This window comes from Triturus cristatus, chromosome 9, assembly GCF_964204655.1.
Source record: "Triturus cristatus chromosome 9, aTriCri1.1, whole genome shotgun sequence".
Classification (NCBI taxonomy): Eukaryota; Metazoa; Chordata; class Amphibia; order Caudata; family Salamandridae; genus Triturus; species Triturus cristatus.
The window spans coordinates 310,366,136-310,510,314 of record NC_140592.1 but is presented as its reverse complement, the minus strand read 5'-3'; the positions used below and the strand labels follow the sequence as shown (position 1 = coordinate 310,510,314).

General features: G+C 46.4%; 1 protein-coding gene across 2 annotated transcripts; it reads right to left on the bottom strand.

The window, feature by feature from the left end:
* Positions 1 to 28,571: 28,571 nt before the first annotated feature.
* Positions 28,572 to 139,766, bottom strand: LOC146797809 (F-box only protein 2-like). 2 transcript variants are annotated; one of them, XM_085624993.1, is made up of 6 exons: positions 139,646 to 139,766; positions 139,377 to 139,519; positions 122,935 to 123,043; positions 79,037 to 79,132; positions 33,577 to 33,715; positions 28,572 to 29,078 (listed from the first exon to the last, which is right to left on the bottom strand). In XM_085624993.1, exons 2-6 carry the CDS (start codon positions 139,414 to 139,416, stop codon positions 28,941 to 28,943), a joined length of 522 nt encoding a protein of 173 aa, XP_085481119.1. In that variant the 5' UTR covers positions 139,417 to 139,519; positions 139,646 to 139,766; the 3' UTR covers positions 28,572 to 28,940. The 2 variants fall into 2 exon arrangements, with proteins under 2 accessions (XP_085481119.1, XP_085481118.1); XM_085624992.1 differs by lacking the exons at positions 122,935 to 123,043; positions 139,377 to 139,519; positions 139,646 to 139,766 and adding an exon at positions 94,287 to 94,549.
* Positions 139,767 to 144,179: the final 4,413 nt, after the last annotated feature.

Below are 144,179 nucleotides of genomic sequence, written 5' to 3'. Positions count from 1 at the left end.
TATTGATGTTCAGAGCTTTGATAAAATCATTGGCATCATCAATACTACCCTCCCAGACCACAAACAAGTCGTCAATAAAACGTAACCATATTTTTATGTTCTTATTCCTCACATGTTGGTATTGGGTTTTCAGTTCCAGCTCCTCCCACCAGCCCATATGCAAACACGCATAGCTGGGGGAGAAGCTGGCACCCATAGCTACTCCTCTGACTTGTCTATACAATAAATTGTTGAACATAAAAAGGTTGTTCATTAAACAGAATTCTACCATTGCAATGAGCATTTCTTTTTGGTCCACTGTCATTTCTGTTAGTTTGTCCAAGTAAATCTCAATGCTCTCAATCCATCATGGTGTTGAATACTAGTATACAATGAGCTCACATCTAAAGCTATGAACAAGTATCCAGGTTTCCATTTGAAATCTTTGAGTTTTCTAAGGAAATTCCCAGTGTCACATACATAAGATGGTAGAGCTTTCACTAGGTCTTGGAGAAAAAAGTCAACATGTCATTTGCGATGTCATCAGTGATATCATCAGTGATGTCACTGACCATGTCATGAATGATGTAATATGTGACGTCATAAGCAGTGCATTGCGGGGGCGCTAGTTATAGTTAGGTGAACTAACTATAACGGCGGAATTTCTATGGTTTTGTATGAGTGAAATGTCCAACTAACTATAACGTCCCTGAAACCTATGTTTTTTTCTGTGAATTTCTAAGGTTTTTTAAATGGTAATTTCTAACTATAACGTGCCTGAAACCTATGGGTTTTTTTTGTGAATTTCAATGTTTTTTTAAATGGTAATTTTTAACTATAACGTCCCTAAAACCTATGGGTTTTTTCAGTGAATAGATATATATATATAGATATATTTCATAGGGGGGGCATTTTTGGCCCCGGGGGCCCAATCCCTCAGGGCCTGCCCTTTTAAAAAAATGTGTTTAATTGGCTCTAAATGACCCTTAAGAGCCAAGGGGATTTTATCTACCGACTAGTTGTGTGCCAGGAGGTGCGTTTCCAGAGTGGTGGAGAAAGGGCGGGGGGCCACCAAAAACCTCTCAGCAAACCCACTGTGTGAGACTTGCTGGAGGTAACAGAAGGGGAAGTTGGGCCCCAAAGATGCTCAATAGCCATGGTGACTTCATCCCCCAACTAGTAGTGCACCAGGAGTCGCATTTGCAGAGTGGTGGAGAAAGGAGGCATGGCCTCCAAAGACCTCTTAGCGATCTTGCTGTATGGGACTTACTGGAGGTATATATAAGTCCCGCACAGTGGGATTGCTAAGAGGTCTCTGGAGGCCATGCCCCCTTGTTCCACCACTCTGCAAACGTGCCTCATGGTGCACTACTGGTTGGGGGATGAAGTCCTCTTTACTCCTGAGGGACCTTGGGGGCCAAGAAGCCATCCTGGCACCTCCTGTAAGTCCTACACAGCGGGATTCCTGAGAACTGGGCGGAGGCCCAGCCCCCTTTCTGCATCACTCTCCAAACGCGACTACTAGTTAAACAAGCATTAGAAATGCAATAGGTCTCGCATTTGTGAGATTTAGAGCTATTGATGCTGTAAATTACAATGTCTTTTACCTATGCCGGGTCTGGTGGCTCAGTGGACGAATGCATCGATTGCAGGGGCCTGTGTTCGACCTCATGGTCACAGGTTCAAATCCCGACAGGTCCACTCAACCTTTCATCCATCTGAGGTCGATAAAATTAGTACCGTTGGGTAACAATAAACATCTGCTATTCAGTGCCAAGATACCTCCGGGTGAAGGGGCGCTTTACAAATACACATGTTATGGTATGTTTTGCATTTTTTGTTTGGAGTGAGTGGATGTAAGTGGTGTGGAGTGGAATTATGTGAGTTGGATTGGAATTGTAAGTTGTGTAATTATGTGGTGTGGAGTGGATTTGTGGAGTGGAATAATGTGACAGGGCGTGCAGTTGAATTGTGAGGATAGTAATTATGTGGTATTGAGTGTAGTGAGTTATGTGGAGTGGGATTGTGTGTCATGGAGTGGAATTATGTGGAATGGTATTTTGTGTTATGGATTGGTATTCAGTAGAGTTTACTTATTTGATGTGCGGTTGAATTTTGTTCCATGATGTGGAATTTTGTGGTGGGGATTGGATGTATTTGGTGGGTTGTGTAATTGTGTTGAATTATGTGGTGTGGAATGGGAATGTCTAGAGTTGAATTGTGTGCCATGAAACTGTGTGGCGTAAGTGAAAATTATGTTGAGTAGTATTATGTGTCATGGTATGGAGTGCATTTCTGTGGAGTGTTGCTATCTGGCATAGATTGGATTTATGTTGTGTGTATTTATGTGCTAGGAAGTTGAGTGTAATTATGTGGAGTTGAATTATGTGGTGCTGAGTGGGAGTATGTGCAGTGTAATTATGTTGTGTGGTGAATTGTGTAAGGCTGAATTGTGTGGCGTTGTGCGGAATTATGTGGTGTGGTGTATAATTGGGTGGAGTGGAATTATGTGGCATGTTGTGGAGTTGTATTTTGTAGAATGTAATTATTTATTATGGGGTTGAGGGTAAATATGTGGCGTGAAGTGCGATTATGTAGGTTGAAGTGTAATTATGTGTAGCTGAATTGCTTGGAGTTGAATTGTGTTGCCTGCAGTGTAATTATTTGATTTGGAGTAGTATTAAGTTGTGTGGAGTGCTATTATGTGATGTGGAATTATGTGGTATGTAGTGAAGTGGAATTATGTGGTTAAAACATTTTAAGACACTAATTATGCGGCATGGAATGTTGTGGAGTGGAATTATGTGTAGGTGAATTGTGTGGCATGGAATAATGAGATGTTCGACACACTGTTACAGCTATGTCTTTTATGTCATGGGGTATAAAGTTGACGATTGGCTATATATCTTTGTAAAATTAATCTGTGCTGTTTCTTTAGCTTCTGGTACATTACTTCTGAACAATCTGTAAAGCTGTATTTTAATATTACAATGTGTGACCTTGTGCATGCACAGAAAACAAGTGTCTGGCAGATACGCGAAAAATCATCCTATTTCTCAGTAATAACTTCCGCTCCTCTAGGCAGAAATTCCAGTCCTAGTATGAGTTACCCATTTTCTTTTCAAAGACAATTAGAACAAAAAAAATTATTCTCCAAAGAGGCTCAGCAAGCAACAAAAAAAACATCTTCTCATAAGGAGCGAGTGAGGTCTCTGCTGAAGTTTGTTGACAAATGACAACACTTGCAGGTAATTCCTCATTTGCATGGGAAACGCATGAATTTATAGCAAGCAGGCAAGTGATGAGCTGAGACGGCAGCGGCAGCGGGCAGGCCTGTCCCCAGTGCCCCATTCACTGCCAGGTCTACAACCTAATACGAGTGCAGAGGGCGAGGCAGGCTCCCCTCGATCCATTAAGTGGGTTATAATTGTGGCTGCCCGGTCTGTTAGCAGATGGGTTTTCCATATAACAGCCCAGAGACAGAGCTGCTTGGTTAATGCCTCCAGCTGTGACATGCCCCATTATCTGGGCTTTTGCGTAAGTTAATGGTTTAGGACAGGGGAGAGCGGGTGCTTAGCTTAATTTAATGCTTAGCAGGTCCTTATAGCTGAATAATTTAGAAACGTTTGGGGGGTCAGTCCTACAATGGTTCTGCCAGAAAGCTATGATGCCTGCATATTGGTAAAACTCTTACTTGGGGCAGTAATAAAAAGAGAGGAATAGCCATGTCTGAGAGAAAAGGCTGCACTGTACTTCTGTAAACTGTTTCCTCCCTTAGAATTGAGAGTGCCACATTATAACAGTATCGCACCACAACTAAAAAAGTTTATAATCCATATCACAGTACAAATAGGTGAGGTGATACATTTAAATCCCATTCTAACAGCCCTAGAACAGAAAGACCTCCCCGGTTCATGACACAATAATGAACATTATTTGACTAACCTGCTGCCATTTGTTTCGTTGCGATGTCTCACGAAGCACTGGAGGAAGCAAAGTTAACTTAAAAGGCACCGGATGCAAAAAAATAGAAATCCCACAAGAAAACGCTGGCCTTAATGTACTAAAATTCTTCAAGCACTACATGAAAAATCAACAGTGCTGCATTGCTCTAAGGGTAACAACCATTGGCATAGCCAATAGGTCTCGCCTTTGGGACCTTATAAGTGTTTAGCCATGCAACAGTTGCATAACTAAATACTTATAAGGTCCCCAAAGCAAGACCCATTGGCTATGCCAAGCGGCCGTGCGGCCGCGAAAGTGAAAGTAATCGCGGAAAAGCGAGGCGCGTGCGCCCGCGCACAAGCACTGTAGCTCTAGGCTGGCCTGGTAGCACTTTTTGGAGCCCTCTCAAAAAGTCTCACCAGACCAGCGCATGCGCTGGATCAGGCGAGACCTAAAAAAAAGTGGAGTGCTGTATTTACAGACAGTTGCATGCTGGTAATGTAATTATTGGCGCTTACACTCACTGAGCTGTGTTACTGCCTTATATTGAGGTAGACTGGGGACTTTGGGGCACACAAATTCAAGCTGTAAATAATAACAAGCAGCTCCTCTGTAGAGCACCCAGCCACACACCAGCTTCACCTATGACACCTAGAGTGCAGATTGAATAACCTAAGATTTGTTTAATCCAACATAGCTGTACAACCTGTTTCCCCTTGACCAGGAACCCGTTCAACCAGTCTGTATCAAAGGCCAGCTCGGGATGCTGCAGCTCAGGAGAGTGATTTACGCCTCTGTCACCTCCTAGCAAACAACCCAGAAAAAATGTAGTCTCCAGCAATCTAGTCAACTGCGTGAGGAGAGGCAATACATTTAACACCAAAGCAAGACAACTCATTGCTCAAGCAGCTGTGTTATGAACATCTACAGGGCTGCAACAGAAGTCGAGGGAGCTGAGGAGAGAAATACTTACGCAGCACAATTCCGCCCTCAATAACACTTTCATTTTGACAAAGAAACAGCAATGGTGCCTCTCCACGTGCCGGCGGCTAGCCAACTGTCTTTAATTGCGACATCACCTGAACATCAAACAGGCTATGCCCAAAACATTAAAGCGATCGCCAATAGACTGAATTTATAAATCACAAGGAATAAAGTTCATAAAAAAAATATATATAGCATAAACAATACAATACGACGACAGTAACTACACACCTAGAGTGAAAGGAGCAAAAGGGGGAAGCAAAAGGGGGAGGGAAAAAAAAAAAGGAGTAAAAGGAATAAAAGGAGCTGAATGTATGGGCTCTCTATTGATTGGCCTAAACTCTCAGCTGGTCTATTTTGATCTACAGCTGGGGGAAAACACAGGACTTGCTGTTAAATTTCTTTGGGCGAAAAGGGTGTATGCTGGACTCCCAAGGCTACTTAAAACAGCATCAAGATTTAAAGGTGGAGGTCTTGGGGCCAGAGGGGCCAGAGGCAACGTCGTGCTGCTTGAAAATATAACGGAAATCGTCATACAAATTTTGAACACAAATATGGAGAAAGGTGTGGAAAAAGATAAAGAGAAAAACAATGATATAACTAGCGACTCTGTTCCGCAGGATGAAACACAAACACAAACTCAAACTCAAATTCAAACTCAAAATCAGCCTGGGATAAAGAACGACACAACCAATGCAACAACCAATGCAACTAATACAACCGATACAACCGATACAATCGATCCAATCGATACAACCGTTAAAGTTAAAGTAAAGGCTCAGACCCAGATAAAAGGTGAGGCCAATCAAGAGAAACTGGAAATACAAGGAAATTATGAAAGAGAAGAGAATAAAGAGGATTCAGAGGACCAGGACAGAGGGAATACTAAAGAGGTCCCTAATTCACAAGGATCTCAGAAGATAAAAGGAACACAAAGACGACCCGAAACTAGGGGTTACAAAGCAATGGAAAAAAACGACGAAAACAACGACGACGGCAAAATAAAGGATACCAAGTCTGATGGAAAAGAGAGAAACACCGAGACTGGTCCGACTGAACAGAAACGGTATAAGGAAGCTGAGAAACTAAAAAAGAAAGCTAAGGAAAATCCGAGAACAAAAGAGATCGAAAAGGAAAAGGAAAAGGAAAAAGAATCGACAAGTAGGGAGAATCTTGATCTATTGGAGAAAAAGGCTAAAAGACTACAGACGATTAAAAAATTAAAAGCTGTGGCTAATATAACTGGGCATTCAACAGGTTCCCAACCCAGAATTTCAAATATATTTAGCCCCGCAATCAAAGAAAGACAGCAGACTGGCCCCTATAATGGCCCCTATAATGGCCCCTATAATGAAACTGTGTCAATCACAATGGATCAACAAGGATTACAAAGTAGGACCATGACTGCTGTAGAAGAGGTTTTAGTTCCGGCAGAACATCTAGAACAGCGAAATATGCGGAAAATGAAAGTGGATGGCAGCACCACAGCAGAACTGGTGAATATAAACCAACCTACAAAGGAATATGCCTCGGCAGCAGCTTCCGATGGTTCTGAATCGGAGATTTATGAGACAGGAATTTCAATTTCCAGTGAATACAGTGAATCCAGCAAATCCAGCGAAGAGTCGGATCATGGCAAGAATCCTAGACAGGAGGAACTGGATAAAAAAGCGCTTTTACCAACAGAAATTGGATTTAAAAATACTCTACTCTGCGATTATATATTAACAAAGAAATCCGGGAGAAAAAGAAGCAAACTCAAAAGGCATCAAAATATAGCTCAGGATGAAACAACAGACCCTGGGAGTAATCCAGAACAAAAAACAGCGAGAACCAAAATGTCACGCAAAAGTCCACATTGCAAAACAAATGTAGAATCTGAAAGAAATAAGAATATCTCTTTTGACAATCCGGATGAAGATGAGCAGCTGAAGCACAGAGAACCTACACTGAGTGAAGTTTTTGAATCAATTAAAAATTTTCATCAGGATGTAAAGAAAGATAGTCAAAGAAACCATGTCGCTATTCAAAAACTGGAAGGCGCTATCAATAAAGTTGGCAATACATGTCAGGAAATCTCCAATAGAATGTGTTCGGTAGAAGATCGAGCAGAAAACTTGGAATCAGACGTCGGCAGACTACAACTGCAAGCCAAAGAGCACGAGGGTATAATTAAAGACCTAATGATAAAGCTTGAAGATCAAGAAAATAGAACAAGAAGGAACAATCTTCGATTTCTTGGGATTCCCGAGGGCTCGGAAGGTAGTGATCCAAGAAACTTCATGATTAATTTACTGAAATCCTCTTTCCCGGAACTTAACTCCTGGGAAATGGATAAAGAAGTATGCCGAGCACATCGCTTTCCACTGACAACACCAAAACGGTCAGAGAAATCACTTAAATACCCGAGAGCTTTCCTGGTAAACTTTGGAATCTTTGTGGTACGTGACACTATATATGATCTGGCTAGGCCAACTGCTCAAAGAGAATATAGGGGCTTTAAGTTTTTTGCAAGACCAGATTTTGCACATGCAACAGTTGAAAGACGATGGCGAATGAGACAGCTGTTTGCCCCCTTTGAAAAACTTGGAGCAACAGTCTACCTGCAAAATCCGGCACGATTAAAAATAACATATAAAGGCACAACAAGGAGTTTCACAAGTGAGATACAGGCGGAGGTCTATCTCAAGGAGGTTGAAGAAAGTATGAAGCAAAAAAATGGCAACTGAACAGAAGAAGACTTTTAGTGCTGACAAACTATCAACTACTATTATTTGATGTAAGGCTGACAATAAGCATGACTACATAGTAGCAGGCCAGGTAGTAGGCTCAGGCGTGTGGATCACACGGCCATCAACAGCTGGGTGAGTCTAAACCCAGGATGCCTCGAAGGGTGGCAGGAGGGGGGGTGGTAAGAGGGGGGGGAAGGGAGGGGGGGAAAGGGGGTTGGATGGTGGATTTGGGGGGAGAAAATAATAAATCGAAGAGAGCTCGTACCGTTAAAGGGATTTCGCATGAAGGAGGAAATTTGAAACAAATGTTGGGTTTTTATTATGAATTCAGGTATCCGGACAGGCTGTTGTTATGGAAGTATTTAAAAATTGACAGTGTCTAAACTTAGTATTGGATCTCTTAACATAGGAGGATTAAATAATTGGAAAAAGAGGGGGAAGCTTGAGCAGTATCTAAATATGATAAACTTAGATTTAATATGTCTACAAGAGACCCACCTACCGTGGAGCAACAAACACTGGCTGAATTTTAAAGGCTATGAATTGTTGTCATGTACATCCCAGACTTCTATGATAAGAGGCGTGGCCATAATTGGCAAAGTGGGGTTGGGAGGGGTCAAAAGGTGTAAGGCGGATTCATTAGGAAGATGGGCAATATGCGAAATGAACTTAGGCTTCACTATTTGCACAGTATATGGATCTAACACAGATGAGCCACAAGTTTTTAGCCACATTGAAAATGAATTAATCGATTGGCATACCAATATAGTACTATGTGGAGATTTCAACATTTCTGCGAATTTCATGGATGGTAGTGCATACATTGGCAGGAAGCCAAGGGTGTTTAGAGCAATTATGTCAATGATGCAGTCACATGGCTTATATGATGTGTGGGGAAACTTATCGACCGGAGATCCAGGGTACACGTATTACTCACATCCTTATAATAAATACTCGAAATTAGATTACTTTATGATATCGAATACCTTACTTAAGAGTGTTCAAATAAATAAGCTTCCCAAAATCATGTCAGATCATAACCCCCTAGTTCTAAATATGATTATTAACAGATCAGTCAAGGTCCCCAGACCCTGGACATTCGATAAAAAACTGTTAACGGATGTCGACTACATTACTCGTTTGAAAAAATGGACTCATTCCTTTTTCGACGCTAATAGGTATAGCGCCTCACGGGGAGTGGTGTGGGATAGCTTTAAGGCAGGAATAAGAGGAGAGACCATAAGTTATACCACCAACGTATGGAAAAAGGCTAAAAGTGAAAGGGAAGCATGGATGGGAAAATTGAGCGAGGCAGAGACACAACATAGACAAGATATAAGTACAGGTGATCAATCTGCTGAGAGCCTACATAAAGTAAATTCCATAAAAGCTGAGATCCAGAAACAATTAGCAAGAAAGGCGGCAGCATACTATCAGGCACAGAGATCACGTCTTTATGAAACCGGTGAGCAAGCAGGTAGAGCTCTTGCTCTGCGAATCAGGCAGGTTGCAAGTAAAAACACCGTGTCACAAATTGAATATCAGGGCCAAACATACAACAAACCTGGTGAAATTTTGGAGTGGTTTAGGAAATTCTATCAAGAACTATATCAGGAGGAAGCGGTAGGAGGGCACACGAATATAAGCTGGTTAGACATGGGCAGTAAGCTAAATTTAGGCCAGATCACTTCATTGGAACAAGATATTACATTGACGGAAATATCGGAAGCTCTGCAAGATCTCGCAAGTGGAAAAGCGGCGGGCCCGGACGCCATACCGCTGGAGGTATATAAAAGTTTAAGGGAGGAAATAACACCACTGCTCTTAGATCTATTCAATGGTGTTATGAATACCGGAATAATACCAGAGTCTTGGCAAGAAACCAATATAGCTATCTTTCACAAAAAAGGGAAATCAAAGACCAACCCGGGCTCTTATAGGCCAATATCACTGATTAACACCGATAACAAGCTATATGCCAAAATTATGGCCGCTCGTATCGGGAGGGTTATTGCGTCCCTGGTCTCCCCCTGGCAGCATGGATTCATTCCAGGAAGAGGAACTACAAACCATATTAGGAGAGCTATTACATTGTTCGATATTGGTGCTGCTAGGGGGGAGAGGGTCGCAATGATCCTCCTCGATGCAGAGAAGGCATTTGATCGCGTTAGATGGAGTTTTCTATGGAAGGTTATGGAAGCAAGGGGATTTGGCCCTAGAATTTGTCAAGCTATTCGTGCTATGTATTCATCACCCACGGCTAGAATTCAATCAATGGGGGAAAGATCAGATAGGATCAATATAACAAGGGGTACTAGACAGGGCTGCCCATGTTCTCCAATTTTGTTCGCGCTTTACATAGATCCCTTAATAACCCAATTAATGAACAGCGCGATTATCAAACCAGTAACATCAAATGGGTTTCAAACTAAAATTCTCGCTTATGCGGATGATTTAGCAGTCATCACAAAAGATCCAGAGCTAGCTATGAGGGAGGTAGTTAACATCACCGCTCAGTTTGGGGATGTGTCTGGCTATCGACTAAATGTTGACAAAACTCAGGTATTATGTTAAAAAAAAATAGCCAAGGTGGATGGAAGATATGTAGGATCAGTAGTTTACCTGGGTATAACAATAAATGCAGAACCAGGTAAAATAATCAACGACAATTACACCCCTCTTTTGAAATCTATGGAAACAGACTTAAAACGAATGGACTCATTACAGCTGTCACTGATAGGGAGGGCTAACGTTATAAAAATGACAATGTTTCCTAAGGTGCTCTACAAATTAAGATCAATCCCATTTAAAATTGATGATAAAATTATTAGGAGGATTGAGGCCATTTTTTTGAAATTTTTATGGCAATATGGTAAAATAAGGCGGTCAAATAGATATATGTCATTACCACAAGACAGAGGTGGTTTGGGTCTGCCAGATATTAAGAGCTACCATCTTGCATGTCTCCTTACAGACATGGCTATTCTACTCCATCCGGGTGGCCCAACCCTTAGACAGTCGGCAATACCATCAATTTTTCAGCTATTGGTAGGCGGTGAAGCCGTAGGGCTTTTATTAAGGCAAACTCAGAGGAGTTATTTCAAGGAAACTGGATATAAGACGTTAGAGGATGTATGGTATATTTGGAAAACTGTTAAAAAAGCTCTAGATATACCTACCCTCCATTATCGCACACCACTTTGGAACTCAACACTTTTTCCAAATTTTAGTAGGGATGGAACGTGGCGTCAATGGGAGAGTCATGGTATAGTGGAGCTGGGGCAAATAATGATTGGCGATAAGTGTAGAACACTTGAAGAACTTATACAGCATTATTCACTACGAGGCTTTCAAGAGTTTAAATACATGCAGATTGTAAATAAAATTAAATCAATTAGGCCATGTATCACTTTGCTAGGGAAATTTGAATTAATTGAGTATTTGAAATCAGGGGGTCATAGAATTAGAGATATATATAAAATATTTAATGATGCAATAACAGATGATATCGACAAAATCGAAGCTGCATGGGCTAAAAAATTAGGAGATCCAGAAATAGATATTGATAAGGCGCTAGCTATGGACAAGAGATTCTTACGCTCCACGAATCTCAGAGCCCAACATTACAAAACCCTATTTAATTTATATTATACGCCCGAAAAACTATTTTCGTGGGGGAAAGCGATAGACAGTAACTGCCCCAGATGTGGAAAAGGTACGGCAGATCTTATACACATGTTCTATGGCTGTGAAAAATTGAAATTAATTAAAATTGAAATAACACGGTTTTTAGAGGGGCTACTTGATGTTAAAATTAATCTATCCCCGACCCTGATAATAATCGGCTGTGACGCGAAACTAAACATAAGTATCGAGGCTGAAGCTTTAGCCTTTATCTCTGCAGCAGTTCTTAGGATTCTAATTAGCGCAGCCTGGAAGGATACAGAAGCCCCAACTTTTCAAATGTGGTTGTGTAGAATGTTGGGTATACACAATATTGAGGAGGCACTATATGACTTAAAGGGAGCAAAGTTAAGGGATTTGGGCAAGCGACTTTGGGCCCCAGTGGCTACATGGAGGGCAGCAAAATTGACCACAAACGAATGATATATTGGCTGTATCAATATTTAATATGCCAATCTAATTTGTATTGTATGTCACTGTTTATCACTCTGTCTGTTTTTGTATTGTATGAGGGTATAATCTTATGGTTTATTCTATGTATTTATGTACCCATTTAGTAATATGTATTTGACGGTACGCACTCTCAAATAAAATTTAATAATTAAAAAAGGAATAAAGTTCATAGATTTTGATTACATTTTTAACAACGCTGGTAAGAATGTCATCAAAATCCATGAATTTAAATCCTTGTGATTTATCTACTTTGTATATGTTTGTCTAACAAGGAAGAGGTTTGGTCGTTTTTAAAATACAGTTTCTACATATGGAAAGCGTGGCGAACGGAAAGCGTGTGTGGTGCTAAGACAGGGAAACACAAGAAGAAGAAAACTAGTCCCCAAATGAAGACATAAACAACTAAAGCGTAAAGATATAGTCAGTGCTGCATCTGAGAAAACCGAAAACGAAAAGGAGGCCCATTGGCAAGCAAGTATTTGTAAAGGACACTAGCAGCGACAAATAAATAGCAATCGGTAAGCAATCGGCGGAATTCAATGACTAAAACCGACAGAACAGGTTGCTAAGCGACAACGCAAGCCCTGTCTACGCTCAACCTAAAAACCATAGAAATTCACTGGAAAAAACAAAGGTTACAGGGACATTATAATTAGGAATTCGCATTTTAAAAAACCTTAGAAATTCACTGAAAAACCAAAGGTTATAGAGACGTTATAGTTAGCTAAGCTAACTATGACTCATTCCCCCACAATGCACCGCTTATGACCTAAAATATTAGATCACTCATGACATGGTCAGTGACATCATTCATGACATCACTAATGGCATCATCCACAGAATCTCTGACGCTTTTCACAACTCGATATTACCTTTCATACAACCACTCCAACTTCCACTCTACCATTCTCAAAACCTTTGACACACCGATACCTGTACTTGTACACCCACTCACTGATTTATAGGACTACTACACACACATCCACTCAGTCACCCATACAGCCACACATACACCAACTCAATCACTAATACAGCCATTGATATATCCACTCATACACCCATAGAGCCACTCACACACTTTCACCCATAGAGGTACTCACACACCTGCTCATTCATCCATAGAGTCAATCACACAGCCACTTACTCACCTATATAAGTATACACACACACACACACACACACACACACACTCATCTATTCATAATGATACTAACACAAACTCACCTATACAGTTACTGACACAAGCAAACATTCACCTATACAGCCATTCATAAGCAACTAACTGAAAAATACAGCCACTGATATATCCACTCATACACCCATACAGCCACTCACACACTGTCAGTCCCCCATAGAGATACTCACACACCTAGTCACTCACCCATAGAGTCAATTACACAGCCACTTACTCACCTATACATTTATACACACACCCACTCACTTATTCATACAGATATACATACTCACTCACCTATACAGTCACTGACACAAGCACACACTCATGCATATGGCCACTCTCACAATCACTCCGTCACACATATACTCCAACATTCACCTATACTGCCTTTCACACATCCATACACACACTCAGTCCCCCATAGAGCCACTGACTCACCCACTCACTTGTCCATGCAGGCAGTCAGACACCCCTTAACCCCCCACCCCGACACTCATACAGGTACTCAGACAACCAATCAATCACCCATACAGCCACTCATGTGCCCACTCACCAACCCATACAGCCACTTAGACACCATCTAACAGTCTGGTACAGACATTCAGACAATCTAGTCAGTGACCCATACATTCACCGAGACACCTAATCACTCACTTATACAGTCAGCCATGGACATACTGAATCATTGATACAGGCACTCATACACCCATTGATTCATCAATACACGCGCCTTTTTGCCAGCAGCAAAGCCACTGCCAAGAATTTCCTGCGCCTAGCGTGCTTAAGCTTCTTGACACCCAGAATACACACCAACGGCGTATTGGGAATCCATTCTGACAGCATTGCGGACAGCGTGGAGGTGACCTCAACCCAGTATGCCTGTAGCTGTGGGCATGACCATGAAGTATGTAAGAAGTCAGCACCCGGTGCATTGCATCTCTGGCAATTATCTGTCTCTCTTAGGCCTAGCCTGTGTAGCTTAGCTGGCGTGTAGTATATTTGGTGTAAGAATCTGAAATGGATGATGCGCAGGTTGCAGTTCGATGTATGGAGTGCAAGTTGTGTGCAGCTGTAATGGCAATCTTTTTCGTCTATCTGCTCGCCCAGCACGGTCTCCCACCTGCCCAATGCTGCAGTAGGTCTCACGGCCTGTTCCTCTTGGGCTGCATTGTATAATCGTGTTACCAGATTTTTCCGGTTGGGGGCCGTTAACAATATTTGTAGGGTGTTCAGCTGTGGGGCTTCGTCTGGGAATGTGGTATATAAGGAACGAACAGCCGCCCATAGTCGTAAATATGCAAATTGCTTCAGGGGAAGTTGGTGAGAACAAAGGGAGGGGTCTGTCCACTGAATGAAGGAGCCATGGGGGTATAATTGCTCCATAGTAGTCAGTCTCATCTCCATCAGGAGTGTGTGCATATTCTTTTCTTGTGTTACGGTAAATTTAGGGTGTCTCGCCGTAGGTAGCGCTCAAGCATATACCGGTAGTCTACGTGCCCTGTGTGCCAATGCATACCACGCCCTTGAGGTGCACTGGGCAGTGTGGATTCTAGCCCTCGGCGTGTAACTTAACGGGTCGGCTATAAGCGCAGTCAATGGTAGGGGAGCGACACTGTCCTCCTCCACCGATTTGTGGTATGAATGCATGTGGTTTTGTCCAATAGTGGGCAGGCTGTGCTTGTGCGCAGAGGTAATATAAATGGAAATCCGGTGCCCCAAAGCCTCCCAGGTGATATGGTTGAGTTAAGACCTTCCAGCTCGTTCTGGCCTGCTTACCCGCCCATGTGAGTTTCTGTAGAATTGAGCGCAGTCTGGCAAAGAAGGCTGCATTTAACCAAACTGGTATATTCCACAATAAATATAAAACCTGGGTAATAAATCATTTTCTGTAAGGCTATCCTGTCCGCCATTGGGAGAGACATTTTTATCCATTTGTCTACTTGCATCTTTAATCGCACCAGCGCCGTTCGGTAGTTCTCCCTAGTGACCAACTCTGGGTCACGATGGATCCAAACCCCTAAGTATTTGATAGGGTCCGTCTGACACTTTAAAGGGAAATCTAGCTGGGGTGTCACAGTTGCCGCGGTCAATGGTATCACTACTGATTTATCCCAGTTTATTCGGAGTCCGGCATATTTCTCATATCTAATATATTCCTTAATAAGTGGGTTTAAGTTCCTGTCTGGGTGCCGAGGCCGAGTGCTTCTGCTGAATCCTACAGGCCAGTGGCTCCAGGATTAATGAGAAGAGCATTGGTGACAGCGGGCAGCCCTGCCTGGTACCACGTGTTACCTCTATTGGGTTTGACGTGTAGCCGTTTATTCTGACCCGAGCCTTAGGCGACACATACAGTAATGATATCCATTTCAGGAATGGTTCTGGGAACCCCATTTTCCGAAGTGTAGTGAACATGAAGTTCCACTCCACTGAGACGAATGCTTTAGCAGCGTCTAACAATGCCGCAGCCGCCGGTATATCCGGGTCTAGTTGGTGGTATAGCGCAAATATGGTGTGGAGATTGTGAGTGGTGGAACGTGTCGGCATGAAGCCTGCCTGGTCTGGTAGCACTAGGTTGCATATAAGCGGTTGTATTCTGTTCGCTATTACTTTGGCTATTATCTTAGCGTCTATATTTATCAGGGATGGAGACCTGTATGATTCGCACTCGGTGGGATCCTTTCCAGGTTTAAGGAGTGCTATGAGGGGTGCCTCACTTAGTGAGGTTGGGAGTGCGCCCTCATCATAAGCCTCTTCTAGCATTTCCGCAAAGTGTGGAATCAGCAGATCGCGGTATTCTTTATAAAATTCACCCGGGAGTCCGTCCAACCCCGGTGCTTTATTATTGGGAAGAGAGCCAATGGATTCAACGATTTCCTCACGGGTGATATGGTGACATAAGTATTCACAATGAGTGTCCGATAACCATGCCAGTGCCACTTCATTTAGATAATCATATATTTCTGTTGTGGAGGACTCAGCTTGGGCAGTGTATAGTTTAGAGTAGTATTTGGTGAAGCATTCTAGCATGGCTGGTGTATCATAGACTGTTTTACGCTGCTCGTCTTGGAGCTGTGTAATGTACGTTGAAGTGTGAGTGGGCCTAATTTTGTATGATAGCGCTTTACCCGGTCTACCTCCCTCTCCATAGTTCCTGGCAGTGAATTTGTGCGAGATATACTTTATCTCGTCATCTGCATATTCATTTTATTTATCGATCTGTGTTCTAATGTTGGCCTATAGCGTTCTGTCGCCAGTATCTTCGAATACACGTTCCAGTCTAGTAATTTCTGCCTCTGTTCTTACTAATTGTCCCTGTATATCTTTTAGTTTACCAGCATGCTTGCTAATACAATGGCCCCTTATAGTGACCCTGAAAGCCTCCCATAGTGTTCTGGTGCTCTGCACTGATCCTGAGTTGAGAGTGAAGTAATCTACAATGGCTTGGCGTAGTTCTTCCCTAAAAAACCTGGTCCTGTAGTGCCGTTGGTCTCAGTCTCCATGTGAATTGCCTTGGGGTGTGTGTCGGTATTTGTAGTGTGATACGAACCGGTGCATGGTCCGAGAGTGTTTTAGGTAAGTATACGATGTCAGTGGTCCACGTGCTTACATCCTAGATATCAGCCAGTAATCGAGTCTGGACCACGTCAGGTGGGTCGAGGAGAAGCACGTGCCCTCTCTACGGTCCAGGTGTCTGTGTCGCTATATGTCTAGTATGTCCCAGTCCACCATCCCACCTCGCAATATTTTGGCCGACTGTTTACCATATCTGTCAGTTCCAGTTGACCTATCTAGTGTGAAATCTAGGCAGGTGTTAAAGTCTCCCCCCATAGGATAGCGCTAGGTTGGAATTCCCACAGTCTCGTCCAGATTTGTGTATAAAAGGATGGATCATCAGTATTCGGTCCATAAACGTTTACAATAGTTAACACTGGGCCCCCGAAGCACCCCTGCACCATGGCATAACACCCTTGGTCATCCGTCACAGATTTGATGAGCGTGAAAGGTGTAGTGCGTTTAACCCAGATCAGAACACCCCTCGCATAGGAGGAATAGGACGATGACAATCTGTATATCGCCCACTTAGCCCCTATTTGCAAATCCCTTACTTCCGTTAAATGAGTCTCCTGTAAGCAGGCTACATCTACTTTGTGTCTGTCCAAATATGCCAGTACCTTGCGAATTTTCCGTGGGTTGTGCAGCCCCCTAACATTCCACGTTAGGAGTGTCAGAGATCTGTGCTGCTGTAAGGTATTAGCCATCCGCCGACTCTCCTCCTTCTAACTGATGCAAGTGTCTGTGATGGATTACAGTGTCTCTCATATGCCTGTCCTGCTCAACGCCGCTGGTCAGAGTTTTCTGTGTAACCCCCTTCCTCCCCCCCGCCCCCACCCACTCCACCTTCCCGTGACTAGTGGAGACACCCCCAACAAGACTTGACTCATTTTAAATAAACAGCCAAAGAAAGTTATTTGGACCTCAGAGTGTCAGAAGGATTTTTACACCTGGAACGAAGCTATGTGCTCAGCACCTGACCTGAAAGCATCTGACTATAGCAGAGTTCATGGTCCAGATAGATGCTTCTGAACATGGGATTGAGGTAGTGTTGGCACAGTTAAATGATGAGGGCCAGGAAAAACCAGTAGCTTTTGTTAGTTGGCAGCTCCTCCCCAGAGAGCAGCGTTGAAGTGCCATTGAAAGGGAAGCTTTTGCTGTGGTTTGGTCCCAAAAGAAGCTTAGACCCTTTACGTGTTTTTCTACTTAGATAAAGAGAACTACCAGAGTGTAAGGCATTGCTTATCGCCTTTCATCTGAAGAGGTGCTATGTAATGAAAGGGGATCTTTTTGCATGATCACCCCTTCCATATTTTTGGACTAATGCACTGATACTACTGGTTTTCCGACTCTGAAGTGTACTGAAACCTACTGACCAGGCATCAGTTCATGTGCTCTGACACTCAAAGTGTATGTGTAATTGGCTAATATCTGATTGGCATATGTAACTGACTTATAAGTTCCTAGTAGATGGTACACTGGGCACCTAGGGCTAGTAAGTTAAATGTCACTAGTGGAGTGCAGCACTGATTGTGCCACCACTGCTGTGACAAATTGCAACATGGCTCCAAGCCTGTTATTGCAGCCTATAGGCAGCTTTTAAACTGCCAACTCAACATGGCAAAATAATCCTCTTGACAATTCCATACCTTCTTTTTTAAATATTTATAAGTCACCCCTACGAAAGGCCTTATAAGCGTTAAGCTTCAGGGACACAAAGGCTAACGAAGCCTGCACAGTGCCCAGCTGACTGGTTCGTACTGGACTTGTCTTGGATTTCCCTGGTGTAGCCCAAGAGATCCAGTCCCAGCCTCCAAGAGGTGCCTCTAAGGTCCTGGACCCTTGACGAGTGCTAGAGTGTACTTTTTATCCCCAGAACTGCGACTTGCCAATTTAAAGCTGTTTTTGGATCCCATGGTCCGAGGCTCATAGACTACCACTACTTATCGGTTTGCGGGTAGCCTTGAATGCCCGGCAAATCCCAAGGCTTTCACTGGACCCAGGGATCTCTCTGATCCATTGACACTGAACCCAGAACTGATTTCAGGCTGCAGAGGACACCACCAACCTCACCGTCAAGTTAGTTGCAGGATAAAGAAAGGTTATAAATGGTTCTTACATGGTGAATAATCGGCACTCACAATGACCTATAGGTATCTAGGAGTACTTATAGAGGCTCCTTTAAACAACACAGAAAAGAGAAAAACCGTCAATGAGAAAAAGAACCAGAAAAGATTTTAAGTGCAAAGGTCAAATTGACCAGGACCGACGCGGCACTCTCATCAGACCCTGACTTCCATTGCATTCCATCGCTAAGAGTAAAAAAGTAGTGATTTACAAAGTTTTTCTACAAACTGTTCGCGTAAAAAACACTGCTTTACCAAAATCTTGAAAAAATCATAACTCTTCTCCCCACCATCAGATTATTGGTGTTTTGGTGTCTATTTAAAGATAAAAATAAATATTTCTATAAATTGGTTTTGGATTTCTATTGTTTTGTGTTTCTTACTTATTGACTCTGGTACTGAAAAAATATTTACACTTGTTTTTCTTACAGTTAAGCCTCACTGGTGTGTGCCACAGTTACCCAGGACTGAAGGAAGGTTTGATTTTAAGAAACCTAACTAGACCTGATACAGAATAGTGACATTGTTACTTGATGAAGCCTCTTGACCACCCCAACTAATAGTTCACTTTCTCACACCACTGAAAATATGTCTGAATTCTTAAAGGGGCATTTATAATGCCATTAGACTGGTGTGGATCTGGTCTATGCACAAGATGAGGCGTGTAACATACTTCTGTGTTGCATGCTACATAAGACTGCACTTAGTTTATGTGTGCTTCTGCAAGTGAAAGGTGGTGAGGCCTACGAGGCCTCATTCATTATGAGGAAGAGGCACATCTGGTACAGGCTATATAGGTTTTGGGTGGCATTGCATCTGGCATCAGGGCTGGCCACATTCACAAGTAGTTTTCAATTCACAACAATCGCTCTAATACACTTGTACAATAAATTGCTCTTCAAACCAACAATCAGTTGTAATATATTTATTTGAAGGACCCCTTCTCTAGCTGCCCTATCCTACCCTCAGTTGTAACCTCCAACTATCTGTGTTCCCTGGCAGTACTATCCTTCACCCACACTATTCTGACTTAACCTATCAATAACACACAAAAACTACACACTCACCCTATCTGCCATAAAAGTGCACTTCACATCATAGAAGCTATTCCTCTCCAAGCACATTACTGTGCTATCCTCATCTCCAACTAACCGATCAATTACATCTACTATTAATACTAAACTACACCCTAACACCGTCCACTGACACTACACTATACCACTAAGCACAGAGCCATATGTACAATGTGAGCCTAGGGTGCCTTCCTTGTAGATCTGTGCAGCAATGGCATACCTGCCAGGCCTGAGATGGGGCGCCTGCTGGTCAGGGTGGCAGACAGAGTAGGTGGAAAAGATAAAAGAATTGCTGATGCTGTTAAACCTGGGCTGGCCACGTAATTGTCTGGCAGGGATTCTTTGCCAATCCATGTGCTGGTGATCCTGTTCTATCATGGATCAGGGCCAATTGTCCCTGCAATGGTTGAGAGGCCAAGTTATTGATGGTGGTGGTCATGTTCTGCATCACCCAGTGAATAGCTAGCTCACCCTCTAGCCTTATCATGCAACGTTGTTGAACTGCCCTGCAGTCACAACGCTGCTGTATCCTATGATACATTCTAAATCCTGCCTCCTGCCTTTGGACTGCACTCATTTCCCTCAGGGAGTTCCTCATTCCTGTCCGCACGGTAATGTTCTCACTGGACTGGTGCCGAACAGTGACGTATGCAGCCTCCATGGAATTCAGCCTTTGCCTTGTGTCTTCCAAAATGTGGGTCATGTCCCTTGCTTGTGTGTCAGATGCAGGTTGTTGCCCTACTTTGGCAGTTGCAAGAGTAAGACCTAGATGTACATCTGCCTCCGCCTCGGTGTCGGAGTCCCATGACATGCTCAGCATCGGTTTCCAGCTGCAGATAATCAGCCATTCCCCAGAATCCGGGCTGATGTCCATGGGATCTGGTTAAGCTTCCTTTGACGAGCCTCCTGTGGACACAAATGTTGCAGCGGTGGCATAGCAGAAGAAGTGCAAATGGAGTCCATGACAACTGGTGTGGGAGTGGTGGAGGTGGCTGTAGCAGCTATAACAGTGCAGGAGTAATCGTGGTGTCTAGAGCAACTGCAGGAGTGATGTTGTTGGTTACAGGAACTGAAGGAGTGATAGTGATGATAGCTTGAGCAACTGGAGGAGTGGAGGCTGTAATGATAGGTTAAACCGGGCTACATGTGAGGCTGGTGGAGCAAGGTTCATGGATGACTGTCCTTTCTCTTACACCAGCTCTGCTGCCATCTCACCTGAAAGATGCATTTGAACTGTCAATTGCTGAGGTGCAAACATTGGCTAAAATAGATAATTCATTCCGTCCATATGTGATTATATCATTTGTCCTGCTGGGTCACCTGGTATTTCTGAACCATCTAGGGTATAAAGCTTGAATGCACCTCATGTGACCAAAATGTTATATCCCATCCCATTTGATCCAACTTTACTGTCACGGGCGTAATGCATACTGTGTACATTAGACACAAACTGACAATGTCCCAGCATGATGGTGAGTCCTGGATGTGCAGGGCGTTACATGCAACTCATGTTTTGCTACCATGGAACTATCTCATCCTGGACATGTAGCATTTTGCATCAGGGATCTCAGAGTGCGTGGGGTGCCCTTATGGTTCATGGTTAGGAGAGCAGCTATAAACAAATAATTTGGATGTGACGGACTCTGCCGTGTTAAGCTGAGTCCATAGCAGTTCTTTGTAAAAACCACGAAATTGCAGCTACATGCAATAGTAGTGCTACTTGTCCGTTGCAATATGCGACATAGCATTGCCACCATTGAGACTGTTTCTACAAGACTGGTCAAAATTTGCATGGTGCATATAATATCCTGACTTTGCTTTTCTGCCTTTGATCCTGGTCAGGCTTCTGATAGACCACACCATCTCATTCCAGCTCTAATGAGAGTTCTGTTGCAGGTCCATATCCGGTTGTCAGACTACTGTGGAAATGTGTGCATTTTGTGACCTAAAAATATTTTTATTTTTAGCATTTTGTTTGTGGTTTTTTACATTGGCGAGGGTCCATCAGCTCCCTAACAATTCAGTTTAACAGAACCAATGTAATGTAAAGGGGATTTCTATAGCACAACTGTTACTCTGAAGAGTGTCCTGGTGCTCTGCACAGACCGTGGAAAACCGATGGGAGCAAAGTAGTATCAGTTATTCGAAAAGAGGCAAGCTTTTAACTTCTTTCGGGACAGAGGGGTGGCTGTGATGTATCTTAATTCCAAGGGGAGTTTATTCCATAAAGACAGTCCCAAGAAGGAAAGAGATCTGTCCCCTCTCTTGGATTTGCAGATTCGAGGGATTTTGGCCAGACAGGGATTAACTGAGCATAGACGTCTGAGAGGAGTATAGAAACCAATTCTCACTTTAAAGTACCCTATGCCTGTCCCATGCAGTGCTCTATGGATTAGCAATAGGATCTTAAAGGTAATCCTCTTCCTAACGGGAAGCCAGTGCAGGTCTCTGAGAAATGAAGATACATGAGTTCTCAGAGGTAGGCTGTGTATCAAATAAGTGGCTGCGTTCTGAACAACTGTAGTCTATTAAACAATTAATCCAGCGGGCCCAGATATAATGCATTGCCATAGTCCAGTCTTGATGTAATCAGGGCCCGTATCGCCAGTTTTCTAGACGCCAAAGACAGAAAGTGCAGAAACTTCCTCAGCATACGTAATATGCCAAATCAAGTCCCCACTATTGATTTGACTTGTGAGAGAAAAGAAAGAACCCCATTGAACTTGATGCCTAGATTTTTGACCGAATTAGTGTAGGTGGAGTAAGCGGAGGGGGAGCATCCTTGGGCCAAATGGTCTGCCAAGGTTCTTCCGATCTCAAACCGAAAAACAGGAGCGCAGTTTTCCCTGAATAACATTTCAATTGATGGAAGGAAAGCCATTCGAAAACATTAGTCAAACAATTTCTGATCTTTTCATCCAAAAATGTTTCATTTTCCCCCAATGAAAATAACAACTGGATGTCATCTGCATTAGAAACTACTTTAGCACCCGAGGCCTCAGCTAAGCATGCCAGGGTGGCCAGATATAGGTTAAATAATGTAGGGCTCAGCGCTGAGCCCTGCGGCACTCCTACCTTAAGTATCCGTGATCCTGCAGAGAAAGGCGGACACTTGACCTCTCTCTTCAAGGAAAGAGGCAATCCATTTCCATGCCTATCCTCCAATCCTGACAGACTGGAGGCGACCCAGAAGAGTGTGGTGGGGGATCATATCAAATGCTGCTGACAAGTCCAGCCTAATTAGCACAGCTTTGCCATCAGCATCAAGGATACGCTTGATGAAATCAACCACCTCCACCTGCGCTGTTTCAGTACTACAACTAAGCGAAGCCCAGATTGGCTTGGGTGCAGCAGATCCCTGCTTTTCAAGTATTGAGATAACTGCATATTAACATGTTTTTCAAGAACTTTTGAAAGGGCGGGAAGGACAGAAAAAGGCCTATAGTTAGCCGGATCTGTAACATCCACCGGGTGTTTTTTAGCAGTGGCACAATGTTAGCCTGTGTCCGTGCTTTAGGAACAGTAGCCATAGAGAGTGAAGTATTAAGAAGATGGTTGGCGAGAGGATTGATGGCCTCTGCCCCCAGGGCAAAAAGATTTTTCGGGCAAGGATCAGATGGAGAGCCTGATTTAAGACTCCCAGTAGCAAAAAGTGAATCTTCAAGGGAGATAGGTTCAAGTTTCTCCAAAGAAGTAGGTTTGGGAGTGTGATTGTCTTGCTGACTAACGTTCACTCTCTCTTCTCTCCGTCCTGGTGGGCGAGACTGGCTTGGATATTTGAGATCTTATCCTGAAAGTAGTGAGCCAATTGTTCACATTATTCTGTGGAAGGCATCTGCTGACCTGTACAAGCTACTGGGGAGGTAACCAACTTCACTATTTTAAATACTTCTCTTGATTTATTACCAGTCTTTAGGATTCTGGTCTGAAAGTGAAGTATTGTTGCTATTTTAATTTCTTTTTGATACTTTTTTAAGGATACGCTGCTGTTGGTTTTGGCAGTAGGATAGTATGACCTCCTCCACTGTCTTTCTTAGTGGTTACACTCTAATTTAGTCTCTTTAAGAGAGTTAGTATACCATAGGTTGGAAGACTTAGTACAACGTGGTTGTTGTATCTGCTCAGGGGCTAAGGCGCGAGTAGTGGTTCCAATCAAGTTATCTATAAGGTCAACATCCTGGTCCACGTCGCTTAAAGAGAGGGCTTTTCCTCTTCCAAGGCCCTGCAGAAAGGATCAGATTGGACTTTATGAAAGGCTCTAACCACTCTAGCTATAAAGCCTATTTGGGATACAGATCTCCCCACCCTAGCCCACCTGGACCTAATCATATAATGGTCTGACCAGACTAGAGGGCTAGGAGTAACCACTTCTAAGTGTAGGTTAGAAAAGTTCTGATTGAGGGTATGTCCAGCTTGATGTGTGGGCATAAATACTGTCTGGATCATAGACATAGTGAGATACTCTCCTGCAATGTTAATATTTCCCTTTCTTCACCCAATTCCATGTGAAGGTTAAAGTCACCAAGAAGGATGAAATGGGACCATTTAAGGGCTAAGGGTGCAAAAGCATTATACAGAGAAATAGGGATGGATCCAGCAGGACCTGGCGGTCAATAGATTGAGGTTCCCGCTACAGATTGAATTGGGGAAATCAAAACAAAACAAACACTGGCAAAGCGAAAAGGATGGTAGTCAGTGTGAGACCTATAGGCAAGGACACTGAAATTTGCGATTTTGCGGCTGTTGTTTTTTCTGCGTAATTAAGGATTTGCCACATATTCCATCATCTAGTTCCTAATCAGCATATTCAAAAACAAATGTTTCTAGCTCCAATGGATTAAGAGTTTTTATTTTTTTATTTCTTTATTTGCGGTTTTGCAGGTCACGACACACATTAAAACAGTTCCAATTTACAAGCAATTCTGCATAAGAATCCCCCCAGTCTCTGTCCAACAACTGGTAGTCCCTCAATGGAGATCTTCGAAGTGTGTACCAAACCGGCAATATGCTTGAACAGTAGCAATAACCAACATTCGAACCTTCAACGAAACATTCCCCCCCGCCCCCCACCCCCGCCGGGCCCACCCACCTAGAGGTCTATCTTCCAACATCTCAACCAGAGGTATCTTCCCGTCTCTCCCCCTGCCTGGGGGATATAGTCCCCACCGGACTAATATCAGACACCACTATCTGTGTCGAAGTCGGGGAGCTCCTCCCTAACTCCTGGATCATCAGCCCCCATGCCTGCAATACTTCTGGGAGTTTGGCATCCTGCCTAGTACTACGCATATGCCCCTCCTCCACTAATGCCCATTCCTGCAGGTCCGTCTTCCACTTCCCAACCAGCGGCCCACTCTGTTGCAGCCAGTGGATTGCTATTCGCCGCCTAGCAATCACAAGTCCCAACACCAAGAACTTCCTGCTGGTTTTACGTCGAGGGTTCCGGGGAATTAGTCCAAGGATACAAGTACGCAGCTCCAGGGCCACCCTCCACCCTGTTATTCTACACAGGTCTTCCAGGACGGCTGTCCAGTATATCTGAATCATCGGACACGACCAAACCATATGTGGGAAATCTGCCTGCGCATAATGGCACCTGGGGCACCGTGGATCTCTCAAGCTATCAATAGCGTGTAAGCGCTTGGGTGAGAGGTATGTCATGTGGACCATATTGTATTGTATCAGTTTAAATCTATTGGACACCGCTACCTTTCGTACAGCCTCATGTATTTTCCCCCACTCCCGCGGTGTGATATCCTGCGGGCTCACTCCCTGCCATCTATCTTCTATTTTGAGAGGAGCATATTTTTTGTCTTCCCGCAACGGCCTATACAGGTGAGTAACCAGTTTCCGCCCTCCCGCCATAGCTATCATTTCAACCAGGGTGTTCGTGTGCTCCGGGGCAATGGATCAAGAGTTGCTAAAATTATATGGCACATGTTGCCTTGGAGTGGAAGGCCCTTTGATTGTTTTCCTTTCTGTTGCTCAAACTAAATTTTGGTGTAAAACTGGTATTAATGGGATAAAACATTTGCCCAGACAGTATTAAACTGTAAAAATGACAAAATAAAGTAATACTATCACAAAACGTTCCATATTCCACCACATAATTTGTATTTTCGTGATACGAAATTTAGTAAACCCAGCCATACTCCTCCTTTGCTGCATAACTCCAGTGGAACTGCTTATAGGCTTTGCTAATGCTTGTTTTCTTTCTATTGCTCATGGGCTTCTTATTTTCCTCTTCCTGATGCATGGGACAACTATTTGCAAAACCCAAATGGGTTGACAGACATTAGGCGGCAGATTTACAAGCCCTCTGCGCCACCAGTACGTCACTTCTCCATATTTACAAGGAGAGGAAAAGCCACCCTGCCTGACTTTTCCTCTCCTTGTAAACACTTTGCATGGAAGGGGCGTTCCATGGGTGTTGGTGTTCCCATGCAATACCCATGAAACGAGACATATTTCCAGATTTATGAGGAATCTGGAAATGCGTGTCAATGCTATGCCTCCCAGGGAAGGCGTAGCAAGGCGCAACGAGGAGAAATGTTTTAATTTCTCCTTGTGTTTTTTCCGCTTTCAAAGCGTGCTGTATTCTACAGCATGCATTGAAAGAGGAAAATGCCTGTAGTGATTGTTTTGGTGCAGGAAGGTGCCCCTTCCTGCACAAAAACAATCTCCCCATGATGCAGTCATCCTTGCACCATGGTGCAAGGGTGCCTGTGCATGGCTGCAGTTTGTGCACCAGTGCAGGGGAGAGCACAGGAATGCGACATATTATTGTAAATATGTCGCATTCCTGTGCTTTGTAAGTGCCGCAGCGTCACTCAGCCAAAGGGCTTGCGTTGCCGCGCTGCGGCACTTCCTTGTAGATCTGCCCCTATGTCCTTATTGTAAAATACCCAACATTTTCTTTTGTATTTTAAAGTTTACAGATATAGACTCAATAGTGGAAAAATCTAATCTAAAGTGGTCTGTGACCCTTTACACTCTGGGCTTCGCTGGAATCTAGGGATGACCTACAACTTAAAGGGGAGGTGAAGAATTGGAAGGCTGTTGCATATAAAACCTGACGTAACTTGAACATTCAAAAAGTATGACATGATTGTGTCTACCTTAAGTGTATTCGCCGTTGTCAAACCCTCACCTACTTAGTGTGGCATTCTTCATCCCTCGGGTCCTGTGTGTGTGTGTGTGGGTGCTCACCTGTAGTCATCCTTCATGATCGGAGTCACCTACCTAACTTGAGGTTGTGATCTGTTTCTGAAATAATGAAATGCATTGGCCGGGCTACATTTTATTTATACTTGCAAAGTTTTGCATTACACAATTTTATGTCATTTGTTTTCTTATGAGAAACTGTTTTTTAGCAGAAAAAGTCTTAAGGGGAGAGATTTTCTACTTGAACCGGTCTCCTGTCTATATCTCAGATTACTTTTGTAAGCAAGGTATTGGAGTGAAAATTTCATGCAAATTCTCCAAAAATAATGGCATTTCTCTTGCCTATTTACTTCCCTTTGTATTCTTGATACACCTGTAATTAAAATTGTGTGGGTGAGATAATAGGAATTTGACCAGTGTCCCCTACCAAAAGACTAAAAGTAAGAGAATCTAACGACAAACCCTTCACATCCATATGTCAACATGTTTCAGCACTCATGAAATGCCTACAGAGCATCTCACAACTTCCTCAGGATAGGAGGTCCGAGTTTTTCCAATAAAAAATTGTGGGTTAGACCCTTCATATGTGAACGCTGTTAACGAAAAAAATATAGCAAACTCTTAACATCTGTGTATTTGTTTATGCCGCTAAAGCCATTGTCATCAGTAGTTATGCCGCTCTGGGTGCCAGTTGCAACTAGCAGGTGAGTATGCGTAGTAGTACATAGTAAAACAGGTTAACGATGTGCACATCTTTCAAACTCGTGAAGTCCAAGTGCATGACTTATTAAAACATCCCATTTCACCTCTTCAGCTAGCAACTGGCAAACAACAACACCCAGCACCCCCACCTTAAGTCACCCCTTACCAAGCTAACATAACAAGAATTCCATAATTCCTGCCAAGTTGAGCTCCCCATTGTAGTTCCAAACCCCACCCAAAGCGTCCCCATTAAAAATAAATGAATTCCACCTTCTGAATCCTCCAGCATATGCTGGGAGCTGTCAGATGTATCCGAGCCAAAGTCCGGAACCCGTAGGTTATCAACAAAATGTTCCCTTGCTCTAGCCCTATCAATTGTTTCCCGCCCTCTCTTCAATTACCTGCTATGTCATGTTATGCAGATTTGTAGAGTGCACTATCACCCTGGAGAGTATCGTGGTGCTGAGCAGGTGTGAGTATAGCCAAACCTCGGCCATAGTAGGACTAATCAAAAAGCCAAGCCTTAAGCTGATAGATGATTTGTTGTTTGTTTCTCAGGTTTATCTTGATTTCAAATGGCTGGGTGGAGAAACACAAAGGCACAGTTATCTGTAGGTGACAGTGGCTTAACAACAGCCCCGCAGCCCCCGTGGTGCGGGGGAGGGCCCAGAGCTCTAGGGGGCTCCCTCCAGCACTGTGCATGGGTGGCACGTTATTGGCCTGAGAGCCCCTCACTAGGTCCGGAGCCTAGGGGCACCCTCCATGTACTTTTAAGGAGGGCCCCTTTCAAGTTTTGTTACGCCACTGCTAGGTGAATTACTACAGGATTATGGTCAATGCGATAAAGCTGGAATCTGGAGATGACAGTAGAGCAGGTTTGTGCGTTCCGGCTACCACAATAGAAAGCAATCAAAGAAGATCCTGAAATCTACTACACAAAGGGCAATTGCCACAAAGTATTGGTGTACTGGTGTATATGGATATCAGCACAACCACACAGTCTTTGCAATATCTTTATTTATAGTATGATACAGTGGGAGCATTGAAACAGAAATGTTTTATATTTCAACCAGACATTCATATGTATCATATGTTCAAGACTGACGGATTCATGAGAAACAGTAACAGCACAAAATATGTAGGAAACACTTGCAACTGTGTTTCTGAGGGGTTGTTTTGCATGCAAGACGTAGGCAATAGTAAATTGTGCATAACGCTGGCAGATGCACAGGAGTGTTAGGAGCAGGTAGTTTTTTGGAGCATTGCTTAGGGATTGTTAGTTGAGAAGATCCGAATTGAGGGCAGTGTCGAATAATGAAAAGCAGAGGCAGCTCTGAGCTGAAATGGTTGTACCTATTTTGCATGTTTGTTACGGATTCTGCACAGTGACGGAGGAGTTGGTGACGCGAGCCCCATACTGTCCGGCCCAAATTTGGGTGTCCTTCCCTTTGTGAAAAAACTTCACGTAGCGTACATTGGGACCATAGTTACAGAACACATGCGAGACCTGCAGAGGACAAAGTAAAATTAGACATGCCACTTAGTGGATGCAAGAAATGCCATTTTTGCAACTTTAAAATATTTTTGCACAGTCTTTTGCTTTGTTTTTAGACAATGTTATTCTTTAATGGCCCTTCTGATGAAGTAGCCAAATAAAACAAACGTAAACAGTTGCTCTTCCTTTTACAGTAAATAAATACATAAAATAAAAAGTTACTTACCATGCAGTAGCCATCATCATTCCTCTTCCTCTCTGTGACGTCATGGCCCCAGCCAACTCCCTTAACCAATTCTGGTGCTCCTCTCATGCTGTTAACCAGCATGAAAGAAGTGCCTGGATTGGAGGGCTAGGTCTCTGTTGGCGCTCCAGAGGGCACTGGAGGCCTGCACTTGCTCTCAATCCAGCTGCCTTAAGACAGCTCAGTTGAGAGGTTTAAAGTACGCATGTCTAGCTGGCCGTCGCAAGACGGCTGCCCAAAGGGACTTTAAACAGTGCAAAGGCAGCCCTCTGCCTACCACTCCTCCATGCTGCCACTCAGCAGGCCCCACCCCGTTCTGACACTCAGTTCGGGACGGGGTGACAGAAACTTGAATGGTAATGAATTAACTTCATTACCATTTAATTTTTTGTCTCTGGAGGCATTTCATTGGGGTGACGCTCCTCTGCTATAATGGAGGAGCGGCCCCTGATTTGACCAAAGAGATTTGAAGCTTTCAAGGTCGACAAATTGAAATTCAAGCAATCATATGACTTTTCACAAGCCTGCTCCTAAATACACAAAATGCAGATTCACTGAGAGCTCTGCATTAGGTAATAACCAGACGCATTGAGAGCTGGGAGTGGGGTGCTGCTCAGACTTACTCAGGGCTCTGACGTTGTTTATACCCAAATCTTTGCTCATGATAACACTAGACTGATGCAGAGCTCTTCTGCTAATGTGATCCAGGCTCTCTCGAGCTCAAGATCGGTTAAAGGCCAGACGTCAAGCTCAGATAATCAGAGCTTTGCATCTTAGAACACCTAGCCTCACCCATATTTGCCCTGCCAATAAAACCATCTTCATTTCTCTCTCTCTCTCACTTTATATAAAGCAGGCTTTCTCTCCTGTCACTTTACATTTCCAAACCTCTTCCCTTCTGTTTCTCTCTTTCCTCAGTTCCTTTGCCCCCTTATGTGCACTTCACCTAGCCTCACCACTGTTTGCCACCATTTTGTCATATTATTTTAAAATTATTATTTACCATTTTTGTAATGAACAAATAAGACAATACCTACATAACAAACAAGCACAATCAACTCATCTTGTATATTATAGCTTGGGTGCAGTAAGAAGGTGGAAAACACAATCAGGATGCACACATTTCCCCCCAGGCCCCTAGCACTTGACAGTTAATTTCTTCCTTCCCTTTTTACTCCAGCACAACTCTTTCACATACTTGTCTCCACACAGTGACGCACTTCTCAGGTAGACCCTTCACTCTCTAGTGAACCATTTTCACTCTGTCATATTTCAATCCTATTCTGTCTTGTTGTCCTCCTTCTGCTCCCTTGGGTACTCTCCTCCAAGACTGACTAATCAAAAGCAGCAACCTCCATCAGCATCCATAGCTAAATGCCTGTCCACTCCAGCTTGGCATGGACTTTGAGATAAAAGGTTATCTAGTTACATAACAGAACCAAAGCTCTTTATGGGGGCTAATGGCAAACTTCAACTTTATTTAGACAACTAAGTCGGGTCAATGAAGGCAGCAGATGTGCATTCTCTAGATGTAAACGGAAGCCATGGCCAATACACTCCATGCTGTATTAAAGAGGCCTGTGTTACGGATCAAAATGGGTACTCATAAGGAAAGTGAGGACCACTGTGTGCTTAGAAAAGTTTTAGACCAAACATGTGGTCCAAACCTTTGTTAAAATGCATACAGCAGGTGATTTGAACATGCATGATTGGTTCGGTAAACGCAAAAAAAAGCCAAATGGGTTGAAAGAGAATCTTTAACAGTGCCCACTGCAAGACCTTGCTGGGCCAAAGACAAAACAAACAGTAACACATACGACAGTTTAGTCTGGAACAAGTCTTCACCATGGGTGTCAAACAAAGCCACAACCTCGTCCCAGCATCCTGCATAAACAGATTTTGTAGAATGCCTCACAGCCAACATGATATCTATTGCTTTGGGAGGGATAGTGAACACAGTCAGCTGCTGCCACTCAATCGTTGAGCATGGAGGTGTAAATTGTGCATGCCGGGAAGCAGGACCGTGCCCTGCTGCTGCAATATATCTTCCTAAGGCAACAGCCTGATAGATGCTCATACCCAGAGGTTCCGGGTACCATACTCTCCTGACCCAATTTGGAGCCACTAACATAACTTGGGCCTGGTCACTCCTGATCTTGTTCAGAACCCGTGGCAGGAGAGCGAGCTGTGGGAAGTCATACAGGAGTCCCTGGCTCCACTCTAGGTGGAATATGCCTCAGAAATAGAGCTTTCTTTGCAACTCCAACAAGCAAAAGTATTGACACTGCACACTTTTGGGGGTGGCAAAGAAGTCCAGCCAGAGTTCTCCTCACTGCTGGAGGACACCCTGCTGCACCTGAGAATAGGTGCCAGTTGTGGTCCACCAGACATTCGCTGAGTTCGTCCAACCTGACATTTAAAGATCCCACCTGGTGGTGTACCATCAGGGAGAGGCTCTTACAATTCAACTATGTCCAGAGGTGCAGGGGCACTTGGCACAGAACCCAGGACTCCACAGCACCCTTCTTGTTGTTATACAACATGGTGGTGGTCTTGTCCATTAGGAACTGAACCTGCCTCCGCTTGATGGATGGTAGGTAGTCTTTCAACGTCAATCAAATATTCTGTTATATCCTAGCAAGTAGATGCGGATCTTCACCTCTGCCAGATGAACTCCCCAGCCCAGTAGTGATATTTCTGTCACCACCGTTTGCTATGGGTGGGGAAGGGACAAGATTCTGCAGTTCGTCCACTTGCAGTCGAGCAGTCGCCACTGCGGACAGTTTGGAGCCTCCTCAGAAACGTGGATGGAATCTGACAAATTTCTCAAGTGCTGGGTCCTTGGAGACTTCAGATCCCACTGCAGAGACCGCATGTGCCATCTAGCTTAGTCGGTAAGCAGGATGCAAGAGGTCAGTACAACAGGAATCCCCACCTGCCTCCCCAGGCAAATGAGACTGTTTTTTACTGTTAAGCTATACCTTTGTGCCCTGACCTTTGGGTCTCCGCTAAGAACAACTGACCTAACTGTCACCCCTGAGGCATGATGGGAAGCTAGGGGTCATTGCTGCCTTAAAGGCACGGTGCCAGTTTTTGTGTTGCAATTGCTTTCATTTTCTATGTAGTTGGTTTCCAATGCAGCCTGTAGGCTAACAATGTTTACTCTTTTGCAGTTTTTAATGAGTCTGCTCATTAAAAAGAGTTCAAGTGATACTTGACTTAATGTGGTCTATGTATATAAGTGATATATGATTGCAAAGGATTTATTTATTTGTTATTTAATTGCTGAGCCTCCTATATGGGGGCTGCATTGGAATGAGAAAAAATGATATATGTATATATATATATATAGAGCTGTATATATATATATGTTTTCATATATATTTTTATTATTTCTGGGGTCACCGCACGTGAGCGGGAATATTCAGTGCTTATGACTATTGATGAGGGTCCACTGGAAGAGAACCTGGCATGTATTTACCACGCATGCCTTCACAACGCAGTCTCTACTCTGACTGCGACGTTACAACGACTTTCCTTAGGGTGCGCTGGACTTTGGAATAGTATATTTCACTATTCCACCTCGTAGTCTATGCAACAGTCGGGAAGGTGTTGGACTTAAAATCCAACACCAGTCCAACAATGTGCCCCCTAAAGCAAATCGTTGTAACGACTGGCGTGGTAAAGAAATGCGTGGTAATATCGTAGTTGGGGTAGTGAATGCATTGTGAAGGCAGATCGTGGTAGTAACTGCGTGGTAACATTAGTTTCCCCTCTAAACATCAACTTAGCTGGTGATATTGAGAGTCTTGGTGATGCCACATGAAATTATCAGTCATTCTCACTCCCTCTTCCCCCACTGCAACTAACCTCTGAAATAGCAATTATCCCCACCCATCTCCAGAAATCACTCTAGTTGTGACTCAGGTCCACCCATAAATAAAATATTCAAGTAATACGGACAGCCTTTGTAATCCCAACCCTAAATCTGAACGGCTTAGTTGACAAAACTAAGAATAACTATTGTAACTTCCATACAAATATCAGCCAACCAGAAGAAATTGAGTCATAATCATCGCAAACACTGCCCTACTGACAGCTGTTATTGGATTCGCCTCCCAACAGTGACTCCTCCCCAATTAGCCATGACTGGAAATGGGACATGTAAGAGAATCAGGTCACAGGTGATACAACTACTTTATACTGATGGTAATTAGTAAGCCCCACGACCAAGCGTCCCCCTCATGACCCCCTGGTCATCTGTACCTGGTGATAGCTCTCATCATTCCATTGTGGAATGCTGTCGGGTGCTTCTTTATATTCCGCTATTATCTCTTTTCCATCGGAGGCTAGCAGCGTTACACAAATTTCATACACGCATCCACAATCGGAGCGTCCACCGTACCTTAAGAGACAAAAACAAATACGGTTTGTGACAAACAATTTGTGAGAGGTTTGCTAAAAGAATATCACTGGTCTGAAAAAGTAGCATGTAGCAAAGCCAAGATGAGAAGCAAATTGAAAGGCAGCAAGTCTGTGGATGGTTGAGACAGCAGGTCTGTGGGTAGTAGGATTTGGGGGAGCAACCTGACTTGGAGAAATCATCAAATATATTCTGGGCAGGGCAAGACAGATTTGTGCATGCAAAGAGGAACAATAATGTGATCAAGATGCTTGGCCTTCCTCCCTACCAGTAGGCATTTAGGTATGTTTGAAGAGCAGGTCTGCATACAGTGGGGATGCAGTGGTCAGTCATGTAGCCCCAAAGATGTTCCCTCCTTTTCAAACTCTGATTGGGAGGGGGCTCAGAACAGACAGAAAGCACCCAGGGCCTAACCGTGGTGGTTGAGGTAATTTGCCACTGGTGACCTGAGATCAGTACCATGATGGCTATGTATACTCAGTCAAGTACTTGCAAACTCAGCCAGGTACAAACCTTTCCACACTTGACTCTCGAGGTAGGAAGGCCAGCAATCACAGGCTTCTCAGGGAAGTAGTGTGGAGCATAAGGGTTCAGAATTCAACAGTCAACCAACAGACACGTTAACTTATTGTCTAGCACTTCTATTTATGTAAAAGAAACTATTTTAAGATCACAGCAAAATTAAATACTGCACAGTTCAATAGAAGTGTAATACAGGGTTGTAACCTATATCATTGAGTTGCCACAACTCCTTTCTGGTCCGTCAGCCCTGCTATGATTTGGATCCCATGACTACAGTCCTCAAAGCACTAACTGGCACATGCATCAACAAAGACTTTTGCGATTCCTTAATTGCGATTTTTAAGGAATCGCAATTAAGGAATTGCAAAAGCCTATGCATGTAGGAATCGCTATAAAAATAGCGATTCCTACAAATTCCTTAATTGCGACTTGCAAATTGCGAGTCGCAATTAAGGAATGCCATCCCAATCATTCCTATGGGCCTCCAGGCCCATAGGAATGATTTGGAGATTGCATGAGCAAATTGCGAGTACCAGTAGGTACTCGCAAATTGCTCATGCAATTTCAAGGGTGCAAGGGTGTCAAAATGACACCCTATTGCACCCCTGAAATTGATCTGTGCACATATGTTGCACACACACATGCTCTAAGGGCATGTGTGTGCGCAACATGAAATTTTGAAAAATGCACAAAAGTGCATTTTTCAAAGTTTTTGCAAATTACCATGAAGTTCAACTTCATGGTAATTTGCTCCCCCTATTAGCGAAATCGCGAATATTTTAACTTTAATGCATTGCATTTAAGGAATCTCAATTTGGGATTCCTTAAATGCAATCGCAATTTAAGGAATCGCTATTTAGAGATTCCTTAAATTGCGATTTTTGCATTTGGGATGATGCATCCCAAATGCAAAAATACCGGTCGCAAAGGGGCAGATTCTACTAATCTGCCCGTTTGCGACCAGTTTTCTCGTTGATGCAAAAGGCCCTAAGAGCAGAGGCACTGATTAGGCACAGATGCAGATAGTATTAAATACTCTCATTGGTTAACTTCGTAACTCAGTTAGAATCTTTCACCCCTTGGTTTTACTCGGTAAAAGAATGTCCTTCACATGCTAGTATCTTGTCCTAGATGTAGGATAAACCCTGCATTTACCTGCTGGCAGGCCAAGTAGTGTGGTGGAAAGAATGCATTCCCTCTTTGCATTGCAACAGTCTTGTACTGAAATACAGATCAAGGGATGCAATAGGTGTATCAGGCCTACTTGGAAGCACTCATCTTCGGAAATGGTGCCCTTAGGAGCTGGTCAAAGACAGGTACTCATACTCAGCAGTTGCAGCCTCGGACCTGAATCACCCATAGTGTGCCTTTCTCATTTCTGCTTCGATGGCAACACATCTTTGTTTCCTGTTATCACTAGTGGCAGCACCTGTCTTTAGAGCCCAGGGCAGACTACCAGGCTACCCAGTTGTACTTGTTCTTACAAAATCTTAGTGCAGCTGACACAGGTAAACAGAGAGCACAGGCCCCTCTTGGCTTTGTTTTTAGTGCCAGTTAGATTTTTCTAGGTGCTCTTTAAGTCGGGAACATGCTGGACTTGTATTTGTTCTAATGTAGCTTATTAACAGTGGGCTGTAAGTGGAGTTATGTTAAGACGCTACACGCGGTGATCTTCAAATGGTCTTTATTGAGATCTTGTACACACACCACTAACATCAGCAGCCTGCCAGTGTGCTCCCAGTCTCCAACTGATTTTCCCTAAAACATCACACAATAGAAACCGTGAACATTCATGGCTTGAGCTGCTAAGCATACTTAAAGAAACAAACACCTACGTCTGACTACAACACATCCGGCTTACCCAACAATGCAAGGAAGAAACGAGGTTAAAACAAGATAAAAATATTCAATGAGAAAATTGCTACACACACAAAATAAGGCAACACTAAATAATCATTTAGTGGTAAAAGAAGAATGGAAACACAACACAAGAACAATTGATTCCGCACAGTGACTACGAAATACCTGAAAACAGCACTAGTTCATGACTTAATCCTTGAAGCGTTCAGGAGTACTCCTGGGTCTCATAGAAGTATTCCTCCTGAGAAAATAATTAGTCAAACTCGTTCTATACGCATGCAACCTCGATCCTGATGGAACTGTATCCTCCATTTCATTAGGCACTCTGTTGCCACTGTACTTCTCTAACTGGGATATGCTCCACTTGTTCCCAGTGTGAACTGTCACCACATTCCTTGTAATGGCAGTTATGACAAAAGGATCCATAAATTCAGTCACTCCTTTCCTCTCCCACCGTGGCTTCTTCACTAAAACCAACTCTCCTTCACACTTCTGTTTATGCTTCACAGATTTCTACATATCATATCTGTGATTATACTTCTGCTGATGCGACTGGATTCTAGCATCCACCTCCTCTTTGTCCAAATTGAGAGTCCTTTTCAGTGGCAACCATTCAGGATTCAATTTGACCAAGTCTACTCTACCCCTCAACAGCTCAAACGGGGCTCTTTGTGTTGCACAATTGAGGGTAGAGTGATGCGCCCACCACATGTCTCTGAGGATTTCTTTAAGGGGAGGTCTTGTTTCTATGGCTCTCTGCACACAAGCTTTTACCACTCTATTCATGTGTCCTGCAAGATCATTGGCCTGCAGCGCATATAGAGCAGCCCTCTGATGGGTGACCCCAAATTCTCTTTAAAAACTGCGGATTTTCTCGTGAGGTGAACTGCACCCCATTATCAGTGACTAAAAACTTGGATACCCCTTCACTTTCAAATTAATCTCTGGGAAATTTTAAACCATCTTAGTGTTAACTTTGCTTACGCACCTTGTGGATACCCATTTTGAAGTGTAGTCTACTCGTAACACAAATCTCCTAGTTGCTGCAATAACTTGAATGGGCCCATTATATCCAGACCTAACTTGGTCCACGGCTCAACTGGGACAACCGCAGGTGAAAGGGGGAAGAATCAGAGACTCGAGATTTATCATTGGAGGCACACTGATAACAATCTTTAACCAACTCCTCCACTTGTCGATCCATGCCTGGCCACCAATATCTCTCACGAACAAGATCTTTGGTCAGACTCCTGCCAAGATGTCCCTCATGACCTAGATTCATTATCTTAGACCTCATACTTCTAGGAGGAACAACTCTCTCACCTCTCGTGAGATCTCCTTGATACAATGTAAGTTCATTTATTATTCACCAAAATGGCTTCAAATCGGAATCCAGACCTTTGCAATCAGGCCAGCCCTTAATAACAAAATTCACGACCACAGGAAACAATGTGTCTTCCTCTTTTCTCCCACTCCTCTTTTGTAATGGTAGGCTCCTTGACCCAACTAGTACCAGCTAACTTAACAGTAGCAACATCACATTTGCCTTCCACTGGTAACCGTCAGCTGCTTTATTTTCTACACCAGAAAGATTCTGCACCTGAAAATTCAATTCTTCCAAACCTTCACTCCAACGCTTGAGTCTTGGTGTCAACCTCTAACTCTGGCTGCATGAAAATATTTGTACTAAGGGACGATGATCTGTCCTTACTAAAAAGGGAATGCTCCACAAATAAAACTTGAAATGTCTCACTGCCCAGGCTATAGCTAAGGCCTCCCTCACAATACATAAATACTGTGGAGACAAACGCAACTACCTTCTCTTCACCCCTATCCAAATGTGTAAGAACTGCTCCCAACACTTTAAGGCTGGCATAAGTGGTAAGGATAGTTCTTCTCTTGGTGTCAAAGTGACCAGGAGTAGGCATTCTACTTCTCATGTTTCACTGCATTGAAAGCTGCATCACTATCTCCGGACCAGACAAGCGGAGTTCCCTTTTTCAATACCATCCTGATGGGTTCTACTATACTAGCAAATACATTTTGAATAGGACTCAGCAAGTCCAAAAAAGGACCTCACTTGTTCATTGTCACAAGGAGTTGGGGCATTCACAATGCTCTCTGCGAACTCTAATTTAGGTTGAATACCCTCCCCCGTTATAACATGGCCCAAGTATGTAACCGATATCACTCCAATTTAGCATTTTTGTTTCTTTACTGCAGAACCTTTATCCAACAGTCTACCAAACACTCTTCTCAACATCTCATCATGCTCAAGTACATCTTTACCACACACTAGGATAACATCCTGAAAAAATAATAGGTTAAGTATATTACCAAAGACCATCTTCATAATTCGCTGAAAGCAGGCTGCAGACGAGGCTAGCCCGAATGGCATCCTCACAAATCAATACGCACCTAACCATGTCACAAAGGATGTCAAGTGCCTCAAATCTTGGTGCAATTGCAGTTCATAGTATGCCAAAGAGAGGTCTAATATGCTAACATTTTTCGCTCCCTCCAGCATGGTGATAGATTCTGCTATGTTTGGGAGAGGTTGGCCATCTACCCAGATCCATTTATTTAGACTTATCAAGTCCACACACATCCTGTTGGATTTTCCACCATCCTTAGGTGCCAACACCACTGTTACATGGCCATTAGGGTCATTGTCGACATTGCTAAGTTAGCATGAGCTTTGCTGCCATGATGCTGCTTTTGCGCACGTTACTACATAACTTTATTTTTGCAAGATTCTGTTTATGCCTTTCACATGAAAACCGTCTGATTTTCACGTTCTCTGCTGCGTCCTTGGAGTTTAGTCTGAACACGTTGTACAAGATCGATAAACAATGCCCCTTATTATTCTGTTCTGGTCAGTCCCTAGCACCTAGACATAACATGCTGAACACTACTGCAATGCTGGAGACTCGTGCTTTGAAACTACAGGTATGCATGTTGTTTTAACTCACACTTGAAGAGAGCCTTTTTAATGGAGAAGAGCTATGCTGTTACTTTGATGTAAACCTTACATCTAGGCTCTAAGGTATGGGGTCTAGTGTCAAAGCCCATATATCTTCCTTTATATAATAAACTTCTTCAAGTCAAGAGGAGGGTGGCTAGGCCTTATAGCCCTTTTTCCACTGTCTTTATATAATGACTTTCCCCTTCATACTCTATGATATTGTAACAATGCTAATTGTGCTGAGTTTATGCATTTTGCTGCTGGTAGTGGCTCCTATACTGTATTGTAGAGCATGATAGTTAAAATAAACATTTTGAACTTTACAGTGTTTAATTCTTATTGTGGACAAGTACGAGTGAGCGAGCGAAAGGGTATATCTTGCTACCGCGATTCCTGAGAGAGTCGGGAGTGCTGTGTTCTGGGTTGTCTAATCATTTGTAGCTTCATGATTTTTGGAGGAGAACTAATGAGACACTATAGCTAGTCGGTTTTGGGATTTGCGTACTAGGGTGATAGGTTGGTACACCCTACACACGAGGTCCTGTTGTCTTGTGCATAGTTCTGTGTAGGTGCAGAATCCCCTCAACACCACAGGCGCCACCCACTCTGAGGATTCAATTTTCTCTATAACCTTCAGAGCCAATAGTCTATCCAGTTCCTCTTTCAAGGATTCCAGCATCCTATCAAGAACTCTTCTCACTTTGTGCACACAAGGTTTAGCATCCTTCTTTAGCACTATCCGATGCTCATCCTTAAATACCAGCTCATCCTTAAATACCTGCAGAAATTGTTTGATGAAATGTTCTCCACTCCCACAATCATACACTAACATGACTTGATCACGTTCATTGTGTGCATTGGGGTTTAATATAATCCCTAAATCCTTTTGATGTCTCCAACCTAGAAGGTTGCCCCCCCCAGACCACATACCTTTCCAATGGTCTCTCTGCCTTTGAATTTTATCCTCATTATCACATAACCCAAGACGCCTATATGTGCACCACCATAACTAACCAGGTTAATTTTCGGAGACCAGAGCTGCACATTAGGAAATGTTGCATCCCACAACTCATATTCAACTATTGTAAATAAGAACCTGAGTCTGCTAGAACCACAAATTGTTTGCCTCCAATATCAACCTCACATTCAGGCATACGTATACAATCGGCCTTCGGTTGCAGCTCACGTACCGCAACGGGGTACCGACGGAGAGAGCGGGCCCCCCTTCCCTGAGTTGTTACCAGGTAGAGGTGGATCTACTTATCCATCGATTCGGATAAGATCCAGTAGTACCAAGCCCAAAACAATTGGATTACTGGTTTGATATCACTATATTTGTTACTATTATTATGTTTTCACATATGCAGCAGCATTGTTTTTTCTTCATGGTCCTGATGAAAGGCTGGACACTACATTAGACCAAATAGGCTGAAATATGTCGACAGACCGTACCAACTTAGCAGTCTAATTTACACTGCTTTGCACTGCTTTTTAACCCTGCCAGTTTGGGCAAGTCAATAAAGAAAAATGTTGTCCCCACTAGGTAGTTTTAGATTCACACTTAGCATCAAAATTACATCCAGCGCTGCACCCTCGCAACACCTAGCATTCACAAATGGGATCTTAGTACCCTCAAGACAACATCCCAGAGCGCCTACCTCACAGTGAGGGAGTTGTAGCCCTCAGTGAGACTAGGTTTTCTCACTGGGAGGAGAAGCCCATATGATGAAGCATGCCACCTATGGTGGGTGAGGGCATTCGTCCTGAAAGGGATTGCTCCCTAATGGTGCTTTACTGAGAGACACTTTTTTCACCTTATGACAGACCCGAGAAGTATTGTGTTATGATGCTTATACAATCGACATCCACTTCATCATCACTTTTCACACTCAACACCAATGTCCTCAGACTATCCCTCACCCTTTTCACATTCTCCACAGCCCGTACTCTCCCATTGGACTTCCAAACCTTTGCATAATGGCCTTTAAGGCCACATTTGCGTCATGTGGAATTTTTTGCGTAGCAGTTGGGACTGCTGGAAACATGACTGAAACTTTCACAATGAGAACATTTAAATTTAGTAGCCTATGGTGGAATTTTACCCTTCCTCCCGTGAGTCGCTTTGCAAATGTTTCCATCTGCATCCTGTTTCATCCCCTTCTCCACCACTTCATGTATCCTACTAGGCATGGGGACATTATCTGGAACCATCATGTGACTCTTCATCTCCTTCACCCAGTGTTCTGCTCGATTTTCCCGGCCTTCTTGTGAGGCACAATGATGGAATGTGACTTCAGTCTCTTATCATTCAAGTCTAAGGGTTAGAGTAGTGAATGGAGCCTATTTACTAGGCACTTCGACATGATTCTGTGCTCTTTCCCCATAAATCAGGGCTTGCACACATAGGCTAGGGAATAGATTCGTTAGTATTAGGGATAACCTGTCCTGTAGTGAGGGTATTTCATGGAGCCGTGCTGAATTCAGGCCTGGTAGGCCTCAAACGGGAGAGACTCCATCTTTCTTTCTGCTCCGGCAGCTTGGGATGCTTCTAGGTCAAATGTAATGTTTTAGTTATGAGGTGTTATTCGCTTGGAGAGAACCGGTTCAGGCCGGCCCTTATCGAAGGATTGTATTTTTCTTCATGCCGAAGACACTACATCAGGCCGGCCGGCTGGGAACGTGTCCTTGGTACGGGGAGGTACAAGAATTTGGTGGGCGGCAGGTTACAGGCCGGAATTTTCCATGAGGAAACGCACCTCTATATTAGTGAAAGTCTGAGGCAGTTACATGTTCAGTCCGTGGGCGGCATCTAGCCGTTAGCAGTAAAGCTACTACTTATTCCAGGGAAGACAGACGCCATCTTGAAGGCGGAGAAGAACCGAGAGACAGATGCTCTCCTAGCAGAATAGCCAGAGAGGAGAGAGTAGCCGATAAGGAAGAGGTCCCAGTGACTCGGAGAAGGGTGATTCCAGGCGAGCCGAGGCACAGACGAGAAGGGAACCTAGATGACCACTGAGTGCAGGCTACATACTACTAAGGTGATGTCGACCCTTTCTTATTAGAGTGTACAACTTAATCTTTCACTTTTCTTTGCAGGTTATGTGTTATATCGTAATGTTATGTGATTGTGTATGTAATGAGTAATAAAGTACCCAGTTTGTAGTGAACCAACATGTGCTGCGTGTTCTTGTATGAGAGGGTAGCCTATTCTTCTAGTTAGCTGCGGCTACATGAACAGATGTTAACCCTGATCAGGTAAGTGGTAACTGAATAAGGGAAAGAGGAGCCCCTCGAACCTGAGAACAGGCTATGCTTGAACTGGCAATCCTTGTGTGATCTGATAAATAGTGAGACTGATTCCCTTTTTGTATGTTATGGTGATCATAGGATGAACTGTCGTATGAGACTGCCGTCGAGGTAGAGAGGTCTGGATTCGTATGGAATCGCGAGGCCGCCACTTGTGCTGAGACTGCCGTCTGGGTAGAGAGGTCTGGATTCGTGTGGGATCGCGAGGCCGCCACTTGTGATACTGTCGTATGGGCAGAGAGGTCTGGATTCGTAGGGGATCGCGAGGCCGCCACTTGTGCTGAGACTGCCGTCTGGGTAGAGAGGTCTGGATTCGTGTGGGATCGCGAGGCTGCCACTTGTGATACTGTCGTATGGGCAGAGAGGTCTGGATTCGTAGGGGATCGCGAGGCCGCCGATTGTGCTGAGACTGCCGTCCGGGTAGAGAGGTCTGGATTCGTATGGAATCGCGAGGCCGCCACTTGTAATACTGTCGTATGGGCAGAGAGGTCTGGATTCGTATGGAATCGCGAGGCCGCCACTTGTGCTGAGACTGCCGTCTGGGTAGAGAGGTCTGGATTCGTGTGGGATCGCGAGGCCGCCACTTGTGATACTGTCGTATGGGCAGAGAGGTCTGGATCCGTATGGGATCGCGAGGCGGCCGATTATAAGAGGTCTTGGTATGTATAGTAGGAATTCCCTGTCCTTAGGTGGTAGATATATGTGGTTGCACTATTGTAAATAGGTTCTAGGGAGGGGGTAACGTTCTGGCTGGGTTAGTGAGGCTCTGATGAGCGGGTTCTATCTGATCCGAAAACCCAAGCAGAACATTTGGCGTCACGAACCGTTTACGAAACCTGTGTGCGTTGTGGTTGTATCGTGTTTGCTTTCGGCGCGTGCGTGGTTTTGTTTGTATATTTTTTGTATATACTTGTGTGTAGTTTTCTTTTCTCTTTCTTCTTTTTCTTTTTCTCTTTTTCTTTCTTTTCCGAGATGTTTTCTAGAAAATCGAAATCTACTTTTAAGTTGCCCGTTGATATTTCCGGCTGGGATTCATCGCCTTATGAAGCCTTAGCCCGTGAGTGGGCTGATTCTACTGGTTTGAGTGAGAATTGGAATTCTTTTTTGGAGCTGGCGGAGCCGGCTACTGTGATTACTTGTTTACAGAAGGCGCCGGTATCTAAGGGTGATGAGCTTCCCGTTTTGGGGCGCAGAGGTTGGATTGTTCTGTCTGCGTACAGAATTCTGCATGAGAGGTTGTTGAAGTTACAGAACTTGCATAAGGATTTGGAAGCGAACCTTGTTGAGATTCAGAATGCTCATACTTTGTTGCGGTGTCAAAATAAATTGCTTGCTGACAAACTTGAGACGTACCAAACTATTGCCGAAAGGGCGGCTGTGCGAATTGCTCGTTATAAATACAAGAATCGGCGTGGTCGGGTTTCGACGCGAAAGGTGCGTCTGGTCGTGGAGAAAGCCGGACTGGATTGGAATCCTGATGAATGGGATGGTAATATCTGGAACTCGAGTGATTCTCCTTCCTCGGGTGAGGAGTCTGCCAGGCGCGAGTCCTCTCGCTCCGGCCGTGATTGTAAGTGTGCTTTTTGCGCCTCTGATGGTGCACCCCGTGATTGCACTCGTCCTTCGAGCGGGGTCGATGCTTCTTCCACTGATTGTTCCTCTACGTGTACTGGTCGAGCTCCTTGTGATGCTCGTCCCGCGGTCTTGGTGCATCCAGTTTTTCGGCGGAAGGTGCAGCAGGCTCCCGGTGCTCCGAATGGTATTGCTTTAGACTCTTTGGAGGATTTTACTCAACAAGAAATTAGTAGGCCTGGGCGAAAATTTCGTTCCGTTCGCGGAAATTGCGATAATTTGACATTTTCGCGTTCCGCGGAGAGCGCGAAAATGTCAAAAATTCCGGTTTCCGCAGCTTGGCGATAATTTGTTTCTTGCTCGCGCTGTAAAATAATACATTCTCGCGCGCGCGCGATCGCCTTACCTGAATCCCTGCGTTCGCCGACAAGTTTTCTTGATCCGGTCGCGTTCTCCATGAGATGTTGTATTGTTTTTAGCCATTTGCGCTGTCTCGCGACAGTTCGCGCCCGCAGTGACGTCATGCGTCGCGCGATCACGTCTTTCTTCTCGCGATCATGCACCGCGAGAACAACTCAAAACAAGATGGCTGCGCCCGCAAGCAACCACATGGGTAAGTTGGCGACCCGCAACCATGCAGAAAATCTCGCGAACATGCCGGATAAAAACTTCCGCATCTTCGCGATATTTCCGCTTGTTTGCGATAATTTTAAACATTTTCGCGATAATTTGCGAAGGTTAATTCCGCAAATTCCGCCCACCCCTAGAAATTAGTGATATTTTGCAGCGATTTCGGCAGCGAGCTGGTGAGACCTTACTCACATGGATGGTGCGCCTTTATGAACTGGGCGCTGCTGGCATTATGTTGGATGCTGGCGATTGTTTGAAGTTTTGTTCCTTGAGTTCAGATTCTACTGTACAGGATCATTTTCGTAACTTTAATGCTGGTGGTCAAATTTCTTTGCTTCAATTGGCGACTGAGGGTTGTAATCAAAAATATCCTACTGAGTCTGACTGGCCTGTGAATGACAAACCGTGGTATACTTTGCGCGATGCTGCACAACGTCTCAAAGAGGAGGTGATGAAAACGGCAATTTTTCTGAATACTGCTGACAGGTTGCTTGATGGTTTCTTGACATCTTCTGTGCGGAATCGTATTATTCGTTCTTCCCCTGTTGCTTATAAGCAGGTCATGATGACTTTATTGATTAATCAGACTGGTAACATGTTATCTGTGGTGCTGGAATCGGTACGCCAACTCGGTGAGTTGGGTGAGTGGTTTAAACCTGAACGGCAGTCCCGGCCTGACACTCGTACTCCTGGTGACAATAAACTTACTAGACGTGATATGTTTTTTGGTCTTATGGCCGATGGTGTGCGGAAGGAGGACATTGATGGTGAGACTACTTCTCGTTTGTGGGAAATGTTTCGCAAACGTGGCTTGGATCGAAAGGAGGGGGCCCGGCGTGTTCGGACAACTGAGTGTGATCGTGGTTTTTCTGACGGTAGCGGTGATGACGACCGCCGTGGGCGCTCTGATCGTCGTGATGATCGACGTTATGTACGTGATTTGTCCCCCCGTCGTGTGAGAGACAGGGAGAGAGAGGGGGAAAGAGAGAGGGGGAGAGACGATTATGTTAACAGCAGACGTAGAGATGATAGGGATCAATCCCCTGAGTTGAGAAGGAGAGAGGATCGACACATATTGGCCGATCGAAACCCGCAGTACAATGCAGAGAACAGTAATCCATTTCGTAATGGAGATGGATATGAACAGGAGGTATCGATACCTGGGAAACGTGAGAGTCTTTATCCTGATTTATCCTGGTACACAGAACACAGTAAAAAGGACTAGGAAATAGGTCAAGCTCCAGTACACAGATGGGCTCACAGAGATAATAGACCCTATGTAGATATTGATATTTATTGGAGACATCGTAATATCCAAAGGGCCCGAGCATTGGTAGATACAGGAGCGGAGGCCACTCTTATTCATGGAAAATCAAAGAAGTTTAAAGGTCAGCCTTTTACAATTACCGGATTAGGTGGAAAGGAAACTCCCGCAGTTCAAACCTTACTTGAAATGAGAATAGGTAGAATTCCTAGAAAAGAATACTCTGTATTAGTGGTGCCACTCTTAGAATTCATAATTGGAATTGATATTTTGAAAGGAATGACTTTGCACTTAGATGATGGATGTTACCAATTTGGAACTAAACATTATATATCGTCCAGGCCTGTACGGGTTGGTCGTTTAAGAATGCCCCCCATAAAAGTTCCCCAGGCGACAAAAGTGGTTCGTCAGAAGCAGTATCGTATTCCAGGTGGTCATGAAGAGATTAGTACCACTATTCAGGAGTTGGTGGATGCAGGAGTTATAACCCCAGTTACTTCTGCTTGGAATAATCCTGTTTGGCCTGTACGTAAGAGTGATAATTCTTGGCGCATGACTGTTGATTATCGAGAATTGAATAGACACACACCCTCTTTGACTGTTGCAGTACCGGATGTTATTACCCTAATTGAAAGAATCCAAAAACATCCAGGTACATGGTATGCGTCCATTGATATTGCTAATGCTTTCTTTTCGATTCCGATTGCCCCTGAGTGTCAGGAACAATTCAGTTTTACGTGGAACGGGCGTCAGATGACGTTTAGAAGTCTTCCCCAGGGCTATGTGCATAGTCCTACGATATGTCACCGGCTGGTGGCAGAGCATCTGGCTGAGGTACCGGTTCATCCGCAAATTCAGATATGTCACCATATTGATGATATTTTGATCCAAGGCGAATCACAAGAGGAAGTTCAGACCCAATTGGATAGAGTCATTGAGTGCTTGCGTGAGAAAGGTTGGGAAATCAACCCGGATAAATTACAAGGTCCGTCCCAGGCTGTGAAATTTTTGGGTATTAATTGGCATGAAGGGCACCGAGAAGTGATCCCTCAGGTTAAACAGAAAATTCTTGATTTTGCAGTTCCGAGAAATAGGAAAGAAGCCCAAAGCTTCATTGGTTTGTTTGGTTTTTGGCGCCAGCATATTCCTCATTTGAGTCAAATATTGGCCCCTTTGTACCAGGTCACTCGTAAAAAGAATGCATTTGAATGGGGTAAACCACAGCAAGATGCGTTTAGTCTGGCAAAAGAAGCAATTCAGCATGCTCTGGATTTATGGCCTGTATGTGATGGTGATGTGGATTTGAATGTGTCTGTACAAGGCCTTTATGCGGATTGGAGTTTGTGGCAGAAACAAGGCAAGAGTAGAGTACCGTTAGGTTTCTGGACTAAAAAGTTACCTGATGCTGGTGAGCGTTATACACCTTTTGAGAAACAGTTACTTGCATGTTATTGGGCTCTGGTGGATACCGAACAATTGACTTTGGGACATGATATAGTTTTGCGACCTGAAATTCCTATCATGCAGTGGGTTATGAGTTCGCCGAAAACTCACCGAATTGGACACGCTCAAGAGGCGAGTGTGATTAAATGGAAATGGTATATACAAGACAGGGCACGTGTGGGACAAAAAGGAGTTGCATCTTTGCATGAGCAGGTGGCGCGGGCGCCATCGACTGAGACTGAGAGTGAATGTTCCGTACCTTTAGTACAGGAGTCTCCTGTTAAGTGGGGTAGACCTTTTGATGATTTGTCCGCAGAGGACAGAAACCATGTCTGGTTTACGGATGGTTCAGCAAGGTTCATAGGGACGAAACGGCATTGGAAGGCAGTGTCCTATAATCCGATCACACAAAAATTGCTGAGTACAACTGGTGAGGGTAAGAGCAGTCAATTTGCTGAACTCTATGCTGTTTATCAAGTTCTGAAACAAGAGTTACCTGGCACATGTCATATTTTTACCGATTCTTGGTCTACTGCCAATGGACTGGCAGTTTGGTTACCGACTTGGCATTCCCATAGTTGGAAAATCCATTCAAAAGAACTGTGGGGAAAAGAATTATGGCAGGAGATTTGGGAAATGCTCCCACAGAGTACTGTTACAATCTTCCATGTGGATGCTCATACCCCGATAGACTCTCTTGACAAATTCTTTCATAATATTGCAGATGAGAAATCTAAAATTGCTGAGGCAGTGGTGGACACGCAAGATTCTGATATTGCGGGATTGGCGAAATGGGCCCACCAGAAAGCAGGACACTTTGGAGAGAAAGCCACTAGCAGGTGGGCTGCTGATCGAGGAATTTATATTCCCCTAGATTTAATCAAAAATGTTATTCTACATTGTCCCATTTGTCAGCATATCAGGCAGCGCAAAGTGCCCCAAATTGTTAAAGGTCATTTACATCGCGGGAAATTGCCCGCTCAAATTTGGCAGATTGATTACATTGGTCCACTTCCTATGAGTAGGAATTGTCAATATGTTTGCACCATTGTTGATACATACAGTGGCCTGTTGGTGGCCCTTCCCTGTAAGCAAGCTACCCAATTGAATACTATTAAAACATTGGAATTGATTATGATGTATTATGGTGTGCCATTCCAAATTCAATCTGATAATGCATCCCATTTTCGTGGAAGATTGGTACAGGAATTCTGTGTGGAAAACAATATTGAATGGGTGTTTCATATACCATATTATCCACAGGCCTCGGGTCTTGTGGAGAGGTTGAATGGCCTGCTGAAAGACCAATTGCGCAAATTAACAGATGACAAGTATAAGAATTGGCGAGACTTTTTGCCTCAAGCGTTATTGATTTTAAATAACCGTCCTTTTCTAAATGCTGAATCCCTACTTATGCGTTTGTTTCCTCCGAATGTTGATGCTAAGCCCAATGAAATCAGAGAGACTGTGATGTACTGGGAGATTACCCCCGGAGCTTTGGCTCCATGTAGAGCGACCCCAGGGTCGGCAGGTTTAGACTTGCATGCCATGGATGACACCGTTATAAAAAGTAAGGATCGAGTCATCATTGAAACTGGTGTTGGTGTTCATATACCAACTGGAAATTTCGGATTAATCGCCCCTAGATCGGGGCTGGCTGTAAAAGGCATTCAGGTGCTTGGAGGAATCATTGATAGTGATTATCAGGGAGAGATTAAGGTGCTCCTGCTGAATAGCAGTGAGGTTGACTTACTGATACATCAAACTGACCGAGTGGCTCAATTGCTAATAATGCCTGTCTTCAGTGGTGAGATGACAAAAGGCACTGCCCCAACGTTGCTAACTGTACGAGGCCAGAAAGGTTTTGGCTCCACAGATAATCCTGGGGCCAGAGTTTGGGTGCAGTCGCCTAAGAATCCCCCTGAACAAGCAGAAGTGATTGCAACCGGTCAAGACAACACCATTTTAGTTATGAGACCAGGGAAAGATAGCTGGGAAGCAGTCCCGGCTGACAAATGTTACTTACGAGAATGAATAATGCCTGTATTTGATTCTCTTTCAGATCATTCTTTGGACTGTTGCTGCAGGATGTGTCGGCGTTGGACTCCTTTTGGGCTGGTACGACGAGAGAGGAGGGATCCCATCAACCCGGGCTGAGTTGAGAACCCGAGTGTCGCGTTCCTTCGCTGCGTGGGATTCGTCGTCGAACTTTTGGATTACATTGGCCAAGCAAGTGACTAAAGCCCCTCATTTCTGCTTGACACCGATGAGATCGGTGACGGACATTCTGGCAACTTGTTTAGTTGCTGTCCCTGCTTCATTGGAGACTTTGACTCATATTTTTAATATATCAAATGCTCGCCCCAATGTTCTTCTGGGCGATTTCGCTGCCCATGAGTATTGCCCCTTGTGTACTGTACTGTCAGACCCGATACCGCCCATCCAGTCCCAAATAGTTACCTATAATATCACACAGGGTGATTTATGTTTTTTCCTTACTTGTGATCCTAGGGTGATTTCTGAATGTATGCGTTTAAGATTGAAAGGTGCCACTTCATTCACCGCTCATGAACGAACTTTGTGCCTTCAAAGGACACCGAAAACATGTACTTCTGTTCAGAATAACATGACTTGCAAGAGTATGGTAGTTACCCCCAGTCACTATCGCACGATGTTACTGCCTGCCGGATGGCTTTTCTCATGTGGTAATACTTCCTGGCCATATATATACCCGCAAATATTTCTGGAGGCCCTTGTGCCATTACTAGACTGAGCTTGCTCATGTTTTCATCACATCCGAATGCCAACTCTCGTGTGATTCGAGATACAGTGAGGTTACAGGAGGATTGTGACTCATCTTTGCATTTATATTCCAAGTCTGAATACCTTAGCCTGGCTATTTCAATTGTTGGTGTTCCTGCTCTGGCAGTTTATAATGCCAAATCTATTGGGAAAATGGCCTGCTGGATGGTAAAATCCATCAATCATACTTCTACAGTCCTGTCTGACATGCTATTAGACGCCCAGGGTGAACGAAGGGCTATCTTGCAAAATCGAGCGGCCATTGATTATCTTTTGCTTAAACATGGACACGATTGTTCTGATTTTGAGGGTCTTTGTTGTTTTAACTTGTCGGATCATACAAAATCCATTCAAGCTCACATTGATAAACTACATGACTTGACAGAAGAAGTTAGAAAACACATTGACCAGGGCTGGTTTGACTGGCTCTTTAATTGGTTACCTAATTTGCATATGTTACGTCAGATATTAGGAGGTATTCTGATTACTATCGGCATTTTGATTTCTATCTGTTGCTTTATTCAGTGTATTCCTTCACTACTTCAATTCTGCACACCTGGTACTAGACATAGATCAGTTAGTCTTGTTTCATATTATTCTTCCACAGATATTAGTTCTGTTTAATGAATGTATTATAGACTGAAGTCAAGCGTGAAATGTTCTGCTCGATTTTCCCGGCCTTCTTGTGAGGCACAATGATGGAATGTGACTTCAGTCTCTTATCATTCAAGTCTAAGGGTTAGAGTAGTGAATGGAGCCTATTTACTAGGCACTTCGACATGATTCTGTGCTCTTTCCCCATAAATCAGGGCTTGCACACATAGCCTAGGGGATAGATTCGTTAGTATTAGGGATAACCTGTCCTGTAGTGAGGGTATTTCATGGAGCCGTGCTGAATTCAGGCCTGGTAGGCCTCAAACGGGAGAGACTCCATCTTTCTTTCTGCTCCGGCAGCTTGGGATGCTTCTAGGTCAAATGTAATGTTTTAGTTATGAGGTGTTATTCGCTTGGAGAGAACCGGTTCAGGCCGGCCCTTATCGAAGGATTGTATTTTTCTTCATGCCGAAGACACTACATCAGGCCGGCCGGCTGGGAACGTGTCCTTGGTACGGGGAGGTACAAGAATTTGGTGGGCGGCAGGTTACAGGCCGGAATTTTCCATGAGGAAACGCACCTCTATATTAGTGAAAGTCTGAGGCAGTTACATGTTCAGTCCGTAGGCGGCATCTAGCCATTAGCAGTAAAGCTACTACTTATTCCAGGGAAGACAGACGCCATCTTGAAGGCGGAGAAGAACCGAGAGACAGATGCTCTCCTAGCAGAATAGCCAGAGAGGAGAGAGTAGCCGATAAGGAAGAGGTCCCAGTGACTCGGAGAAGGGTGATTCCAGGCGAGCCGAGGCACAGACGAGAAGGGAACCTAGATGACCACTGAGTGCAGGCTACATACTACTAAGGTGATGTCGACCCTTTCTTATTAGAGTGTACAACTTAATCTTTCACTTTTCTTTGCAGGTTATGTGTTATATCGTAATGTTATGTGATTGTGTATGTAATGAGTAATAAAGTACCCAGTTTGTAGTGAACCAACATGTGCTTCGTGTTCTTGTATGAGAGGGTAGCCTATTCTTCTAGTTAGTTGCGGCTACATGAACAGATGTTAACCCTGATCAGGTAAGTGGTAACTGAATAAGGGAAAGAGGAGCCCCTCGAACATGAGAACAGGCTATGCTTGAACTGGCAATCCTTGTGTGATCTGATGAATAGTGAGACTGATTCCCTTTTTGTATGTTATGGTGATCATAGGATGAACTGTCGTATGAGACTGCCGTCTAGGTAGAGAGGTCTGGATTCGTATGGAATCGCGAGGCCGCCACTTGTGCTGAGACTGCCGTCTGGGTAGAGAGGTCTGGATTCGTGTGGGATCGCGAGGCCGCCACTTGTGATACTGTCGTATGGGCAGAGAGGTCTGGATTCGTAGGGGATCGCGAGGCCACCACTTGTGCTGAGACTGCCGTCTGGGTAGAGAGGTCTGGATTCGTGTGGGATCGCGAGGCCGCCACTTGTGATACTGTCGTATGGGCAGAGAGGTCTGGATTCGTAGGGGATCGCGAGGCCGCCGATTGTGCTGAGACTGCCGTCCGGGTAGAGAGGTCTGGATTCGTATGGAATCGCGAGGCCGCCACTTGTAATACTGTCGTATGGGCAGAGAGGTCTGGATTCGTATGGAATCGCGAGGCCGCCACTTGTGCTGAGACTGCCGTCTGGGTAGAGAGGTCTGGATTCGTGTGGGATCGCGAGGCCGCCACTTGTGATACTGTCGTATGGGCAGAGAGGTCTGGATCCGTATGGGATCGCGAGGCCGCCGATTATAAGAGGTCTTGGTATGTATAGTAGGAATTCCCTGTCCTTAGGTGGTAGATATATGTGGTTGCACTATTGTAAATAGGTTCTAGGGAGGGGGTAACGTTCTGGCTGGGTTAGTGAGGCTCTGATGAGCGGGTTCTATCTGATCCGAAAACCCAAGCAGAACACCCAGCCAGATGTATTTTCCGTTCCCTCAAAAATGACAATTGCTTCTTTGAGTGGAGTTTTCCTCGATAGTAGTTTCTCTTGTACTCTGCTGCGGTTTGTGCACCTTACTAACTGATCCCTCACCAGTGAGTCTGTTAACTCTCAAAATTCACAGGTACGTGAAGTGTTTTTAAAGATGCAATGTAGTTGCCCACTTTTTCATTCGGTTCTTGTGCTCGTTTGAAAAATCTGAGCCTCTCTAATACAACATTGATGCATGGACCAAAGTACAATTCCAGCATTTTCATGGACATTTCAAAAACGTCCAAGGGATCACCATCACCTATTGGTAACTTATCAATACTTCCATAAATATTATGGACCTCAATCCCTAGGTTGTGGAGAAGAATGGCTTGTTTTATACGTGCCGAACATTTCTCACCTCGGCCACCAAATACCATTCAAAAGGTTTCCTCCATTGCTTCCACGGAAGCATTGATTCTCCATTCTCACATAGAACAGCAGGAGGTTAAGACATGCTGGTATCTGACATGACTGCACAGATGTGCAGTCATGTCAGATATTACAATAATAAAAAATTGTACCTTGCTCTGAAGGTGTTACCATGCTTTACTTTGGTATCCATGAGGAAATTCATGAAGTAGAACTATCATTAATCCAGTTATCACATTACAGCTTATCGGTCTACAATTACACTGAGAGGGGAAAAAAATGAAAATGAGACTGATCCAATATGGTGGTCTCACGTTCTGCGCAGTGATGTGACACGCCTTCCCGCATCATGACGAGGTCATAGCGGTGCATACACACTGATGTTCCAGTGCTCTGTTGCTTGAGAATCCTGTGCGTGAAGTTGCACTCTCCTCTTCGCATCCGATACAATGGCTGCTCGTGCGTGCCCGCCCTTGTAGCTGAGTGATGACTGCTCGTCTGCAGCTGTGATCCTGAGCGCAAGAAGTCTGTTGGCCAGTCTCTTTGCTCCAAAATAAAAGGCAAAAGTTTCCTTTTTGACACTCCACACCGCTGTTGGTTACTAGTTGGGTCAGAGACCATCCTTAAACTTTTCCATCCAGAGCTTAAAGGTGTGTCATGTTCAATACATCCATAATACTCAACGATCTTCACACATGGGTTCTCAGGGAAATAGGGGGTGAAGCTTGTCCCCAATCAAGCATCACTCGTTGTCAGTGTTAAAACGCTACACGCGGTGATCTTCAAATGGTCTTTATTGAGATCTTGTACTCACACCACTAACATCAGCAGCCTGCCAGTGTGCTCCCAGTCTCCAACTGATTTTCCCTAGAACATCACACCATGGAAACCTTGAACAGTCCTGGCATGAGCTGCTGAGCATACTTTAAGAATCAAACGCCTACATTTGACTACAACAGGTAACACAGAAGCTCAACTATGAATGAACAATGCCATCAGGGAATGTTATAAAAAGGAGATTCCATTGTGAGAATTGATGGAAGTTGGATACCTGGCTGCATGGTGATTGGGCACTTGGTGGTGATCAGAAATAGATCAGCAATTTAAAGTATGCTGGCACTTCATGTCTCAAAATCACTACAGAACATATTCAGATTTACCTAGAAATTACCACAGCCCCTTAGCCTAATTCCCAAACGCGCAATTCACAATAGCTCTATGAAGGCCTTTTGTTAGTCTTCAATGAGAAAACATCTAACCTTCAATGCAGTATGAATCCCTCCCTTTCTACCCCAGAAAACTCTAACATCCCCATTTGAACATCTGCATGAACAATAAGAGGGAAATGCAATAGGTCTCGCATTTGGTTGAGTTAGAGCTATTGGCAATGGCATTTGTAAATGACAATGTCTTTTACCCATGTGTTAAAGAGCGTATGTAGGTTGAGTGTAGTGGAGGTATGTTGGTTAGACTGGAATTGTTAGTTGTGGAAATGTGTAGCGTGGAATTGTGTGGTGTGGAGTGGAAATGTGTAGTGGAATTATGTAGCATGATGTGCAGTGGAATTATGTGGATAGTAAATATGTGGTATTTAGTGTACAGGAATTATGTGGAGTGGGATTGTGTGTTATAGAGTGTAATTATGTGGAATGGTATTTTGTGTTGTAGAGTGGTGTGTAGTGGAGTTTAATTATGTGGTGTGCTGTCACCCTGGAACTTCTTTTGCACTCTGTCCCTCGCTAACACCTTACCATTGCTCATCTTTAAAAACCAGCTCAGCCCCTCCCCTTTGGTGAGTCGTAGCCCACACCAGGGACCTTGAAGTCCGGGTGTGAGGAGCGAACCCAATGATGAAGCATGTCACCATTGAGCGAGTGAGGGTTCCTGTCCTTAAAAGATTTCTTTCCCGGCAGCTCCATCACATACATATACCAGTGAGTATACAGGACACAACTTAGGTACATGTGATCTGTCTGTCCTGTCCCATCAGATAACCAGACGTACACATTGTGAATTTTTAGGACTGCTCGGGATCAGTACGTTCCTGGTTCTAAGAATCCCAACAGATCCTCTGTGTAGAGACAACTGTCTAATTTTGTGGCATGAAGTGAAATTCTGTGGTGTGGACTGGATCTATGAGCTGTGTAATTGTGTTGTTGAGTTGAATTAAGTGGTCTGGTGTTGCATTTTGTGGTTTGGAATGGAAATGTGTGGAGTTGAATTGTGTGGCGTGGGTTTGTGTGGCGTTGAGTGAAATTATGCTGATTGGAATTATGTGGCATGGTGGTGATGGAGCAAGGTTTCACATCAAAAGAAACTTGCTTGTATGCAATCCTCTCGAATAACCTGTAACACTATAACCAACCTGTCTGTGAGAACTAAAATTGCACCACATTTTAGATAATCACATCTAGGGGAAGCTTTTCTATGTGCTGTGTTAATAACTAACTCTAGTGCCCTAAAAATGGCCACTAAAACGCGGGAATTCTTTTGCGCATGCGTCTACCACATCACGTGGTGTCTTCTGTCGCTTGGGGGGAGACTTTGCAGCTGCACAGTAACTTATAATATGGCCGCTTTAAAGTAACGCACTAGTGCGCATGCTGAGCTGAAACTAACCTATGCACGTACTACTAAGCTATTAATGCAAAAGATTTATTAAGTAAATAAGTAAGTGGTATACCGTGAATTCATTTAAGCTTGTATTCTAACGTGATCTTCTTTGACTTTATTAATAGTTTGCATTTGGGCCTTGAAGGGTGACTGATGCCCTCATCCTTTGTCGCAAACCACGCATGCGTCTTACATCTCTGCTCTCAAGTCCATGAAGTCATGGGACGACTGCCAAACCCTAAGCCTAGCAAGGACATGGGAACTCAACTTTCTGAACTCTACGAGAGGAAATCAAAGAAACATTGTACCATAAATGTATCGATCATAATATGAAATGCTTGTGGGTATTAAAATTAAGGGGCGGGGAGTTAGACAATAGACTAAAGAAAAATATTGCACTTGGTATGGTGTGATGTCCTCACCCCACTGCTTGGCTCAATCAAATTAGGGGTGAACATGGAATTGAAACATTTGGGGGTGGATCATACACTCGAATTTGGTATAACAGAGGTAAGTTATAGTTAGTTAGACACACTTGACACTTGATGCTGAGATGCTGATGCTATGCTGAGATGCTGTCCGAATTTGCCGCAATCTGACTGAAGAATCCAACACTAGGGAAGAACTGCGGAAGAAACCGAGGAGGCACATCTAGGGAAGGGTCCGGACGCGTCCAAGCCGGAGAGAGTAGCACCAGAGAGGGGTGTAACGCTGGCGTTGCACTAGAAGAGGTCACTTTCCCTGTCCCGAGCTGATTCCGAATCTATGACACTTTGATGTCGGGGTCCTCACACCATTCTAGGTAAATATATCTGTAGGGTAAATGCTCCGTACTTGCTCTCTGTCCTTTCTCTACTCAGGTGCTGTCATTGCAAGAATTTGTTAATGCAAACTGATTATAAGCTAATTGTACTATTTTACCTGATGGAGATTTTCTGGCATATTCATGTGTAGTTGATTTGACTCACAAAATCATTAATTCAGATAAACTTTTAAAACTCCTTCTGAGTCTGTGGTTCTTTAAATTAGAAGTGAAATGGATTATTGTCTTTCCTCCCTATTCTTATCTACTACTAGATCTTATCGAATGTACATTTACTCAGGAGACAGGAACGGTAAGAATACTGGTATAAAGGGTTCATAGGGTAAACATAAAATTGATGACCAGTGGATATTTGCCAACTCATTGTGTGTATGAATGTATATGGGCCCAAATGAGTGTTGTGTGTATGAATGTGTAGAGCTGGTAAACTCCACGGTATCAGTTTTACTTGGTAGCAGAGGCATGGTTAGTATAGTTAGTTAGGTGAGGAGTATATTTGAAATTGTGAATTATTGATTTATGTTTTAACCAAAACCCGTTATGTATTGTTATACGTTGTCTGGAAATTCCCGGGAATATTGAATAGCGGGTGGCAAATGGAAGCCACACTGCAGTGAGGTTATTGGTCTGGATCTAGAAAAGTGCGGAAAGTTACGCAGGACTGGAAGCACAAAGTTAGGGATAATTTCTTGAATGCTAGTGAGAATAATTGATAGCGAGGAGTTCGCTGGTGAAAGTTTGGTATTATATCACCTAGAAAGGGTAATACTGAAGGAGTAGCAGGTTCTCTGATGCTTGTGCGAAGAGTATGCGAAAAGGTTTTACTCGTAGTGTGTGAAGAGTAAGCAGAAGGGTTTTACTTAGTGAAAGAAATCTTACTATTCTTTGAATTAGTGGGTCAGACACAATAGCGAATGTTTATACGTTGTTAATTAATTACATTTGTGTGAAGTATTTGTGAGAAAATAAGTTTTCGCATTACCTTGTAAAGGAGGGGTCAGTTGCGGGTGCTGCACTGACGTCAGTGAGAGCCGCGCTGGGATTGGTGGAAACAGCGGGCGTGTAGTCGATGCGAATTTTGTAAAGGAGAGGTCAGTCGTAAGGAGTGATACTGACGTCACAATAAAGCCGTGCAAGCATTGGCTGAGTGAGCGAGCAAAGAAAAGTTGATTGGTCCACAGACTAGAAAATGCGCTGGTATTGGTGAATTATTAGAATTAAAGCAGTGGATTAATTGGTCATCAAAATAGAGATCCCGAGAATAATAATAGATAGAGGTGTTTGCATGTACGATATAACCTTAACAGGGACTCGACCAGATAGAAGCTTTGTAGGGTTTGCTTACGAGCAGTACCTTAACCAGCACAAGCTCGCAACGTACGGAGAAAAGAGAAAAATGACTTTCATGCATAAGGTTAAGAATTATTTCAAATAGGACAAACCCATTAAAAGTAGAGGGGGGATTCTAATTCCTCCTACAAATACGCCTGCATCATACATGATGGTGGAAAGAGGCTATCATACTTGTGTGTGGTTAGAGAATTGGGTAGAATACACAAAGGATGATGGAATATTAGCATTTCCTGAGTACGGAAGTTTAAATGGAAGAATACTGTACAATTTAAGAACACGAATGAATGAGTTAGAACCCAGACCTAGATTGACTCAATATGAGACTTTAGAAGAATGGGAAATGGAAGCCTTTGAACGTGATAGACCCCGAAGAAACAAAACTTTTAGCAAATATTACCCGAAATTTCCCCGAGAGACTAGAGATAGTCAAATGAAACAATAGAGACAGGTCATGGTGGCAGAAGGGTTGTATCCTGTGTTAACTTCAGAAGAACAGATAGGAGGTAAATGTACAGAGAAAACCAAACACTTAACTATGTTAGGTAGCAGAGAAGCAGAAGAGGGATACCTAGAAGACATATTGATGAAAGTCCTCCACCTTATAAAAACGGATTTAGCAGATTGGCCCCTAGTGCACCCATGATAGGAACACCTTTGGTTCCACAGATAGTACACGACACCAAAGACAGGGTACTTCAAGAAAATGAAAGGGAAGCAATAAATAAAAATAGAGACAAATTGATTCAGAGAATAACCCAGATAAACGCACATGCTGAAGCATTGACAATACCAGTGACAATAGGTCCAGTAGTTCCATTGTATGGCGAAAAATCAAATTGTCCTAAAGTTCCTGTAATGCCTACTCCGAGCATAGAACCTAGGAAAGAAAAGATAATAATAGATGATCAAGCCAGTGAATGTGGATCAGTAATATTATTGATGGATTTGCCTATAAGAGAGCCAATAATGGAAACCCCGAAAATAAATTTGCCCAGTTGTTCAAAGGACGTTAGACTACAAATTTCATCAGGAAGTAGAAGTGCCACAATAGTAACCCCAGAAGATATAGAGAGATTGTCTCAAGAAATAGAGAAGCCAAAATCACAGCCTAATATATTAGACATTTTTAAGTTGAGAGTAGATTTGGAAGAAATGGTTGCTGGGAATGTGGGTCTGGACAGGCTAAACACATACAGTGAAGAAGAATTACTGTTTAATTGCAGAAGCATTACAAGAAATACCAAGGTATTTCATGAAAAACTGACTAATTTGGCATCAGAAATGGGAATTGACATAGGGAAATCAAATGTGTTACAGAAGCCGTAAGGAGCAGAATTCTCTGATAAGGATTTGGAAAACATGAATGTGTTGGGAAGAAAGTTGCATATCAGGGAATTGTTATTTTTGTTATTCTTGAAAGATGGAGAGTTAGATGGGCAAAGAAAAAGGAAGAAGCACAGGTGAATCGAACAACATCTGAATATGTCATGAAAGAAACAGAAAAAGCTGAGAGTTTGTACCCAATGAGAGAAGTACCCGGAGGGGGGTATGTACATGTGCCATGGACTAGACAGGATATTTTGTCTTTTACAAATGATTTTCCAAAATTGAGAGAAAAACCAGTAGAGTGGTACAGACAAGTTAAGAGGTTTGTGAATGTTTCAAAGGATCTATTGAAGGATCTGGATGGTTTGTTTGACATAGTAGTACCTGCAGATTTGTGGACAGAATGCAAGATTACTGTAGATTGGCCTAGTGAGGAATATCCAAGAGACTCAAAAACAGGAGCCCCGTCAGAGGATGTAATGAAAAAGTATCATCAGGTAATCACCTTTCTGAAAAGTAAAATTCCCCTAAAGGAATGATTGGGTAAAGATAGACATAACAACTCAAGAAAAAGATGAGTCCGTACATGTCTACTATGAACGTCTTTTACAGGTGTTCAAACAGTATAGTGGGTTTGAAAGTTTAGAAAATAAAGACATGACTCATTTTGTGTACCGATTTGTGTCTGGGCTGAGATTGGAGATATCTCAAATGATTAAGCAGCACATGCTGTGCTGGCAGTCAAAGCCCATTGATGAAATTTAAAAATATGCAAAATATTGTGGGGACGTGTTAGACCTGTCAGCCCTTTGGGTGGTCCCTCCTCATCATTATTTATTTTGTCCCACTTTTGCCTCAAACCCTGTTGGTATTTTTCCTTTTTGGGAACCACCAGACTTTTTCGTGTTGCTGCAGATTCAGGGAGCCATTTTAGCTGCCCCTGAAACTTCTGTCTGAGGGCCTGGAGCACAAAATGGTGGCCACCTGTGACATCACCAGCATCCACTGGAACCTACCAGCACCTTCCAGAACATTCCAGAACCCTGTGACAGTTGGAGGCGGTTTAGAATGTTGGGAAGCTAAGACAGAGAGTTGGCAGTTGGAGCTGGCAGTTGGCACCTGACTGGTGAAGAGTGAGCAGCACAAACGTGAAGGAGGAAGGAGTGAAGCAGCAGGGGTGGAAACTTGTGCCTGGAGTGGGGTCCATAAACCCACCCTTGATACTAGTCCCTACTGACGGAGCCCAGCCTAGAGCCCTGTGTGGGAAGAAGTCAGAAAAACCATCCTGAGGACCTGGACAGCAGGAACAGGCCTTAGAAACAAGAGAACAGCAAGATCCTGACCTGGAAGCTGGTTTCCCTGAAGTCCGACGTCGAGTAGCCTAAGACCTGGAGCCCGAGGTGGAGAAGCGGCGCTGACTGGAAAAGCAGACGTCGTACCCGGAGCCGCCAGAGGTCGAGAGAGGGCGCCGTCAGAGGTCGTGAGGAATACCAGAGGTCGAGGAGGAAGTCACCCGAGGTCGAGTGAGCGGCGTCATCGGAGGAGTGAAGTCCGCCCTCCGGAGTCGTCGGAGACCGAGGTGAAGGGTAACGGAGGTCGGGAGTGAGGATCGCACTCCGGAGTTGCCGGAACCTGTGAGAATCGTGCCGGAGGTCGGGAGTGGAGGTCGCACTCCGGAGTCGCCGGAAACCTGTGAGGAGCACCGGAGGTCGGGAGTGAGGATCGCACTCCGGAGCCGCCGGAAGTCGACACCGAGTCAAGGCCGGCCGACGTCATCGAAGTCGAGGTCGCCATCGGACCGGAGCCGCCCGAGGTCGACATCGAGTAAAGACTGCCCGACGCCATCGAATCGGAGGTCGAGATCGAACCGAGGCCGCTGACATCGAGACCGGAGCCGCCTACCGGCGTCGTCAAAGAACTGACATTGTGCCGAGGCCGCCGACATCGAACTGGAACCGCCTCACGGCGTCGACACGACTCCAGCGGCGTCGGAGCATCAGAAAAAGGGCAGTAAGTGGAGTAGAGGGCGCCTAAGGCCCTGTGGAGACCTGAGAGACTGCTCTAAGGGGCTAGGGAGGTGCTGGAACCAACCTGACTGTGCCAGGGGTGAACTGGGACTAATCTAGAGAAGTTGTGTGGAGAGAGAGCCAGGTCTCTGGTATTTTCCCCCTTTATCTACCTCAGTTTAGGCCTCAGCCTTGTCCCAGCCAGGGAGTAGACACCCTCAAGCCTTCCACATCCCCACAAGCTGTGCCTGGGCCAAATCAGCCCTTAGGAATTCAAAAGTGATCTGATTCCATGAGTGTCACTGTCAGCTTTTAAGTATTTATTAGGGGCATTGTATTTATTGTATTTAACCTATTTATTGTTCCACTGTATTTATTGGTCCACAGTATTTATTGATGCACAATATTTATTGGTTACAGTATTTATTGCCTCGGAATATTTAATTGCCTGTCTGTATTGCACTTTTATTTATGCCTTCAGTATTTATGATCACCCCTATTTATTGAATCATTAAGCCAGTATTTATGTGACCTGCACTTTCTAAAAAGTTTGTATATTGTGATTGTTATTTATTTTATCCAATCAGCAACTAAGAGAAAAAGCAGATAAAGAGAGTTATTTTCATAATTTTTACGGTGTAGAGTCGTTTTTGGAACGGATGCACGCATGGTTATTGTTTGGGTATGTTGTATGCTTAGCACGGAGCCTGATTCCTGACCACTCGAGCCAAGCTACCACAGTGTGTCCGGAAGACCACCACCACCCTTTCTAGTGTGGGAGTAGTTTTCCAACGTAAATTGGTGTTCAGTGGTGGGATAGAGCTGTGCCTACGCATACTCAACAATAACTGTGGGTAGTCCATAGGCCTACACCGGGAGTTTTCTCAAGAGCGGCCTTCCTAATTGTGGGTTTTTGTTTTTTCCAAATTTACTCTGGTGGTGGGAGGAGGTATTATTAAAGGTACCCCCCTGCATAGTTACTGCACAAAAACCTGTCCTCTAACCTGAGTGGGCGAGATGGAGTTTGTACTAGAAAATCTAGAAACGTACACTGTGGCCCAACTCAGGGAGTTTTGCCAGCGGGAGGGGGTGTACTGTCCCCCAGGAGCAAAGAAGGGTGCACTCCAAACCAGCTTAAGGGCTTGGGGGGAGGCACGCCGAGAAAGCAAGGCTGAGGAGGAAGACAGGGATGGAGAGCCTGACCCCGAGGGGGCTGAGATGTACCAACCTGAGGTGGGGAACCTGTCAGCAGGGCCCAGAACCATTTCTAGGAAGGGCAGCAGTGCCTCTAGCGGTGGCTTGTCTGAAGTGGAGCTAACAGACCGGAGGGAGAAAAGACAGCTCACATGGGACTTAGCAAGGCTGGAAAAGGAGAAGGAGGAGCAGAGGATGGCCCATGAATTACGACTGAAAGAAATAGATCTTGAGAATCGGGGCACAACCTGTTCCTAATGGTGGCAGCCAAACCCAAGAGATCACCAGGGAACCTAAACCATACCTGCCAAAGGACATAGTAGCTAGCTATGGAGTGGGCGACGATATCGCCAAGTGGCTAGCGGCCTATGAGGTCTCATTGAGGGCCCATGGGGTTCCAGAGAAGTACTGGGGAGGGGGATTGTACAAGTACATGCCTCCAGCGGGTAGGGATGCTTTATTGGCCCTCGAGGAGGATGAGCAGACCCACTACCCCACCATGAAACTGGCGCTCATCAGAAAGTTTGGACTAACACCTGAAAGGTATAGACAGAAGTTCAGGGGTAGTCACAAACTGGGCACGCAGAATTGGGTGGACTTCCTGGACTATGCGAAGAAGGCAATGGAAGGTTGGATTCAGGGCAGTGAAGTGAGGAACTACGAGGGGTTGTTTGACCTGGTACTGAAGGAACACCTGCTCGAGAAATGTTTCCCTGAACTGCGGCAACACCTGGTGGATAGCAAGCTGACCAGTCCCCGGAAGCTTGCTGAGGAGGCGGACATTTGGGCTAGTACCCGGGTGTCCACAAGGGGGACTGGAGGGGATACTCAAAAGGCCGGCCAGGGCGCCCCCCAGAAGAAAGAGGGAGGGGAAAAGAAAAAGGAGTTCTCCAAAGGCCCCCAAAATAACTTCCAAGGGAAGGGAACAGGATTCACCCCTAAGGCTAACCCGCCCAGAAACCCTAATCCTGGCCAGAGTCAGCAGCCAAGGGTTGTCCATTGCTATGAGTGCGGTGGCGTTGGACACTATAAAGGAGATCCGAAGTGCTTGAAACGACCACCCCCTCCCACTGGAGGAAAGACCCCCGGAGTAGCTAGTGTAGTGCTCGGGGAGGAGATGCCCTTAACTAAGGGAAGGGAGTGGGCGGGTGTCACTTTAGTGTCCCTGGGAGAACGGGAGATGGTTCCTAAGATCCAGGTGCCCGCAAATACCGCAAAGTATGGGCAATGGGTCACCATCAACGGCCAAAGAGGGGAGGCTCTGAGAGACACAGGAGCCAGTATGACTATGGTGCGTAGCCAACTGGTGTCTCCAGAGCAGGTAATTCCCGATGTACTCCACCCAGCCGCGATGGCTGACGGCAGAACAGGCCACTATCCAGTGGCCGAGGTTCCCTTTGAATGGGGGGGGGGTTGCAGGTTCACTTCGAGTTGCCGTAAGCCCTGCCGTGCCAGTCGATTGTCTGCTGGGGAATGACATGGAGCACAACGCTTGGAAGGAGGTGGAATACCGGACTCACACCGAGATGCTGGGTACACCTGACTGGGCCTGTGTTAGCACAAGGTCCGCGACTACCCGAAGAGGGAGTTCGTTTCGGCTGGAGCCTGGAACAAAGGCCCAGCCAGCTGCCAGTCAAGGGAAGAACCGAGGACAGGAGGAGCCTGCCTCGGCGTCCCCACCCCGTAGGACGGATAGGCCACCGGAGGTGGTGGACCAGGAGTCTGCGGTGGGGGACGTTACCAACCTGGAGGACCTACCCATCCCGGCCGAGTGGCACGTGGAGGGAGGCCCGTCCAGGGAGGAATTCTGCCAGGGCCAGAGGGAGTGCCCTACCCTTGAGGGGCTAAGGCGACAGGCCGAAGCCCAGGCAGCAGGGAACGTTGAAGGGAACTACAGTGTTTACTGGGAGGATGGCCTCCTCTACAGTGAACCCAAGGCACCCCTACATGGATCGTCACGAGCCTTGGTAGTCCCTCAACGTTATCGAGCCTTCCTTCTGGAGTTGGCTCACGAGATACCATTGGCAGGACACCTGGGGCAAGAAAAGACCTTCGCCCGTCTTGTCCCACACTTTTATTGGCCTCAGATGAAAGTGTCGTCCGATACCTACTGCCGGACATGTGTGTCTTGCCAAGCCAGTGGGAAAACAGGAGTGAAGCTGAAAGCTCCCCTGGAACCACTTCCTGTCGTTAGCACCCCCTTTGAAAGGGTGGGCATCGACATTGTGGGTCCGTTAGATCCGCCAACGACAGCTGGTCACAGGTTTATCCTGGTTCTGGTGGATCATGCCACACGGTACCCAGAGGCAATACCTCTGAGGACCATAACAGCACCTGTTGTGGCTAGGGCCCTGATGGGAATCTTTACCCGAGTGGGTTTTCCCAAGGAAGTTGTGTCCGACAGGGGGACCAACTTCATGTCAGCGTATATGCGGGCGATGTGGAAGGAGTGTGGAGTGACATACCGGTTCACCACTCCTTACCACCCCCAGACCAATGGTCTGGTGGAGAGGTTTAACAAAACCTTGAAGGGCATGATCAGAAGTCTGCCTGAAAGCCTGCGGAGGAAATGGGACGTCCTCCTACCCTGTCTACTTTTTTCCTACAGGGAAGTGCCACAGAAGGGAGTGGGCTTCAGCCCCTTCGAGCTTCTGTATGGGCACCCTGTACGTGGACCTCTCAACCTGGTGAGAGACGGATGGGAAAGAACTCCCAGAAAGCTTCCCCAGGATGTGGTGAGCTACATGCTGGCCTTCCGGAGCCAAATGGCTAAGTTGTGGAAGCAAGCTTCTGACAACTTGGAAGCCAGCCAAGCAGTGATGAAGGCGTGGTATGACCACAATGCTCACCCGGTGGAGTTGGAGCCTGGCCAGAAGCTGTGGGTGATCGAACCGGGAGAGCTTAGTGCCCTCCAGGATCGCTGGTCAGGACCCTTTGAGGTGTTGGAGAAGAAGGGTAAGGCTACCTACTTGGTGGACCTGAAGACCCCTCGTCAGCCCCTGCGGGTGCTGCATGCCAACCGCCTCAAACCCCACCACGAGAGGCCCGAAGTCATCTTGATGATGGTGACTGACGGAGGAGAGGACGTGGAAAGCGAGCCTCTCCCTGATCTGTTTGCGTCTCAAGAGAAGGATGGGTCGGTGGAGGGAGTGACTCTCTCCCCATCTCTAACTCCTGAACAGCAGGAGGACTGTCGCCAGGTCCTGGGGCAGTACTCCTCGTTGTTCTCCCTTGTCCCGGGTAGGACTCACCTGTGCGTCCATGACGTGGACACAGGAGACAGCCCACCTGTGAAGTCCAAGATCTACCGGATGTCGGACAAGGTGAAGGCCAGCATTCATAGTGAAGTCACTAAGATGCTGGAGCTAGGAGTGATCGAACCTTCTAGCAGCCCCTGGTCCAGTCCGGTGGTGTTAGTACCAAAAGCTGCACCACCGGGTGCCCAACCAGAACTGAGGTTCTGTGTGGACTATCGGGGACTGAATTCAGTGACCAAAACTGATGCTCATCCGATCCCTAGGGCGGATGAATTGATTGACCGGCTGGGAGCTGCCCAATATCTAAGTACCTTTGACCTTACTTCTGGGTACTGGCAGATCTCTTTGACTGATGGAGCAAGGGAAAGGTCAGCCTTCTCCACGCCCAATGGCCACTACCAGTTCTGTGTGATGCCCTTTGGGCTCAAGAACGCACCTGCCACGTTTCAGCGCCTGGTAAACCAGATCCTCACCGGAATGGAGAGTTTCTCTGCTGCTTATCTGGATGACATAGCCGTCTTCAGTAACAGCTGGGAGGATCACTTGCGTCTCCTGCAAGCTGTTCTCCAGGCCCTGAGACAAGCTGGATTGACGATCAAGGCCAGCAAGTGCCAGATCGGGCAGGGGTCGGTAGTGTACCTTGGACACTTGGTGGGTAGGGGAGCGGTGCAACCCCTCCAGGCGAAGATCGAGGTCATCATGGCCTGGGAACCCCCCAAGACACAGACTGAGGTCCGAGCATTTTTGGGCCTCACGGGATACTACCGCCGCTTCGTGAAGGGGTACGGTACCATCGTAGCCCCCCTCACGGAGCTCACGTCCAAGAAACAACCTCGACGGGTAGTCTGGACGGAGGCTTGTCAGCAAGCCTTTGAGAAATTGAAGAAAGCTATGTGCGAGGCCCCGGTCTTAAGGGCCCCAGACTTTTCCAAGGAGTTCATTGTCCAGACAGATGCATCAGAACATGGCATTGGGGCAGTGTTATCGCAACTCAACGAAGAGGGTCTGGATCAACCCGTGGTCTTCCTATCCCGGAGACTACTTCCCAGGGAACAGAAGTGGAGTGCAATAGAGCGTGAAGCCTTTGCAGTGGTATGGGCTCTGAAGAAGTTGCGGCCATACCTGTTTGGCTCTCACTTCCTAGTTCAGACCGACCACAGACCCCTTCGTTGGCTGATGCAAATGAAGGGGGAGAATCCCAAGTTGTTGAGGTGGTCTATTTCCCTACAGGGAATGGACTTTCAGGTGGAACATCGGCCTGGAGTGGACCACGCCAATGCAGACGGTCTCTCAAGGTATTTCCGCCTTAGTGATGAGAACTCCCAAGGGGTTGGGTAGCTCTCCCCACTTTCAGCTGGGGGGGACGCGTGTTAGACCTGTCAGCCCTTTGGGTGGTCCCTCCTCATCATTATTTATTTTGTCCCACTTTTGCCTCAAACCCTGTTGGTATTTTTCCTTTTTGGGAACCACCAGACTTTTTCGTGTTGCTGCAGATTCAGGGAGCCATTTTAGCTGCCCCTGAAACTTCTGTCTGAGGGCCTGGAGCACAAAATGGTGGCCACCTGTGACATCACCAGCATCCACTGGAACCTACCAGCACCTTCCAGAACATTCCAGAACCCTGTGACAGTTGGAGGCGGTTTAGAATGTTGGGAAGCTAAGACAGAGAGTTGGCAGTTGGAGCTGGCAGTTGGCACCTGACTGGTGAAGAGTGAGCAGCACAAACGTGAAGGAGGAAGGAGTGAAGCAGCAGGGGTGGAAACTTGTGCCTGGAGTGGGGTCCATAAACCCACCCTTGATACTAGTCCCTACTGACGGAGCCCAGCCTAGAGCCCTGTGTGGGAAGAAGTCAGAAAAACCATCCTGAGGACCTGGACAGCAGGAACAGGCCTTAGAAACAAGAGAACAGCAAGATCCTGACCTGGAAGCTGGTTTCCCTGAAGTCCGACGTCGAGTAGCCTAAGACCTGGAGCCCGAGGTGGAGAAGCGGCGCTGACTGGAAAAGCAGACGTCGTACCCGGAGCCGCCAGAGGTCGAGAGAGGGCGCCGTCAGAGGTCGTGAGGAATACCAGAGGTCGAGGAGGAAGTCACCCGAGGTCGAGTGAGCGGCGTCATCGGAGGAGTGAAGTCCGCCCTCTGGAGTCGTCGGAGACCGAGGTGAAGGGTAACGGAGGTCGGGAGTGAGGATCGCACTCCGGAGTCGCCGGAACCTGTGAGAATCGTGCCGGAGGTCGGGAGTGGAGGTCGCACTCCGGAGTCGCCGGAAACCTGTGAGGAGCACCGGAGGTCGGGAGTGAGGATCGCACTCCGGAGCCGCCGGAAGTCGACACCGAGTCAAGGCCGGCCGACGTCATCGAAGTCGAGGTCGCCATCGGACCGGAGCCGCCCGAGGTCGACATCGAGTAAAGACTGCCCGACGCCATCGAATCGGAGGTCGAGATCGAACCGAGGCCGCTGACATCGAGACCGGAGCCGCCTACCGGCGTCGTCAAAGAACTGACATTGTGCCGAGGCCGCCGACATCGAACTGGAACCGCCTCACGGCGTCGACACGACTCCAGCGGCGTCGGAGCATCAGAAAAAGGGCAGTAAGTGGAGTAGAGGGCGCCTAAGGCCCTGTGGAGACCTGAGAGACTGCTCTAAGGGGCTAGGGAGGTGCTGGAACCAACCTGACTGTGCCAGGGGTGAACTGGGACTAATCTAGAGAAGTTGTGTGGAGAGAGAGCCAGGTCTCTGGTATTTTCCCCCTTTATCTACCTCAGTTTAGGCCTCAGCCTTGTCCCAGCCAGGGAGTAGACACCCTCAAGCCTTCCACATCCCCACAAGCTGTGCCTGGGCCAAATCAGCCCTTAGGAATTCAAAAGTGATCTGATTCCATGAGTGTCACTGTCAGCTTTTAAGTATTTATTAGGGGCATTGTATTTATTGTATTTAACCTATTTATTGTTCCACTGTATTTATTGGTCCACAGTATTTATTGATGCACAATATTTATTGGTTACAGTATTTATTGCCTCGGAATATTTAATTGCCTGTCTGTATTGCACTTTTATTTATGCCTTCAGTATTTATGATCACCCCTATTTATTGAATCATTAAGCCAGTATTTATGTGACCTGCACTTTCTAAAAAGTTTGTATATTGTGATTGTTATTTATTTTATCCAATCAGCAACTAAGAGAAAAAGCAGATAAAGAGAGTTATTTTCATAATTTTTACGGTGTAGAGTCGTTTTTGGAACGGATGCACGCATGGTTATTGTTTGGGTATGTTGTATGCTTAGCACGGAGCCTGATTCCTGACCACTCGTGCCAAGCTACCACAGTGTGTCTGGAAGACCACCACCACCCTTTCTAGTGTGGGAGTAGTTTTCCAACAGGACGAAATTGATAGCAAACGAAAAGCGTTAGAAGAAAAAGTAATGTGGGCTCAAGTAAAATTAGCTGAACAGCAAGAACTCCAATTAAATAAACAATCAGAAAATCAGGGAAGAGTACAATGTCAGAATGACAATAATGGGGGAAAGCCACGGGGAAGATTAAACTCGGAAGAGGCAACGAAAAAATTCCCTTGTCACGGGTGCGGGAAGTTGGGACATTGGAAGAACGATTGTAAAGCCATACAAGTTAATAACGCTTGAATCAAAATTTAAATCCACAGACGCAGAATGAGGTGATAATGAGTCATCAGCAACAGGGTATAGATCTCCAGAGTCAATTGCAACCTGCCCCTAAATCAAATTTTGTGAGTCAAGCCAAGTACAGTGTGGACGCCGGATTTCCAGAAGGAAGTGGTAAGAAAAATGTTGTAACAGCTCAGTTTCTTTTGCAGAACCTACTGATTGATTATGATCAAGAATGACAGTGCCCGGGGGGAGGAAGGGGAGTGCGTACTTGGCGCATCCCTACCGGTAGATCAGTCAGGGCCTTACATAGAGGGTAAAGTAAAGGGAACGGAAATGCTACTTACCAGTATTCATCTGTTCTTGGCATGTAGAACTGCAGATCCACACACTAGCATAGTAGATCGCCATCTGGTGTTGGGCTCGGATGCTTGCACCTTGTTGCTGTCTTGGTAGAAGTCTTTGTAGTAACGAGATAGGTGACTCCTCCCTTGGACGATAGTGCGCATGGGCATCGACTCCATCCTTAGATTGTGTTTCGCCATGATGGGAAATGATGGAGTGAGTAGAAGAAAAAGAGATGTCCATGTGTGTATATCTAAGTAAGATAGAACTGGAACAGATACAGGTCCCGGGGAGGTGGGTGGGCGTGTGTGGATCTGCAGCTCTACATGCCAAGAACAGATGCATACTGGTAAGTAGCATTTTCTGTTCGAGGCATATGAGCTGCAGACCACACACTAGCATAGACTATACAGCAGTATCTCCCCTAGTGGTGGTCACCTGTATCGGTTGCAGTAGTTTGAAATAAAGTTTTAAGGACAGCTTGGCCCACAGAAGCTTGCTGCTTTGCTTGTACATCAACACAGTAGTGTTTAGTGAAGGTGCGTGTTGTAGACCATGTGGCTGACTTACAAATGTCTTCTAAGGGAATGTTCCCTAAGAATGCCATGGAAGCCCCTAGTTTGCGTGTGGAATGCGCTCTAGGGGGAACTGTTAATGTGCGTTTAGCTTTTTGGTAGCATATTTGGATACATTTAACTATCCACCTTGCAATCCCAGATTTGGAGATGGGGTTACCCTTATGTGGTGGAGAGAAAGCTACAAACAATTGTTTTGTTTTGCGGAAAGATTTAGTTCCGTCAATGTAATAAAGAAGGGCTCTTTTTACATCTAAGGTGTGAAGAGCTCTCTCCGCTACAGAGTCTGGGTTTGGAAAGAACACTGGTAACTCCACAGACTGGTTAAGATGAAAAGGAGATATGACTTTTGGAAGGAATTTTGGATTTGTCCTAAGAACCACTTTGTTATGATGTAATTGAAAGAATGGTTCTTGTATGGTTAAAGCCTGGATCTCACTCACTCTTCTGAGAGATGTGATTGCAATAAGGAAAGCTACTTTCCATGTAAGGAACTGCAGTTCGCATTTATGTAGAGGTTCAAATGGGGGTCCCATGAGCTTAGTAAGAACAATGTTTAGATTCCACACTGGAGAGGGCGGTAATCTGGGAGGAATAATTCTTTTAAGTCCTTCCATGAAGGCTTTGATCGCAGGGACTCCAAAAAGTGACAAGTGTTGTCGATTTTGTAAGTAAGCTGCGAGTGCTGCTAGATGCAGTCGTATGGATGAGTATGCTAAGTTACATCTTTGCAAATGTAGTAAGTAGCAAATGATGTTCTGGATGGAGGCATCCAGTGGTTGTATATTATTGTTAGTGCAGTAAATGGCAAATCTTCTCCATTTTGTAGCATAGTAAGCTCTAGTAGTAGGTCTTCTGGCTTCTTTGATAATGTTCATGCAGTCCGGTGGAAGGTTAAGGTAACCGAACACTAGGACTTCTGGAACCAGATCGCTAGATTCAGTTGATCTGGATCGGGATGTCTGATTTCTCCATGGTTCTGGGTTATTAAGGATGGGGAGAGACGTAGTTTTTGGTGTGGAACTAGTGAGAGTTCCAGTAGTGTTGTGAACCCCGGTTGGCGTGCCCATGTGGGAGCTACTAGGATCAGTTTGAGAGATTGTTGCCTGAGCTTGCGTACCACTAGTGGAATGAGTGGGAGAGGCGGAAAAGCGTACGCAAATCTGCCTGACCAGTTCATCCATATCGCATTGCCTTTTGACTCCGGGTGCGGAGACCTGGCGGCGAAGGTTGGGCATTTTACGTTTTCTTGTGTGGCGAACAGATCTATGTCTGGTTGGCCCCACATTTGGAAAAAGGGTAGTATAACTTGGGGATGTAGTTCCCACTCGTGAATCTGTTGTGTCTGTCGACTTACCAGATCCGCAATTTGATTGTGAACTCCTGGAAGGTGTTCTGCAAGTAGGTATATGTTCTGAGGAATGGCCCATCTCCAAATGTTCTGTGCGAGCTGGGAGAGCTGCAGAGAATGTGTGCCTCCTTGTTTTTGTATGTAATACATGGCTGTCAGATGAGGACAGCCTTGTTCTGTACATGTAGTTAGAAAGATTTTAGTGCTAGGAATACTGCCAGCAGTTCTAGGTGATTGATATGGAGCAGTTTTGTTGAGTGTTCCATTTGCCCTGAGTTGTGTGTCCGAGGAGATGGGCTCCCCATCCTGTGAGTGATGCGTCTGTCGTCACCACTATCTATGGAAGAGGCTCGAGGAACGCCCGCCCTTTGGACAAGTTTGTTATGTTCCACCACTGTAGAGAGCGATGTGTGCGGCTGTCCACCAACACCAGATCTGTAAGTTGTCCTTGAGCCTGGTTCCACTGACGCACTGGAAGAGAGTGTTGGTTTTGAAATTTTGTGATAAGAGTTTGTATACTGGCTATCCTGGCTGGACTGGGATATGCTAGCGCTGTGGAGGTGTTTATTGTGGCTCCTAGATATTGGTGTATATGAGAGGGCTGGAGATGTGACTTGGTGACTTGGTGTAGTTGATCGTGAACCCCAAGTTGTGTAACGTTTGGATGGTTTGGTGAGTGTGTAGAACACATTGGTCGAATGACTTGGCTTTTATTAGCCAGTCGTCTAGATATGGTAAGACATGAATTTGTTGTCTTCTGAGATGTGCTGCTTCTACCGCAAGACATTTTGTGAATACTCTGGGTGCGGTGGTCTCTCCAAATGGAAGGACTGTGAACTGGTAGTGTTGTCCGTCCACTACAAACCTTAGGTACTTCCTGTGAGCAGGATGTATGGGAATGTGGAGTTAGGCGTCCTTGAGATCTAGTGTGGCGGGGAAATCGCCTTGTTGCAGCAGCGGGAGCACTTGTTGAAGAGTGATCATATGGAAATGATCTGAGTGTATACAGATTTAGGGGTCTGAGGTCGAGTATTGGTCTGAGTGTCCCATCCTTTTTGGGTATTAGGAAGTACAGTGAGTAGACCCCTGTTCCTTGATGCTCTAAGGGAACTGGCTCTATTGCGTGCTTTTGAAGCAGTGAGAGAACCTCTTGTTTGAGGAGCGTAAGATGGTCTGCGGACATTGGACGCTGTTTGGGTGGTATGTGTGGGGGGGTAGTTGTAAGTTCCAGGCAGTAACCATACTGGATAATTTGTCTTACCCACCTGTCTGTTGTGATGGAATTCCAGACAGGTAGGAACTGTGTTAATCTGCCCCCGACCGGAGTGGAATGGTCTGGGAGGAGTGGAGGAAAGTCACTGTTTTGTGGCTGGGGAGGGGCGAGTGTTGTTATTACCTCAACCTTTTCCTTTATTGTTGTTTCCTCTGTATTCGCCTCTAAAATATCCTCTACTGGGGGATGTTTGTGTAGTGGCTTTAAATGAAGATGAGGTGTCTGCGCCCATGTTTTTGGAGGCTCCTCTATAGAAGGAGCGACGAAAGGAGCCACGCGTTTGTAGAGACTGTAACGCTCCCATGGATTTAGCAGTCTCGGTGTCCGTCTTCATTTTTTCAAGTTCAGTGTCCACAGCCGGGCCAAAAAGTTGTTCTTGGTTGAACGGCTGACTGAGTCTGGACTTCCTGCTTAAAGCCTGAAATGCGTAGCCAGGCATGGTGTCTAAGGAGTACACTGGTGTTGATTGATCTAGAGCAGGGGTACTCACAAACTTTCTCTTGGGGGCCAAATTTACAGTGTGGTTTGTGGCCGAGGGCCGCACCTTGGGGGCAGGGTCATTGGGGGAGGGGGCGGGGCTAGAGCAACAAAAAAAACTGTGACCATGAGGTGGAACACAGGTCCCTGCAGCGGACGCCTTCGTCCACTGAGCCACCGGACCCGGCATACACATATCTCTCTATCTCCCTCCCTCCCTCCTCCGTCTCCCTCCCTCCGTCCTCCCTCTCCCTCTGTCTCCCTCCCTCTCCCTCTGTCTCCCTCCCTCTCCCTCTGTCTCCCTCCCTCTCCCTCTGTCTCCCTCCCTCTCCCTCCGTCTCCCTCCCTCTCCCTCCGTCTCCCTCCCTCTCCCTCCGTCTCCCTCCCTCTCCCTCCGTCTCCCTCCCTCTCCCTCCGTCTCCCTCCCTCTCCCTCCGTCTCCCTCCCTCTCCCTCTGTCTCCCTCCTCTCCCTCCGTCTCCCCCCCTCTCCCTCCATCTCCCTCCCTCCCTCTCCCTCCATCTCCCTCCCTCCTCCATCTCCCTCCCTCCTCCGTCTCCCTCCCTCCTCCGTCTCCCTCCCTCCTCCGTCTCCCTCCCTCTCTCCTTCTATCCGTCTCTCTCCCTCTCCGTCTCTCTCCGTCTCCCCCTCTGTCTCTCTCCCCCTCTGTCTCCCTCCCCCTCTGTCTCCCTCCCCCCTCTGTCTCCCTCCCTCCCTGTCTCCCTCCCTCTCCCCCTCTCTCTCTCCCTCCCTCTCCGTCTCCCCCCTCTCTGTCTCCCCCTCTCTGTCTCCCTCCCTCCCTGTATCCCTCCCTCTCCCCCTCCCTCTCTCCCCCTCTCTCTCTCTCCGTCTCCCTCCCTCCCCGTCTCCCTCCCTCCCACCCCCTCTCTCCCTCTTCCCCTCTCTCCGTCTCCCTCCCTCTCCCCGTCTCCCTCCCTCTCAGTCATGGTTACCTTTTTCCTTTTACACTCATTATTCTGAAATTAGTGAGTGCTTTTGCATGAAAAGGTAAGGCCATGACTATAGGGCCCGGAAGGGACCCGTTTCAGTGCCCATTGCTTATATTCTTTCAAAACATAGGCAGTATGGTATAAAAAGACCACATTCGTAAACACACAGTCGCTGTACACATTTTGTTTTCCAATTCACGCATCAAGCAGGTATTTCAGTACCTCCAGGCAAGGTGCACTTTCCCACACAGGGAAAACTATGTTGTTCAAAGAGAGAGGAGTAAACAAAAGTAGCTTTAATTAGTTATTTATTTTTCACATTTGGAATGTTTTATTTCTCTCCACCCGGAGGCTGCACTTGTGTCAGAGAAAGACAACGTTTCCAGCAAAAATGTTATTCTTTTTTGGATCCATTTCACAGGGGAGCAAATAAACGAAAGGAGGAAAGAGAGGGTAATACCCGTTTCTTGAAGTCTCGGTTTTCACTAACTGAGGAGCGAGACAGAATGAGAGGGAAGACTCTGAGGCTTAGATGCTGTCACCGTGGTGTGCGCGCACAGTTTAATTTATGGGGACTTGGGGAGGCTGAAGAGGATTGCTTCCAGGCGCAGCCGTCTCCCTCGCTTAGAGTGAGGGGGCCCCTGGAGGGTGGGGGCCCCCCGCATTGCGGGGGCTGCATTATGCCCCTGGCAGCTGAGGCAGCTTCCCTTCCAGGGCACACACACAGCCCCACCCGAGTACTTCACAGGTCTTTAAGAGACCATTTGCATGATAACGAGGCTTTGTTGTATTTCACCTCTTAGCGCCCCAGCAGCTCCACGTGTTTGCTGACACTGTTAAACAAACACCGGTACGATGTCTGCAAGGTCCGCGGGCCGCCAAGAAAGGCTTGCCGGGCCGCTGGCGGCCCGCGGGCCGTACTATGAGTACCCCTGATCTAGAGGAAGTGTCTGCTGCGTCAAGTGCACATTTAATTGACGCATTTGAAATTAGCTTGCCCTTTTGGATAAGGTCATTTGCCTGGGTTTTATACTGATCAGGCAGATGCTGTAATAGGTTTTCCAGCTGGTCATAATGTGCCCTGTCATATCATGCCAGCAGTGCTTGTGTGTTGGCAATACGCCAGTGGTTGGCTGCCTGTGCTGCTACCCTTTTGGCAGAAACTTCGAGCAATTTTGACTCTTTATCAGGGGGTGGCGCATCCCCCGAGGTCTGGGAGTTGGCGCGCTTTCTAGCATTGGAAACGACTAGAGAATCCAAAGGCAACTATCCTTTGATGTAAGCAGGATCTTCAGGGGAAGGCCTATATTTTTTATCTATTCTAGGGTTAAGAATCCTGGCACGTACTGGGTCTTTAAACACTTCAGGGGCATGCTTAATGACTCCTTTAATAATTGGTAATATTTGCACTGACATTTGGGATTGTTCAAATGTATCTAAGAGGAAGTCTTCCTCTAGGTGCGTCTGAATGCATTGTGACACCATGATAAACTGCAGCCCTATTCAATAATTGTCCAAACCCAAGGTGATCATCTGGGGTAGATGGTTTTGAGGGATATCGCTGTGGGTCTGGGAAGTCTGGTAGATCTGTTGGGATAGGGTATTCCCAATCATCTTGTGGTGAGGTATCCGGATCCGTGAACGGGTAATTCGGATCATCCCCCCCCCCCCCAGGTTATCATCATCATCTGAAGGTGGTGTATGTGGTGGAGAAGTTAGGGATAAGGGTGATTTAGAAGAGGAGGTGGGTTAGAAGGAAGTATAGGAGAAGAAGGAGGCATAGGTGATGTGGCAGAGTCCTTCTTCTGTACAGGAACTGGAGTAGGTGGTGTGTCCAGCTTCCTCTTTTTACATGGCACAGCCGTGACATGTCCTGTTTTGGGGTTTATATAAATCTTTTTCTGCCTTGGATCGATAGGATCTGGGTGAAAAAGTTCTTGTTCCTCGGGAACCGCTTTCGGTGCCGATTTTCTCGGTTCCGAACGAGGCTGCAGTTGATATTTATCCTTAGGAGGCGTATTAGAGTCCTTAGGTTTCTGTTTCGGTGCCGACGATGCTGTTTCTGAGCAGAAGTGGGATGTTTAGGCTTAGAAACATTCGAAGCCGGCTTCTCCGCGGGTCTCGGGTTTTTCGGGGCCGTTTTGGAGGTGGAAGGCGTCGGAGCCGATTTCGGAGCCGAATGTTCCTTTGGCTTCGGTGCCGAAGGCGCCGGTGGGACAATTACATGAGGTTTGCTCGGTCACGAGCTACCGGAAGGCTTGTCCCTTTTCTTCGGAGCCGAGCCCGGAGGCAGGGCTTCTGAAGGATGTTTTCGGTATCGATTGGGGCCAACAGGCGAAGTCTTGACCACTGCCTTCGGTTTTGGAGGGGTTGGGGTAGGGGCAGTAGTACTCACTCGTTGCCCAGGAGTGATGGGGTCGTCTGAGTCTTCTGCCTCTGACACGATTTCGAGAGCTTCGGAATCTTCTTCTAGGACATCGGGCCTTCATCAAAGATGTTCTCTGGTTCCGGAGCTGGTCTGTGCGCCATGATGTGTCTTTGAGCCCTTAGATCCCGAATAGTCTTCTTAGATCGAAAGGATGCAAAGGCTGGACAGCTGGACTCGTCATGTTCAGGTGATAGGCACAGATTGCAGACCATGTGATGGTCACTGTGCGGGAACTTTGCTCCACACTGGGGGCATTTCTTAAATGGTGTCCTTTCTATGAGCCGTAGGACTTACAGCGTGGATAGGCCCAGCGGCCCGCGTCGGCGACCGGAATCGAGCCGATGAAGTCGCGTCGAAGATGAAAGTGAATCCGATGATTTTCTGGAAGTTTTGCACTTCGAAAAAGTTTGAAATTGAGATTTCAAACCAGAGAGGAAAAGTTGCATCCAAACCCAATGGCGGAAAAAAACAATCTAAGGATGGAGTCAATGCCCATGCGCACTATCGTCCAAGGGAGGAGTCACCTATCTCGTGACTGCAAAGACTTCTTCCAAGACAACAACAAGGTGCAAGCATTCGAGCCCGACACCAGATGGCGATCTACTATGCTACTGTGTGATCTGCGGCTCATATGCCTCGAACACACTTTTCGGGGTCATAGCACTGTTGAACTTGGTAAATGAAAATCAATAAGAGTCAAATTAGTAGTTGATGTGCAATCTCTTTACTACAGCAGGGGTCACAAACAATAGAATTAAGGACAGTGTCTCAAGGCCCAAGTGGGATGTAAAGAAAGGATTAAATTCCCACTGGAGCAAATCAAAAGGCATCACACTGCCCTAAAACATCGCGTACCACACTTTTCTGGTTAAAACGCAATAGATGGCAAAAGAACAGACTTCCTACACCTCCTGAGAATCTGCAGGCAAAAGTACACTAGTTTACACATCCCAGTGGTCTTTACAGTCTCTACGAGTTGTCCTCTGCCACTGTACACAAAGGTAGGAGCTATAACTAGATTGTAGGACACAGTGATTACCACAGCATGATGTGGCACTCTCTAGCTTACATGACACTGTGATTAGGTGTGGCCTGGATCCAAAGAACATTTCAAGACTACGGGGCTCATTTTGGGCTTAGTTGGATGGGAGCACGGCTATTAATTTATGTTACTACTACCCGCCAAACTGATGGCTCCCCTGCATCATTTTAAGATGGGTGAACCACAGGTCCTCCTGTGACAGATGGATTGGCAGCGTAAACTCTTGACCAGGAGGCCCATCCCCCACCAAGCCAGTAGGTCACAGTGACAATAGGGTCATCCTGATTAGGGTGGGACTATCATAATTGATTTTTGTTTTGCAAGACTACCATGCAAGGGATGACAGTCCTATGAAGGACAAAAACATAGTGGACCACTTAGCATTCTTCAGTGAAGAAAGTGCATTCCCTGCATTGCCAGATGTGCTGCCATCACAGAAATCCTTGCCAAACAGATCTCTCTAGATATAATGCGTGCAGTTCTCTGCGAGGGCAGGAGGTCAAGATCTCTGCTGACCATGTTGACCTGATGGACTGGTCAGCTACCTTTAAATAAGCCCCTACATCTGTTAGTTGACACAATAGACTGTTTTGGGGTAAAGGAATAGTAGACCAAGGAGCAAATTCCTGATTGATTTCTCTATCTCTAAGGATTTAAATTAAGATCAAGGTCAGGCCTCACCGCTACCAGTGTTCCAGGCAGGGGCGGCTCCTCTGCTATGGTGGAGGAGCGTCGCCTCACTGCTTTTAAGCATTGCAAAGTAAAGGAAACATAAAATTATAGTAACTGTTTCCTGCTGTTTTGCGGGTGGACGTGGCTGCTCTGCTCTCAGAGCAGGACACGGGAGGAGTGGTTTGCCCGCTACTAAGTGCACATGACTGTTTGGCTGGCCCTCTCGGGCCACCCAAAACAGTCATGCGCACTTTCCCTGCTCTCCATGCAGGCTGCATTACAGCCTGCGTAGAGAACATGCCCAGGCCCCCTTCTCTGGTTGAGCGTCGAACCAGGAAGCTCGAATCAATCACAAAGCTGCATTGCCAAGGTAAGTGTTTATTTTTTTTCATAAATTCATTTTTTTACATTGCACACCGTTTCGCCCCCCTCCCCACCCTACCTCCCCCACCCCGCGCACCCGTCCCGCCACCCATGAGCCACTGGTTCCAGGCCTGGCCTTGTTCTGAAGTGAGAGTGGACCACAAGCCCAAAAAATTTAACTGTGAGCAGAGATAGAAGATCTCTGGGACACGGTGGCACTGGATTGGTGGAGTCTTATTGCAGCCATAACAACATAACTGTCTCATGCATTGTGAAGAAGTGTGGTGTGCACATTATACCTTACCAATCAGAGATGCTGATTTCTGGCTGTTTTTCATCCAGAAACTCCTTTGAAAACCCTTCACCATAGAGGTCAATAGTTTGCCACTTGGCGCACCACCTGTGGATAAAGAGAACATGTTGAAATATGCAATCTGCAGCTATTTTTATGTTGTTACATTTTTACCATTCTAATTTCTAGTAGACACGAGGTGTGTGTGTATCGGGCTTCATTCAGCCAAGGATGTGTTTGAAACATCATGGTAGCTAAGTATTACAAACATTGTAAGTCTGCATCAATGAACATGCCCCAAACACACACAAAGTGAATTCTGATTGGCTAATCCTAAACTCCAGCATTAATTTAACAATGATAAAACAGATTGGTGTAAAGTGGTGCTCTAATTTGTACCATTATCTTGTTTTAATAAAAACAAATTGTTACTTATTGTTATAGTTTTAAATGTGTCAGAACTACCCATAGAAATCACATTTTCATCGTTCTCGTGATCAGTCTGTGCTTAGGGTTTTGCTTAAGTATTCCATCTATTTTGGGCCTCCCTTGGCCACCAAAGCAGCAAGAGACTCGTCGAGGAGGGAAAGATTTTTTATAGCAGCAATGAAGAACAATAAACATTTGCAGCTCTTTTCGTCAGACCAAGAAGCTCAAATAACTACCAATCCTGCCCTCCAACTCCAGAAATTTAAATATAAGGTAATGTTGCCCACTTTTGCCTCTGTTAAAATCATTTACCCGAAGTCTCCTCCCTAAACCCAAATAAATATACAGAGGATTAACGTAAAGAGAATACATTAATAAAAACTCACCAAAAACTGCAGAAAACCCAAGGCTCCATTTAGAGTTGGTTGTCATGGAAAATCTCAAAATTTGCAGAGAAATGCAAAGTCCAGTGGAGAATCCACTTGTCTAATATCATTCATGTATGGTGGAGGAAATTCCACTGCACGATTCACTGCAGGATTTAACTCTTCCTCTGGAAATTGGAGGTTTTCTCTTTAAATAAGACACTCATTATTAACTAAAGCGTGTTATTGGGGGTGTGGGGCCAAGACAACATGGCCGACTAGACGCTGAGGCTCCACCAGCTGCGATGTAATCCGGCTGCATTATATACGTCCTGCCTGCACAGAACCATTGTTTGGCAGCAACGCATTCGAGATAACGCCCAGGCACCACTGATTTGACTGAGCTAGCCCACAGAGGGCTGGAGGTAAAAATGCTCCAGACATAAGCGCAACCGAGCAGAGGCACTATCTTGGATGGTGCTGGAAGAGAGTGTGGCCCACGGGGTGATGATAGAGTTGACGTGAGAGGGTTGACGTGCAGGTGGGCGTCATTAGTCGCTCCACCATGGAGGGGAGGGGGACCAAAGAAGTGAGTCATAACCGGAAGTGGTCATGAGTTATGCGACAGAGGGGAGGGGGCAGAACAGAGCCATTTAAAAGTGGGCGACCCCCCAGTGATCCCCTCTTTGTCCCCTGATGTGCTGCAGGGCCGGACTGAATGTTTGCCACCCACCCACCCCAACATATCTACATAGGTGCCCATCGTAGGCTCATCGTAGCCGTGTAATGACACTAAAGCTTGAAGGCACTAAGTTGCCCAGTTGGCCACCTCCTTCGGGAGAAGCCTTTCAGGGGTGAGACTGGTTGGAAGGAGGGCTGACCTGCTGCTGGCCCTAACCTTCTAGCCCTACCTTGGGTACCCCGGAGATTATGTGGGGCATGACCAAGAGTCATGGGATGCCTCAGCAGGGACCACTGCGCTATGCGGTCTCTGGAGATGTCTGAAATGTTTGATGTGAAAGTTTATCACCTAGTCTTTATCTACTATGTTGCCCCCAAATGGGGATGTAAATAGGATATGTGCAATACCGTGTTCAGGTTTGCTGTGTATTTTGCAATATTTTCTATTGTGTAATGTCATTTGTTTACAGTGGTTTATACCACCTTGTTTTATGTGGAGTAAATTTGCTATGTCCTAACCCAAGAAGTTGAGTCTGTTGCCTTTGTGGGGGGGCGAGGGGACCGCGCAGTTTGTAAGGGTGGTTGACCCCATCTCCATTGCACGAGTGAGCACACTATGGATGGCGCTGGGAGAGAATGTGGTCCACAGGAGAGTGGCAGAGCTGAATTAATGGAGTGATCCGCATATTTAGTTGGTGGAGAGCAGAGAGATCAGGGCAGTGGCTGATTCTGAGGAACAGCACAGGCTGCCCCACTCAGAGCAACACACACTCGTCCATGACAATGAAGCATTACAATCCTGTCTCAGGCATGAGAAGCATGTGGAAATCCAAGACAGCTCTGGGACACACCGGGTGAGCTATACGGTACAGCAGACCTGCCCTGACAGCACTTTGGTGTCCAGGTGGAGTGGAATTAAAGATGTGGAAATTCAGACTGAGCTGACTCATGTCCGCAGCTGGAGTGGAGTCAGTGACAGGGCTATTCCTGCCACAGAGCCGGTAGCGCGGCTTACATAATACAAGTAAAGCAAAGCGGATGAGGAAAGTACCCCTCTGGACCCCAGAAGGGGAAAAACAGTACAGCAGACTGAAATGTATGATAAAAGATGGGCAGCATTACACAACAAAAGCAATGCAAACTGGACATCTGCAAATGGGCATTGAGATTGGAATAGTTTGTGCTGTGCTAGTGGAGAGATTGCAATGTAATGAAGTAGTTGCAAAGGCGCCATTTTAAAGCAAGGGAGAAAGCAGGGTATATAACTAGAGCCAAAAGGGCAGTGATAAAGTGAAAAATAGCTCTGCATGGTCACTGAATCAACATATCTCAAAAACTTGGCAAAGAAGGTAGCACCACGCACTTGATATAATGGATCTAGAAAACGACAATCCATGGAGCCATGCCTGCATCATAGCAGACCAGAATAACATGATACATATTATGGGAGTGGTGCACCAGAATTGTCACAGGTGTTGTGGAGTTGCATACTTGCTAACAACAGCAGTATAACAGCTGAATAAAGCTGAAGGAACTCAAGAACATGTTCAAGGTGACTCGGAAGCGGCCAGGGGTGTAGGTACAGCGTTGGGGCTAGTTAGATGTCACACTGGCCAGTAGGAAACCGTACAACTCTGAGTCGATCACACTGCACAAGAGGTCAAGCAATAATAAAATGTGAAAACCAAAGAACACCAAGTGTGGTCCAAGCAGGGCAGGCCCAATAATCCCAGTAAACATGGAGTGAGGAAGTATTGTGGATGAACCAGCCACCGAAGAATTTGATACTATACCGGTAGTCATAGTGGAGTCTAGAGAGGCCTTGGAAGCCAAGATAAATATGGTGGTAATTGACGTGAGCCTTCTCAGAGTGGATAAGTGCAAGATCTCTGACAGATTTATGATAGTAAAGTTAACAATAGCCATCACGTACCCTACACTCCTAGAACTCCAGAAACAGGAATCTGAACTAGAGGCCAAAATAAAACTCAGAGTACAGCGCAGAATACTCCATAGGACATTCAAGAAGCCATAACGCAAGGACAGTGAATCTCCCTGGAAAAAACAGAAGAGCACAACATGGAACTCCTTCTTGCAGAATGGCAGCCAAAGAACTGTCTACATTTTTCATGATAGAAAGAACTCACAAGGTACCAACATGATCACCAAGACTCATATCATCACCTCGACTGATGGATGAATGCCTATAACATACTGCACATAACGCAGCGAAACAGTGTGGAGTACAGTAAAGTGCTGTTCTTCCCAGATTACCCCATATCGGTTGAGCAACTAAGAAATCTACTCCTTAAGGTTAAGCAGACTCTCAGAATGCTTGGCCAAAAAGACATGCTCCTTTTTCCTGCAAAGCAACAAATCATTGGTATAGATAGACAAATGTTTTCACAAATCCAGTAGAAGCAGGGCCATGGACAGAGAACGGGACTGCAGAGCACAAGGTATCACTACCTGCACCATGGAAGCCTTGTACAAGTAAAAGCAACACAGACGACAGGAACCACTCACAGGTCCCAACACATCCTTGAAGCAGCCTAGAGAAGAATAATTCAAGACGGCAGAGGAACTATCGCATTAGATGGCTGGGTCATTGACCAAGCAAAATAAAAAGGCTCTGAACTGGAAGGTGAAAAAGCAGTAGTTCAAGGAATTCCAGAGGCCACACTGATGACATAAGATGAATTAATCTAAGATGGAACACCTAGCAAATGAAAGTCTTCAGTGTGTGTGGTGTCCTGGGCTGGTGGAGGTATCTCCCGCTCTCCTCTCCTTGCTGAATTATTCATCTGTCTAATTGATTATGGCTCTTCACAGAAAGGATCTGCTGCTACAAAGGACTTGAAGGATGGTGGACTATTATGCAAAGGCAGATCAGCAGTGTATCAATGCCCACCTTTGCATTTCCAGGCCCATGAATGGCCAGGTCTGGCTTTAGTAAATTGTTAAAAAGTTATTGCGCGTTGGTAATTCTGAACCTTTCTATGAAAGGGAGTTTGGCTCTTGTTCATGATAGGCAAATATGCATTCTGTCTGCTGTTTGGTTATAGCTAGGTTCACAACAAATGAGTAAACACATGCACTATACAAATTTGTTGGCTGTAAAGCCATGGCAGATTGCAATTAGACACAAAATACTGATCTGGGCCATAAGCACAACCTATTCTCACAAGACATAACTGACCAATAGCAACTACTAATATATACACAAATGGATGACCAAGAATGTGAGGGGAATGGGACCCAGTCAAAAGGCATAAAATATACTTATTCTTGTGCACAAGGGGAGTGGATGAAGCCTGTTTACAGGAGACTCTTATGACAGCAACTGAAGGTATCATAGTGCAGAAGAAGTGTAGGGACAAACTTTATCATTCTATCTACTCAGTAGAGGGGGAGAGGGATGCTGGTGTAGGCTAGATTAGGACTCGCTTTTGGGATGAAGGTAGAGGAAAAAGATTAGTAGTAGTAGGAGTAGATACGCCTTTTAGGACAGACAGTTAAATTGCAAACCATTGCCAATAGGAAGTGTATATGCTTCCAACACATTGCAAACTGATTTCTTGGGTTCACTACATACACAAAGAAATACTGAAACGAATGAATTTTCCGGTGATTTGGGGTGGGCATTTTGATAGTGCACTAGATGGCGACAGTGGCAGATCCTTGCCTTCATTATCAATCAGGCACACAGCTGGGGCATCGACCACACTCACAAACTGGCTGCAGAATTAGTGGCTGACTGATATATGACTCTTTTTCTATAAATAGGACAGAAAGTACTTGCACTGCTGCTATATCCACAAATGACACTTTTGAAATTGTATCAGTTCTCTCAAGCTGAATGTTTGGCGTGTACCAAATGTATCATACTGTCTACTTAGCAGAGTGGGAGGGACGCTGGTGTGTGCTAGACCAGGGCACTCCTTAGCGATGGATGGAGTGGAAGCAGATCCAGAGAGTAGATACGTCTTTGTGGCAGGACATTTAGACGGCAAAGCATTGTAAATAGGAAGATAATATGCACCCAGCACATTACAACGGGTGTTCCTGCACTCAGTATGGCCTCAAATGTTGAAACAAATTTGTATCCAAGTGGTTTGGGGTGGGTATTTCAATAGTGTGCTAGATGGGGAGAGCAAGAGATTCTTTCCTCTATTACCAGCGATGCACATGGCTAAATCATTGACCACGCTTACAAACATGCTGCAGAGCTGGCGACTGATAAATATATAGCGCAAGCTGCATCCAAAAGGCAGAGAGTACTTGCACTACTGTTATGTCCTCAAGTTACAATGTAAGCTGGACTAGTTTCTGCACTCAAGGCACATGCAGGATCAAGCTCTCTCAGGCTGATTGTTAGGCATGATCCACACCAGATCATGGCCCAATACTGATAGACTTAAACCGGCAATGTGGACTGTGTATACCAGCATGGTGGCTACAGGTGCTAGCTCTATTAGGTAGGGTATTTCATGAAGAGATAGGGAATCACCTACAGAACTTCAAAACAGATGAAGCATCAACCTGGGATGTGTCAGTGAAGTCAGATGCATTGCAGGTGTATATGAGGTGTATCTGTATCAGTATATGCATGAAGTTAGGTGGACTGGTTTGAAGGAGATCATCAAGGCAGAATCGGAATGAAGTAAAGCTGGCCTGGAGGTGGCCAGAGGTACACAAGCACTGGAAGCACTAACACCAATCAGAACAAAACATAGAGAGGAAATGGACCATCTGACCAAGATGGACTTTCGAGAATGTATGTCAAGGCAGCATGAGAAGGGCGACAGACCAGGATACCCATTGGCATGGCTGCTGTGTAATGGCGCAGACCATAAACAGATGCACTGGGAATGCCTGAGAGACAAATTGTCAACACGTAATAGAAGATAAATGAGGCCATGTTTGGCACTTGTGATTATTAATCCATAACTCACTATACACAAGACTCTAGTATATATACACCCAATTCCACAAAAAGAGAAAATTGGGTTCACTGTTAGAAACTGTGGAAATCCACCTAGCTATACAGGAACTGCCACCCGGGAAAAACCCCAGGCAGCAGCAGTTTCCCTGTACAATTTTAAGCAGAGTATGCATAAATGGCACTGAAATCAAAGAATTTATATACGGAGGCATATGATAGGGGTCTACTGTAACAATCCAGGAGAGAAGACATTATAGTAACACTTCCCAAGCCCTATCAGGATCTGTTTGAAACACCCTCCTGCCTTCCACTGTCTCTTCTTAGTTCAGATTATATTTTATGAAAAGGTGCTAGTGAACAGATTGGCCCCATTTATGACAACACTGCTTCATCCATATTAGATGGGTTTAATTCCAACTAGGAACACAGCATTGAACATCAGGTGTTTTTTTCATGTAAAGGAAGAATGTACACCGGATACAGACATGTGCTGCTGTGTCAATACACATGAAGAGGGCTGTGGCACTTTAGGGTGGAACTATTGATCTGCAGTTTCAGAAACGTGGGCTCAAAAAACTATTACTGCGATGGGTTAAGTTACTGTATGCACATTCAAAAGCGAGAGTGAAGACAGGCAGGATCATATCACAGGCAATCTAAATAAAATGTGGTATGAGACAGTAGTGCACTCTATCCTTTTTGTTATTTGTGCTGTCATTGGAGTCTGTGGCCACATCATTCATAAACTAATAGGGCATTAAAATAGGTCAGCACACTGACATAATTTTACTTTACCTTCTACGGACACGCCGGAGGCAGCCCGGCTACTGAAGAGAGGGTTTGCGTTTACGCCAGCAAAGACTTGGTTGCTGGCCAGAGGGACTCACTTAGCCCCCAAAGAGTGGTTTTACTATATCACGTCGTCATTCTTCATGATGGATTTATGACTTATACACACAAGATCCACACTTAAGAAAAGAATTCTGGAATTCACTAAATCTTGGACACAGTAATCACTGTTGTCCTATACTGTGCAAATATCACTGGAGTATTTGAACCCATTCTGGGTCGGAAATACAACTGGAGCTGAGGATCCATACAAAGAGATTAGAGCCCTGAAGAAGTCGCTGCGCACAACAATTAAGTGCGACGAAACATGTTTTGGCTAAGGATCTCAAGATAAACTGAAGTGACTGTTTCAACGGAGGAACAAGAGTGTTGTTTAATATTGTCAATGATACATAATATACGCTGTTGGCGTGTGCAAGGGACTGTTGTTTTGGTTTATCAGTGGTTATCCACACGTTGGGGAGGAGGGTGGCTCTCCCCACCCTTATGCACCGCATTCATAATTGTACACTAGTATATACTCACTGCGTATTTCCCAGGGGCGACATTACCCTACACAATCCACCGACCAAGAAGTCCCATCATTTTACTTTATGCAAATGATGTTCTGCTATATTTGTATAGTGCGCCACAAGCCATTGACCAAGTTGTGTAAAGATAGAGAGGTTTTGGGATATATCTGGTCTGATAATAAATTAGACAGTCTTGTTTATACCTAGAAAACTGGATGGAACCTCTAAGATTGAGTCTCTTCCCAACACCCCCTCCCATGTCAGCGAGTCAGCTATCGATGCTTTAGGGTCCGAGTATGCAACACTGAATAAGACTTAGACTCTGGAGTTCAGCATAGAACCAAAGCGGGGTGAGAGAAAACATTGTGTTTTAGGAAAAAGATGCTGCTGTCTGTGATGTGCTGAGGAGATAGACTGAATTTGCAAAATTATAATTTTTACCAGTTACTTTTGGAAAGTGCAATTGAAACTAGTATAGTTCAGTGTTTTCCAGGGCACTTTTCTAGCACACAGCCGATCGTGAAGAATAGTTCAGCAGCAGTTCTAGGCACAGGTTGAATATCTTTGACCTTATGCATACGTTCTGTTCATGCCACTCCCTCAGAATGTATTGGCTAGAGGTACCATGGATGTGAAATCGAGAACTTTTTCCATCAAAGAGCATGTTTTGAGGAGGTTCCCTGCTTCTCTAATGTGTTAGTCCAGTTTTGAGAAAGATAAAAACTAACTTGTCACTTACCATAAGACTTCAGCTTATTAGGTCTTTAGAAGCAGTTACTAATTTTATACAAAAGTAGGTTGTAAACCGCTTGAATGGATAAAAACTATCCATATGGCCAAATGTATTTCTGTTGTTTCTTATGGTGCTGGCGTCTGGGGTACCAGTAATGCCACTTCCTTGGAAGATAGATAAATAAATCGCTTGTTTTTAGTTGATAATGAGTTTATGCAAGGGTTCATCTACTTTTATTTGTCATATTGAATTTGGACAGAATACCGCAAGAATAACATTTGTCACCCCTTCTTTTATGGATGTCGAGTTGGAGTAGGAAATCTGCTAGACATTATCAGGATATTATCTGCAACTGCTTACATCTTGATACTATTGTGAAATTGCCCCGGCTCACGTTTATCTAATCTGTCTGTTTTACAATGAGTTGCATGGATGTTTTAGAAATTCCAATGGCAATTGGAAGTCTGATAAGGTGAACTTCAGGAAATTATTTCTTATCTTGCAGTTCACTGAAGAGAGTAGATAGTGAAATATTTAAACTCTCTGTTCAGGTTTACATGCTCACAAATAATGATGTAGGGATTCATTTTTATCTCACCTTAGTAATGATTTTGGTGAGAACTTACCTACCAGTGTTAAAGCCGGTATTAAGCACCTCCTACTCCGTGAACCAAGGGGTTGGGCTAACCTTACTTACAACAAATCTTGTATTTGTGACTCATGTTTAGATAAGGGGGCATTTTATGTGTTTTGTGATCTATACAGAGTCCATAGGTCATGACATTTGAAACCATTATTGAAAGAGCTCAATGTTAACTACTGTAGAGACACTTTTTAGGTCGAGCCTAGGCAGCACATGCGCTGTCTGGAAGACCTGTTGTTCTCGAAAAGGACTTGTATCCCGCCTGCTGGCTTCCCATTGGCTCAGTGCAGTGTCGCTCTTTTTTGCTGCATCTTCAATGGCTCATGCAGTGATACGTCACTTCCGTTTTCTCCCTCAGCAGCACCGGCCAGGTACAGATTCGTTCCGCTTCCAGGGGCATATTCACAAGGACTTATATCCGATTTATCTCCACCTTAACGCAACAAAAGTGGAGATATATTTAACACCCCATTCACAAGCAGGTGCAAACCGCAGACATCGCCAGTATTCCTGCGCTAACTGCCCCAAATTCTAACACCCAGGCGGACACCACCAACTAACTCTAATAAGATGCAGAGTAGGCGTACCCGTGCAAAAACACACGAAAAAACAACAACACCACTTGCACAACGAACTGCGAAGCGAAGCGAACCAAAAACTGGCAATAAGCAGCGGTGGCCTTAGATATTTAACACCTGCCTCAAGCAAGTGTAAAGACGGACACCTACCTGCAGTTGGCTATGGCGCTCCGCACACAGCCATACCAGAAGAACAAACAACGCCATGGAGCTACTCATCATGCAGCTCAGAGCCCCAACAGGGCCACAACACTCACCCCCACCACCCCCTGGACCCCCACCACCCCCAGGACCCGGACCCGACCCCCCCGGACCACCACAGAAGCAGCGTAGAGTAAGACAGCGGACCTACAGAAAACGCACCACTCTCACAGACCTAATGCCCGTGGAAGTCATTTCCCACTACAAGCTCAAAAGGACAACCATTCTCCGCATCCTGACCCACATCGCCCACAGGCTGACGGTTCCAACACAGCGGAGAACCAACATCCCTCCGCAGACAAAGCTGCTGGCTGTGCTGCATCTGTTGGCCTCTGGTACCTTCCAACCAACAACTGCCAGAGTCGGCGGAGTCTCACAGCCAGCCCTATCAAAGTTCATCACACCTGTCCTGAAGGCCATCCTCTGCTTCATACCTCAGTACCTTCACTTCCCCAACACTGCGCAGGAACAGCTAGAGACAAAGCAAGGCTTCTACGCCATAGCCAGATTCCCGGCCGTGTTGGGGGCAATTGACTGCTCACATGTTCCACTTGTGCCCCCTGCGGAGATTGCACACCACTATCGCAACAGAAAGCACACGCATTCCATCAATGTGCAGGCAATAGTGAATCACCGGGGACTCAACCAATGTCGTCGCCAACTACCCAGGCAGTGTGCACGATTCCTTCATCTTCCAACAGTCCATCATCAACCAGCACGTCCAGGATGGCACATATGGAACAGGACTGCTCGTTGGTAAGTACCAAATCAACAAACCACACATCTCACAGCCAACTACACACAAAGCACATCAGTGGGGATGCACACGTGCCCAAGCCACATTCGACATGTCAGACTACACGACCACCTACCAGACACGACTACACCACTCCATGGTCATCCGGGGATACTCCCTGAGGGCTGGCTTACACTCACCCCACACACAGCCAGCGCAGGCATCACTGTATTAGTGGGCCTGCCATCACATCCTGCCGAACCAAGTATTGACTCTTTTCTCCCTGCACTGTCACAGGTGATCAAGGATATGCACTCTGCCCTTGGATGATGACTCCCCTCCGAGACCCGAACACACCCGCCCAGAGGCAGTACAATGCGGCCCACATACGCACCATGGGCATCGTTGAACGCACATTTGGCGTGTTGAAGTCACGTTCCAGGTGCCTGGACGGCACATGTGGGAAGCTCCTGTACAGACCGTCGTGTGCAAGATGATCGTTGCATGTTGTGTGTTACACAACATCTGTGTTTGCACCAGGGTCCCATGGATCCCAGTTCCAAAGGTACCGAACTTTGATGATGTTGATGGGGCAGGTGTGCCACATCCCACTGCAGCTGCAGCAGGAATGGCCCATAGGAACTACATCATTGACATCTACTTCTCATGAACACATCACATTGTGTCGGTCTGTGGCAATCATGGGACATTAGTGGATGTCCAATTGCACTGCATGTGTGAATTAAACATTTTTGCAGGTTACAGGTTGGAATTGTGCATTGTCATGTTACATATCCCTGGGGTTACAGATGTGATTTGCCTGGTTGTGCACATTTGCCGATCCAGTTGTGTCCTGTGTTCAGTTGTGGAGGGGTTGCTGTTTGTACTGGGATGTTGCCAATGTCGAGGTGCACTTCTGCTTATGTGCATATGCTGTATGGTGGGTGTGTTGCTCCAGCGGCTCCGATTTGTCTGCCACTGCTCTATTTCATGCGGTGTGCCTGTAGGTTCTGTCCTTCCACGGTGCTTGGATGTTGTGGTGTGCATGTTGTCCTCTGCAGTTGGCCATGGTACATCCGTGGTACTCCGCTGTTGCTGTATTTTGTTCAGTAGCATTTTCTGTATGCTGTTCCTGTGCTTGTTCTCACATTGCACATGAGTATTGATGCCCTCGTGCTGCTTATCCCTGCTTTCCTCATCGCGGATGGGCTCATCGCAGGTTTTCTGGTGTTGTGGTTTGTGTTTTTATCTCCATCGGGGTGGTTGTATCGCGGACATTGTCCGCGTTATCTGGTGTCTATCGCATGGTACCGCCTTGTTATGAATTTCACGTTGACACAGGGTTATTTTCCCGCACTGGGCTGCGATATTGAAAGTTGCGTTACGCTACTCTTGCGGTACTTATCACACGTTCTTGTGAATATACCCCCCAGTGTTCTTGTGTTACTTCGAAAAACTCTTCTTTGTATATATTTACTGCGTCACGGATTCCCCTTCCGGGGTGTGCTCAGGGCTTCCAAACTAGAGGGAGCGCATGCGCGAGTGCACAGATGTAATGCGACAAGAATTCCCGCAATATTGGCCTTTTTGGGAAAAAAGTATTGACTAATAGACCAACTAATTACAATATAGATGCACACTGAATCCCATACGGGATGGGATTTTTGCCCAGTAAGTATATCTTTAGAAGGGTTCGTTTAGCGTGAGGCAGCTTTACAATGTATCACCGGCCAATATTGCGGCAATTCTTGTCGTCAGTACCTGTCGCTCAAGCATTTCCCTATTAACGCATTGTTAATTTGAGAGTTGGAATCCAGATACTGGGGAGTAGTTCTCCCCATATGCACATGCGCATTACATCTGTGCACTGGCGCATGCGCTCCCTCTAGTTTGGAAGCCCTGAGCACACCCCGGAAGGGGAATCCACCCTGACTTCTGATCCCGCGACTTTATTAGTATCACGTCTGGCCATGATCAGTTCATTGTCGGCATACGCATGGACAGGGTAGGCTCAGAGGAGGGAACACCCGTACGAAATTGTAAGTGGAGTACTTTTAAAAGCGCTTTATAGATGTTGTAATATTCTGAGCAAATTGCTCAGTGCATTTAATACTTTGGGTTTTATGACAAAATGTTATTTGTCTGTCTTTACAGCCCGGTTATATGCGTGCATCCATTGCGCTTGCCAAGAGGAGTTATATTCTTAAATTGCTAGGTAAGCACACCCCCCCTTTTTCAATAGAAAGGTTTGTGTGTTATCAGTTTAGTAACATTATTTTGGCGGGACCGCCACCCGAGCATGGTACATTTTGACTAATTTAGCTTATGCACGGAAGTAAGGTCTCGACATATCGCTTATGATACCATACATGATTGGGGCTCAATGCAGCATCAACAATTAAATTGCTTTGTGTGCCTGTTCTGTTTCTATTGTCTAATTGATGTGTACACAGTGTTAACACATTATGAAATATCTAGTTTCATTGATGCCCACATCTGTGGTTGATATCGTTTTCTTTTTCCTAGGCACGGTCATGAGCAGTCTCGACTACACAGCTGTAGCCACAATGAGGGTATACAGAATTTTGCACTGCCCTGACCGAAGAATAAAGAGGGTATTTTAATGTAATGTATATTGGTTCACGTGCACTACACTTTGTTGATGATTTTGGTCCTGAAGAAGCGCCACCGACCTTTATTGCGATTTAGGCGTGAAACATGTTGTCCTATGACCTCTGACATCCAGGCATAGTGTGCCTTTGGGGCGTTGTTTTTATTGTAAAGGGTAAAATATTTACAAAATATTTACAACTACGCTGCAAGTTTACCCTTGAATTTATATACTTTTCGTATCACTTTGCACGCACCTCTTTACCCTCAGTTTACCCTCCCTTCACACACCCCCATGCACCATCCGGCAGTCCTGAAAACATCTCCGATAAAGTGACCCTTCGGGGGACCCGTAGGGAATTGCAGCGCCGGCCCTACGAGGAGCAATTGCCCGATGATGAAGCATGACACCCCTTGGGGTGTGTGAGGGCACTAAAGGACAAAGATTGATCTTCCTTTCTCCCTTTCTATGGGTTCTCCATTCCTAGGACTCTCTTTTCTCTTTCCCCTTTTTTTTTTCCTCTAATTTTATATGGGTGACTTTTGCACCCTAAAGCATGGGTGACTTTTTGCACCCTGCTATAGGAACAGTGTCCTCTTGTTGTTTATATAGGCATTAGGAGCATGGACACTGGACCTTTATTAGCTCCTAGGTCCCCCCCCTCTTCTTTTTTGATATATTGGCATTTATTAACATAGCAAGCTTCTGAAGAGACCAGCCCCGCAGCAACATGACCAATGACCATCAAGGTATTTTATAATGTTCCTTTGCGATCTATTTTGACGTCATGGCTCCTTTGGCCCCTTTGACACCCTGGTGTAGGGTGTTGAAACTCTGCTTCAGTAGGCTTTTCCCAGACCTCGCAGCTATGACCCCGTGAGGCACAGCTGAGGAATATCTGAGCCCCGGCCGCGCCGTGCACAGCGAATTCAGTTGCCAAGATCGGTGGACTGGAGTAACCATTGCAGCAGCAGTGGCCAGGACTGTCACTGGACAGGACATGCCTGGCCGAGAGGACTCACTCACGAGGCGGGTAATTGCATAGTGGTGCCTGGCGATCTGAGACTGAGTGCCTGATGTAGTGATCGTCCGATCAGCATTCCAGTGTTCAGCATGTTGTAACACACACTGAACACCCACCCACCACAGGCGTCACCAGTAGAGTGACCCTGGCAATAAAAGGGGCCGAGCGCACGTGCTCGGGCCAGTTATCTACCCCATATTATCTGTGTCCCTCATTTAGCAGCATGTGGGCCTAAGGCCCAATTACTACATTGGCAATGAGGGGGCTGTGCCCATGCATGCAGCAGCCCAGAAGCTGTGGGAAAAGGGGAGAGAGCTGCCCATGTGCAGGGCACCCCCTGGAGAAGGCGTGAGCAGCACCTGATCACCGCGGGGCGTGCGACGAGACCCGGGCGTGAAATGACTAATCGCCTGCGGGGCATTTGAAGACGGTGACCGGGAGCCCAACCCGCACCGACGCGAACGGGGCGTGAGAAGAGCCCCGGGGGTGTGAGGAGCCACGCGGGAGCACACGTGAGATGAGCCGTGGAGTGCGGTGGCACGCTGATAGGAGCGACCCTGAGGAGTGAATGAACCACGCGGAGCCCACCCGTGCTGAGGAATCGAACAGCCGGCTGAAGGTGAGCCCGAGGGATAAGGGGCAGTGAAGCAAGCCCACTGCAAGGAAGCGAGACGGCGCATCGCCTGCGGCCGATCAAAGCAGCCAGCATGAAGGGGACAGAACAGAGTGGGGCAGAAATGCCTCTCAGCGTGAATGAGGTGCACACACCTACAACGGGAAGAAGTGAGTGAGGCTGCTGCGGGGGCGGAGAACCCAGAGAGACTGTGCAGCCAACGCCGCTAAAGCGTTGAGCTGCGAAGTCGGGAGGGGGTTGAGATCTCCCTCCCCAAACACTGAAAGTGCACTTTGCCCTCCTGCATGGCCCGGAGGATCTAAAAGTAAAAGTGCCACTCACCGTAGTGAGACTGGAGCTCGAGTGTGGCATCTGGCCACCTCTGTGTGTCCCGAGAAGCAGCATTCGTGCTGCGGGGAGAGCAGCCTACGGCGATTAAGAAGTGGAGCAGCCGTCGGTGGTAGTGCCCCGCCCCCAGGAACAGTGCGCGCGTGGCTGGCAGCCACGAGAAATACAGAGCCTGCTGTGTGGCCCCAACGCGACCGGAGCAACTGAGCGCGGCGTGAGTGGCCGCGAATGCAAAGAGGCATCAGACTCAGAGAAAGGCCCGCAGCGTGTGGAGAGCTGCGTAGGCTTGCCGGAGCAATGCCGAGATGAAACCAGCCCAGGCGGCCCTCAATGACATGGGCTGCCAGGCATAAATGCACACAGTGGAGCCCACCCGCAGCGACAGTGAACAGTGCCCCGCAGCTACTACACACACACTATCCCTGACAGTAGCTCATGCCCCTCCCCAGCGCAACGTATAAACTGTGAAAGGCTGTGGCGGCAGGGGAAGGAGAAAAGAGGCAGCGTAAGCAGTGGCGGCTGTGCGGGCAATAAAATAAAAACAAAAACAAGAAAGCAACTCACTGCGGGGAAGGCGGAGTCCTGCCCAGACAGCAAAAGAGGCAGCAACTTAGCCCGGGAAAGCCCCTGCAGAGGGGATTCAGGCGGCACCATCCCGACGCACAAGCCAGGCAGACTGAGACTGCATGAAGACGTCCTCAGCATGTAGAAAGACTGCCGGTGCCGATGAAAGCGCTTCCCTGCCATCTAGTGGCCAAACAGCAGTAGTACGCCCAAAATAAATTAATACACTAAGAGACAGCTTGACAGAAACGGTGCACGTTAGGGACTGCTCTACAGGACATGGGCTATGAAATTTGTAGGCAATATCGTGCCAGGAAGTGAGCAGTGTGGCACAGGGAAGACAGCTGAAAGAAAACAAAGGCCACCCCGGACGGGGGAGGGGGGGCTGCCAAGTACACACAAGAGTGCGCAAGAGACATGCCATGCTAAAGGGGCACCAAGCCGCTACACAGCTGTGAGGAGACAGAGACAACACGCAAGAAAGCACCAAGAGAATAAGGCCACAGCGCAGGGGCAACTGTGGCTGTCCAAAGCAGTTAGAGCGCTACCACGAGGAACCCCAAGAAGAGAAGAAGAGCGCAGCCACTAGCGTGCAAAAGGGAGTGACCAGGAGCAGGTCAACGGAGCGGTGGCGCAGCCCTCCAGAAGCACTGAAGCCAAGCTGGGAGTGAGTGCAGCGATGCCTGGGGCCCACAGGCTGTCGCTGCAGCAGTAAGGAAGAGACAGGAGCACCATCACACGAACCAACGGTGGTTCTAGAACTCAGCACCAGGCAAGTGCGAAGAAGCGCAAGAATAGCGGACACTGCTCCGGGAATAAAAGACTGAAGAGAATGCGCAGCAAGTGCGCCCAAGGAAGCAAATGAAGGGCGAAGTCAGAAGTGCGCCGAAGCAATGCGACTGCTGAAAGAAGAAAAAGTGGTTGCGCAGACCACGAGAAGCACGAAGACCAACCAGATGGTCGCAAGGAAGAAGCCGACCCACCAGATGGTCGCAAGGAAGAAGCCGACCAACCAGATGGTTGCAAGGAAGAAGCCGACCAGCCAGTTGGTCGCAAGGGAGAAGCCTACCTGTCAGACGGTCGCAAGGAGGACGGAGCCGACCAACCAGATGGTCGCAAGGAAGAAGCCGACCCACCAGATGGTCGCAAGGAAGAAGCCGACCAACCAGATGGTTGCAAGGAAGAAGCCGACCAGCCAGTTGGTCGCAAGGGAGAAGCCGACCTGTCAGACGGTCGCAAGGAGGACGGAGCCGACCAACCAGATGGTCGCAAGGAAGAAGCCAACCCACCAGATGGTCGCAAGGAGGATGCCGACCTACAAAAGGTCAGAGAGCACAGTGACCTGTCAAGAGGTCAGAGAAGGAGCGAAGAGAATGACCGAGGGGACGTCAATGAAGAGGACCCCAGGATAGGTCCGCAAAGAGGACCAGAAGGAGACTGACGAGGAGTCCGACGACATCACTCTGAAGTCAGAAGTAATTGTGTGAAAGAAGGTTGCGACAACCGGTCCAGTCACATAGTGAAAGGAAGAAAGGGTCCTAGTGCTGAGACAAGACCAGAAGGAAACGTGTAGAGTGCACACTACATGGAGAAGCCTGGTGAGGACGAGTAAGAAGGCGAGAAGACCGGACCGCGTCACAAAGGAAGGAAAAAAAAGACAGATCCTGAGTGGCAAGACGCCATGACGAAGGAAGAAGAAAAGGAGAGGAGAAGAGTAAAGAGGTGTGCGTGACAGATCAACTCACACACCAGAAGGGGAACACCCGAAGAGGAAAGTGAAAAGGTGCATGGATATCCGAACACAGTTCCTGGAAAACATAAACACCACTGGGAGTACACATCTATGTGCAAACCCGAAGGTCACCTGGGGACCACAGAGGCAAGCAGGCCAGTCCGTTGGTAACAACCACCTCTGGGATGGAATGGACATAGGACAGTGGATATCCAAGGGGCAGAGGCCTCAGAGACACCGGTGGCAGCGGGTCCCGAAACGAGAGATGGACTGTTGAAGCTTGCTCTGGAGATCCTGGGAGACCGAAGGTAGCATGTGAAGGAACAAGTGCCAACAACACCCTTTTCAGGTGGAGCTTTGGACACGGAGAGAGGACCCGTAGCGATTCCTCCAACGTGGTTGGAGCGACAAGGCGGCAGTCCACCGGTCCAGTGGAAGCCTGGCAGAAAAGGGCCTCCGGGTCGTCCAGTGAGAGGGGACACCCAGGAGAGAGGAGTATCCGTGAGAGGGATATCCTGCAACTGTGAATCCTGTTGGAGACAACCACCAGTTGGAGAAAACACCTCAACCAGGACTATACAGTGGAAAGTAACACACCAATGATCCACCATCATTCCATCTACACTTGTCACTGACTGCAGTACAGGGAGAAAGAGACTGTAGAGCATACTTCCACGGCGCAAGTCCAAAAGACCGCATCCACAGGGCACCTGGACATCGTGCCAAGGATAACTAGTGGTCCCGGCTGCCATGATACCCTTGTCGGCAGCTGACCAGCAGCGAAGAGACTACGTGGAAGTCGTTATCACTAAGTTATGTGTTGTTTGCAATTTGTATTCTCTCCCACAGGTTCGGACTTCATTTGTTTTAACCTTCATTAAAGTTTGGGAGGGATGTAGTGATCATCCGATCGGCATTCTAGTGTTCAGCATGTTGTAACACACACTGAACACCCACCCACCACAGGCGTCACCAGTCAGGTGACCCTGGCAATAAAAGGGGCCGAACGCACGTGCTCGGGCCAGTTATCTACCCCATATTATCTGTGTCCGTGTCCCTCATTTAGCAGCATGTGGGCCTAAGGCCCAAATACTACACCTGCAAGTGAAGTTGAGACGTAAGAGATAGAGTGATGCAGTGCAGCCACACGAGTGTGTGTGTCTCTAATAATTAAACGCATTCCTTCAGGCAATGCGCGATCAGCGGGTGCCTGCAGTCAGGGTGCCGGTCTGATTGTAGTAATGGCGGTAGGCCTGACTAACAGTGATCAATCGTGCCCAAGAGCAAGCCTGTCCCTTTCAGCCATTAAGTGAGTATCAAGGGAATGTGGGTGGAAAATAACCTAATTGTTTTTCTTAATTTTATAAAGAGCGGTAAAGTCGACATTCAATTTATGAATCTTACTTTGTTTTATTGTAGTTATTTTCTGCTTTATTCTGCTTTATTCCGTAGACTCAATCGTGTTTTTTCCAGCGGCCCCTTCCATGTGCTTGAAGGTTTAAACTGTGCACGTTTTTATCTTCACACATGTTTATATGGCCTTTAACATGTCAGTTATTTGGGCTTCAGTGGTACTGGCTTCTAGAAGGTACCCACCCTTCCCCCCCAGTGGCGTAACGAAACTTGAGGCGGCCCCCTCCGAACTCAATCAGGAGCTCTCCAGCCAGGGTACTGTGCTGAGGGAGGCCCCCTCACACGAGGGCTGCTGGGTCCTATGTTATGCCACTGGACGGGCCTTTCAAGGGTCTGGGGCCCCCCTGTGCCGCAGGGGCCTGCATTAAGTCCCTGGTTGGGTGGCGTAAATTCCAGTGCTTTATAATCTTAATTCCAACCCCATGCCTCTTTCATTCACCCCCAGAAACTCCCTGCCCATGTATCTCACTCTTTCAGGTTCTTTTTCGTATCTGCTTTCTTTTTTGTCACTGTTTTTTAGTCTTTTTCCTTTCTACTTCCCCCTTTTGTGTTTTTCTCTCTTTTGCTCTGGATCAAAGTCTGATGGAGAAAAATAAGTGCTGGTCCCCAAACATTAATATCTGTGGGCCCCATCTGTTCTTATTAAGAACTAGAAATACACTTCTCTTTTTCTGTTCCTTTTAGGTGACATTTAGGCACTGATATATCTTATATTTGTACCTAAAATTAGCACTTGTACACTCACATTGATTTCTTTTATGTATCTTGGAAAATACTTTTATAGGCTTTTTTTCTTCGGGGTCGATTTTTATCTCAGTCTGCGAGAATATAACAAAGCTGCTATCCAGAATAAGTACCTCTTTCAAATTAGATTTCGTTTTTAATATAATTTAGAGAGAACTGATAATTTGTAATGATAGATATTACATTTATATTAAAATGTACGTGATGGCTTTATGGACATTTTATTGTTAATATCCCAAATAAAACTTTCTGAACAAACCTCTGTTGCCTTTCAGCTAGGTTAGTAATATACAAACAGCAAATACATACATATATAAATACCAGGCCATCCATAAGGAGGGCTGTAGGAATCCTCATCTATTAGGCCACAATTTAGGGGCCATGATCTTTTGCAACAATTAATTATAAAGTTTAAAGCTAGCCTGCCCTCTTTAATGTTGAGGGCGCTAGCATGTGTAACACCACAGGATGGCGCCATGTCTATCACCACAGGATGGCGCCATGTGTAACACCAAAGGATGGCACCATATAACACCACAGGATGGCACCCGGAGCTATATCTGTTGTACTTTATCTTTCCCTGCTGAACATTTTGTTTTAAAGATTGAAACAGATCTTCATGCCACTGAGGCCCCATTCCAGGGAGAGGTATGGCAGCGGCCAGAGCGGTGGACTACAGAGCAAGGGGATCACTGGCGCCAGCTCAGCTCAGCATCATGTGACTCTGGGCAATAGCTCACTTAATCTCCCCGATGGCCCCCACTGCCTTAAAACCCTTAAGGAGGTGATAGGTTTGCGCTTTACAAATATGGATTATTTTTATTGTTTTTATTGTCCCAGGTGCCGCAGTAGCTCCTGACATGCCTGATATATAAACACAGTTTCCCGAGCACCAACGTGTGGAGAAAATAAATGTCCAGTTCCGGTGAGTATTCACATTGATTTATTTTCTTCAAATTTCTTCAATTCCAATTTCAAGTGTTCTCTTCAAATGTAGCCTTCAAATTCAATTCTTGAAGAGAAGAACACTTGAAATTGGAATTGAAGAAAAATAAATCAATGTGAATACTCACTGGAACTGAACATTTATTTTCTCCACACGTTGGTCCTCGGGAAACTGTGTTTAGTGCTTTTGGACTGGGTTTTCCCTAGTCATTACTGTGGGCATTAGTGGCGGCCCACTTCCTTGGAGCACCTACTTTTGTAAATTAGCTTAATGTACAGGAGGAAACAAGCAACTGGTTTGCGCAAGTGACCCTGCCACCTCTCTTTTCAAATTCCTGATATATACATGCAAGAGATTACCATTAAAGCGCACTGTACCAAAAAGGTACCATTAAGGTGCATTGCATGTGATGCCATGGAGGAGTATTTTATTTACATGCGTAACAGGCCAACATGCTGCCACGATCCACCTGAGTGAAAGGGAGGAACCCGCCACAATAGAACCTAGGCAAGTTTCAATATTCCTCTCTCTAGTTTTAGAATCCTTTCACAGTATTTTGTGATGCGACCAGGCAGGCGCACATTACAGCCATAGCTTTGGGAGGAGGGTACAGGGTACCCTACCCAACAGGTCATCACTAGATCATTGACAGGAGGAGACTATCTGCTTGAGCTATCTGCTGGTGGAATAAATTGCCTTTTCGGGCGGTCAGTTAAAATCTTCCATTTTTAATCTCACCTGGTTCAATCAATTGTGGTGAGACGCACGTGGAAGGTTAGGTTAGCGCTTTCAGGTGTCAAAGGATGAAGCTGGTGAGCAGGGCCAGCCCAAGGACCTTTTTCTGCACTAAATGACGTACTGCTTCTGGTCATTACCCACAGTGGTGGTCCTTTTGGCTGACAGCTCTTTGGTGAGGGTGACCTGGTCTGTTACCTTGTCATAGTTTATCAGTGGCCCAACCCTGGCTTTCGAGTGCCTTGAAACCTACCCGCAGATCAGGGGCTGCAGTCTAGATCACTCACTGTTTGTCACCCGGGTAAAAAGAAAATACAATCAGTTCTCAATTTTTTAACTGTTGTATGACCCTTACTGGCCCTATTGGGCACTGGGCATTTTCCAGAGAGGCTGGAAAGATGGGGGCTTATTTTGATGCTGGGGAGCAGGGCAGCTTTTGCTATGACTACAGCAATCCCCCCACCCTCTCAGCATCCCCCAGGTGCATGTGTCGACTGGAAACTGGGGTGGCTTGGTGGTGTTGTGTCCCTTGCTTACAGACTCCTGCATGCTACAGTTAGGCCTGCTGGCTGTTGTCAGGGGAGAGTAGGGTGCTCTGAAGCCCATCAGCGCTGTGTTACATCACCAGGCAGAGTCCTCGCTGAAGAGGCTTTCGGGTGGTGGCCAGGGTGTGGGCCTGCCCGTGCTGCAGAGGATGGTGCAGCAGTTACCGGCGCAACCTGCTACTACTGCATTTCTTGCCTCCTGTGCGGTTAAACACATGTCTTTAAAGCGCGCACAGTCAGATCACCAACGCTTTAAACAACATTTGTTTCTTACGTTTTGCCTTAAAGTTCCGCAGGAGGAGGGATGACTACACCCGACTCCCGCAGCGCCCCAGTGAGGCCACGAGAAATGCGGGCCTCAGCGCATGGATGCCTTCATGAGACAAGCTTGGCACTTGCCAGAGTCCAGCAAGCTGTCTCAAGTCCTAACTTGGGGCCTGCAGGATACAAACACCCAGCGGGAACTTACAGCTTTATTCACAAACCTTGTGAAATAATATTTTTCGTACACACTTTGAAACTGTTGCCCCTACCGTGCAAGTACCCGGCGGTCCCTCTCAGCCGCCCTCCTCTCCTCACACGCACTTTTAATTGCGCAAAGTGGCATGCGCATGAGAATGACCAGCTCCACTCTAAGGGTGAAGATCACGCATTTATGATGAGGCTGCTCGTGCAACTTCGGCGAACCAAGGTGTGAGTGTTGGTTATCTGCAAACTATGAATGAAGAATTAGAGACGCTTTAGAAAATGTGAGACCTAACACCTTTGATGATAGCAAGAATTCATCTTTTCCTGGTAATCTTTTTTGTGAAAACGGTCACCCAAGACCAGTGTGCCTCCCGCCTGTCCCCGGGCCGACGTGTTGATAAAAAGGGATATTTTTTCACTTAGCAAGGAGCATCGGGTGACTCGCATGAGAAGAGCTGCCTCGGGACAAGCGTCTCTTGTTATACGATGTAGCAAGTGTGTGTTTGACTCTCATTCAGCCCTACATGCTTGATAGCAACTGGTTCGGCTTCATGGCTGGAGGTACATTCATTATTATTGAAATGTCCCTTTGTTGAGCATACTGAAGTGCCCGTGGACGTCATCAGCCTCTATTTACAATTTAATGGGTTGGCTGGTTCAATCATCCTAAAGTGGTGCAAACGTTTTTGACACGACAGAAAACACAAAACTTTCACAGCTAACTTTCACAGCTAACATAGAATTATATATATATATATATATATATATATATATATATATATATATATATATATATATATATACATACATATACATATATATATATACATATATATATTCGCAAACCATAAAACCTTTTGAATGTTTAAAACCCCTTTTGTTGCTATGACGAGAGCACAATGCAAATAAATCATGGCAGCCCCCACGCATTCAAAAAAAATTTGATAATAGTTAATTAGCATCAAACGTATGTGCAACATTTGAATGAATTAAAAAGCACTCTGCACTGACAGATTGTATTTGCCATTCGTATTGTCGTACTTGCCTTTCGGAGGAGCGAGTTGCTTGCCTTGAACTTGAAGCGCTGTCAGCAGCCAGCAGGTCTGCAGTGTATCTGTGGCGTAGTTTAGTTTCTGTCACAGAACGCCGGTGCTAAGCTCTTGACTGAGAGATAAAAGAGCGGGCAAGCAGTCCTTTCCCTGGCTCTTAAAATATGGGGTCTCCAAATACTCATTTACCACCTGGTTTTTCTGCCACAGCTGTTCCAGAACCTTGTTGAGTTTGTCAGTGCTGCTGCTTGCTGTATGTTGAATCTGCGTGCACTGCTTCCATCGCGACATTAAAAAAAAATATCTGTTTGTGTACCAAACGGCCCTCTAAGTCAAGTGTTTGCCACCGCAGACGTCGACCGAAGAAAGCATAGTGTGGCCCATATAGGCCTTGGCAAACGTTTGTTTTCACGTTAACAAGAATAATAAAATACCTGCCTCGCTGCGACTACTGGGATTGCTAGTGAGGGTGCAAGTCCACGTCGGTCCCTCTCAGCCGCTTCCTCACCTCACACGCACTTCTAATTGCGCAAAGTGGCATGCGCATGAGAATTACCAGCTCCACCCTAAGGGTGAATGAACATCGTGCATTTATGATGAGGCTGCGTGTGCAACTACGACGAGCGTTACGTAAGTTACTTAACTGCCATCCTAGATGGATTGGATGTGTGTAGTTCTAAGTGGTTGCTGCCTGCGTGGCCATGGAGGGAGCCCCTGGAGCACGGGGCCACCCCCGCACCGCGGGGGCTGCGGGGGCCTGTGTTACGCCCCTGGGTTTGAATGGTTAGACAAGAAAATACCTACTTTCTAAAAGTGGTATTTTCAAACACCGAATGTTAAAACCAACTTCACTAAAAGATGTATTTTATCATTCTGAGTTCAGGCATACTAAATTCGAATTTCTACCATGTTCCCTGAGTCAGTTAGGATTATAAGATGTAATAATTAAACTGCCCATTCTGGCCTATGGAGAACAGGTAGCCTTGCAATAGTGAAAAACGAAAATGGCTGTAATTCACTATTAGAACATGCCACACACACCAGGGCATGTCCTACCTTATACTTACAATGCACCCTGCCCTTGGGCCTACCATAGGGGTGTCTGATATGAAGAAAAGGGAAGGTTTAGGGATTGGCAAGTGGGTGCACTTGCCCAGTCAGCATGACAGTACCAGACTGCACGCAGGCTCTGCAATTGCACGCCTTAGACACACTTTTACAGGCGGCTTCTGTGGGTGGCACAACCAGTGCTGCAAGCCTACCGGCAGCATTTGGATTTACAAGCCCTGGGCACTCCTGGTGCACTGTACTAGGGTCTGACAAGTAAACCAAATCAGCCAATCATGGAATCACTGATTCATACATTAATTTACAATAGGGAGCACTTGCACTGTGGCACTGGACAGCAGTAGCACAGTGCCCAAAGCATCTAACACCAGCAAAAACACATGGGGCAACAGCAAAAATGGAAGGGAGACCCACGCCAAGGTGCCAGGTCTAACACAGGGCTGCACCATATTTACAACAATATGGTGCAGCCCTGCGTTTCCTCATGCGCGGGCGCTAAATTTAGCAGTTGCAGCCCTGTGATTCCTCCTACACTGGCACTAAATTTAGCAGTTGCAGCCCTGTGATTCCTCCTACACTGGCACTAAATTTAGCAGCCTAGCACCAATGCAGGCACCCTTGCACCATAATGAAAGGGTGTCTGCATTGAGGGGAAGATTGTTTATGTGCAGGAAGGTATCCCTTCCTGCACTAAAACCATCTTTAAATGGTGTTTTGTAACTTTTATGTGTGCTGTTCAAAGCAGCACACTTAGAAGTTGCAAAACATTTATTTTGCGGGGGGAGATTGTTTATGTGCAGGAAGGGACACCTTCCTGCACATCATCAATGACAATGTTCTGTTTCTATGTGTGCTGCATAACGCAGCGCACATGGAGACAGCAAAAACGAGGAGAAATAAAGCATTTCTCATCGTTTCACCTGTCTAAGACCAGGTTTTCCCTGGTCTTAATTTTGGCGCTGCCTCCTATTTACGCCACCCTTGTAAATAGGGGGCAGTGTCAAAATCAATGGGTGTTGCAGTGGAACACCCAACGCAACACCCATTGCCCTTATCTTTCATGCTAAGTACAGCATAAAAGGGTGCCTTATTTACAAGGCAGCGTTAAGCTATGTTAAGTGGCTTAACGCTGCCTTGTAAATAAGGCCAAGGCCCCTATCGCCACCACAACGTCACTAAAAGTGATGTTGTGGTGGCGATAGGGGCTTGTAAATATGCCCCATAGTCTGCAGTGAATGCCATGTGATGTCTTAATGAAGAGCCTGCAATCTATAGCATGTTCAAAACTGGACCGTATGGTATGCAATGTCACTGTCCCTTTGACTTTAGTGCTAATAGAATGAGAATAGCTAACGGGCAACTGGGTGCCAGGTGCTGCCTGGGCTATGACCAGGTGTGTGTTTCTGTCCCCTCCTTTACGTTTGCGGTTTATTTCTCAAAACCGTCAGGGATAATTTAAGATAGGTCTCTGACAGTCATAAGCTGTCAGCTATGTTGTATGGGAGATTACTGCACTGGCCTCCGTCTGTGAGGATAATGCAAAATGGTGCTCAACAGCCTGTGCGTGGTGCAGTCAGCTGAGACCGTGTGACACCTAGTCAGCTGAGATGCCTCCTTGTGTAACTTGTTCATGTTGAACCCTCACATATCCTTCCTGTTTATCCGGGTCCCACGTGGACAGAGAGATCATTTCTGGTGCTTTTTAGCCGTTTTAAGATCTTCTTTCAGTTTCTTGTTGCTCAAATGGGTGTAATTGTCTGATATTTATATGTTTCCATCGTCTTCATTGCTTGATTTTGCTGATGAGAAAGTGTCACTCATAGTCGTAGAAATGTCACTCATAATTACACAGAAATTCTGAAAATGTCACACTTAGCAATCTGAAACCGTGGCAGCTATGGAGGAAAAGAGAAAAAGCAATGCCATCTTAGGCGCACTTTGGGTGGACCTCCTTTGGTGAGCTAAGCACGGGGCCCGAGCTGCTGCCCTCACTGCCCTTGCCAAGCGCTGGCCAATTCAGGGCCTGAAAAGTTGACGATCCTCTGCAACAAAGGGGCAACCGGGGCCTGCATTATGCACCTATACCCTACACATCTAAAAAGTGCTAATTAAAGGCAGCATACGCGTATAGACAGAGGGAGCGTATATTGATTAATGTCTTTTTCGAATTTTGATTTTTAAATTTTTATATAGGAAAAATGCATTCACAAAATTTGGTCAGCAGTTGGCAGTATTGTAATTGTTTTGCTGGGATTGGCACACTGCGTCAATTCTATTTGTTGTTTTTGTGTGATTTATTAGGTCGAGCCTGGGCAGCGCATGCGCTGCTCTGCGAGGCATGTTGTATTAGAGTATGCACTTGAAGCTCTGCCCACTCTCCGTCCATATTTTTCCTTGGGTTGTGTCTTTGTCCTTTGTAAATGCTGGCTTCTGATTCAGTAATAGGCTTGGTTGTCCTTAGTACTACCTTGTCTTCATTTATAACCTCCCATGAGGACTGGCCCTTTTACTTCTGTTGTTAAACTGTCTGTGTTATTTAGTCTGTAAGCACAACTTTCTTCAGTGAGTTTTGTCCTACTGCAGGCACAAGGTGCTTTGCAACAACATTAAGCGCACCAGTGTGCTTTCACTTTCCAAGCAGCCGAGACAATGGATTCCGCTTCTTTGCAATGCCATAGGTCTCGCATTTAGGAGGGTTTGAGTTATTACCATTGTAAATGACAATAGCTTAAACGCTCACAAATACGAGACCTATTGCTTTACAAATATTTTTTGGGGGGTTGTTTCCAAGCGCCCCATGCCGCGTGCACTTAATTGAGGCCACACCCCTCTCTTTAGACGCGGCTTGTCAATAGAAAGGGACAAGGCCTCTATTAAGTGCAAGCGCGACATGGGGTGCTTGGACACAAACAATATTTGCAATTCAATAGGTCTCGCATTTGCGAAAATTTAAGCTATTGACATTTACAGTGTAAATAGCTCAAAGTCTCGTAAATGCAAGACCTATTGCATTGCAAATGCGTGTTTACATTACAAAAGGTCTCTTTTCCAGTTGTAATTTTCTATGTGGGGATGTTTTTAAAATGTGTTTTGCGATTGGGATCTGCTTGCTTTTAGATTTTTTTTAAATGACACAATTCTACTCTTTGTTTCATGGAAGTACTGCCTCAATTTTTTTTTTTTTTTTTTTTTTTTTTTTTAAACCGTTTATTACAAGACTCAAAAATATACAAATATGGGCCTACAACCTTCCGGCCGGCCGCTAGCAATGAAAGGAGCATACGATATACATTTATAAAACACATGGTGCTGCGGCCGAGCATGCACAGGGGGTAACATCGTTGCGAGCCACACTGTCCAGACCCCACTATACGGTTCCATTTTAAACTTAAAGAACAACAAATACAAACAAACCCACAAGGCAATCCTCAATCGGAAATAGCAACACGTGCTCCCCTAGAGGGGGGATCCTAGCCATCCATAGGAATCTCAAGAGGGGGGAGAGATCAGAACTAGGGCTGGGTACACCTAATGCCCAGGTACCGGGGGGATGAGTTGGCTAAGGGGACGGGGCCGGCGACGGATCGGGCAATAACGGTGGAGCACAGATTCCCCCGCGGTAGGCGTTCCAGGGGCCCCACACTTTCACCCATGTCGCAGGCTTACCTCTCGCCACATACACCACCTTTTCCCGAAACATGCACCAATCCATATGTTCCTTCCAGGCCGAGACAGTCGGGGGCCTCTGGGATCCCCACAGCTGGGCAATATCACGCTTGGCAACCATATACCCCAGAGTCGCCCACCACGTCTGCGGCACCGAGTAATCGGTAGGCTCCCACACATTCAACAGGCATCTCCTCGCTTCGGGCAACAGCGCCACATGCGTGACCACTCGCAGCACCTCATGCACACCACTCCAGAACCCCTCCACCTCCGGGCACTCCCACAAGATATGCAGAAAAGTCCCCAGCGCACCACACCCACGCTTACACAAACCGTCCTCAGCGTAGCCCATACGCAGGAGCTTTGGCCCCGTCATGTAGACCCTGTGGAGTATCTTGAGCTGGACGAAACGAAGGCGAGCCGGTATGGCCACCTCTTTCGGGCAGGCCACCGCGGAGATCCAGTCCTCGTCGTCCAGCTCCAGCCCATCGGCTACCCAAGCCTCACGAAGGGCAGTCAACAAGTCTGAGCGGTCGTTGATCAGTTTTTTGTAGATCAGTGAGATCGTGCTGTCAGGGACGTGTCCATCCAGCACTCTATCCTCCAGGGGGGAACACTCCGGGATGGAGGCAACGTCCGGAAAGACGGAGCCCAGCGCATGCCGGACCTGCAAATACCGAAAGTACTCGCTGCCCTGCAACTGAAATTCCGTCTGCAGCATCTCAAACGTTTTAAATCCTCCCCTCGTCCAGAGATCCCCCACTTTGCTAATGCCTATTAAGTCCCACTTCTCAAAGCCCTTCGAGGTCCACAAGGAGCCCAACCGCTCAGACGCATATAGTGGTGACGCCCGGGTCAAACGGTCCTTCCACCCCATAGCTGCATTGGCCGCGTGCCACACTCGCACCATGACACGCGTGGGGCCCGTTAGGCGAGCGTCGGGCGCGCTAGAATAGAGCGCTCGATTATGGTCACCACCTGGAAGTAGCATCCTATCCATTTCAAACGCCGGGTTTAAGGCTGGCCCATATAGGCCCTGATTAATCGCAGCTAGCTGGGAGGCCCAATAATACCGTTTAATATCCCGGAGGGCTATCCCCCCATCATACCATGGGAGCGTCAGCTTAGCCAGGGCAATACGTGGCCTCCCGTCCCAGAACAGGCGGCGCTGCAAACTCTCCACTTCGTGGAAGTAGCGCGCTGGGACGAGGTCCATAGTGTTCTGCAACGCGTACAGGAAACGCGGCAGCGACATCATTTTAAACAATGCCACCCGGCCAAGCGGCGAAAGCGGCAAACGCCGCCAGCGCGCGACATCCTCTTTCAGACGCTGGAGGGGGGGAAGCAAGTTACGATCATACCGAGCCTCCGGGTCCAGAGCAATGAAGACACCCAGGTACCTAAATCCCTGCGGGGCGACCTGGATCGGACAGCCCCGCGGGAGGATAGGAGCCTCCCCGGAGAGAACATACACACACGATTTAGCCCAGTTGATGACCAGACCGGAGTTACGACCGAATGAATGCAAAACATCAACCAGTACTATGAGTGATTTACGTGGGGAAGCTAGGTACAAGAGGATGTCATCAGCGTATAGGGATACGCGGTCCTCATACCCAGGGGTCCAGCGGAGACCACGGATGGAAGGCTCCCACCGCAGCCACTCCGCCAGGGGCCCCAAGGCAAGTGCAAAGAGGAGCGGCGATAAGGGGCAGCCCTGCCGTGTGCCCCGGCCCAGCTCGAACGGAGCTGACACTCTTCCGTTCACCACCACCTGCGCCAATGGGCCCGAATACAGCAATTTGACCCAACTGATGAACCCTGGGCCGAATCCAAACTTCGCAAGCATCGCCCAGATATATGGCCACTCAAGCGTGTCAAACGCCATGGTGGCGTCTAAGGACGCCAAAATGGCCGGCTCCCGTATGAACGGGGCACGTGCGAGCACACCGTGCAAACGCCGCAGATTAAGGGCTGTGTTGCGATGGGGAATAAAGCCAGATTGGTCCTGATGAACCAAATCGCCCACCACACCGACCAGCCGATTGGCCAGTACCTTGGCGAGAATCTTGGGCTCCGCATTCAGTAGCGAAATGGGCCGATAGGATGTAACCCGGTCCCGAGGTCTCCCCTCCTTGTGGATGACCACGATTGTAGCCAGACGCTGGTCCAGCGGGAGGGAGCCCACCGAGTGTGCCGCCAGGAACATAGCCCGGAGGTGGGGTGCCAGCGTATCCGGTCGCAACTTGTACAACTCGATAGGGAGACCATTCGGACCCATGGCCTTGCCGGAAGCGACCGAGCGTATGGCGAGGGCGATCTCGTCGGAGGTGGGAGCGGCGTCCAACGACACCCTGTCATCCCCGGAAAGGGACGGCAGCGCGATATCACTGAGCAGGGCACGGGAATCCTCTTCCGAGCAGGGAGACACCGGGGAATACACCCCACGGAAATAATCCGCGAAGCAGGAGACAATTTCTTCTGGCTCAGTTACACACACACCATCCGTTTTCTCAATCAGCGGGACCACACGATTCGCTCTCTCTTTTTTGTCCAACCATGCTATAAGTTTACCAGCCTTATCACCCACATCATACAGTCGCCCCTGTTGCTCTCCACTGAGGCCCCTGGCCGCCTCCGTGACGAGGGCCCTATAGGCCGCTTGCTTGAGTTGGAGGACATGTAATGCGGCATCCGTCACCCCACCTTCTAAATTACCCTCCAACTCGGCTATTTCAGCCTCCATCCGGGTCACCTCCTCCCGCTCGCGCCTCCGGGCGTGGGAAATAAGGGATAGGGCCTCCCCTCGGAGTACTGTTTTGAAGGCCTCCCATAGCGGTACAGCCGAAGGCACGGACCCCACATTCTCATCAAAATATCGCTGAAGGGATTTAATCAATTCAGCGCGAATGGTGGGGTCGCGCAGGTACCAAGGATTGATTGGGACCACCCTACCCCCACCCCTCGGAAAGACATCAAAGTGCAGTAGGAGCGGGGAGTGGTCCGAAATACCCCGTGGCAAATGGCGCACCTCTCCCACCCTCCCAACATAGGCCGCCGGGACAAGGACATAGTCTAGTCGTGAGAGACTACCATGGGCTCCCGAGTGGAAAGTGTACTGCAGCTGCGTGGGGTGTTTTAAACGCCAGCAGTCCACCAATCCAAATGTATCCAAGAGGCCGGGTAGCCACGCCTGTGCCCGGGGGAGGTCCCTAGGGGGGTGACGATCCACAGACCCAGATACCACCGCATTAAAATCCCCCCCCACAACTAAAAGCCCCCCCGGAAGGCCAAGGAGAAGGCGCCCAAGGTCCGCAAAGGTGGTCGACTGCAGCCCCGGTGGGATGTATACTGACACAAAGACAACCACTTTGCCCTCCAGTCTTCCCACCAAGACCGTGTAACGTCCCCTGTCATCGTGGAGCACCTCATCAAGCTCCAACGGGAGCGAGTTCTTCACCATGATGCCCACACCCCTTGAGCCGGACGTGAAGCCCGAGTGAGCCACTAGGCGATAGCCACGCCGATTCATGGCGCAGAAGGAGTTGCCAATAAGGTGTGTCTCCTGCAGAAAGACTACATCGGGCGAGATTCGCTTCAAAAACTGCAGGACCACACCCCGTTTGATCCTGTCCCCCAGTCCATTCACATTCCAAGACAACAAAGTTAGTTCCCTACCCCCCATCATATACAGAAGCCATCATTCGTCCCCCGGAGAGCACTTTAGAACTAACACAAAAATACGTTTGCCTTGTGATAAAAACGAACAACACCCCATCCCTACCCACCCACCCCAACAGAACTCCCCCCTCCCTGCACCCCTGCATGAGCCCAAACAGCCCCCCCAACGTGCAGTGTGCCTGTCGCCCCATATATAGTTAGACTAACTAAACCCCCTAGAGGAGGAGGGAGAACCCCCAATAGACCCAACACAACCTCCATAGGAGGGGAACTTACAAAAACTGACGCAGAATCAAAAGTGGCAACATTTTCGTCCAGAGTGAGGCCCAATATTAGACCCTCAGTCCCGATCCAGCGTGCCGTCTCCGATCACGATCCCCGGGCAGAGTATCCAGCCAGTCCCCGGCCGCTTCGGGACGATCAAAGAAGTGAGTGCGACCATCCACCTCCACACGCAGCTTGGCCGGGAAAAGCATGGCGTATTTGAGGTTTAGGTCCCGAAGACGGCGTTTGACGCCTAGGAAGCTCAGTCTCTGCTTCTGGACCGCTGGGGTGAAATCAGGATACAAATTAACCTCCATATTGTCAAGCTTGACCGGTCCATGCAGTCTGGAGGTTTGCAGGATAGCGTCTCTATCCCGAAAATTGAAAATCCGGGCGATGAGAGGTCTCGGAGGGGCTCTGACCTTCGGCCTTCCCCCGGGAACCCTGTGGGCCCTCTCCACAGCGAAGAATTTGCTCAGCCCCCGTGGCTGGAGATGGGTAGCAATCAGGTCCTCCACAAAGAGATCCGCCGCCACCTCCTCGCGTCCCTCGGGCACCCCAATAATGCGGACGTTGTTCCTCCGTGCCCGACTCTCGGAGTCCTCCAGGCGTCGATCCATAAGCGCACTCGCCTGACTAAGCCGGCGCACCTCTGTTTGCAAGGCCGCCACATCTGTCGTTAGGCCCGATGCGGTGTGGGCCAAAGAATCTACTCGGTCGTTGGTTTTGGAAAGATCGGCCCTCACCAGGCCAACATCCACAAGGACCGAGTCAATCTTCTGCGCCAGTGTATCAAACCGCTGGCCCACCGAGGCCTTCATCTCGGCAATGGCGCCCATGACATCTCGCAGAGTCAGATCTGCGGGCAGGTCTGGGGCATCAGGAGGGCTCTCAGGGGACTTGCGCGGTCCATCGGGAGATCCCTTCTGGAGGGTATAGCGGTCCATACTGTTGGCCTGATGGACGGCGCCACGCCGGGTCGATTTGGTCTTTGCCCGGTCTCCATCTTTTTTCGTGGCCATGGCCACCAGTCTCCCAGTCGCACCAGCCACGTCGTGTAGGGCAGGAAAGCAGGGCCACGAGCTCCGGGGGGGCCCCCTCAGAGCAGCGGGGTGGATCACAGCCGGCAGGCAGGCAGGGTCTCCCAGCAAGGCCACACCACACCAACACCAAGGGCTCCGCGACCCAACCTCGCAGAAACGACAAGGTGGTGTGAAAGCGAAAGCGAAAGTGCGGGGTACGCGAGTCGCCAGGCCCTGCCTGCCGCTGTTGTTCACTTTGTCACTGGATCACCCCACAGCGCAAATCCGGGGTCCGGCGAGGGGAAGGCCGCAAACCTCAATCTGTGCTCACTCCGGTTTCCGAGGTCCGATTCGGAAGCGGGAAACGGGTGCCACCTCAGCTCGGGTTCACCAACATAGTCCCCTCATCCAGGACAGGATAATTTCAGGATAATCGTAGGAGGTTGCGGAGGTCCTCGGGAGCCTCGCACCTACGCGGCCATCTTGGTTGCGCGCTAGGCTCCTCCACTGCCTCAATTTTAGATTATACATTTATTGTTTTATTGTCTTTGTTAATGGTATTTCCATGCCAAGTAAAACTACTTTCATCAACTTAAACTGACCGATCAAAATAGGTTGCGTACCCTGACTGCAAACTACAGAAAGAATGTTGGAGATCTGATAAGGTTGAAGCTACTAAAACAAACCCACATGCCTAAAAATACGTTTTCTTGTGCTGAAACAATAATAGTAATTATTAAGATGTTGTTTAAATGTAAATGCAAATGGCAGTGCTGTTAGACTACATGTAACAAATATATCATAAATTATGTATGCTTACAAGATATTCTCTCTTGTTATTCAAAAGCCTATAGAAAAATATTTAAAAACAAGAGAAAAAAACAGTAAAACTTCTCCTAGTATTGGTGCTAATGTATGCAGGAATTTAGAAAAAAACCCTGGTAGAAGTATTAGGTTAGCTGTATTGCTATAGTTACTTATGCTGCTGAGTCAACTGACCAATTTCACCAGTATAAAACCTAATTTCTTAGTGGTCCCTCAAAGTTTAACTCTTAACGATAACTTGTGTACCCCGCCATGCACAGTGTGGTCATCAATGATGTCATTTCAGATGTTGCAGTGAAGTTATCACTGAGGCCATTTAAAATGTCATGAGTGATGTAATATGTGAGGTAATTACCAGTGCATGGCAAGGGGGCGAATTATAGTTCCTTTAGGGCAAGAGCTATAGTTACTTGAGATAGCTATAAATAGTGAATGTCTGAGATTTTGCTAGCTTAAAATGTCGGGTCTGGTGGCTCAGTGGACTAATGCATCCACTGCAGGGGCTTGTGTTCAACCTCATGGTCACAGGTTCAAATTCTGGCAGGTCCACTCAGCCTTTCATCCATCTGAGGTTGATAAAGTGAGTACAATTGAGTTGGGTAACAATAAACATCTGTTATTCAGCAACAAAATGCCCCGTTCGGGATGAACGTGCGCTTTACAAATACACATGTCATGTTTTAACTGACATTTTCACCTAACTGTAACGCCCATTTAACCTTTGTTTTTTTTCAGAGAATTTCTAAGGTTTGTTTCAAGGTAAAGTAAGACATTATTACAATTCCTAACTAGAATTTCACCTTAATCATTTGGGTTTTTTTCCCCAGTAAATTTCAATTTTATTTTCACGCAAAGTAAGATGCGCATCGCCGTGCATGGTGTGAGGTTGGACGGTGTGCCTGGTGCCCACCCCCCACAGCGCACAGCACAATGCCATGCACAGCATGGCATTGGGCTTCCAACCACCAACTATGACATGTACCAATATAAAGGGTGTCATTTAAAGTCATTTTTGTGTGTCCCGGTCCCGCCCAGGATACCCAAACTTTATATTAACATTGGCTTCTCGGGAGGGAGCCCTAAGGCCCATGCTGGCTTTACAGCCAGCTGAAATCCTGGGTGCCACAGGAAGCAGGCTTCAGTCCTTTGCTCCCACCAGGGTGGGAGCAGCTTCTTTTTGTGCTACCCCCAGGCAGAAGCAAAGTTGTGTTCCATGGCCGTGAGAGTGCAATTTGTATTCCCTGCCCACACTCTCCTGGGCAGGGAACAGCAGTATCCCGGGGAATTGGATCCTCAGGACACTGCTTTGTTTGGGCCCTGGGCGATGGAGTCCCCTGGCTGGCCTTTTTGTGGGAAACCCCCTTCCCATAAAAAAACTGTCCCTAGGGGCAGGGGTCCTCGTGACCTCTCTGAAGTTTGGAGAGTTCTGTATGTCGTCCCTCCCCTAAAAAACTAACTGTGCCACCCCCCTGGACCACAGCCCACCCAAGAGGCTTAAATCTAAAAAGGGATCCAGGGTACCACTAAAAAAATAAAAAATAAAAAATATTTTCTTGCACCCCACATGTGTATTTATTCATTTTTTAGCACAGGAGACTGAGTACCTGAGTTCTAAAATGGCTGCCACCACATCTTTGTTGATGTAGTGACAGACAATTAGAACCTTATCGTTAGACCTGTCGGCTCCACGGATCTTCTGCAACATGATATGTAAATACCTCCATTTCTCAAAAACTTAAGACTGGATTTGCACCAAATCACGCTGTAGCTGTGTTGAATTTTCCTGATTAAATTGCTTGCCGGCTGAACCACCTACTAGGTTGTGGTGGCCCCCACGAGCCGAAGACTCTGGAGGCCCCACCAGGGCGAAATACAGTGGTGTAGCCACTGGGACCCTGAAACTGACTGGGCCACCCCCTGATGGCCACAATAGCAGACTACCCCCTTCGCACCTGGGAGGGGCCGGAATCAGTTGGCAGGCCGCACCAGCTGTGGGACACCACAGTGAGAGACATTGCTTTCCCCTTCCTTGTTGGCGGTGGGTGGGGCCAAATGCATGAGATAAAGGTGAGAGCAGATGCAAGTAGAGCCAGGAGTGAGAGGTCAGCTGGACCAATGAGGCAAAAGCTGCTACTGGTGGCAGCTCCCCCCCCCAAAGTTTTTTGCAGTAGACTGTAAAGCTTACAATAGGGGCCTGTGTCAGGGGGTGCTGGATGAAGCCCCTCGGTCTGCCATCAGGACTGCAATACCCCTGCTGACACCTGTCTAGACAGCATCATTGCAAAACCTCTAAGGAGGCCTGCCGGTTCCCGAATGCTATAGCTTCTGGCCGTTGTAAAGGAGGACCCCAGCACTGACATGGGGCCACACCAATGCAAGAAAGACACTATGTTGAAAGATATGCTCACCAAACCCTCTGCCAAGAAACTCAACCAGCCTCGGGACACCTCACCTGCCCTGCTGGCATCCTGTAAGGCAACAGATGTAGACCACCTCGGAGGGTGAGGCCCTGCTCATGCGCTCCTACATGGAGACCCTCTTTGGCACACTCTGGAGCAATATCGCCACCTTACAAGAAGAAGAGAATGCAGATATCAAAGAAATCAAAAAAGATGTGGTGGATATCAGCCACTGGGTGGCCACCCTGGAGCAAGCCTGCGATGCAAGGGAGGAAGAACTTCACAATTACCAATGCGAATTGCTAGAGCTGCAGGATCACAACGAGGAATTACAGTTTAACCTCAAAGACCTTGAAAATAGATCCCATCACTCACACATTAGAATTAAGGGAGTTCCCCCCTCCAAGCTGACTCTAGGAAATTAGGGATTTACATGATCCGTCTCTTTTATCAAATTCTGCTGGAACTCAGTGAGAAATGTATTGTCCTTAACCACACGGATACAGTGGGTTGACCCTCAAAAGCACTGGCCGCGCCCCACAGGACATCTTAACAAGTGTACACCACTACCGTAAAAAAAGCCATCATGCCAGCAGTGTGGGATCAGAGCTCGATCGTCTTCGAAGCGACAAAAGTATGGCAGTGTCAGGACTTTTCCCCTATCACACGGCAATGCCGCTGCTCGCTTAAGCCTTCCATGAGAAGGAGAAAGGAGTCAGATACACGTGGGGCCATTGTTTTTGCCCAATCTTCATTTGTTACAAAGAGACACACATGAGCCGCACTATGGAAGAAGAACAGTTGATCCTGGGTCTGGAGGCTGTGTGGGAGGAGGGTGTGCAGCCCCCAGTGCCTCAGGACTCATTGGCCCACCCAGGCACCAGTGGGAGAACCCACCACCCATCTCAAAAGAAAACAGGTAAATGCACAGCAGCCGAGACCCACAGAGAGCGATCAGCCCTTCTCCAGCAGCTCCAACACAAGGGACCTTGTTCAGACCAAGAATCCACAGAGCGACTCTGGGTGCAGATTTCACACCTCATGGGTGGTTGGGATGCTTGTGGCACCTGCAGTGCTGACCCCCCGCTGGGTTGGAGGCCCGGGGATTAATCACATCTGCCAACAAACTCCACTTTACAGATGTATAGAGATGATGGTGCTTCCTTCACTCACTCCATGTCCATCAGTAATTGCTCGCCAACTACATTATCTTCTATCACACAGTTCTTCTGGCTGTCATGGTGGGAGCGGACGAGTGCCCTTGTTTCTCTGATAACACTCCTTAGCCTTCTTTGACCACCTGGTTGCTTGACAGATTGCACTGCCCTGAGGTGGACTGTCCTGACTGTCCTGACTGTCTGTTTGGCTTTGCTGACTGCTCGCTTCCCCTCCAACCCAACAGCAAAAACACCTCTATCTATGAACACCTGGTCAGATTCCTGAGTTTCAATGTTTGCTGTCCCAACGCTCAGGCAAAGAGACTAGCACAACTCACTATGCTTAGAGACTCCAAATGTGACATTTCTCTTCTACAGGAGACTCACTCAAAGGAGACTGGAAGCATCGATCAGCAATACTTATTTTCCGGATGGGGGGAAAAGGCAGGAGTGGCAAACCTACTCGCCTTGCACTTCTAGGGCCAAGTTCTTCAGACCAAGCAGAATTACCAGACAGTCTTCTTTCATTGAGACTCTTGATGTACATGCATACGTTTACTGTAGCCACCATCTATGCCCCCAATGATCACCAAGAGGAATTTATCCTCAATGCCCTAGAGCATACGCTGACTAACCTGACATAGTAATAGGAGGTGACTTCAACATCATCCATGATACACTTCTAGGCAAATCAGCACACAGAGCAGGACAAACAGGTACCTACATTTCTGCAGGCCTTCAATGGCTGCAGGAGGTGGGCTTCTTGGATGTGTGGTGAGCTCAAAATCCAAAAAAGAAGGGTTTTACCTTTTTCTCTGCATCCCATCAAAGCTATGCCGGATAGACTACTTTTTGACGTCCTTCCGCTTAGCGCTGACTGCTGCCCAGGTAGAAATAGTGGCCGCTGCACTGTCTGACTACTCTCCTTTCTCAATCACTGTGAGCATTCCTAGCACACTCATGTCTCATAGGACTTGGCATCTTCACCCCAATCTATTAGTGCACAATTCGAACCTAAAAGCAGTCAAAGAAGTCCTCCAAATTTTCCTCTGTACTACTGGAGCACCAGGCACCTCTATGTCCCTTCTCTGGGACACCCTAAAATCTGTCATTGGAGGCACCTTCATAGCCATTTCCGCAAGACTCAACAAGGACAGGAATGACAAATACACCACCCTGGAAAAACAGGTGAAAGACTTTAAGGAGGTCCACAAACAATCGGGCACCCATAAACTGAAGAGGCAAATAACACTGGCTAGAAAACAGTTCAAGGCTTTGTATATGGCCAAAGCGGAATACGCGCTCCTCTAAACCAAACAGAAGTATTACGCAGAGAGGATTAAAGCTGGGCAACTACTCGCTCACCGGTTGATGGCCCAAACACACAGGCAGAGAATAGCTGCAATTCGGGAACCACAGGGGCAAAACTCACACAATGACATAATATTAGCGCAGGAATTTGAACGCTTCTATGCTGACTTGTACTCAACAGAAGCTCTATGGGCACCACAAATTACCTTTCCCAGACGACTACTGTGCATATCCCGGCGGGAGACACCCTCCAACTGGAAATGATCTACAAGAGGACGAAGTCCTCGCGGCTATACTAAGAGTCCAGCCGGGCAAGGCACCAGGGCAAGACAGATTCAACTCTTGCTTCTAAAAGCTATTTGTCACCCAACTGGCACCTATCATTAACCTCCTCCTTTAGTGAAACAGGCACATTCAGCAACAAAATGAGGGAGGAAACCATCACAGTGATTCCGAAACCCGGAAAAGATCCCACTCTAAGTTCATCGTATAGGCCCATCTCTTTTCTAACTGTCGATGCCAAGATCTTTACCTGCAGTATAGCAAGTCATCTTGGCCCCTACATGCAGGGGGTTGGTCGACCCGGACCGAGCTTGCTTCATACCTAAAGGTGCTGTAGTGATAATACAAAACGACTCCTAACTTTTATAGATAAAGTAAGATGCTCATGGATCCCTGCACTCTTACTGCCCATAGATTCGGGGAAAGCATTTGATAGCATGTACACTGGCCCTTTCTCCAACGGGTGCTGGACAGGGAAGGGCAGTACCAGATTCTGGAAGTGAATATGGTGCAGTTATGCCAAGCCCATGGCTAAGGTGCGAGTTAACGTGCTGACCTTGCAGCCAATCGACACAAAAGGAGGCATGAAACAGGGATACCCCCTGTCCCCACTCTTATCTGTCCTCTACATGGAAACCTTAGCTGAAAGGATATGCATGAACCCCCAGATCAAGGGCATCATCATGGACCGTCAGAAGCATCAAATTGCACTTCATGTGGATGATTTTATGGTTGCCCTTACCCAGCCACAAACCTCATTACCACCGCTCCCGCAGGAACTTGAAGCCTTTGAAAGAGTGTCTGTCTTCAAAGTCAACATATGAAAGTCACAGGCCCTCAACCTTACTATTCTCCAAAGTGATAAGGCCCAGCTCGAGCGCCTCTTCCCTTTCCCATGGGCCACTCAAAAGGTTCGTGATTGGGCCTCGAAATACATTAATCAATTGAGAAAACAGCAGTACATAACTGCAATGAGTTGCTAGCGTCCGCTCGGTCTGATATACAAACTGGAGGGGTGGCAGCATCTCCTGGTTGGGTAGGATGGCTGTGATCAAAATGACCCTCCTTCCAAAGACCCTCTACATAATGCAGACCTTCCAACTTCTATGGCACTGCCCCAAACTAAAATCGTAATGGAACGACGTGATGAAAGACATTAATGAGATGTTTGAGACAGACATGTCCAAATTCTCTAGTTCATACTATTAGAGCTACCTAAAGCCTTGACTTACTCATTGCGCTCTGCAACAGGGAAAGCAATTTCCTTATCGCTCTGTGTGGCCAAGCAAGTCAATTAGTCAAAGAGGGTCACAGACACAACACCAACCCATGTAGACTGGCTACACAAACTCTGACAGCTACTTGACGCAGAAAAATTAACAGCATCCATAGAGCAGAAGCTACCCCAATTTGACATGGGGTCCATGCATACAGTTCCTCACACGAAACTTCTGGGAGCTGTCTTGCCCGGCCTACTTACGAGTGTTTTGACTCACAGCACCGAAAGCAGCTCTGATAAGTCTTGTGAGAACTAACCCCTGATGACTACATCCTCTCAGAGACCACCTCAGGAACATTACATGCTCAATCCTGTGTCAATAACTTGGCCCCTCTTCAAAGTCGTGCCGCTAATAGAGGAAGACCTACCGCACCATGGTTTACGGCTGACCTTAGGAAAATCAAAAGCCATTGTAAACATCTTGAAAGGTCATGGCGACAGGGTTATGACTCCTGTGCAAAGCAAACCTATAAAAATGCATTAAAAACCTATCACTGCAAAATTCGCTCAGCTAAAACTTTTTTTCTGAACCATACAATTGAGCTTGCTGGTAACAAATGTGCAGAACTTTTCAAAGTAGTGAAAGATTTTACCTCTCCAAATGTCATAAAAAATCCTTTTTCCCCTACCAAGGCTTGGACTGATGCCATTGCTGTATTTTTCTTTAATAAAATTTCTGCTATACAAGCTTCTTTCGACTCAATAAGCTTTAATCATGTCTTAGAGCTGGATTGGCTGCTTGAACAACCTCCCTCTACTCCGAACCATCTTACACATTTTCCCGCCATCCCAATGGAGAAATCTTTACATCTTCTCCGCGCCCTGAAATCTGGCTCCCCGACCGATCCCTGTCCTGCAAAAATCCTGGCATCAATTGCTGAGATAATAAATCCGGCTGTCAATAAAATATTAAATCTCTCGCTGTCTACGGGGACTGTTCCGGAGCAATGGAAGTTGGGTAAAATTCTCCCTCTGTTGAAAAAATCCTCCGCTGACCCCCTGATAGCGAGTAATTATAGACCTATTTCACTGCTCCCTGCCTTATCCAAAACTTTAGAGAAGTATGTCAATAACATCCTCGGAGATTTTTTAGAATCCAATAACATCTTACATTCTAGCCAGTCTGGCTTTCGTGCTAACTTTAGCACTGAAACTGCTCTCCTTGAGGTCTCTGAACTAATCAAAGTTACTTTGGATGGGGGCGGTCGAGCAGTGCTGGTCCTTCTTGACTTATCGGCAGCGTTCGATACCGTACCCCATGACTTTCTCCCAGATCGTCTTTGGAGGTACGGCATCGGGCACCTTGCCTTGCAGTGGTTTCGGTCTTATCTCACAAATAGACAGCAAACTGTTTGGTCCCCTCCCTTTGAGGCCCACATTGAAGCTATGAATGTTGGAGTCCCTCAGGGCTCCATTTTGAGCCCTACACTTTTTAATGTGTTTGTGGCACCTCTGGCAACGTTGGCTGAATCATTCGGTGCCAGCATCGTCTCGTATGCAGACGATACGCAATTGCTATTTACGTGTGCCAGAGATGAAGTCCTGGATGGTAACAATATTAAGCTTTGCCTTTCACTGCGCGTACTTGCACGCGCACAGGACCCGCTCCACCCCTCCTTGAGACCCCCATTGATTGGACTGTGTGCCGCCTCAAAGAATTCAATTCCCGGCACCGAAAACCCCCCCGTTCTATCCTAAATTGATGTGGTTGGCTACAGCCTTGATTTCAAGCCATCGATCTTCCTCGAGGCACTCACTGAAGTGGTGCCACCACCGGTGAAACACGCTTAAATTGTCGACACCGTCAATGATTAACCTTCCCATATGCTAAAGTTCATATGCTCACATTTGTCCTGAAGATGAACTCAAATAACTGAGTTCGAAACGTCGTCGACCTTACGCAACTTGAACCTTTTATACTGATCTAACAAAAAATGGTTCACTACTGTTGCCAATGCGATGTTCTTTTTTAAAAGTTCACCCTCACCTGCACGTCACGCTTGTTGTCACTAAATATGTGAGCACTTGAATTCATTTTATGTATAATAAATAAGTGTCATATATTGACTTCTCTTGTCCCCTTTTCTCTATATTAAGTATCACTCTCCCGTATGAGTCTTTGTACCTATACTAAATCATTTGCCCTCTTAGGGGCTCCTCTCTGTCCTGGACCTTCATAGGCCATTCAGAACCATTGTTTCCTTCTACATTTCAGCAGTTTTCAGTTGGCTTAATACTAATCACCTGAAATGCAATTCAGATAAATCTGAAATGATCTTTTTTGGCGGACCACCGGATGAAAATTGGCGTGACTGGTGGCCATCTAACATGCTCCCGCCTACAAATCTGGCTACCATGGTAAAGAATCTGGGGGTTAAACTAGACAGTAAACTCTCTATGAGCACCCAGGTACAATCTGTGGTAGGCACATGTTTTGCTTTGCTCAGGATGTTACGGAATTTTCTCCCTCTGCTCTCTCAACCCCACAGAAGGATAGTCGTGCAGGCTCTGATCCTGTCTCGACTTGATTATGTCAATGTCCTTTATCTGGGTATACCGGAATTTCTTCTTAACCATCTCCAAGTGGCTCAAAATGCTGCTGCACGAGCGATTTTTCTTGCTGACCGACGCACACACACTTCCCCTCTTCTGAGAACACTACATTGGCTGCCTATTCGCAAAATAATTTTCTTTAAGGCTTTGGTCCTTGCCTTTAAGGCCTCTCATAATATCGGCGCACCCTACTTAAGAGCCCATTGTCTACACTACGTGCCTACACGTTCGCTACGGTCTTCTTCTGCTCACCTGCTTCATACGCCCAGGTTTCATCTTTCACGACAGGGCGGCCGCTCTTTTCAGGTTCTGGTATCGTCATTATGGAATAAACTCCCTGTTGATCTGCGCCAGGAAAAGGACCTTTTGTGTTTTCGCCGTAAACTAAAGACAATGCTGTTTTAATATCATCTAGGGCTTTCTTTTCAGCTGTTTTGGCTTGTGTTACGGGTCCTGTGGTCAGCGCCGGGACACTCCTGGGAGTAGCCGTGCGCTCAACAAATACCTAGTAACATTAACATTAACATTAACAATGCAGCAGGAAACCGTCAACCAGTACCACCCCTCTAGACTTCGCCCTCAAGCTTACCCTCTTTCATTCACCACCCCCCACAGGATTGTTAGACCTGAAAACCCCTTTGACTCCTCCCTACCCCCCTTTTTTGCCCCCTGCCCCCATGTTTCACCTCACTGGCCAGTGAATGTATGTGAGAGTTCATGTTTTGTAACCTTTGCAACTAAATAAAACAGATGCAAACCTAAAACGAAAGATAGGAACAAAAGTCATGATAACAGGGTTAACATTTCAAAAACTGTAGGGCCTTTAGTGTTATGCTTGGCCATCATCAGGCTTAGCCAAAAATTAAAAGTGCAATATTTAAGGCAGCTGTCAGGTGATGCCCAAAAACAGCTCAGCATATCGGCTTTTTGTTCAATTACCCATATGAAGAAGCAAATGCATGAGACGCTACTGCACCACAGCTGCCTTCCAAATCAACGATGGCCCATCCGTCTCCATCATTTTCAAGTTCCCAGTGAGAAAATTCTTCTGCAAAAAGTCAAGAGAAGGAAAATACTAGATTATAGAAGCTAAAATGACTACCTTGAATAAAATATTTCGGGTTGTGATACCTTTTTATTGGATTACCTTCTTCAGATAACAGTGGTGCAAAAGTGATGATATATTATGGTTTTAGAGCAAGAAAAAACAAAATTGAATATGAAAAGCTGAACAGCAAATGCTTGTCAAAAAAAATCTCTGTCACTAATCATAAATTTGCATCCAAGAGTTTTTTTACCTGAGTCTCACACGAGTATCACACTCACTACTGAGAATATGACTATGTTGAATAAATTAAGTATAAGAAAGTGTACACTAGCCTTAAATTATGTGATGGTACGCATATAGCGCACTTTCACCCATGAGATTATCCTGGTGCTTAGCAGGTGTGAGGGCGGGTTACTCAAAGAGCCACATGTTCAAGTTCTTGGAGAATTCAAAAAGAGAGGAGGAGGGGGCTCTGATATGTGGTGGGAGGTCATTCCATGCTTTAGGCAGGATGTATGAAAAGGCTCGGCCTCCGGCTTTATTTCTCTGAATGTGTGGGGTATGTGCGAGAGGGAGTACGTCTGAGCTGAGGTCTGGCAGGTCATTGAAGGGAGAAGTGACTGTTTAAGTAGTTCGGTCCTATGATGGGTAGAGCTTTGAATATGTGTGTGAGGAGTTGAACTGGGTGCACTTGTGTATATGGAGCCACTGGAGCTCTTGCAGATGTGGTGTGATGTGAGGCCGGGGAAGAAAGTTGAGGGTGAGTCTGTCCGCATGTTTTTTATACGGTCTGTAGTCTTCTGGTAAACTGCTTGGTGATTCCAGCATACAGGGCGTTCCTATAGTCCAGTTTGATGAAGGTGCGGGTAACGGTTTTTCTGGTAATGCTTGGGAGCCATTTGAAGACCTTTTTCAGCAGCTTCAGGGTGTGGAAGGCATTGACTTGTGAGGAAATGTCCAGTTTATCGTGAGTGATGATATCTAGGTAGCGAGTCGATAGGCGACCATGTGGAGTTCCAGGGTGACGTGTTAGTTGCAAAGATCACTACTTCTGTCCTGTCGGTGTAAAGCTTGAGACAGTGCACTTTCCAGGCAGTGACGTTGGTCAAGCAGGCGTTGAACCTGTCCCTCGTCTTGTGTTTTTTTTCTGAAAGTGACACTATGAGTTTCGTGTTGTCGGCGTGTGAGAAGATGTTGATGTCAATGTTTGGATGGAGTTGGCTAGTGTTATCAACCACAATGTACCCCAATATAGGCCTAGGTAGCAATACGACCTTTTACCTACATTTGTCCTACCTTTCTCTGCATAACCGTTCTGGCACTGACTTTTTACCTAGTTATGTCTAAATAAATGTTGATCTGCTTTCTCCAAAACTGGACTCACTTAAAATACATGAGGATTACCAGTATCATATATTAATCCCCTGCCCAGGACGTACACAGCAGGATTACCATCTTCTGTATACTAACTCTGTACAAAAGCTACCGCTAACGTCATCCTTGGACGAAAGGTCCACTATACATAATGGCAAGCCATTACATATCTAGGTAGAACCCCTGAGTGTATTTTGTGGGTATAAAAGATCCACATCTTCGCTGGGGAACCGGAGGAGAAGCTTTCGCGCTGACACTAGACGCTGAGGCCCTGGCCTGCAGAAGCTCCAGCACGCAATGGTCTTACATCCCTTGCAGCGTGTCAAACTTGAGACCAAGACAGGGTCCTTCATTCTCTCCCATCAGGTAATGGGGATGTCTCTTTCCTAGGGGATTCTTGGCTTTACACCCACATACATGCTAGTTACACTTAGGTACACTTGGGCTTGGCATCATAGGAGTACGCTTGATTACTGTCATGTATCGATATGCCTGCATATATACTGTTTTAGCACCATGATAGAATTCTACCTTTTATTTACTCTGCTGGTGCTTGTAATATTATATATCTGTTTCTGTCTAATGATTGTCACAGAAAATATGTTTTATACTGACACTGCTTCAATAAATTCTTATTGAAAAACGTCCCCATTGTTTGTTCTGTATATCTCTCTGAGACTAAGTGCGCACGATTGACTGAGTGAAAAGTACTGCACTATTTCCAGGATCCCTGAAGGATTAAGGGTTGTCATGTTTGATAGTTGCAAGAGACTATTTTCTCCTTGGTAAAGTTAGGGGGCTTATAGTGGCACTATGAGCTAGCTGATCTGAAGGCAAATATATCCTTTGGGGGTGTCTGGAAACAGTCTGGACACCAATCCCTTAGTTTATGTTGTCTAAATGTGCAGATCCTATGTATTATTAGGAACTACACAACACTAGCAGTACAATATATAATCTAACCCGACACCTCACATTTCCCAGCATTTAAATGTAACCCTATATACTGCACTAAGGGCCTCATTACAAAAGGGTTAATATTTGGTGTGGGCATACTGGCATCCAGAATCTCCAATTCCGAACCATATCCATGCATTAAATAATAGGAAATGTGCTATCTTCTGGGGAATGGAGAATAATACTTTACCCCAGGAGTATCTGGTCCAAAACTGTGTGTTTTGTTCCAACCATGAAAGACAATGGGCCAGATCACAGAATCATTCACCATCTGCTTAGAACAGGTTTTAAATGGATCTAGAGGCTTTGTTTTAGGTATGGTCTAAGGACTGGTGGGATGACCAGGAGTTAAGGAGAGAGATGAGGGCGGCTCTTCTGCTCCCCCCATGCAGTAGGGCAAGCACAGGTTGGGCACAACAGCCACGGATTGTCCCACCTGGTCCTTATAGAGTCCAAGTCTGGTGTCCAGGATTACTGACTGGTATTTGTGGTCCCAGTAATATCAAGCTCAGAGGCGCCAGAAAAGTTTTCATTGTGGGAAGCTATATGCAATTTCTAGTATACTCTTCTGGACAAGTCATAATGAGGCAAATTCATAATGAGTAGAGTTGGGAGAAATCCTTGTTTTTCAATCCATGGTAAGTGGATGCGAAACACTGAGGAGATTCCACCCATTTTCACTTGTTTTACATCTGCCTGCCCCCAATTTACTAAAAGGGAGCCCAAGAATTCTTCATTCGGCAAAATAAGGAATGCATGGAAAGGGGACGACTTGTGCTGCCCACAAGTGTCAGGGGGCAGTCAATGTAGTAGTTAATAATAACTGCATCAAACTAATTTCACTGCCTGGCTCCTTCCAGTGCATGAAATCAAATTCCCCAGCAGTAGAGCCAGTAAGTTTCACCTGCTTGCTAGAGCACTAGGAGGACCCTGCAGGCAGGAGCTGCACACAGGGTTTCCTGTTGTAGAAGTTGCTTTAAGAGCACTGTCAGGGATCTGGGCTCCAGTTTTACCTAAATGCTATTATCATTAAGGTAAGTATAACATCTGGCACCTCATAGAGCTCCTTAAAGCAACTGTGTTGGGCTTTCACTTTCACCAATGGAGCAACTCTAATTCCGCAGATGAAAAATGAACAAGTTACTTACCTTCGGTAATGCTTTTCCTGGTGGATACAGTATCTGCCTGTGGATTCCTCACCTTGTGAATATCATCTGCGCCAGCAACATTCGGAAACTTTTGTAGCAGTCCACGCCGATGAGGTCGAAGACGACGTCACAGAGACACGGCTCCGCTCGCGACTCCGCTGACGTCACCGGCTCCATAAGAAGACCTCGTCGGTGTGATGACGTCAGTTCTGCCCTTTTTTCCGTGCCTTCAAGGCACACGGACGGACTGACAGCAATATACACACAGTATACACAGTACATAATACATAAAGCAACACACACAGTGTGGAGACTAAGCAAAAAGGCAAAAGAAATAACACAATGCCTTTGACAGTAACAAAACACATTTTGAAACACCATTAACAGAATTACAGGTATAGAAGGATGGACAACGGGAAGGCGGGTGGGTCAGTGAGGAATCCACAGGCAGATACTGTATCCACCAGAAAAAGCGTTACCGAAGGTAAGTAACTTGTTCTTCTGATGGATACATCTGCCAGTGGATTCCTCACCTTGTGAATAGAGTCCCACAGCAGTCCCCACTCCCGGAGGAGGGTGTCCACCATTCTATACCAGAAAATCCTGAAGGACGGAACAAGCAAAGTGTCCGTCCCTCCTCACCTCGGTGTCCAAGCAATAATGCTTTGCGAAAGTGTGGAGCGAGGCCCAAGTTGCCGCCCTACAAATGTCCTCCACAGGAACAACCCTAGACAAAGCAGAAGTGGAAGACTTCGCTCTAGTGGAATGAGCCCTTAAACCCTCTGGAGGTTCCTTACCAGCCAAAGAGTAGCATATCTTGATGCACAAGACAATCCACCTGGAAAGGGTGCGCTTGTGCACCGCTCGACCTTTCCTGCAGCCAACAAAGCCCACGAAGAGCTGGTCATCAACTCTGAAGTCCTTTGTCCTGTCAAGGTAGAAGCTCACTGCCCTCTTAGGGTCCAAGCGATGAAGTCTCTCCTCCTCCTTGGAAGGGTGAGGGGGAGGATAGAAGGTAGGAAGGGTAATGGACTGCTCCAGGTGGAAGGGAGTTACCACCTTAGGCAAAAATGCAGCCCTGGTCCTGAGTACCATTCTTTCAGAATGAATGGTCAAGAATGAGGGTTTTGAACTTAGAGCTTGAAGCTCACTTACCCTCCTTGCCGAGGTGATTGCAATAAGAAAAAACGTCTTAAAGGACAGCAATCTCAAGGGACACTTGTGTAAGGGCTCGAAGGGAGAACCCATAAGATAAGTTAATACAAGGTGTAAGTCCCATTGAGGCACAATAAAGGGAGTAGGAGGAAACCTATTTGTGAGGCCCTTGAGAAACCTAAGCACAATAGGTGATTTGAACAATGACGGCTGATCTGGCAAGCAAAGGAAAGCTGACAAAGCTGATAAGTATCCCTTTACAGTAGCCACAGCAAAGCCTTGCTGGGCAAGCGAAAGGGCAAACTGTAGAATGTCAGAAAGACGAGCCTTCAAAGGATCAATTGACTTTTCCCCACACCAGAGTACAAATTTAGACCACCTATAGGAATAGATAGATTTGGTGGAATGACGTCTGGCAGACAAAATAACATCTACCACATCAGGTGGGAGAGAAAAAGAATTCAGGTTGCCCCGTTCAATCTCCAGGCATGAAGGTGTAAGCTCTGGAGGTAGGGGTGTAGAACCTGCCCCTCCGACTGCGAGAGGAGGTCTGCCCTCAGAGGGAGACAGAGCGGAGGGCACGAGGAGAGGTGGAGAAGATCTGTGTACCACACCCTTCTTGGCTAGTCCGGGGCGATCAAAATGACTTGGGCCCGGTCTTGGCGAATCTTCCTCAGAACACGAGGAATCAAGGGTATGGGAGGAAACGCGTAAAGGAGTCGAGAGCTCCAACTCAACTGAAACGCGTCCCCCAACGCTCCCTGCATCGGATACTGGAGACTGCAGAATGACAGGCAGTGAGCATTCTCGTGAGTGGTGAACAGGTCCACCCGAGGAGTTCCCCACATTCGAAAGACGTGACAAACCACCTCCGGATGTAACCTCCACTTGTGGTCGGCGGAGAACTGCCGACTGAGACTGTCTGCACGTACGTTCAGAACTCCGGCCACATGATTTGCCATCAGACAAATCCGATGGTCCAGAGCCCAGGACCATAGACGCAGGGCGTCTCTGCAGAGACAAAGAGACCCCACTCCTCCCTGTTTGTCGACATACCACATCGCGGTAGTGTTGTCCGTTAGGACTTGAACCGACTGACCGCGAAGGGAAGGGAGGAAGGCCTTGAGTGCCAAACGAATCGCCCGTAACTCCAGAAGGTTGATGTGAAGCAACCTTTCCTCAGGAGACCAAAGACCCTTGATCTCCAGATCCCCCAGATGCGCACCCCACCCTAAAGTGGATGCATCCGTTATTACTGTGGCCACCGATGGAGGCAGATGAAAGGGCTTTCCTTGCAACAGATTGCCCTCCACACTCCACCAAGACAGATCCGCTGCAGCTTCTCTGGAGATCCTCACAGACTCCCTGAGATCTCCTTTGTGCTGATACCACTGCCTGCGGAGGCACCACTCGAGCGCCCTCATGTGCCAGCGTGCATGGTTGACCAACAGAATGCAGAAAGCAAACAGACCGAGCAGGCGAAGGACCTTCAGAACTGAAATGACCGCTCCATTGTAAAACAAAGGAATCATTTCCTGTATGTCGAGAATCCTTTGAGGAGGAGGGAATGCACGACACACAGTAGTGTCCAGTGCCGCACCTATGAACAGGTTGCGCTGAGAGGGCACCAGGTGAGATTTGAGCACATTTATCGAAAAACCCAATTTGTACAACAGCTGAGTAGTATCCTGCAGATGATGCAACACCTTCTCTGGCGACTCCGCTTTGATCAGCTTGTCGTCCAGATAGGGGAAAACCGAGATCCCCGACCTCCTGAGAAGGGCTGCCACCACTGCCATCACCTTCGTGAAGACTCGGGGTGCAGTAGTAAGACCAAACGGAAGGACCGCAAACTGATAATGTTGCGACCGGAGATACTTCCTGTGCGACTTCAGGATGGGAATGTGGAAATACGCATCCTGCAAGTCGATCGACACCATCCAGTCCTCCTGATTCAGCGCTTGAAGAACCTGAGCAAGGGTGAGCATCTTGAACTTCTCTTGCTTTAGAAAAAGATTCAAGATTCTGAGGTCCAATATCGGGCGCAATCTGCCGTCCTTTTTCGGAATCAGGAAATACCGGGAGTAGCATCCCTGACCCCTCTCCTGCTCTGGAACCACCTCTATCGCACCCTTTGGAAACAACTTCAGGACTTCCTCCTGTAGGAGAAGACGGTGGTTCTCTGAGCAAACCCCTTGACAAGGAGGGTAATTTGGAGGGAATTCCCAAAAGGGAAGGGCGTACCCATTTTCTACAAGATCCAGAACCCAGAGATCTGTAGTTACAGATTCCCAATCTTGTAGAAAATGGGTAAGCCGGCCCCCCACAGGACCAGCATGATCCAGAATGGCGGATCTAGGGCTGCTTTGCGGTGGTGGGAGGGGCTGAGGAGGAGGAAGAGGAGGAGGAGAGTTGACGGTCACGTGAGCAACCCCTGATTCTACCTCTGTATCCTTTGGACAAAGAGCTTTGCTGCTGCTGCTGCTGTTGCTGCTGGGTCTGTCTGTAGGAACAAAAGGTCGCCCTTCCGAAGCCTCTGTATCTTTTAAAAGACCCCTTCGAATGGGATTGAAGGCCCAAAGACCTAGCTGTAGCCTTGCTCTCCTTAAAGCGTTCAAGAGCAGCATCAGCCTTCTTACCAAACAAACCAGACCCATCAAATGGCAGGTCCAACAAAGCCGACTGTACATCCGGGGAGAACTCAGAAGACTTCAGCCACGCACCTCTCCTGGTGGCAACAAAAGACCCCATGACTCTCGCCACTGAGTCTGCCGTGTCCAGCCCACTTTGAATCACTTGGCGTGCTGCCGCCTGGGCATCAGTCAAAACTTCATTAAAGCCAAGTCTATCTTCCTCAGAAAGCTTTGGTGCCAATGATTTTTTCTCTGAGTCCATGAGCGCATGGATATAGCGTCCCAATAGGCAAGTTGCATTCGTCGACTTAAGGGCCATGCAGGCCGATGAAAAGAACTTTTTGGCCAACTGGTCTATCTTTTTAGCTTCTCTGTCCCCTGGAACCTGAGGGAAAGCACCCTTGGATTTACCCGAGCAAGCCGCCTGAACCACCAGGCTCTCAGGCGATGGGTGCGACGTTAAAAACTCAGGGTCCCCTGGAGCCGCCCTATACCTTCTTGCAACCGTCCTAGAGACTGCGAGAGAAGAAAAAGGCTTACGCCACACCTCCAATACAGGGTCAATAATGGCCTCATTAAAAGGCAACAAAGGCTCCGAAACTGTAGTGGGCAAATGCAGCACCTCAGTCAGAATATTTGATCTGAACTCCGTAGTTGGCAACTGAAGATCTAGCAGCTCTGCAGCCTTCCTGATGCCCGCATGATACGGAGCCACATCTTTCGAGGGTTCATCTGAAGGTGGAGTGATTTCCCACTCAGGAGACAAATCCAGTCCACTAGCCTCCTTAAGCTCCTCAAACACCTCATCAGACTCAACCAGCTCTTCCTCTTCAGCGCTCTTCCTCTTCAGCCTCTTCCAAAAGGTACCTCCTTTCATCCACCACTCTCTGTGCTTCCCTTCTGGATCAAATCCGCACACGAGGCGTCGGTGGCGCCGTGTTCGAATCCGACGGCACCGGCGTCGAACGTGAATCGACAGGAGCAGCCGGCGTCGAGCGAGGTCGAGCCGGCGCCAGTGAAGAAGGAAGCGGCGTCGACGTCCTCGGTGCCGGTAGATGCCAAGACGGCGTCGCCGGAAAAAATGGCATGAAAGGAGCCTGCGGATAGACCTGCGGCACTCCCAGGTTAAACGCCATTGGACCCATCGGACCCGCTGGTGCACCAGTGGTATACATGGCCCTCGAAAACACCCCATACATCGCATTCAGATAATGCGAGGGGTCCTGACCTGGTCCAGGGAATGCAGGGTACTGGTCAGGCACCACCGGACTCGGGCCAACCGGCGCCGACGGTGGAATAAGCGGCGTCGCAGGCTCACCCGGGACTTGAAGATCCTCAACCGGAGACGGAGCCGGAGATAGAGCCGGAGATGGAACCGGCATCGGGGATGGCACCAGACCCGGAGATGTAGCCGGAGCCGGCAAAGTCACAGGAGAAGAAGGACCAGGAGGAGAATCCGGAACTGGTGAAGGAGACACGGATTCCTTTCGGTGTCGAGTCGGCGACTTCGACTTCGGAGCCGAACTCTTATCAGAATGATGATGAGAAGAATGCCTCCTCTTCTTCTTATGCTTCTTGGTTAGCGAAGCATGCCCCGAAGTCGACTTCGACACCGACCTCGATCGTGACCTCGATCTCGACTTCCTTCTTCCGCTCTTTTCCTTTTTCATCCTAGCGATGAAGAGCTTCGTCTCCCTTTCTTTTAGAGCTTTGGAGCTCATCTTGCGACAGCAAGAGCAACCATCCACGTCGTGGTCAGATGACAGATACCAAACACAGTCGTCATGTGGATCCGTGATCGACATGTGTTTGCCACATTCCCGACAGGGCTTAAAGCCCGACTTCTTCGTCGACATCTTCTTCGAAGAGAAACAGGGAAACCCAGAAGAAACACAAAGTAACAGTAAAGCTACCAACAGCAATTCCCGAAATCCGTTGGCGTCGACGGCGTGGAAAAAAGGGAACTGACGTCATCACGCCGACGAGGTCTTCTTATGGAGCCGGTGACGTCAGCGGAGTCGCGAGCGGAGCCGTGTCTCTGTGACGTCGTCTTCGACCTCATCGGCGTGGTCTGCTACAAAAGTTTCCGAATGTTGCTGGCGCAGGGGATATTCACAAGGTAAAGAATCCACTGGCAGATGTATCCATCAGAAATATAATTTCTCCCATCCCTAGTAATGAGGGCTGAAACAAACTTTGTTAGTCCAAGCATTAAGTCTAGCCCTAAATTTTACCTAAACCCAAAACTAAGCTAAGCCGTAATACTAAGGCTGAACTTACCCTATATCCTAATATTAGAGAAGTATCTCTACCCCCATCCATAAACCTAACTCTATTCCTTACCTTAACCCAAAACATAAGGCTACAATTACTCTAGACCCCAATCAGCTAAAGGAGCGCCTACTGAGCAACTACTATAAATCAACCTCAGTAGTGAATGGGAGCTTTAGACCAAGTTATTGGTTTATTGGGAAAGGGGCCCAGTCATAAATTTGGAGGAATGGTTCAAGCAGGAGGAGGACTGAGCCTGGATGGAATTGCTATCCAATAGCAAGTCTACTTACAGAGAACCCAATTGATAAGTACCAGGTTGAGGAAGAAATCCCATTCTTCACCCTCGAATGACAAAAGAAAAGAGGCCTTCAACCAACAATACGATAACATGATGGAGGGCACAGAAAAGTTCAGATAGTAGGTGAGAAAGAGAATCCAAGGAAAGGGCTCCTGCTATATGCTGCAGTTTCTGAGAAGAACTCAGTAAGAGTATGTCCTTGCACAACCTGCTCTAAGGAGGTACCAGTCCATTTCTGTGCGGAGAGGTGAGTACACTTACTGCCAGTCCAGTTTTAATGGTAGGGCGGGGGGTGCTTACATTTCTTTGTAGTAGGCTGCATTTCAGGCTTCCCAGACATGGGCTCGCTCTCATTTAGTACTGACCACAGCTCCCCTTCATATGCAGGGCCGGACTGGGAACCAAAACCGGCCCTGGCAAAGTGCTTGCCGGCCCCCGGGCTTGGGGGTGCCGCCGAGCTCTTTGCCAGAGCCGGTTTGTGGACGATTTTGTTACAGGGCCGATTTTGCAGCTAAAAACGGCTCTGTAACAAAAACGGCCCCCAGGGGCCCAAAACCTGCCCCCACCCGTGCGGCGCACCGGGGGATTGCCCGGTGCCCGCTACGGGCAGTCCGGCCCTGTTCATATGATCCAAAGTTCTGCACTATGGAAAGATTGTGTAGGTAACATTGACAGGCACTCATTTTCTCCACTTGATCATGAACCTCCAGTTAGGATAGGCATGATCGGGGAGCTCTATGAAATAACACATCTACTTCTAATGTGATTGTATTTCACACACTATCATAAAAGCAACATCTGTCCTATCAATGAATGACATCCAAATACTACTTTTCCAATAAGCTGCTAACTCTGTGCTTCTAGAATCAACTAGAAACGGTTTACAACTTCAAATCAATATAGCAGCAGGTTATTACAAAGAGAATGAGTGAAAAATGAAATGCAATACAAATATTAATTATGACTGGTGTTGGAAATCGGCCTCACGAGAAAAAGATGAATGCTACAAACCCCAGAAATCTGGCAACAGATTTCAAGTGTTTAAGATTTGTTTCCAGAACTCTATCTGCCAGGATGCCGCAGGACATTGTGTCTGTCATCCTGACAGACAGTGAACTTTCAAATTTGGAGATCACTGCCAGACATTTTCAGTTCTCCTCAGTGCCAGACTGGCTGTAGCAGGCATCAGGCGTTTGCTCAGGAGATTGGGAGGGTGGGGGCCGGTTTTGTAGCAGTGGGGCCAGTTTTGTTACTGCGGGCCGGTTTTGCAGTGTTGCTGCAATATCGGCTTTCAGTAACAAAAGCAGCAGTGCTGGGGGCCAGTAGTGCTTAACGCTAACCCCTCCCCCCTCTGGAGGTGGGAGCCGGTCCAACAAAATTGCCAGGGCTGCTTTGGGTTCCCAGTCCCGCCCTGGTTCGCCTGGCGGTGACTGTATGAGATTGACAGCCCTAATTAGGTTGGCCACTGTAATGCTCTTACTCCCACAGCCTACACTTTGACAGGTCATCAGAGAAAGCTTTCCTTCAAGGGGCACCGCCCTCAGAAAGCCGAGAGTCCCCGCCTTTAAATAGGGTGCCCAGACTGAGAGTTTGGCAGACAGGGTACCCCATCACAAATAACAGCTAGTGTGCTCTATCACACTTAGTGCCAAACTCTAAATTAGAGCTATAGTTAAAGGTTGTTTATAAACACTCGGATGTTTCCAACTCACACCAAGGGTACCTTCAAACAACATGAAAATTAATTACGATTGTAATGCATAATGCATTGTTAATGAAGAGAATTGAAGCTCATATGGATGCATTTGGGAAGACCTTGATGCCCCTGGGCTAAGCATAGACAAACGCCCGCATTTAGAACACAACATCTCTGCCATATTGGGGGCTGGCATTAGAGAGCTACTTTTTATGCTGAACATTAAATTGAATCAACTCAATTTAAAAATGTCCCTGTACAGAAACGATTGGTTCAGTAACATGTGGAGATTTCGAGTTCAGGTCTGTGGCCAGAAGTATATGTTTATGGGACATAACCCTAAGTACTGACAATCTTGTAAGAGAGGGATGTGAGGGAAGGTAGACAGCTTTGTTCCCAAATTACAATATTATTCAAGCCCAAAGACTGTTGGGAATACCTTTAAAGGCAGAGTGAGCCAGGAGCATTTATCGAAACCATATTTATATTTTGACATTGGGTGAGTCAGACTTCTCCTCTTCATAATTTGGGAAATCGGTCGCAAAATTATATTTTTAAAACACTCTTCGACAGTAACTGTGATCAAAACTGAAACATTACAAAGTGTTTTGGCAATACCACTCACACCCTCTTATGTTTTTTGGGCAGATAAGAGGCACATGTAGCTTTAAAACGTATTAGGAGAGAGACAGTGGTAAAAAAAAATCCTGACTTTATTCAGAATCCAGAGGATATAACTTTACAAAGGCTGCCTGTGGTATCCCACAATAAATGCATGGGAGACAGCGCAGGTGACTATACAATGACTAAGCTTTGATCTAATCAATGCCAACTTCACTCCCTTTGCTGCCCCCTGCTGCCCCTGCTCCAGGTTCTACCCTTACTATGAATGAAAAACTGAAGATTCTTGATAGCCCTCAGCTGCAGATATAGCAATCTGCCTGTAAGCCTTATGCAGGAGACAGAACCCTGTCCTCCTAAAGAGACCCTTATCCTTTCAATGTCAGTCTTTGATAAACCGGGCTCATTTACTCTTGAAAAGTAGGTCTTTTATATTGACAAGTATACTGAACTAACTGTGTAATGCAAAATCTAAATAAAGAAATTTCCCCCAAAAAAGAAAATTAGGTGTTTTACCTCAAAAAGTAGATTAGCGTCCTCAAACTGCCTGGCACTCCTCAAACCCGCCGCAGATCCAAGAGAGATGATGTTTTCAGATTAATGAGACATGGCCAGTAAAATTACTTAGTAAGTTAAGTGTTTGCATAAGAGATCTATATATGATCTGCAGATCACTGGTTCGGTCCTACACACTACTTGTTTGTTTCCCAAAGGGAATTATGTTTCTAAAGTAAATTATTTTGTGCACAGGTTTTTGACTGATCTGCAGTCATTGAACCAAAAAGTCACTCGTTTTTCTAAAAACTTTCCCTCCCGCAGCCTACTTTAAGTCACGTGCATATTTTCCTTAGTCTTTATTATTGTATTTTTGCGAATTGTCCTTGTTCGATTCCAAAATCTAAAAATGATCTCGTCTTCTTTTAAAGTCATATATGCCACAAATACCTAATCTCTTCTTTCATCCATCACTCCAACTAACCATCTGCATGAACTCACATACCCAGGGCACAAGTCGGAGGTACACATGGGTAGATGGTGTCCACCCACTATTTTCACAGGGTGGACGCTGTCCACCCTGCCAAGGAGTTGGGCCCCACTGAAATATGAGGAACTGGTCCCTGTGTAAGTGTCCACACTAGGACACATTCCTGTGTGCGTGCATGTTGTCTGCCTTCGTTCTGGGCAGCAACACGCAGACAGCAAGGGGGATTTAATATTTTAAGGGCCACATATACAACCCGTTTTAGCAGTTGCAAACAGAGATTTGTGCTGTTTGCGACCACTAAAGAGTTGTTTGACATGTACTAACCCTATTTCGGTAAGCTATTACTAATAACTAGGCCTGGGCTAAATTTTCCGTTCCGCTCGCGGAAATTGCGATAATTTGAAATTTTCGCGTTCCGCGGAGAGCGCGAAAATGTCAAAATTTCTGCATTCCGCAGCTTAGCGATAATTTGTTTCTTGCTCGAGCTGTAAAATAATACATTCTCGCGCGCGTGCGATCGCCTTACCTGAATCCCCGCGTTCACCGACAAGTTTTCCCGATCCGGTCGCGTTCTCCACAAGATGTTGGATTGTTGGTAGCCATTTGCGCTGTCTCGCGACAGTTCGCGCCCGCAGTAATGTCATTGGTCGCGCGATCACGTCTTTCTTCTCGCGATCATGCACCGCGAGAAGAGTGAAAACAAGATGGCCGTGCCCGCGAGCAACCGCATGGGTAAGTTGGCGAGCCGCGACCACGCAGAAAATACCGCGAACGGGCGGGAAAAAAACTTCCGCATCTTCGCGATATTTCCGCGTGTTTGCGGAGATTTTAATCTCTTAATAAATGAAAAGGTAGCTTTTCATTTTTTTTTTTTTTTTTAAATGCATCCCGTTTTCCCATTTAAAAATGGACTGCATTTCAATAAAAAAAATTGCTTTAACTCACACATAGATGCAAATGCAAGGGAGGGGGTATAGGGGCTCAGTGGACTAATGTGTCACCTCAGGGGCCTGTGCTTGATTTCAAGGTCATAGGTTCACATCCCGGCCGATCCACTCAGCCTTTCATCCATCTGAGGTCAATAAAATGAGTACCGTTGGTTAACAAGAAACATCTGTTATTCAGCACCAAGATACCTACATGTGAACATGTGCTTTACAAATACACATGCTAGTGGAAACAAACAGGGGCAGCTTCTCTGTTAGGCAGTGAAGCATCACCCCACTGTTCTGAGACCAGTGAAAAAATAAATTGATAATAACATAGTTAGTATCATTTTATTTTTTTGTAGCTACGGGGCCGGGTTAGGGTGGGGCGGGGCTGGTCTCACAGGCGGTGGAGTGGTTCATGCACTTAATTGCGCATGGTGATTTGGCTGTCCGTCTTGGGCCGGCCAAACAGTCATATGCACTAAGCATGTTCTCCACCAGGCTGTAATACACAGATTGGGTGGAGAACATGCACAGGCAACCTGTCCCTCCCGGAGCACCGAACCATGGTGCTCAGACCAATCACGATGCTACTTTCATGGTGACAGCAGCATCGTGATTGGCTTATGGGAGCCTGTGTGCTTCCTGGACTCTTCAAGAAGAGAAGCAACGACGGACCAGAGACGGCGGCATAAAGAGTTAAGTGGTTTTTCTTATCTTTTGTTTTTTTCAAACCCCCGCCCGTCCGCCCCCATTCACCTGCCAGCCGCCACTGGAAAGAAAGGCACACAACCTGTTACTACTTTATCAATTCACAAGTACTTAAGAGAGGCATGGTTTGACTTTGTTCAGTCCCTGTAATGCATGCACTGTAGGAATGCCATCTGTGTTAGTCTGTCCCAGTATTTACCCAAATAAAAATTTAAATATAACTATTTTGTTTTATTTTATAGCGCAACTCATCCCAGAGCAGGTTGTCTGAGCACTTTACAACACATGTACACATTATACATTGACGATGAATCATAAGTGTGTAAATCAGTCTACATGATGTGTTACATAAGACAGTGAGGTTTACAAGGTATAGGAGTCACATGTCCTTCATAGCTCACTGTGCAAGATTAGAAAGATCACAAATTATGAACTGCAAGTCCCAAAAGGATCTCTGTGTTAAAAGCAGTAACTCACTTACCTAGCTAAATAAAATAAGAATCGGTCATCTGTATGATAGATGATGTACTTTTCAGGAAATACATTAACCCTCTTTGCTACTTTGATTCACAATTTGGGCTATACGAAACCCAGATCTCTCCAGCAAATGTGTTAACCTGCTGAGTTATCTTACCATTATTACTGTTCCCTGACTGGGCACACAAAGATCTCTGCAGCAGGTACCTTAACCCAACAAGGTATCTCAACATTTAGACTTTGCAACCAAAGAAGCATCAGAGATATATTACCATATTTCTCCTTGTTGCTAAATTCTTTGTGGCAGTTTAAAAAAAAATATGTATACTTTGAGGCCCAGATCTTGCATCGGGGTGTGTCACTTCTTTGGCACAACCCCAATGCAAAATCTAATTTGTTAAACCTCGTAATACACGCAAATGTATTAACGATAGACCTGCTAAACATATGTGTGAGGTGTTAAGATCTGATATCACGTATTGTGATGTCATTTCCTAAGGGGTCATGGGTTATTGATACCACTTCCTGTGATGCAGCACTGATGTCACGCACCATGATCTCACTTGCACACAGCCTAACTTGGATAGTCCCCCCACTTCTGTTTTTGAAGACTTGTGCCCTACACATACCCCAGAGCCCCCCCCCACACCATCTTACCCCAACCCCACAAGGAGCATGCCTAACTCCTATTCATGTAATCGACCACACAAGAAACTGGAGTACGTATATGCATGGAATGGTATTATTTAAAAAACAAGATCAACCCAATTACGAATTAATTAACCACTAACCTTGGTATCCCAGAGCAGCATGCTGCCCAACGTAAAGCGCTTCAACGAATCATCATGGGTAAAAAGGCTCTATATAAATGCTATTAGCAGGACAGGTAACCTCATAGGTAGGGCCACTGGAATTATGCGGCCAGGGAGCACCAAACAATGTGGCAGGGTTTACTAAATTATGCAGCAAGAAAACACAAATGCTGCAGCCCTTTTTATTTTTACAGTCTTTATTATTTTACATTTTTTACATATGGCAATACATGCAGAGAAACATACTAAGCCCTGGTACTCACCAGTAGCGCTGGGGTTCTTCAGCAGGTTTCCGGAAGCCATCTCGCTGGTCTTGTTCCAGATTAACCCTTCCCACTTCTGGAGAGTTAAGGTACTACGTGTCTTCACTGTCAACGCCCACCGTTTTCTGTGGCTTAATATAAATCTACCAAAAGAAAGGTAAAAGGAGAATGGGAAAAAATAGAACTATGAATAAATGGAAAGAAGAAGAAAATGTGGCTTACTGTAAAAGCAAAACAAAAGCAACACTGGCCGCAGCAGCAAACTTCACCTTATGTCCCGGACGCCGACGGTCAAATGCTGAACGGATTCACATGTATCCTGAGCTCTGATTCAGCTGTGTCTGATCGGTGCTGTTGGCCCTTTCTTTTATTTTACTTTTATATAAATTGATTGAGGGTGGGGCAACATCATAAAACAATGGAAATTTGCATGTTGAAATCAACAGTAAACCCTGTTGCACCAGACACAGAAACCCAACCGGGAAACAGCCTCATATATCAGCCCACACCTAGACCTGTCACAGCTACCCTGCGGGGACTGCACATTGGCAAGGAAAAAGAAGACTGCTGCTCACCACCTCAGTATGCCATGGGGCCGGTCAGGCACACACAGTGGGGTAGCATCTTGCTGCAAAGCATTCGAGAAGATGCCGACACCCGGATCCACTTGAGAGCACTGCCAGGTCCTGCAGGGTGGTCCCATGGTGCTATACATACTTTAAATTCGGGGAAGTTTTCATTGTTCCCTTATCAAACATGTCTGAAATTATCCTCCCTTCCTCCATTTATAAAGCTCCCTCTCAGCCATTGCAGTGGAAAAGATGTGTTAAAATGTACTGGTGTGAAGTATGATGGGAAGGCTGTCATTTCACTACCTTAGGACAGTCATGTCCTGAACTGTCTGAGAGCTCACCCTGTCTGTCAGCCAAATTGGAGAGGAAGCATCCCCGTTGACAAGGCTGGACTGAGACAGAAAATAAGCCCGGGTGCCCAAATAGAAGTGCCCCCCATTAGCAAATCAGAGAGTTAAAAAGTGCTGAACATATGTTTTGAACTTGTCAGGGCACTATGTATAGGTGTTTTGCAAATATATGGACAGCATGTTGAAATCAACATTTAAACCTGTTGCACCAGATGAACAAGACACCCAGGAAACAGCCTGAAATATCAGCCCACACCCGGCCCTGTCACAAGTACCCTGGCAGGACTGCACTGGCAGCGGGTGCAACAAGGACAAGCATTGGCATAGCCAATAGGTCTCACTTTTGGGACCTTAAAAGTATTTAGTTATGCATCACAATATCCTGGGTGCAATAGCGTTACTGTTGCATGGCTAAAAGCGTATAAGGTCCCAAATGTGAGACCTATTGGCTATGCCAATGCTTGTTTTTAGAGGGCTGACATGCATTTTTAAATGTAGGCTAGTAAGAAAGGTGCCAAGCCGAGGGGCAAGGACTATATAGAAATAAGTTAGTAAGAGAGGTGAGTTATAATGAGATAGCACAAATAGAAAGGTGAAGCACAGAATGACAGGTGTTTTTAACCTAAGTAGCGCGGCAGAGAGGCAGGCAGAACCGGTGGGATTAAAATTCGAAAGTTATGAGAAGTAGAGAGAAAAGAGGTGAAGATGAGGTAGAGAGATGAGTGTAATACAGAGGATGGGCGAGGGAGAAATATAGAATGTAGAATTTGGGAGAGAGAGATAGAGGTAAGACCGATGTATTAAACGAGTGTGACGTAAGCAGAGATTGAACGGTAATAGTGAATGAGATAGAAAGAGAGATGAAAACAATGGTCGTGATAGATGGAGTATAAAAGGTAGAGAGAGTATTGTAGAGATAAACTAATAAAATAATGAGCAAGGTGACATTAATAATAAGTGAGACCTGGTAGTCCAATTGTTGTGGTAAATTGAGAGGCTAGATAGTGTCTGTGAGGTGGGGAAGATAGAGAAGAGGCAGTGAGTTGAGAGGCAGAGAGAGAATTGAAAGAGAATGGTGATTTAGAAAGAGGCATGCAAGAGGTAGTTAAAGGTAATGTACAGATGTTAAAAATGTTTGTAATAAATGGTAGAAAGTGTAATAGAAAGAGAGATGAAATTAAGAGGAAGGTGAAGTAAATGTAAGAGAAATGATGTGGGATGAGATGCGGAGAGAGAGAGGAGAGAGTGGAGAGAGAGGAGAGTGGAGAGAGAGGAGAGAGTGGAGAGAGAGAACAGAGAGAAGAGAAAGGAGAGAGAGAAGAGAGAGAGAGGATAGAGAGAGGAGATAGAGGAGAGAGAGGGGAGAGAGAGAGGGGAGAGAGAGAGGAGAGAGAGAGAGGGGAGAGAAAGCGGGGAGAGAAAGAGGGGAGAGAGAGTGGGGAGAGAGAGGAGAGCGAGGAGAGTAAAAAAGAAGAGCGAGGGAAAGAGAGTGAGGGAAAGAGAGAGGGAAAGAGAGAGGGAAGAGCGTGAGGGAAAGAGCATGAGGGAAAGAGCGAGAGGGAAAGAGCGTGAGGGAAAGAGCGAGAGGGAAAGAGGGAGATGGTGAGGGAGAGTGAAAGAAAGTGAAAGAGAGAGTGAAAGAGAGAGTGAAAGAGAGTGAAAGAGAGAGTGAAAGAGAGAGATGGAAAGAGGGAGAGAGATGCAGAGGGAGAGGGAGATTGAGAGGGAGATTTGAGGAGAAGATAGGGGCAGAGAGCTGATTGAGAGTTAGAGATCTAGAGTTAGGTTCGCAGTGAGGTAAGTTGAGTTTATGAGAGGTAAGTGCAGTGGTGCACTGAGGTTTATTGAAAGAGAGGTGTGACGTACAGAGATTTTTTAAGGCTAGAGCAATAGTGTGGTAGGTACCTAGTCATGTATAAATATATTTTTAAAAATGGAGTGTTTATGTAAAGGAATGAGATATGGGACATAAAGGTGGATTAGGGTTTTAGAAAGAAATGTATTTGCTGGTATAGAGAAGTGACAGTCATTTACAGAGTGTTGTATGTTGAGATGTAAGTCAGATAGAAGTGCAGGGATTTTTATTGTCTGGTCAGGTATATTCCCCTTGTGTGTAAATACCAAAGAATTATTTTCCTTAAAACAAAATTAACTCTTAAATCTGCTGTAATCCATAAACTAATGCAAACACTGTACAACGCTGAGATGAGCCCACCATATTCTCCTTAAAATTAGAGCTAGCTAACAATACTGTTTAAGGTAGTTTTGTTTAAAAAGTAAATTTTTTTATGGTTCGTTTTTTTTGGAGTTGAGTGTAAAGTGACTCAGCTCAGAGGGGAAACAACAATTAAGGAGGATGTCTCCCTGTGCCTTGTGCTCGGCTGACGCCTTGGGCATGTTTACTGCGGGAACACATGGGAATGCAAAGCCATTAATCAAGCAGGATGGCTCTGTCTGCCTTCACGCCCAGTGGCCCCTGTTGTCTGTTTACTGCCAGAATTAAAGAGGAAAAAGACAGAGAAGGAGAGAGACATTCAGCTAGTAGACTGTGTAATGTTTAAAATATGTGACGAATGTACTATAAAAAAAAACTGCTTTAAAAAGTCATTCCCGTTGTATAAATTAGTAAGAAATATTCAATTGCAGAGGCCTTTTCACATCAAAATGAATGTTTATAGTTTTTTCCTGGGTGCCCTCTTTTGGTTACTCGAGAAAGTAGCATTTCACTAGATATCATGCACTGAAGCGTTTTTTCAATGACAATGTTCTGAGTAATACGGTTATGTGGGTGGCTGGCCACTTTGCAGGTTGTGAGTGATCTGTGGTTGACGAGTTTTATGATTTACAAGGGTTCATTGCGTGTCTGGTCTCAAATTATATGTGTGCGCTGGCTGAATTCAGAATTGTATTGTATGTTAATGCCCATGTCAGGCTACTACCAGAAAACAAGCAGAGCAGCATGAGTCACAGCGATTTGGAATAAGTGTCTAGTGAGAAGTACAGGCAAATGAAACTAACGGAAAGGGAGTGGGGGAAGGGAAGGGGGAGATGCGAGCAGAAGTGACAAAAAAGGCTGGGCGAGAAGGGAGGGGGGATGCGAGGAGCCTGAATACAAGTGACGAAAAAAGGAGGAGGAGAAGGGAGGAGGGAGATGCGAGCAGAGCATCAAAGGGCTGGGTGAGAAGGGAGGGGGGAATGCAAGGAGCAGAGGAGCAGCTGTGCACGTGCACGCCATCGTGCACGCAAGCTCTAGGCCAGCAAAACCATGTGGATAGCACTTTTGAAAACCCACTTACAAAATGTCTCAAAGAGACAGCTTGCGCTGTCTCAGCGAGACCTAAAAAAGAAGGCTGCTGCACACTGCCTCTGTATCTCATGAGACCAGTCAGACACACTGCTTAGGGAACAGTGGAGTGGTGTTTTGCTGTAAAACAAGCAGGAAGATGCCGACACCCGGATCCACGTGAGGGCACTGCCAGGTCCTCGAGGGTGGTCCCAGGGTGCTATACTTTCTTTAAATTGGGGGAAGTTTTGGATGTTCCCTTATCAAACATGTCTGATATCATCCTCCCTTCCTCCATTCATGACACTCCCTGTCAGCCATTGCATTGAAAACAATGAGTTAAAATGTATTGGGGTATGTCGGTGAGGAAGACTCACAAGACACAAACACAACTGATGGAGTTTATGGGTGCCATGGGACTGATAGACATCTGTAGAACACTAAACCAGTCAATCGAGAGTTCACTTTTCACTCTGGCGTACATGGTGGACTTCCACTAATTGACCTCCTTGTCGCACTCCCAGCCCAGCAGCCGGGTTTTGGGAAGGTGAGACACTTACCCCGGGGAATATCCGACCACTCCCCCATATGGGTGCAA

Excerpts from the sequence above, each read along its gene's own strand:
- LOC146797809 (XM_085624992.1), bottom strand. The coding sequence starts at position 94,534 with ATGCCTCTTTGCATTCGCGGCCACTCACGCCGCGCTCAGTTGCTCCGG. Across the intron at positions 79,133-94,286 it reads CGAGCTCCAGTCTCACTACG|GTGGTGCGCCAAGTGGCAAA; the intron begins GTGAGTGGCACT and ends CTTTATCCACAG. Across the intron at positions 29,079-33,576 it reads ATGATGAGAGCTATCACCAG|GTCTCGCATGTGTTCTGTAA; the intron begins GTACAGATGACC and ends TGTCCTCTGCAG.